The sequence below is a fragment of the Theropithecus gelada genome, chromosome 14 (genome assembly GCF_003255815.1).
Source record: "Theropithecus gelada isolate Dixy chromosome 14, Tgel_1.0, whole genome shotgun sequence".
Taxonomy (NCBI): Eukaryota; Metazoa; Chordata; class Mammalia; order Primates; family Cercopithecidae; genus Theropithecus; species Theropithecus gelada.
The window spans coordinates 120,577,294-120,721,472 of record NC_037682.1 but is presented as its reverse complement, the minus strand read 5'-3'; the positions used below and the strand labels follow the sequence as shown (position 1 = coordinate 120,721,472).

The window sequence follows — 144,179 nt, the reverse complement described above, 5'->3', positions numbered from 1 at the left end:
TACCATGGTTCATGATTTTTCAACTTTACAATAGTGCTTTCAGCTGGGTAGGTTAATGGTGACTACCATACACCATTCTGTTTTTCACTTTCAGTATTGTATTCAATAAATTACATGAGTTATTATTATGAAATAGGCTTTATAAAATCAGCTTTATGTTAGATGATTTTGTTATAAAATAGGCTTTATTATTATTTGTTATTATAAAATAGGCTTTATGTTAGATCATTTTGCCCAACTGCAGGCTAGTATAAGCATCCTGAGCACATTTAAAGTAGGCTACGTTAAGTAATGATGTTTTATTATTATTATTATAAAATTACATTATTATATTATTTTAAAAACACATTGGGTACATTTAATGTACTTATATACATTAAATACATCAGTACGTTAAATGTGCTCAATGTGCTTTTGACTAACAATATTTTCTACTTACGATGGGTCTGTCGTGATATAGTCTCATCATAAGTTGAGCATCTGTACTCAATTTTAAGACTTACTATATAGCTACACAACTCAAGACTGTGGTACTGGCAGAAGGAAAGGCACTTAGTTCAATGGGAAAGAGTAGAGAACCCAGAAATAAACCCATGCAAATATGCTAGTTAATTTTTGCAAAAGCAATTCAAAACAAGCAGCAAATGGTTCTGGAGCAACTGGAAATCCATAGGCCAAAATATGAACCTCAACCTAGGTCTTACACCTTATCCAGGGAACTAAAAATGGATCACAAATTTAAATGTAAAACATAAAGTATAAAACCTTTAGAAAAAAAATAAGAAAAAATCTTGGGATAAAGAACTAGGCAAAGAGTTTGACTTGAGACCAAAAACATGTTCCATAAAAGGAATAAAATAGATTGGGCTTCATCAAATTTAAAAACTTTTTCTCTACAAAAGATTCTGTTAAAAATATGGAAAGGCACAGTGTGGAAAAAATATTGCAAACCACCTATCTGACAAAGGACTAGTATCTAGATACTCAGTAGTAAAAAAGCCAACAATCCAGTTAGAACATAGCTAAGAGATAATTCACTGAAGTAGTTATTTAGATGACAAACAAGCACACGAAAGGATGTTTAACATAATTAACCTTAGGGAAATAAGATCACAATGTGATATTACTACATACCTACCAGGACTGCTAAAATAAAAAATAATGACAGCACCAAATACGAGTAAGAATGTGGAGAAACCGGATCATTCATACATTGCTATTGAGAATGTGAAATGGAACAGTCACTCTGAAAAACAGTTTGCCAGTTTCTTAAAAGACTAAACATGCACCAATCACATGACCCAGTAATTGCACTTCTGAGCATTTATTCCAAAGAAATGTTTACTTATATTTACACAAAAACCACAAACAAATGTTTATAGCAGCTTTATTTGTAATAGCCCCAAATTACAAAATCTAGATGTCCTTCAACAGGTAAATGGATAAGCAAACCTTAGTGCACTCATATCATGTAATAATCATGCAATAAAAGGAACAAATTATTGATCCATGCAACATGCTGGATGAATCTCCAGAGAAACACGCTTGAGGAAAACACCAACAGCAAAAGTTTATATACTGTATGATTCCATTTATACAGCATCCTTAAAATGGCAAAATCATAGAAATGAAAAGAGTAAGTAAGTGATTGCCAGGGGTTAAGGATGGTGGTGGTGGCTGAAGGGAAGTGGGTGGGACTATAAAAGAAGAATACCTTAAGGATATATGGAGGATACTTGTAGTGATGGGAATTTTTTGTATCCTGACTGTCAGTGTCAATATCCTGGTTGTGATATTGTGATTTTGCAAAATGTTACCATTAGGGAAAACTGGGTAAAGACTACACGGGATTTCTTTGTATTGTTTCTTACAACTGCACGTAAATCTACAACTCTCTCAAACTTAAAAATGTTTGTTTATTAAAAAGGTTTTTTAAATAAGTGCATGTTAAATATTAAGGGGCAGGCAAAAGGAACTTAACCTGTGCTTAGACAACAAGGAACTATGAAATAGCTTTAGTAACGATAGCACCTCTTTATTGAACACTTACTCTATGCCTGGCATTGTTCAAGTTCTTTGTATGCACTCTCTAATTTAATCCTTTTTAAAACCTTAAGCAATTGAGAGAGCTTATGTAACCTTGTACAAGTTCACTCAGCAAGTGGAAGAACCAGGAATTTGAACTTGGATCTATCTGATGAGAAAGCATGTGTTCTTAACCACTGTACTTTACAGCCTCCCTGTTGCTGGAGCAATGGAATCTGCTGAAAAGTTATGGGTTCAGTAGTATAACCTATTGATCCTAAAAGAAGCCACATGTCCTTTCTGCATTTGCAGCTTCAGAAATACGCCTGTAAAGTTAAATTACCATTTGTTCATTCAGTCTTCCAATTCAATGCCAGGTATTGTATAAGGTTCTAGGCATCCAAAGATGCAGAAAAATGTATCACCTGCCTGCCTGCGTGAGGAGCTTGGACACTCCAGGGGGGTGATGGACAGTGATCCCTACATACGTGCCCATTCCTGTGGCCACACAAAGAGAGCTAAATCCAATGTCAGGGTCAGGAGCGCTCCCTGAAAGTCATTTTTGTCTCCTGGTCTCAGGTCCCCCCAACAAACTTTGCAAAAGGCCCTTCTTGGAGGTGGAGGTTGTTGGGGAGGTGTGGCACCTCTGAACTTTTTCTTTCAACACTTCACACAAAAATATGTACTAGTCAAGCTAAAAAACAAAAACAGAAAATGTAACTCAGGTTTACATTTAGTTCCAGGCTTGAAGTGTTCTTTAGAAATTTTCCTGACTCCAGAATCTTTTTGCATCTCTTCGTCTTCATCTTGGTGGGGAATGGGAAGAGAGAAAGTGTAATATAGTGGAAAAACCACAGACTTTTTGGCTAGCCGTATCTGAATTCAGATCTTGACTGCCCAATATGGCTAATGTGGCAGACAGTGGTGGATTGCTGATCTTAGCAAGCTATTTAACTTAACCGAGAATGTTTCCTCATCTGTAAAATGGGAATATTAGTATTCCTCCTAGCGTTGCTGTGGCCATTCAGTGTCATGTAGATAAAACATCTGGCATATGATTGGTGCTTACTAAATGGTACCTATTATTATTTTCTTCCAACATGAAATTTCTTTAAGAGAAAACAGAAAGAATATCTTTGTGACCAAAAGGTGGTAGTTAGGTAAAGATTTCATCAACAAGACTCAGAAAGCAATAACTGTAAAAGAAATATTTGATAAATTAGACTTCATCAAAATTAAAACTTCTACCCAATAAAGATACCATTTAGAAAAGCTACAGACTAGATTGCTACAGACTGTAGCAAACTACAGATGAGAAGAAAATGTTTCCAGGATGCATATACTGACAAAAGAATTATACCCCATACCTCTCTGATGGTAGAGGATCTTACAGAGTTTCAGTGGCATTACACTGAATGATTTCACTGTAAGCCCAATTTATGTAGGTGGCCTGAAAATTTACATTAAGTATCTGCTGAACCCAAAACATACTCTGAAAACTCCTTATTACCTGACTCCTACTGTGCATTTGTTTTCTGAGGATCTGTCTCTTCTTTTGTTTTTTCTTTATATTGTGAAAGAAACTAGACTTCCACTAAGGAACTTGCTTAAAATGCATACCTGAGGATTTGTTGTATCAGTTAGGGTTTGTGTTTGCAAACAGGATCCACCCTGACTAGTTTATTAAAAAAAGGAATGTTATGAATTTGTTAAAGGATGGTAGATAGTGCACAGAATTTCCAGAAAATCCAGAGACATCCTTTGTTAAAGGATGGTAGATAGTGCACAGAATTTCCAGAAAATCCAGAGAGACATATTCTGAAGCTGAGTAGCAACCACACTCAAGAGCTTCTCCACCAAAAATATTTCTACAAATGCTGTTTGGCACCTGTAATGCCTGGAGCCAGATTCCAGAAATACTGCCAGCACCACCTCTGATGAAACAGCCACCTTCCACTAAAATGCCTACCAGTTACTTGTTCCTCCATATCTGGCCACCTCCTCACATAGCTCACTTCTTAATTCAAGTCCTAACAGCAAGGATCTGATTGATAGAACCTAGATCACATGACTGCAAACTTAGTTGACTTCTACCTTGGAAGAGTAGTCTTAAAATGTAGGAGATCTGAAAACATACAGGAAGGATATTTTAAAATGCTGGCTGCCAAGATAAGAAATGGCTATCCATTATCCCTTTTTCTTGTACAACAGAGTCTAGAAAACTAAAAACATGTCTCGGATACCTTTGCAGTTATGACTCAGGATGTAATTTAGGATTCACCAATCTCATGCTCCTACGTAAGATTTGGAAGGCAGAATTGAGGTGGAGGCCATGCTTTTGTTAGTTATCTCAGTTAATTCTCCTAGCTGGTCTTGGTTGTGTTGAAGTTTGGGGTATGTATGTGTGTAAGTGCATTGTTTTTCTTGTTTTGGTTTTGTTTTTTTGTTCTTTGGTCAGAGTTGGCAGGATTCCTACTATCCAATCCTTAGCTTTATTGTTAAAAGGCAGAATTAGGGGAGCATATATGTTTTGCTATTTGGATTTAGGAAGCATCATTTGATTGTGGAATTAGCTATTGCATAATGGTGGCTTTCTGTGCTGTGGATGGTGGATAAAATGGTGTATTTCTAGAGCCATGATTTATAGTGGTGGATTCCTGGTTCCCAATTTTCCTGCTTCTTGAAAAGGTAAACAGGAAGCTTCCTTCTCTGACTGGCAAGTTTAGTAGTGTTGTCCTAAAATTCATTTCTTCAGCCCTTCCAAGGATTTTCCTAAGCACTCGCTCCCTGTATTTAATATCTTTCTGCTTAAAATAGATGATTTCTGTTATTTATCATTTAATATTTTCTAACATAGGCATTAGTGCTATAAATTTCCCTTTATCTATTGCTTTAGCTGCATCTCACAAAATTTGATATGTTGTATTTTCATTTTTATTTAGTTTAAAATATTTTCTAGTTTCCTCTAGTCTCTTTTTTCACTCATGAGTTATTTACTTGTAGGTTATTTAGTTTGCAAATATTTAGAAATTCTCCTAGGTCTTTTGGCTATTGATATCTAATTTAATTCTATTGTGGAAAGACAACATACTTGGATTTGAATTAAATGTATTGTGACTTCTTTTATGGCCTAGAATATGCCTTATCTTGGTAAATGTTCTGTACATCCTTAAAAATAATGTATAATGTGCTGAGGGCTCTATAAATGCCAATATGTCAGGATGCTAGTGTTGTTAAAAGTTTTCTGTATTCTCAGTGATTTTCTGTCTATATGCTCTATCAGTTATTGAAATAGGAATGTTAAAACCACTAACTGTAATTGTGTATTTGTCTATTTTTCTATCAGTTTTTGTTTCATATATGTCAATGCTATGTTATATTAAATGCATGAACATTGGGGATTGTCATGTCCTCTAATGAATGCCCTGTTTTATAATTATGAGCAAACCCTCTTTTATCCCTGGTAATATTCTTGCTTGAAATCTACTTAGTCTATTAATAATATATTATTTTGGTTTTCCTTTAACTGGTGTTAACATAGTATGTCTTTTTCTATTCTTTTTACTTTGAACTTAGCTGTGTCTTTGAATTTGAAGTGGGTTTCTTGTAGGCAGCATGTAGTTGGATCTTGCTATTTGTTTTTCAATCCAATATTAAAATCTCTGCCTTTTAATTGGGGTGCTGGAGACCATTTACATTTAATAGTTAGACTCGAATATTTCATCCAGCTATTTGTTTTCTATTTGTTCCACTTGTGTTTGTTTATTTTTTCCTCCTGTGACGCTCCTTTTAGATTATTTTTATAGTTCCATATGAAGTTCATCTTATAATGATAAAGTGGCCAGTTCAACAGAGGATATAAAAATTCTACATGTTCATGAGCCTAATAAAATAGCTGATATACACCCACACATGTATTATAGTTAGATGTATATAATATAATTTTTATATATACAGATTAAGTATTCCTAATTTAAAAATCCAAAATCCAAAATACTCCAAAATCTACAACTAAGTGTCAATATGACACTCAAAAAAATGCTTATAGGAGAATTTTGGACTTCAGATTTTTGGATTATGGATGTTCAGCCTGTATCATGTATATGATATGTTAATATATGTATTAACTATTTTAGAGATTACTTTAAGGTTTACAGCATATATCTTTAACTTATGAAGGTTTATCTTCAAATAATATTATAGTACTTCACATAAACCTTACTACATAAAACTTACTACAATATACTTCCATTCCTCTCCTCTTCGCCTTTGAGTTATTATTGTCATACATTTTTCCTCTACATGTGTTGGAAATTCTACAATGTATTATTATTATTTTTTTGCTTAAATACTTTTTAAAAGGTTTGTAAAATAAGAAAAATCTTTTATATTTATCCACATAATTACCATTTCCAGTCTCCTTAATCATTTGTGTAGATTCAAACTTTTATCTGGTATCCATACCTTTTATATACACATGCTATAAACACCCCTATTATTGTTGTTGTTGTTGTTTTGGAGATGGGGTTTTACTCTGTTACCCAGGCTGGAGTGCAATGGCAATCATAGGTCACTGCAGACTCGAACTCCTGAGCTCAAGCAATCCTCCCACCTCAACAATCTGAGTAGCTGAGACTACAAGCATGCACCACACCCAGGTAATATTTTTATTTTTTGTAGAGATGGGGTCTCACCATGTTGTCTAGGCTGGTCTTGAACTCCTGGGCTCAAGTGATCCTCCTGCCTTAGCCTCCCAAAGTGCTAGGATTACAGGTGTCAGCCAGTGTGTCTGGTCTTGTATTTCTTTTGTTACCAATGCAATTCTTAATGCTTTGATGAAAAGAGTGGCTTACAAGCATGATATTATTATTTTTATATGCATTATCAATTATCTTTTAAAGATACACAAATAAAAAATATTTTGTATTGATCCATGTAGTTACCATTTCCAGTGCTTTTCATTCTCTTGTGTAGAACCTGAGTTCTGTCATTTTTCTCATTTTTCTTCTGCCTGAAGAATAAATAGGTCTGCTGGTGATAAAGTATTTCTGCTGTTGAATGTCTGAAAAAGTCAATTTCACTTCATTTTTGAAAGTTAGGTTTGAGGGGTGTAAAATTTTAAGTTGAAAGGATTTTCTTTTCCTTTTGGTATTTCAAACATGTTGCTCCACTGTCTTCTGGCTTGCAATGTTTCCAGTAAGAAATTGGCAGTAATTATCTTTGTTCTTCTGTACAGTAATGTATCTTTTTTCCTGGCTACTTTTAAGATTTTTCTCCTTATCATGTGTTTTAATTAATTTCTCTATGATGTCAATTGTACTGTAGTGTAGTTTTCTTCATGTTTCTTAGGTTTGGGATTTGCTGAACTTGTTGAATCTGTAGACTTAACATTTTCATTAAATTTAGAAAATTTTCAGCCACTATTTTTCCTTTTTTGAGACAAAGTCTTACTCTGTCACACAGGCTGGAGTGCAGTGGCCCAATCTAGGCTAACTGCAACCTGAAACCTCCGCCTCCATGGTTCAAGCAATTCTCATGCCTCAGCCTCCCGAGTAGCTGGGACTACAGGTGTACGTCACCACACCCAGCTTTTTTTTGTATTTTTAGTAGAGATGGGGCTTTGCCATGTTGGTGGGGCTGGTCTTGAACTCCTGACCTCAAGTGATCTGCCCACCTAGGCCTCCCAAAGTGCTGGGATTACAGGCATGAGCCACCACACCTGGCCATTATTTCTTAATTTTTTTTTTTTTTTTTCTGTTACCCACCCACTCCTTTCTTCCTTCAGGAGCTCTGATTACATATATATTGCACTGTTGGACATTTTTCCACAGCTCCCTTATGCTCTGTTTTTCTGTTTTTCAGTCTTCTCTTATGTTTCTTCTTAGATAGCTTCTAGTGCCGTGTCTAAATCTTTTCTTCTGCAATGTTTAATTTGCTGTTAATCTGATTTAGTGAATTTCTCATCTCAGACATTATGACTGTTATACTTGTTTTAATAACCTTGTCTGCTAATTCCATCATTTGTGTCATTTCTGAGTTTATTTCATTTAATTGATTTTTTATTATACTTTAAGTTCTAGGGTACACATGCACAATGTGCAGGTTTATTACATAGGTATACATGTGCCATGTTGGTTTGCTGCACCCATCAACTCGTCATTTACATTAGGTATTTCTCCTAATGCTATCTCTCCCCCAGCCCCCAACCCCATGACAGGCGTGGGTATGTGATGTTCCCTGCCCTGTGTCCATGTGTTCTTGTTGTTCAACTCCCACCTATGAGTGAGAACATGTGGTGTTTGGTTTTCTGTCCTTGTGATAGTTTGCTGAGAACGATGGTTTCCACCTTCATCTATGTCCCTGTAAAGGACATGAATTCATCCTTTTTTATGGCTGCATAGTATTCCATGGTGTATATGTGCCACATTTTCTTAATCCAGTCTATCATTGATGAACATTTGGGTTGGTTCCAAATCTTTGCTATTGTGAATAATGCCACAATAAACATACGTGTGCATGTGTCTTTATAGTAGAATGATTTAAAATCCTTTGGGTATATACCCAGTAATGGGATTGCTGGATCAAATGGTATTTCTAGTTCTAGATCCTTGAGGAATCACCACACTGTCTTCCACAATGGTTGAACTAATTTACACTCCCACCAACAGTGTAAAAGCGTTCCCATTTCTTCACATCCTCTCCAGCGTCTGTTGTTTCCTGACTTTTTAATGATCACCATTCTAACTGGCATGAGATGGTATCTCATTGTGGTTTTGATTTGCACTTCTCTGATGACCAGTGATGATGAGCATTTTTTCATGTCTGTTGGCTGCATAAATGTCTTCTTTTGAGAAGTGTCTGTTCATATATTTCATCTACTTTTTGATGGGTTTTTTTTGCTTTTTTCTTGTAAATTTGTTTAAGTTCCTTGTAGATTCTGGATATTAGCCCTTTATCAGATGGGTAGATTGCAAAGATTTTCTCCCATTCTGTAGGTTGCCTATTCACTCTGATGATAGTTTCTTTTGCTGTGCAGAAGCTCTTTAGTTTAATTAGGCCAACAGGGGGCAAGCTGAAGCAGGGGGTGGTGTCACCTCACCTGGGAAGCATATATACATTGGGTGCATATATATTTAGGATAGCTCTTCTTGGTGAATTGATCCCTTTACCATTATGTAGTGGTCTTCTTTGTCTCTTTTCATCTTTGTTGGCTTAAAGTCTGTTTTATCAGAGACTAGGATTGCAACTGCTGCTTTTTTTTTGCTTTCCATTTGCTTGGTAGATCTTCCTCCTTTTGAGCCTATGTGCATCTTTGCACATGAGATGGGTCTTCTGAATACAACACACCAATGGATCCTGATTCTTCATCCAATTTGCCAGTCTGTGTCTTTCAATTGGTGCATTTAGCCCATTTACATTTAAGGTTACTATTGTTATGTTTGAATTTGATCTTGTCATTATGATGTTAGCTGGTTATTTTGCCCATTAATTGATGCAGTTTCTTCATAGCATGGATGATCTTTACAATTTTGCATGTTTTTGCAGTGGCTGGTACCAGTTGTTCCTTTCCATGATTAGTGCTCCCTTCAGGAGCTCTTGTAAGGCAGGCCTGGTGGTGACAAAATCTCTCAGCATTTGCTTGTCTGTAAAGGATTTTATGTCTCCTTCACTTATGAAGCTTAGTTTGGCTGGATATGAGATTCTGGCTTGAAAATTCTTTTCCTTAAGAATGTTGAATGTTGGCCCCCACTCTTTTCTGGCTTGTAGGGTTTCTGCTGAGAGATCCACTGTTAGTCTGATGGGCTTCCCTTTGTGGGTAACCTGACCTTTCTCTCTGGGTGCCCTTAACATTTTTTCCTTCATTTCAACCTTGGTGTATCTGATAATTTTCTGTCGTGAGGTTGCTCTTCTCGAGGAGTATCTTTGTGGTGTTCTCTGTATTTCCTGAATTTGAATGTTGGCCTGCCTTGCTAGGTTAGGAAAGTTCTCCTGGATAATATCTTGAAGAGCATTTTCTAACTTGGTTCCATTCTCCTTGTCACTTTCCAGTATACCAGTCAAACGTTGATTTGGTCTTTTCACATAGTCTCACATTTCTTGGAGGCTTTGTTAGTTTCTTTTCACTTTTTTTCCTCTAATTTTGTCTTCTTGCTTTATTTCATTAATTTGATCTTCAATCACTGATATCCTTTCTTCCGCTTGATTGAATCAGCTATTGAAGCTTGTGCATGCGTCACAAAGTTCTCGTGCCATGGTTTTCAGCTCCATCAGGTCATTTAAAGTCTTCTCTACACTGTTTATTCTAGTTAGCCATTCGTCTAACCTTTTCTCAAGGTTTTTAGCTTCCTTGCGATGGGTTAGAACATACTCCTTTAGCTCGGAGAAGTTTGTTATTACCAGCCTTCTGAAGCCTACTTCTGTCAACTTATCAAATTCATTCTTCATCCAGTTTTGTTCCCTTGCTGGCAAGAAGCTGAGATCCTTTGGAGGAGAAGAGGTGCTCTGGTTTTTGAAGTTTTCCACTTTTCTGTTCTGGTTTCTCCCCATCTTTGTGGTTTTATCTACCTTTGGTCTTTGATGTTGGTGACCTACAGATGGGGTTTTGGTGTGGATGATCTTTTGGTTGATGTTGATGCTATTCCTTTCTGTTTGTTAGTTTTCTTTCTAACAGTCAGACCCCTCAGCTGCAGGTCTGTTGAAGTTTGCTGGAGGTCCACTCCAGACCATGTTTGCCTGGGTATCACCAGCAGAGGCTGCAGAACAGCAAATACTGCTGCCTGATCCTTCCTCTGGAAGCTTCGTCCCAGAGGAGCACCCGCCTGTTTGTGGTGTCTGTCGGCCCCTACTGGGAGGTGTTTCCAAGTCAGGCTACAGGGGGTCAGCGACCCACTTGAGGAGGCAGTCTGTCCGTTCTCAGAGCTCGAATGCCATGCTGAGAGAACCACTGCTCTCTTCAGAGCTGTCAGACAGGGATGTTTAAGTCTGCAGAAGCTGTCTGCTGCCTTTTGTTCTACTATGCCCTGCCCCAAGAGGAGGAATCTATAGAGGCAGTAGGCCTTGCTGAGTTGCAGTGGGCTCCACCTAGTTTGTGCTTCCCGGCCCCTTTGTTTACATTGTGAGCTACTCAAGCCTGAGCTATTCAAGCCTCAGCAATGGTGGACGCCCCTCTCCCCCGCCAGGCTCAGCCTCACAGGTTGATCTCAGAATGCTGCGCTAGCAATGAGCAAGGCTCTGTGGGTGTGGGACCCACCAAGCTAGGCACGCGAGGGTATCTCCTGTTCTGCCCATTGCTAAGACTATGGGAAAAGTGCAGCATTTGGTCAGAAGCCAGGTACAGTCTGTCATGGCTTCCTGTGACTAGGAAAGGGAAATACCCTGACCCCTTGTGCTTCCCAGGTGAGGTGACACCACCCCCCTGCTTCAGCTTGCCCTCTGTGGGCTGCACCCACTGTCCAATCAGTGCCAATGAGATGAACCAGGTACCTCAGTTGGAAATGCAGAAATCACCTGTCTTCTGCATTGATCTTGCTGGGAGCTGCAGACTGGAGCTGTTCCCATTCTGCCATCTTGGAAACCCTCCCATTTAACTGATTTTTTTTTTTCATATCACAAGTCATATTTTACTGCTCATGTGTATGTTGGGTAAATTTTGACTATATGTTAGATGTTGTATATTTTACTTTATTTGGTGCTGAACATTTTTATAGTCCAGTAAATATTCTGGGCTTTGTTCTGGAATTCAGTTAAATTGCTTGTAAACATTCTTATTCTTTCAAGTCTTGCCTTTAAATTTAGTTTGATGACATCAGAGCAGCATTCAATCTAAGACTGAATTTTCTCCACTGTTGAAGCAAAGCCCTAAAGCCCTTCTGAATATTCTGTCCAATGTTTCATGAATGATGAAATTTTATACTCTGGAAGATGAGAATAGGAGCTATTGTCAGCCTTGTGTGAGCTCCAAACATTGTTCACTCTAATCCTTTAATGTGATTCTTTCCCTCTCCTTGGGTAGCTTCCTCACATGCATTTACTAATCTTTTCTCTAGTGAGGACTCAAGAGGGATCCTTTGTAGATTTGCAGAGCTCTTTCACTCCATGCAGCTCTTTCTTCTTGGTCCTTTGCTCTACAAACTTGAATTTTCATGTTCTCTCTACACCTCTATCCTTGTCTCGTCAACTTAGGGGTGTCACCAAACACTGCCTGGGATACCCCTCCCTGAACCAAGTGAGAGTTCCCCAGAAACTCTCTCTAGACTGTAAGTCGGTACAATCATAGGAGCCCCTCATTTGTTTCTCGTCTCTTGGAGAATACATCTCTTTATTACCAGATTCTCATTTTTAAAACCATTGTTTCTTATATTGTTTTATTTTGTTGATATTTTCGGTGAGAGGATAAATCTAGTCCTTGCTATTCCATCTTGACCAGACATCAATGTCCTTGTTATCTGCCAATGATCCTTGACTAATACATATGCCAACCTTGCTTCTGTTGGATAATTTCTGCTACTTGACCTCTGCTACCATAATGCCTTCATCATCCTTATTCAATGATGATTTCAATGGTAACATCTTCCACATGCATCCCCAGCCCACAGAAAATAGCTGCTACAATACAACACCAATCCATTGGTGCTCCCTTCACTAACGTTATATCTTAGGGCTGTGGAAAATGAAGTATATTTTGGGCTGTCTCAAGGACATATTTATTGGTTGTGTGAATGGATCACATATTAAATTCACTCCAACATTCTTCTTCTTTCTAAAGTCTTGGGATTTCTTCATCTCTACATTTTCTCTAACACTGTCTAGCGTCTCAGCTTCCATTTGGTATAGATCTTTGCTGAGACTAAGTTTTAGCCAACCAAACAAGAAATCATTAGAATTACCCCCAACTGTTTGAGCTAGCACACTAGTGGAGATCCAAAGTCTTCACTAAGTGAACTCATAATAATGAATTTGACCCAATCTAAAATTGTTTAGATCCACCTTCATGTAGCCTATCATTTACTAAAATGCATATTTCCAAGTTTCTGACTATATAAATTAGCAAAATCTTGTTATTTTTGCTTCACTTTGCCAGAATGACATTGTAATTGCCTCTTTGGTCATATCTGGCAATCTGACTTTAGTTACAGGTATGAAGCAATGAGAAGTGGGTAACAGTATATGAGGAAAATATTAATTTCTACTACTAAGATAACATCCTTTAGCAAGGTAATTTCAGATATTAATCAGGGCAGGAAAAGTCTTAATAAAGAAGGAAGAAAGGGTTCCTCCTGCTGAGACTTTGGAAATTGACATGCTCTTAAATGTCCCCATACTGGCCAGGTGTCGGTGGCTCACGCCTGTAATCCCAGCACTTTGGGAGACTGAGGCGGGCAAATCATGAGGTCAAGAGATTGAGACCATCCTGGCCAACATTGTGAAACCTCGTCTCTACTAAAAATACAAAAATTAGCCAGGTGTGGTGGCATGTGCCTGTAATCCTAGCTACTCGGGAGGCTGAGGCAAGAGAGTCGCTTGAACCCAGGAGGCAGAGGTTTCAGTGAGCCGAGATCGCACCACTGTACTCCAGCCTGGATGACAGTGCAAGACTCTGTCTCAAAAAAGAAAGTTCCCATACTGATTCTCCATGTTTCACTCTTTCTCAGTCAGTACCCTAACTTCCACATAAGAATCCTCTTAAGGCTATGAATTCAACCTATTTCATAATTCAGCATCCTGCTGTGAGTTTGACTTTCAGCTACATCCGCCCTGTGGCTGCAAAAGATAGCATAGAAACGATCTGTTTGTAGGACAGTCTAATACACTTAAAATTTTAACTTCTGATTTATCATTTTCTTTCTTTAAAGCCCCCAACTGAGTTAAAAGCAGCAAGTTCAGTAAGTACTACTTGCATTCCTCAGCCCCTTCTGTGTCATGGAGGCCACCAAACCCTTGAGTAGGTAGATCAGGTGATAATGAAAGTAATTATTTCATCACTTTCTGTCATGGGCTGCCAGAATCCCATCCTTTAATACTAACTAACTAAACGTGACCTTGCCTTCAAACCCGACCATGTCAGATAACCAGCCACCAAATCCCCATTTTATTGGGGATCTGTTGCTAGTAACCATTCTAAGTACAAATCAGTACATCTGTCAGCGTCTTTAGATGCAATCAGCAGAATCTATTCTTACAATTTAAGCAAAAAAAAAAAAAAAAAAAAAAAGATTTGAGAATATTAAGTAACTCCTAGAATCTCCTGGAGGCCAGAAGAGCCAAACCCTGAAGGTAAACAGCCAGAAACAATGTCCTACTACGTGGTCTCCTAACAGTTTACTGGGTACGAGAAACTCCACCTCTGCCACTCCCAAAGATCTGGAGACCTCTGCCACCACACCTGCTTGAAGACTTGAGATCACTCACACGAAGCTATTTCGTCATATTGCTTGTTTCCAAATCCAGGTCTCGCGAGGGTGTGTCTGATTGCCAGAATTTGGATCACTTGACTGTGCCTAGCTCCATGAGGCCTGCAGTGGCGCATTTTCTGGTTTCTACCTTGGGAAGACAGATTTCGTAATATGGGAAATTACCAAAATGTAAGAAGTTTAAACGTGTGGAATTTTTAGCCACTGTTACCCATAGTGCACATTTATAATTTAATCCACTCGTATGTATACACAGAAATGCACAATTTTAGTTGCCCCAAATCTCTGAACTCTGAAGCTCAGTAAAACCTCCATTCAGATTTACTTTTCTCTGCTTAAATGGAAATGTGAGGGATATGAAAAGAAGCCAAAGTAGCCCGCAAAGCAGTCTTGCCTGAGACAGGAAGGCTAGATGTGGTGCCAGGAGTGCCCCTCCCTCCTGGAAATTCCATCACTCCGTCACCATGCAATATACCTGAATGACCCTTGCTGCAATATTGCATACTCGTTCCTCTATTTATAAAGCAGAATTTCTGGGTAGGAGAGCCCTGGCGAATGTCAGGCTGCCTCTGTGCCAAGATAGGATTAGGGTTCTCTGCATCTTGGTCACACCAATTGCTCCCAGAAAAGACAGAGGCCAGCTGTGGCTAAAATTACAGTAACCAGCCCCACCTGACCCCCAGTAGCCAGCCCATCATGCCCACTTTTGGAATAGCTGATGTTCTCTGCTCCTTCTGGGGATCGGGTGGCTGAGGACTGCAGCCAGGGCTCATCTGTGTGGTGATGTGGACTCCAGGGTGTGCAGCGGAAGCAATATCACCTGGGATTAAAGGATTGCTGCCTCTTTAAATCTGATCTCTCTCAGAGTTATTAGTAGGCTGTCCTTTGCCAATTTTTCTGCCATCATTCATTCAGGACTATAATTTTGTCCAGAGAAAAAGATCTCCGGATTCAGAAGTCTTTTCAAGCCAGTAGAGGTATGTGGAAAGATCATTATTAGCAGGACACATCCATCAAATCCCTTCTTACCACTTGCTCCACCAGGACTCTGGGAAAAGAAGCAGGAGGCACAGCCCCTGTATCTGGGGCATAAAACTCAACCCAGACATGGGGGCTTGGACAGGTCTTTAAAGGGCAGACATGTGACGAAGGAGAGCAGGGAGCAACTGACTCATAGGCAGACCACAAAATACGATGCTGACACCAAACCCGCTGCTTTTCACCTCCACCCAGGTCCTCATTACCTCATTCTGGAGCTATTTGAACAGGCTCATCTCTGGTGTCTCCACCTTCCACAGCGCCCTTCCTCGGTCCACCCCGAGGACCCCTTATGCTCCTGCTCAGGGACTCCCTCTGCTTCCAGGAGCGTTTCTCAACCTTTTGGTTAAAAGCATTCGGAGCCTCCCACGTCAGAGAAATTGAACTCTTATGATCATGATAGAAATTGTACTTTTGGTTGTGAAAATAACCAAAAGCTACTTATAACTCAGGACATCTTTTGTGTTAAGTCATATCTTACTAATCCAAGCAGCATCTACATCATTCTAAATAATACCTATTGAAGTGGGACAGTATTTGTTCTGCCCAAAGACAATAATTGTTGCATATTAGGATTTAAGTAATTCTCTTTCTTTTGTCCCATCTTCTGCTGGCAGGTCTACTATTCTCAGCACAAGGTTGAAATTTGTCACAATTTAGCCACCATCTACCTTCCTGACTGGAACCCCCTTGACTCCCTTTTATGAGTTGCTTATCCCATTAGGTTCACCCCCATTCCTGAAGCTTATTTCTCCATTTCCATTTCTCCATTTTGCTCACAATGTTGATGCTCACAGAGCCTCTTTTTGCCACTAGCTCCCCGCAGTTTTTATCTACCCCAAATGCTCCTGATTGTTTGAAGCATAATTTAAATGCAGTCCACCATCAGAATAATCAGCAGGCATTTGTTAAAAACATAGATTCTCTGGGTTCTTGGGATCTCCCACTTCCTTAGTTGGAAGGATATGGCCCATGAATCTGTATTTTGATTTGTTATATATTATAATTATTTATATAAAAATATATCTTTATATATTAATTACATATACATATTATATAAATGATACTTTATGACATTTTAAAATATACACACTATATAAATTATGTAACACATACAAATGATATATAATATAATTTATATAAAATATATAGTGTAAAACACTATACAAATTGTAATAACTATTTCCATTTCTGTTTTCAGTATTTTCTTGCACTCTTTATGGCTGGCTGAGTCTTTAATAGCCAACTTTTTCCATGCAAAAGGAAGTTCACTGAAGAGAAGTAAGGGTGAAGACCGTAATGATAAAATCTTCCCTTAAATAAAAGAAGCCCTTTGGATCTTTAGGTGGTGAAAAATGATCTTTCGATTTGTGAGACCCCTGACATTTTGTAATTACAGGTTAATATAAAGACTGCTATATTTAGGCAGGTTCCACTCATAAAGATAATAGTAATATAACGGCTAAAGATTCAGCAAAGGCTGGCAATTAGCAAATATATTCACTGTGCTTTAGTTTATACTTTCATTCCCAAAGGCAATTAATCACTTAAGTGAATATTTTAGCCTAATTATAGATAATAATAAACAAAAGTGTACTCACATTTTCTCAAGTTTGTCTGCATTCGAAGAGCTCACCAAACATTTGTTATTGCCTCTAATCACAGTGAGAGCCTAACTTAGGTAACTAATTGACCTTATGAATAGAAGATCTTAAGAATAAAACAAACAAATTTAACAAAGTTGCAGGATACAAAATTAATGCAAAGAAGCCAGTAGAGTTTCCATATACTAACAATAAACTATCTGACAAAGAAATCAAGAAAACAATTCCATTTACAATAGCATCCAAAAAAAAACCCAAATTACTTGGGAATAAGTTTATAGACGTGAAAGATATGTACTCTGAAAATGTAAAACATTAATTTAAAAAATGGAAGAAGACAAAAATACATGGAAAGCTATCCCATGATCATGGATTAGAATAATATTATAAAAATATCCATACTACCCAAAGCTATCTACATATTCATGCAATCCCTATCAAAATTCCAATGACATTTTATATAGAAATTTTAAAATCCTAAAATTCATATGGAATGACAAAATACCTCAAATAGCCAAAATAATCTTGAGCAAAAAGAACAAAGCTGGAAGCATCATACAGTGTGATTTCACAATATACTACAGAAATACAATAATCAAAACAGTATGGTACTGACATAAAAAGAGGCATCTACACTAATGGAATAGATCAGAGAGCTTATAAATAAATCCACATGTTTATGGTCAATTGATCTTTGACAAAGTCACCAAAGAACACACAATGGGAAAAAGACAATTTCCTCAATAAGTTGTGTAGGAAAACTGCATATCCACGTGCAGAAAAATGATATTGAACCCTTTCTCACAGCACATAAAAAATAAGATGCATTAAAGCCTTAAATATAAGACCTGAAACTGCAAAACTACTAGAAGAAAACATAGGGGAAAAGCTCCTTGACATTGGTTTGAGCTATGATTTTTTTGGATATAACCCCAAAAGCACAGACAACAAAAGCAAAAATAGATAAATGGGACTGTATGAAACTTAAAACTTGTACACAGCAAAGGAAACAACAGAGTGAGCAGACAACTTATAGAATGGTAAAAAAAAAATAGGCAAACCATACATCTGATAAGAGGTTAATACCCAAAATATATAAGGAACTCAAACAACCCAATACCAACAAAATAAATAATACAATTAAGTAATGGGCAAAGGAACTGAAAAGACATTTTTCTAAAGAAGACATACAAATGGCCAACAGGCATATGAAAAAATCACAATCATCAGGGAAAGGCAGATTAAACCACAATAAAATACCTGTTAAAATGTCTATTATCAAAAAGATGAAAAATAAGTATTGGTGAGGATGGGTCAAAAAGGGAACCCTTGCACACTGTTGGTGGGAATGCATATTAATACAGCAATTATGGAACATAGCATGGTGGTGCCTCAAAAACTTAAAAATAGAATTGCCATATGACCCAGTAATCCCACTTTTGGGTATAGATATCCAAAGGAAATGCAATCAGTATGTCAAAGAGATATCTGAACTCCCGTATTCATTGCAGCATTGTTCACAACAGCCAAGATATGGAATCAACCTAAGTGTCTACTGAAGGATAAATGGCTAAACGATATGTGGTATGTATGTATACAATGAAATACAATTCAGCTTTTAAAAAGAAAGAAATTCTGTAATTTACAACATGAATGAACTTGGAGGCTATTTTTGCTACATGAAATAAGCCAGGCACAGAGACACATGTAATGCACTTTCTCATTTATGTGTGGGATCTAAAAAGTTGAACACACAGAAGTAGAGGGCAGAATGGTGTTTGCTAAGGGCGGGGAGGTGGGAGCAGGGAGATGAAGAGATGTTGGTCAAAGGTACAAAGGGTCAGTTAGACAGGATGAATATGTTCTGGAGATCTATTGTACAATATGCTGACTATGATTAATAATAATTGAAATACTTGAAAATTGCTAACAGAGTAGATCTTAAATGTTCTCACCACAAAAAATGCTAAAGTATGTGAGGTGTGTGAGGTGATGGATATGTTAATTAGCTTGACTTAATTATTTCACGATGTATGTATAAATATATATACCTTAAAACATCAAGTTGTACACCTAAATAAATACAATTTTTACTTATCAATTATACCTTAATAAAGCTGAGGGAAAATAAAGTAAAACCAATAGTGCAGTAAAAGCTCCATTAAAAAAAGAAGATGCTGGGTGCGGTGGCTCATGCGTGTAATCCAAGCACTCTGAGAGGCCGAGGTGGGAGGGTTGCTTGAGCCCAGAAGTTCCACATGGCGAGACCCTGAGCAACGTGGTAAGACCCTGGTTTCTACAAAGCATAAACAAAATTAGTCAGGCATGGAGGTGTACTCCTATAGTCCCAGCTACTCAGGAGGCTGAGGTGGGAGGACAGATTGAGCCAAGGAGGTCAAGGCTGCAGTGAGCCATTTCTTGCCACTGCACTCCAACTTGGGCAGCAGACCAACACCCTGCATTTAAAAAAAAAAAAAAAAAAAAAAGTAAACAGGATCAATATCTATGAACATGTTAATTATCTTTTCTCTATGTGGCTATTACTTGACTTTCAGTCTTCTCTGATAATGAAGCCAGAAGGGACCTCAAAGATAATTTAATCTAACTTTCTACCCAATCCAAGATGGATACCAAATGGACAGTTGTTGGGTCCTGAGAAGTTTCAGTGACAGCGTGCTCTCATTTTCAGGTAGCTATAATTGTTAAGAAAGCATCCTTGATGTGGCAGAGACTGGCTAACTGCTCAGCAAACCTATTTCCCCTTCCTGCGAACACAGCTAGATGACATTTCCCATGTTTCCATCAATTAGATGTGGCATGTGAGTAAGTTCTAGAATGTATCGCACTTGTAGGCATGGACACTAAGCTCCCATGGACACATTTCCTCCACTGCATCCTCTGCTCTTACCTGCCAGCTGTATGCAGAGCATTCAGAGAGGATTAGAATGGCAGAGCTTGGAAGAAAACCACATAGAAGAACTGCCTGACTAGGAATATGCAGAATGGACTGTTACAGGAGCGAGATACAGATTTCACTGTGTTAAGGGACAGGAATTTGAAGGTTGTCTCTTGGAGCAGTCAGTGTGCTTTGATGTGCACAAAACTTGGTGCCTTGAAATAAGAGTACCACCATCTCAAAATCAAAAAAAAAAGGACTAAAATATGTGACATTGGCTTAGCAGTAAGATGATGGGCAGAAAAACTATTCCTGGGAAAGTTATTTGCAATGGCAAAATATTTGGTAAAAATATTGCCTACAGTAATGTGGGAGGCAGGCCCCATGGACACTGAGTGTGTAACTTTAGGGCAAGGGTTAGAAATAATTCTAGTATTCTAGTGTCAGTGTGTATTGGCTACTATTGGCTGCACTGGGTACATATACAAGAAGGAGATGAGCTCAGAAAAAAAAAAAAAGGCCTTTCAGTAAAGATGAGATTAGGAGTGTGTCCTTCCCACCCAAACCTATTAGCTTGGCTAGCTTCAAAGGAACAATAAGCTTGGTGAGGAAGCAAAGAAACATATCAAGTTTGAGAATTATGCCTGGGAAAGAAATTAAGGTATAGTTACTTGTACATGGAACTAACTGGAAGCAAACAGATCAGAATCCCAGTAAAATTTTAAGACTGTTGTATCACCAAAAAAAAAAAAAAAAAAACCCCACAACCCCATACTAAAACATATATTTTATTTATTTATTTATTTTTGAGATGGAGTCTTGCTCTGTGGCCCAGGCTGGAGTGCAGTGGTGCGATCTCAGCTCACTGCAAGTTCTGCCTCCAGGGTTCACACCATTCTCCTGCCTCAGCCTGCTGAGTAGCTGGGACTACAGGCACCCGCCACCATACCTGGCTAATTTTTTCTATTTGTAGTAGAGGCAGGGTTTCACCGTGTTAGCCAGGATGGTCTCAACCTTCTGACTTCATGATCTGCCTGCCTCGGCCTCCCAAAGTGCTGGGATTACAGGTGTGAGCCACCACACCCGGCCCCAAAACATTTTTAACTGTTCAAACATCAAAATAATCCTTGGGCCCCAAAACTTACATAAGCATGGATTAGCTACTAAGGTTGTTTTGGCCCCCAAAGAGGCATACTCCAAAATGCTCACTTCAGATACAGTCAAATGGAGATGGAAGAACTTTACAGTGAGTGGGATTCAAGGACTATAGAGAACAATGGACAAGAGGGTCTCTCCCAAAGTAGAATCAAGGTCTAATCAAAGAACTTTTATCTCACCCTCTTCCCCTGCCTGAATAGGGGGATTTTGTAATGCCTGCCCAATATGCTTTTACAAATACTACAGACCAATGATTGCTATGTGTCCCCTGTTCTTCTCTTTGTAAATAGGATGACCTACTGAGGTTATCCAGCCACTGCTCCATCACAGTCTGTTAGGTGTGTGTGTGTGCATGTTGGGGTGTTGCGAGTGGGCAGACAGCTTGTCTTTTTAGTTCATAGGTTTTCACACCCCGAGAGGCATCAACCAAATCTGACAGAGAGGTCTATGCAATACTCAGAAACACTGGATTTGAGCTAGACATGATCTAGTAAGTCTGGGTTAGACTTGTGGCTATTTTCCTTGAAAAGAGGGAAGTGTATTCTATGTGTGGGAAGAAGAATAAAACAGTATTTGGTGTCTGTAAGGACAGTTCATGGTAGAGATTGGGTAGAAACAGAATGAATAGATTTCCTCTCATTCCTTGGCACACAGCTAAACTACATTTTGCAATCTCCCTTGCAACTGGAGTTGGCTTCACAATTGTGTTCTAGCCCATAGAATGTGGTTAGAACTGATATACATCACTTCCAAGCCTCGTCCATTAAACCTGTTATCCTCCACAGTTACACTTCTTCCTGGAGGACTCTGGAGCCCTTGGGGATACAGCCTACTAAAGGGAAGGAGTCTGGGTCCCTGCAACTCCACGGGAGGAGAGTTGCAGTAGCAGCCTAGCCAGGAATACCCCACTGAACTATTGCCATAACAAGAAATAAAACATATATTTATCATCAGGATACTGAAATTAAAAGGTTTATTATGCAAATTGACCTGCCCTAATTCACTTCTTCACAATAAATTCACTAATTCACGAGCATCCATTTCTCTTTCACATATCAAGCCTAGATTTGCTCTCTAGAAATACACAGAAAACGTTCAGATTTTTTTTTAACCTGACAGCTGTTCAGACATTGGAAGACAACTGTCATGCTCCCACCCACTGTCTTTCCTTTTTCAAGCTAAATATCCTAAATTTCCTCATCATATATTTCATTCCTCATATTTTAAAACTGCCATCTTTCTATGAATATGGATGGGGAGGGGACAGGTTCCTTGGGACTGGCTAGAATTTTTCAAAATGGAAATTGTGGTTAGGTAAAATGTCTTGACAGATCACTTTCTGATTTGACGTCCTCCATTTCCATTTGGAAAAAGACCCATGGGTTGATTGACACCCTCACAGCAAAATCAAAGCAAAAATGGATTCACTGGGCAAAACAGTATACAGGTTTTGGACAAATAGAATTATGTTAATTCTCTAAGATGTTCTGCAGAAGCTTGAGTCAATTCGTTGGCAACTATGTCAGGTCAACCAACCAGCCAATACACATAGTTCCTAGGTTATTCAATGCTCTGTATAATCAAGAAACTGTAGTATGTAAATGCGAAGAGCAAAGTCTTTGATGTCAGGAAGACGAAGAGTGATTAGTTTTCTTTCAAAATTCCTTCTACACTTCTTTCATATCAATAGAGTTTTTGAGTGTGTAACCTTTCAATGACCACCCTTCCCAGCCTCCCTTGCAGCTAGTTATGGCAATATGACTAAGCTCACACCAGTCAAATGTAAGTGGAAGTAATGTGCACAACTTCTTTGACACTTAGATAGAAGAAATTTACCTTCCATTGACTTTCTTTCCTTTCCCTGGTCTCAGGCCTTTATGAAATTTCAGTACTGTATTTCTGCATTGTGATGGTCCAGAGCAGAGGCCCTAGGAATGAGAGGCAGAACAGACAAGACTGAAAACAGTCCAACTATCCACTAACAAGAGAATGGATAGAAGATAATAGTATATTCACATGTAGCAGTGAAAATAATTAAATTACAGTTAAGCACTACAAAATGTTTACATCTTAGAAAAAATATGTTGAATGAAAAGGCAAGTCCCTTTTCATTTGGCCTATAAAGAGTATGATATAATTTTAATAAAGCTCAAATAAAACAAAGTTTAATTATATGCTTAGGAATATACATTTATGCATTTTTTGAAGAAAAGGAATGATAAGACTCAGGATAGTAATCTCTGGAAGAGGGAAGGGAGGAAGAAGAGAAATTGGAATAGGGGAGGAACACATAGTGGACACAATCTACTTAGGCTACATGGTGAATTCATGGATGTTTATTATATTTCATAGTTTACATGTTACATTTTATTTTATGCACATAACTTGGTTAGTAATAATACTTGGTTAAGAACACACTATCATCATTGGTCCACACAATTCACTATTTAAGAAAGAAAAGGAGGTCTTGTGTCAAGGTACACATCGCAGTGAAAGAGAGACTCTAGGGCCCAGACGTGGATAAAATTAGATCAATTTAACAGAGCTCAGATAAAGGGAAGAGGGAAAGAAGCAAATGCATAAAAAATATGACAAAAATGTGAGAAATACCTTGAAATATATTTGTAATCATAATAAATGTAAAAGGGTTAAATTTGTATTAATGGACAAATTTCCTATTTGCCTATTTGCCTAAATTTCCATATATGCCTATTATGCCTGTGTATATATATATATATATATATATATATATATATATATATTATACTTTTTAACAAACCCACCTGAACCATAAGGCCAGAGGAAGACTAAATTTAAAGCTGGCTGAAAAATATATGCTCATTTAAATGTAGATTTATGTCAGTTTGGATTTTAACAATTATACATATAAATATATAAGAATATATAATTTCAAAAATCCAAATATATATTTTTATGTACTTACATATTATATGCATTTATATTCTTGTATATATATTATATATATATGAACACATCAGAATCATAAAGATACAAACATTAAAATTCACATTTGGCTGAAAATATTAGGTAAATGCTAAAATAGGCTTGTATAAATATGTCACTATAGTAATATATATTTACAAATATGTATTGCAAAAAATGGACTTTCCATAAAAAAAATAAGGGATGAAAGAGGTAAGGCCTTAAGAATGAAAAAGCAACTGTTCAGAAATAAAGGCTAACAATTCTGAGCTACTACGAGTTTAACAACATATGTATATTAGTTTTCTAGGGCTTCCATAACAAAATGTTACAGACTGGGAGGCTTAAACAACAGGAGCTTATTTTCTCACAGTTCTTGAAGTTAGAAGTCTGAGATGAAGGTACCAGCAGGTTTGGTTTCCTTTGAGACCTCTCCCCTTGGCTTGTAGATGGCTCTTTTCCCTGTGTATTCACATGGTCTTCCCTCTATGTGTGTGTCTGCATCCCAATTTCCTCTTCTTAAGAAAACAACAGTCATATTAAGACTCACCCTAATGATCTTATTTTATTTACCTAGTATCTATTTTTCAGCCAAATGTAATTAACCTTATTTTAAGTTAATTGCCTCTTTAAAGGCCCTATTTCCAATACAGTCACATTCTGAGGTACTGGGGATTAGGATTTCAACTTATGAATTTGGGGACAACAGAATTTGGCTCATCACAACGTGTTTCAAATGCATTTTTTAAAATGACAGAATTACAAGGGTTAATAGAGATATTCCCAGACACAGTGGGAGATTTTAACATAGCTGTACTCAGATCAAGTAGAAAAAGATTTTTACAACTTGAGAAGTTTAGGATAACACAATTAACAAGTTAAGACATGTAAGAGATAGCATCTAATAATTAGACAAATACCTTCTTATGAATTACACATAAAATATTTCTAAAAATTGACCACCCTTATACTATAGAGCAAATATCAACAAGTATCCAAAGAATTGATGTCATGAAGATCTTAATCTGATCAGTATTTCTAAAAGTTTAAAATAACATAACTGGAAGTATTTGTTTAATATTTAAAACGTACTTCTGAATCATTCATGTCAAAGGTGAAAGATTGAAACTATGAAATATTTAAAACTAATAAAAACTAGCATATTTTAAAACTTATAGGATGCTGATAAAGCAGTACTTAGAAGGAAATTCATAGCCTAACATGTATATATTTAAGTGAAAAATATTCTAGACACTAAAAAGCTAAATAGACAAAAAGTTAGAAATGGTGCAAAGGATGCTGCACACACATAGGCATATACAGGAGAGAAAAAAAGAAATTAAAGGTCAGAGGAGAAATTGATACTATAAAAATTTAAATATATAAGCAATATCAGTATTTAAATGTAAAAAAACTACAAATAAAATAAACATTTAAAAAATGTTAGGAGTACGTTGTGGAAACTTTAAACCAACAAATTAAAAAGAAAATCTTAGCCAAATTGGAAAATTCCCTAGGGAAATAGGATGATAAAAACTATCTCAAGAAAAGACAGAATTGTAAACTACAGGGATTGTAAACTAGTTCAACCATTATGGAAAACAGTGTGGCGATTCCTCAAAGATCTAGAACTAGATGTACCATATGACCCAGCCATCCCATTACTGGGTATATACCCAAAGGATTATAAATCATACTGCTATAAAGACACATGCACACGTATGTTTATTGCAGCACTATTCACAATAGCAAAGACTTGGAATCAACCCAGATGTCCATCAGTGACAGACTGGATTAAGAAAATGTGGCACATATACACCATGGAATACTATGCAGCCATAAAAAAGGATGAGTTTGTGTCCTTTGTAGGGACATGGATGCAGCTGGAAACCATCATTCTTAGCAAACTATCACAAGAACAGAAAACCAAACACCGCATGTTCTCACTCATAGGTGGGAACTGAACAATGAGATCACTTGGACTCGGGAAGGGGAACATCACACACCGGGGCCTATCATGGGGAGGGGGGAGGGGGGAGGAGGGAGGGATTGCATTGGGAGTTATACCTGATGTAAATGACGAGTTGATGGGTGCTGACGAGTTGATGGGTGCAGCACAGCAACATGGCACAAGTATACATATGTAACAAACCTGCACGTTATGCACATGTACCCTAGAACTTAAAGTATAATAATAATAATTTAAAGAAAGATTAAAAAAATAAGAAAAGACAGAGAATATGAATCAACCTATGGTTGTCAAAATTAATTCAGTGATTAGATTTTATGCACAAAAGTTTTCCAAATATGCTAGAAATAATCTCTATCTTACATAAAAATTTCTGGAGAGGAGAAAAAGTGGGAAGGAGATATAACTGTTTTTTGAAGTTAATATAACCTTGATTCCAAAAAACAGCAATAATTCAAAAAGATACGTAAGCTTGGCTGGGTGCTGTGGCTCAGGCCTGAAATCCCAACACTTTGGGAGCCTGAGGCAGGCAGACCACTTGAGGCCAGGAGTTAGAGACCAGCATGGCCAACATGATAAAACCCCATCCCCACTAAAAATACAAAACATTAGCTGGGTGTAGCAGTGCACACCTGTAATCCCAGCTATTCGGGAAGCTGAGGCAGGGAAATCACTTGAACCGGGTCAGGTGGTGACCAGCCTGGGTGAGAGAGTAAGACTCTGTCTCAAAAAAAAAAAAAAAAAAAAAAGATATGTAAGCTCCTGTTACTCATAACGTGTCACTCATAAATACAAAATTCTAAATAAAATGTTATCAAATCCATCAATGTATGTGAAAGTAAATCATATCGAGTAGGTTAATTTCTATAATGCAATAATGGTTTAATATTAGAAAATCTTAACAGATGAAAGGAGAAAAGTCATAAAGTCATATGGTCACACTCAGAAGTATTTGATAAAATACAGCATCCATGCATGGTTCCAAAAAACTATAAATTCTTAGCAAATAAGAATAGAACACAACCTTTCAATCTGCTAAAGCACATATGCCAAAAACCTACAAACACCAGCTTACTTAATGCTAAATAGTTAGAAATATTCTCTTTAAAGTCAGGAATAAAGCAATAATTCCTGATATCATGACTTTAATACCACATTCCACTGAGATCTTATCCTTTTCACTAACACAAAAGAAGAAAAGAAAGGAGGGAGGGAGGAAATTGGAAAGCATAAAACAAAATTGTCATTGTTCACAGAGGATATAATTGTTCACCCAAACTGCCTGAGAGTATCTGCAATTCTGATAAGACAACTTAACAAAGTTGTATATAAAGTCAATACACAAAACTCATCAGTGTTCTAATAGGCCAACAACTTTAAAATGGAAAAAATAATTTTAAAAAGAAGTTTTTAAAAACAATATCAACCATAACTATAAGGTACTTAGGAATAATTCTAACAGTGATATGCAAGGCATTTGGGGAGAAAATATTTTTGAGTTATTAAAAGAAACTTAAAGAATTTAAAGAACTTAAAAAGAAGCCTATATTCCCCCAAATTAATATACAAATTTAATGTAATTTCAGTCAAATTACCAACAGGATTTTTTTCCCCACATAACTTGTTCAGCTAATCTAAATTTCATATTTAAAAATATCTAAAACAATTATGTAGATGAAGAGGCATGAAGAAGAATTAATCTCACCAGACAGACTCACTAGAAAAGCAGATAATAAAATAAGCATGGTATTTATTCACCAGAATAGGCGAAAGACAAATGAAGTGAACAGAGAGCCCACCCACAGCCCTAAATATATATAGAAGCTTGGTATGTGACAGAGGTGTCATTCCAAATCTGTAGAAAATGGATTGGGTATTTAACGAATGATACCTATTCACATGGCAGAGAAAATGTATCCCTACCTCACACGATACACAAAAGTACACACGATACAAAAAGTACACACGAGACAAAAATTCAGAGATACTAATTTTTTCAAAGGAAACAATTAAAATTTATAGAAGATATAGAGAACTTTAAAAACTCAAAGTGAAAAAGGAAGGCCACACACTGGAAAAAAGATTTTTGCAACATATTGTAACTAAAATAAAGTATTCATTCAACATTTCCAGGCCCCAAGATAGGCTCTTGGAAAACAAAGATGAATGTTAAAAATCACTCCTACTCGTTCGAGACTAGCCTGGCCAGCATGGTGAAACCCCATCTCTCCTAAAAACACAAAAAATTAGCCGGGTATGGTGGTGTGTGCCTGTAGTCCCAGCTACTAGGGAGGCTGAGGCAGGAGAATGAACAATGAATAAATAATGAATGAATAAATAAATGGGACATTCATTCTAAGTCCAGTCATGGTAGGGCAGAAAGAAGCCTGGGGCAGAGTGACAGTCACAACACACACCAGAATGTTGGTCCTGCTTTCACCAATCACCTGCCTACAATTGTGCCTGATATGTTCTGAACTATTTTGGGGCCTCAGATTCCTCTTTTGTAAACTGAGGGGGTTGGGCCCGCTAATCTCTTAGCTCCCTTCCAGCTATAACAGTTTGTTTTTCTGTAACTAGGAATCAGAATGACATGGATGGAATAAATGAGGCTCAGATATGAACCTTCTAGAAAGGTGAAGAAATTAGAAGCGGGAGGAAGAAGAGGCATAACATGTACATATATTGATAAATGTTTGATTCAGTTCCTACAGAAAGTGAGGGAATGCTGAGGCAAGAGAAAGACGTGGTATGAGCCAAAGGGAGATGGCTTTCAAAGTAGACCTATACAGGAATTTGAGATTTTGCAAAAAGGAGGTGATAGCAGTCACGTAGAAGATGGAGAAAGGGTTAAAATGAGGAGACTATATGGAAGAAAAGCCAGGTGTTTTTGGAAGGCTGCTTGGTGAGAGAGAGTGAGTGAGGCAGCAGCAAAGACAGAATTCCCTGATGGTGTTTGTTGTGGAAACAGCAAGGCTTGAAAAGAGGAACCAAAAGGTTCCTCCCTTCACTCCGAGACTGACTGTGTATGTACCGTAAGTGAATAGCAGGCAGCAAGCGTCGTGTGTTCTGCACCTGCACTGGCTGCCCTCCTTGGGGTTGTCCTTTCCAGCTAACGGCCAGAAGAGCACTACAGACGTTATGGAGGTAATCAGGTACAGCCAGGTTCCTATGACCCTGGGGTCACTGTAAGTGTCGTTACTGCTTATGGGTTATACACTAATAGAAAAGAATAAGATAACCCTAACACTCTAAAGTCAAGAGAAAAATAATACTTAGAAGAAGTTGACTGCGCACAGCTCTTGAGGAAACATACCCAGTAAAGTAAGGGCACTCTTTATCTCTCTGGCCTCAGTTTCCACGTCTGTCAAAATGAAGAAGTCCAGTGAAACGATCTTCTGCAGTTTCTTTCTGTCCTAATGTTGGGTGAGAACTGGAGGTCACTATAACTACAATACACAGTAAAAAGGGGCAGTTGGTCACTTTCAAAGTTGGCCTCTAGAGACCCAAGTCTCGGGGTAGACTCGGTACAGGAAGGACTTCAGAAACTGAACCAGGTACTGTCATCGGCTTAGAGACCACCTTCATGAGGCCCTCATAAAGTTTCGTGGTGTGTCTTTTCGCCTGGTTTGTTCAGAACTGAAAGAAAAAGGATAGGATTATAAGGACTATTGAAGAGCCATAGAAATGAACACAGTTGCAGGAGGAGAAATGAGGCCATTTCAATGTTGAAGTTTACATTTCTTAGGAGTTTACTGAGAGCCATTTCACTATTTCCTTCCTCCCACCGCCCTGTGGAATTCTTTTCAAATTATACCATGATAGTCTCAGGCTTAAGGCAGATTTGAAATGGAGATCAAATGAAACAGCAAAGCAGAAAGGAAAAATCAGAACCCTATGTATTAAAATAAAAAATTCAAATTACAACCCCAAACCAATGGGAGACTAGTAGAGAGCTGGAAGGGTTCACGTGTAGAGAACTGGAAAATTGAGATTCCATTGGCCTGGAGATGATCCTTACACCTTAGGATTGCAACTAGCTTGGCCTAAGCCTCCCTCCCTGATTATTCTGAAGGGATTTTCTGCAGCTCCAGGTTGAGGAGGCTTTTCAGTTTTCTATGAACTTAAAGCGCTGGTTAGTCTGTCACCCTGTCCAGGATGAAAGCTCTGCAGGGCAGGGATCATGTCTGCCTCACTCACTCTTGTGTGCTCTAAACAGCAGCTCAATAATATATATCAAATGATTGAAGGCAGGAAGAAATGACTGTCCTCAACTTCAGACAGGCTCCAAAATAACTGAGGAGCATGGTAAAAGCAGGTGTAACAGCCAGTTACCCCCGCTGTCCAGATTAAAATTGTTGGAGGAGGAGGCTTAGATGTCTGTGTTTTGTTTTTATTTTTATTTTTTATTATACTTTAAGTTCTGGGATACATATACAGAACATGCAGGTTTGTTATATAGGTATACACATGCCATGGCAGTTTGCTGCACCCATGGACCTGTCATCTACATTAGGTATTTCTCCTAATGCTATCCCTCCCCTAGGCCCCCACCCCCCGACCAGCCCCAGTGTGTGATGTTCCCCACCCTGTGTCCATGTGTTCTCATTGTTCAGCCCCCACTTATGAATGAGAATGTGTAGTGTTTGGTTTTCTGTTCCTGTGCTAGTTTGCTGAGAATGATGGTTTCCAGCTTCATCCATGTCCCTGCAAAGGACATGAACTCATTCTTTTTTATGGCTGCATAGTATTCCATGGTGTATATATGCCACATTTTCTTTATCCAGTCTAACATTGATGGGCTTTTGGGTTGGTAACAAGTCTTTGCTATTGTGAATAGTGCTGCAATAAACATACGTGTGCATGTGTCTTTACAGAATGATGTATAATTCTTTAGGTATATACCCAGTAAAGGGATTGCTACGTCAAATGTTAGTTCTGGTTCTAGATGATTGAGGAATTGCCACGCTGTCTTCCACAATGGTTGAACTAATTTACACTCCCACAACAGTGTAAAATGTTTCTCCACATCCTCGCCAGCATCTGTTGTTTCCAGACTTTTTAATGATCGCCATTCTAACTGAGATGGTATCTCATTGTGATTTTCATTTGCATTTCTCTAATGATGAGTGATGATGAGCTGTTTTTCATATGTTTGTTGGCTGCATAAATGTGTTCTTTTGAAAAGTTTCTGTTCATATCCTTTGCCCACTATTTTTTTTGAGATGGAGTCTTGCACTGTCACTTGGGCTGGTGTGCAGTGGTGCCATCTAGGCTCGCTGCAACCTCCTCCTCCCAGGTTCAAACGATTCTCCTGCCTCAGCCTCCCGAGTAGCTAGGATTACAGGTGCCTGCCCCTATGCCCAGCTAGTTTTCTTGTACTTTTAGTAGAGACAGGGTTTCACTATGTTGGCCACGCTGGTGTTGAACTCCTGAACTAGTGATCCCCCCATCTCGGCCTCCCAAAGTGCTGGGATTACAGGCATGAGCCACTGTGCCCAGCCTCCTTCACCCACTTTTTGATGGGGTTGTTTTTTTTCTTGTAAATTTGTTTAAGTTCCTTGTAGATTGTGGATATTAGCTCTTTGCTAGATGGATAGATCGCAAAAATTTTCTCTCAATCTGTAGGTTGCTTGCTCACTCTGATAATAGTTTCTTTTGATGTGCAGAAGCTCTTTAGTTTAATTAGATCCCATTTGCCAATTTTGGCTTTTGTTGGCGTTGCTTTTGGTGTTTCGGTCATGAAGTCTTTGCCCATGCCTATGTCCTGAATGGTATTACCTAGGTGTCCTTCTAGGCTTTTTATGGTTTTAGGTCTTACTTTTAAATATTTAATCCATCTTGAGTTAATTTTTGTATAAGGTGTAAGGAAGGGGTCCAGTTTCAGTTTTCTGCATATGGCTAGCCAGTTTTCCCAACACCATTCATTAAATAGGGAAACCTTTCCCTGTTGCTTCTTTCTGTCAGGTTTGTCAAAGATCAGATGGTTGTAGATGTGTGGTGTTATTTCTGAGGCCTCTGTTCCATTCCATTGGTCTATATATCTGTTTTGGTACCACTATCATGCTGTTTTGGTTACTGTAGCCTTGTAGTATAGTTTGAAGTCAGATAGTGTGATGCCTCCAGCTTTGTTTTTTTGCTTAGGATTTTCTTGGCTATCTGGGCTCTTTTTTGGTTTCATATGAAATTTAGAGTAGTATTTTCTAATTCTGTGAAGAAAGTCAGTGGTAGCTTGATGGGAATAGCATTGAATGTATAAATTACATTGGGCAGTTAGGCCATTTTCATGATATTGATTCTTCCTATCCATGAGCATGAAATTTTTTTTCCGTTTGTTTGTGTCCTGTCTTATTTCCTTGAATAGTGGTTTGTAGTTTTCCTTGAAGAGGTCCTTCACATCTCTTCTAAGATGGATTTCTAGGTATTTTATTCTCTTTGTAGCAATTGTGAATGGGAGTTCACTCATTATTTGGCTCTCTGTCTATTATTGGTGTATAGGAAAGCTTGTGATTTTTGCACATTGATTTTGTATTCTGAGACTTTGCTGAAGCTGCTCATCAGCTTAAGGAGTTTTTGGGCTAAGAAGATGGAGTTTTCTAAATGTACAATCATGTCATCTGCAAACAGACAATTTGACTTTCTCTCTTCCTATTTGAATACCCTTTATTTCTTTCTCTTGCCTGATTGCCCTGGCCAGAACTTCCAATATTATGTTGAATAGGAGTGGTGAGAGAGGGCATCCGTGTCTCGTGCTGGTTTTCAAAGGGAATGCTTCCAGCTTTTGCCCATTCAATATGATATTGGGTATGGGTTTGTCATAAATAGCTCTTATTATTTTGAGATATGTTCCATCAATACCTAATTAATTGTTTTTAGCATGAAGGGGTGTTGAATTTTATTGAAGGTTTTTCCTGCATCTATTGAGATAATCATGTGTTTTTTGTCATTAGTTCTGTTTATGTGATGGATTATGTTTATTGATTTGCCTATGTTGAACTATTTGCCTATGCCTTGCATCCCAGGGATGAAGCCGTCTTGATCATGGTGGATAAACTTTTAATGTGCTGCTGGATTCAGTTTGCCAGTATTTTATTGAGGGTTTTTGCATTGATGTTCATCAGGGATATTGGCCTGAAATTTTCTTTTTTTTGTTGTGTCTCTGCCAGGTTTTGGTATCAGGATGATGCTGGCCTCATAAAATGAGTTAGGGAGGAGTCCCTCTTTTTCTTTTCCTTTATTTTTCTTTCTTTTTTTTTTTTTGGAAGATGTAGGACTAGATTTGTTTATTATTATTATTTTTTTTATTATACATTAAGTTCTAGGGTACACATGCACAACATGCAGGTTTGTTACATAGGTATACATGTGCCATGTTGGTTTGCTGCACCCATTAACTCGTCATTTACATTAGGTATATCTCCTAATGCTACCCCTCCCTGTTCCCCCCACCCCACGACAGGCCCTGGTGTGTGATATTCCCCTTCCTGTGTCCAAGTGTTCTCATTGTTCAGTTCCCACCTATGAGTGAGAACATGCAGTGTTTGGTTTTCTGTTCCTGTGCTAGTTTGCTGAGAATGATGTTTCCAGCTGCATCCATGTCCCTACAGAGGACACGAACCCATCCTTTTTTATGGCTTCATAGTATTCCATGGTGTATATGTGCCACGTTTTCTTAATCCAGTATGTCGTTGATGGACATTTGGGTTGGTTCCAAGTCTTTGCTATTGTGAATAGTGCCACAGTAAACATACGTGCACATGTGTCTTTATGGCAGCATTATTTACAATCCTTTGGGTATATACCCAGTAATGGGATAGCTGGGTCAAATGATATTTCTAGTTCTAGATCCTTGAGGAATTGCCACACTCTCTTCCACAATGATTGAACTAGTTTACAGTCCCACCAACAGTGTAAAAGTGTTCCTGTTTCTCCACAGCCTCTCCAGCACCTGTTGTTTCCTGACTTTTTAATGATCACCATTGTAACGGGTGTGAGATGGTATCTCATTGTGGTTTTGATTTGCATTTCTCTGAGGGCCAGTGATGAGCATTTTTTCATGTGTCTGTTGGCTGCATAAATGTTGTCTTTTGAGAAATGTCTGTTCATATCCTTTGCCCACTTTTTGATGGGGTTGTTTGTTTTTTTCTTGTAAATTTGTTTGAGTTCTTTGTAGGTTCTGGATATTAATCCTTTGTCAGATGAGTAGATTGCCAAAATTTTCTCCCATTCTGTAGGTTGCCTGTTCACTCTGATGGTAGTTTCTTTTGCTGTGCAGAAGCTTTTTAGTTTAATTAGATCCCATTTGTCAATTTTCACTTTTGTTGCCATTGCATTTGGTGTTTTAGACATGAAGTCCTTGCCCATGCCTATGTCCTGAATGGTATTGCCTAGGTTTTCTTCTAGGGTTTTTATGGTGTTAGGTCTAACATTTAAGTCTCTAATCCATCTTGATTTAATTTTCATATAAGGTGTAAGGAAGGGATCCAGTTTCAGCTTTCTACATATGGCTAGCCAGTTTTCCCAGCACTATTTATTAAATAGTGAACCCTTTCCCCATTTCTTATTTTTGTCAGGTTTGTCAAAGATCAGATGGCTGTAGATGTGTGGTATTATTTCTGAGGGCTCTGTTCTGTTCCATTGGCCTATATCTCTGTTTTGGTACCAGTACCATGCTGTTTTGGTTACTGTAGCCTTGTAGTATAGTTTGAAGTCAGGTAGCGTGATGCCTCCAGCTTTGTTCTTTTGGCTTAGGGTTGTCTTGGCAATGTGGGTTCTTTTTTGGTTCCATATGAGCTTTAAAGTAGTTTTTTTCCAATTCTGTGAAGAAAGTCATTGGTAGCTTATGGGGATGACATTGAATCTATAAATTACCTTGGGCAGTATGGCCATTTTCACGATATTGATTCTTCCTATCCATGAGCACGGAATGTTCTTCAATTTGTTTGTGTCCTCTTTTATTTCATTGAGCAGCGGTTTGTAGTTCTCCTTGAAGAGGTCCTTCACATGCCTTGTAAGTTGGATTCCTAGGTATTTTATTCTATTTAAAGCAAGTGTGAATGGGAGTTCACTCATGATTTGGCTCTCTGTTTGTCTGTTATTGGTGTATAAGAATGCCTGTGATTTTTGCACATTGATTTTGTATCCTGAGACTTTGCTGAAGTTGCTTATCAGCTTAAGGAGATTTTAGGCTGAGATGATGGGGTTTTCTAAATATACAATCATGTCATCTGCAAACAGGGACAATTTGACTTCCTCTTTTCCTAATTGAATACCCTTTATTTCTTTCTCCTGCCTGATTGCCCTAGCCAGAACTTCCAACACTATGTTGAATAGGAGTAGTGAGAGAGGGCATCCATGTCTTGTGCCAGTTTTCAAAGGGAATGCTTCCAGTTTTTGCCCATTCAGTATGATACTGGCTGAGGGTTTGTCATAAATAGCTCTATTATTTTGAGATACGTTCCATCAATACCAAATTTATTGAGAGTTTTTAGCATGAAGGGCTGCTGAATTTTGTTAAAGGCCTTTTCTGCATCTATTGAGATAATCATGTGGTTTTTGTCTTTGGATCTGTTTATATGCTGTATTAAGTTTATTGATTTGCATATGTTGAACCAGCCTTGCATCCCAGGGATGAAGCCCACTTGATCATGGTGGATAAGCTTTTTGATGTGCTCCGGGATTCGGTTTGCTAGTATTGTATTGAGGATTTTTGCATCGATGTTCATCAGGGATATTGGTCTAAAATTCTCTCTTTTAGTTGTGTCTCTGCCAGGCTTTGGTATCAGGATGATGTTGGCCTCATAAAATGAGTTAAGGAGGATTCCCTCTTTTTCTACTGATTGGAATAGTTTCAGAAGGAATGGTACCAGCTCTTCTTTGTACCTCTGGTAGAATTCGGCTGTGAATCTGTCTGGTCCTGGACTTTTTTTGGTTGGTAGGCTGTTAATTATTGCCTCAATTTCAGAGCCTATTTTTGGTCTATTCAGGGTTTCAACTTCTTCCTGGTTTAGTCTTGGGAGGGTGTATGTGTCCAGGAATTCATCCATTTTCTAGGTTTTCTAGTTTATTTGTGTAGAGGTGTTTATAGTATTCTCTGATGGTAGTTTGTATTTCTGTGGGGTTGGTGGTGATATCCCCTTTATCATTTTTTATTGCATCTATTTGATTCGGCTCTCTTTTCTTCTTTATTAGTCTTGCTAGTGGTCTATCAATTTTGTTGATCTTTTCAAAAAACCAGCTCCTGGATTCATTGATTTTTTGAAGGTTTTTTGGTGTCTCTATCTCCTTCAGTTCTGCTCTGATCTTAGTTATTTCTTGCCTTCTGCTAGCTTTTGAATGTGTTCGCTCTTGCTTCTCTAGTTCTTTTCATTGTGATGTTAGGGTGTCCATTTTAGATCTTTCCTGCTTTCTCTGGTGGGCATTTAGTGCTACAAATTTCCCTCTACACACTGCTTTAAATGTGTCCCAGAGATTCTGGTATGTTGTATCTTTGTTCTCATTGGTTTCAAAGAACATCTTTATTTCTGCCTTCATTTCATTATGTACCCAGTAGTCATTCAGAGCTGGTTGTTCAGTTTCCATGTAGTTGAGCAGTTTTGAGTGAGTTTCTTAATCCTGAGTTCTAATTTGATTGCACTGTGGTCTGAGAGACAGTTTGTTATAATTTCTGTTCTTGTACATTTGCTGAGGAGTGCTTTACTTCCAACTATGTGGTCAATTTTGGAATAAGTGCAATGTGGTGCTGGGAAGAATGTATATTCTGTTGATTTGGGGTGGAGAGTTCTGCAGGTGTCTTTTAGGTCCGCTTGGTGCAGAGTTGAGTTCAATTCTTGGATATCCTTGTTAAGTTTCTGTCTCATTGATCTGTCTAATGTTGACAGTGGGGTGTTAAAGTCTCCCATTATTATTGTATGGGAGTCTAAGTCTCTTTGTAAGTCTCTAAGGACTTGCTTTATGAATCTGGGTGCTCCTGTATTGTTTGCATATATATTTAGGATAGTTAGCTCTTCTTGTTGAATTGATCCCTTTACCATTATATAATGGCCTTCTTTGTTCTTTTGATCTTTGTTGGTTTAAAGTCTGTTTTACCAGAGACTAGGATTGCAACCCCTGCCTTTTTTCATTTTCCATTTGATTGGCAAATCTTCCTCCATCCCTTTATTTTGAGCCTATATGTATCTCTGCATGTGAGATGGGTCTCCTGAATACAGCACACTGACGGGTCTTGACTCTTTATCTAATTTGCCAGTCTGTGTCTTTTAATTGGAGCATTTAGCCCATTTACATTTAAGGTTAATACTGTTATGTGTGAATTTGATCCTGTCATTATGATGTTAGCTGGTTCTTTTGCTCGTTAGTTGATGCAGTTTCTTCCTAGCATTGATGGTCTTTACATTTTGGCATGTTTTTGCAGTGGCTGGTACTGGTTGTTCCTTTCCATGTTTAGTGCTTCCTTCAGGAGCTCTTGTAGGGCAGGCCTGGTGGTGACAAAATCTCTCAGCATTTGCTTGTCTGAAAAGGGTTTTATTTCTCCTTCACTTACGAAACTTAGTTTGGCTGGATATGAAATTCTGGGTTGAAAATTCCTTTCTTTAAGAATGTTGAATATTGGCTCCCACTTTCTTCTGGCTTGTAGAGTTTCTGCTGAGAGATCTGCTGTTAGTCTGATGGGCTTCCCTTTGTGGGTAACCCGACCTTTCTCTCTGGCTGCCCTTAACGTTTTTCTTTCATTTCAATTTTGATGAATCTGACAATTGTATGTCTTGGAGTTGCTCTTCTCGAGGAGTATCTTTGTGGCATTCTCTGTATTTCCTGAATTTGAATGTAGGCCTGCCTTGCTAGGTTGGGGAAGTTCCCCTGGATAATATCCTGCACAGTGTTTTCCAACTTGGTTCCATTCTCCCTGTCACTTTCAGGTACACCAATCAGATGTAGATTTGGTCTTTTCACATAGTCCCATATTTCTTGGAGGCTTTGTTCGTTTCTTTTTAGTCTTTTTTTTCTAAACTTCTCTTCTCACTTCATTTCATTCATTTGATCTTCAATCACTGATACCCTTTCTTCCAGTTGATCGAATCAGTTACTGAAGCTTGTGCATTTGTCACGTAGTTCTCCTGCCATGGTTTTCAGCTCTATCAGGTCATTTAAGGACTTCTCTACATTGGTTATTCTAGTTAGCCATTCGTCTAATCTTTTTTCAAGTTTTTAGCTTCTTTGTGTTGGGTTCTACTTCCTCCTTTAGCTTGGAGAAGTTTGATTGTCTGAAGCCTTCTTCTCTCAACTCATCAAAGTCATTCTCTCTCCAGCTTTGTTCCATTGCTGGCGAGGAGCTGTGTTCCTTTGGAGGGAGAGAGGCGCTCTAATTTTTAGAATTTTCAGCTTTCCTGCTCTGTTTTTTTCCCATCTTTGTGGTTTTATCTACCTTTGGTCTTTGATGATGGTGACGTACAGATAGGGTTTTGGTGTGGCTGTCCTGTCTGTTTGTTAGTTTTCCTTCTAACAGTCAGGACCCTCAGCTGCAGGTCTGTTGGAGTTTGCTCGAGGTCCACTCCAGACCCTGTTTGCCTGGGTATCAGCAGCGGAGGCTGCAGAAGAGTGAATATTGCTGAAGAGCAATTGCTGCTGCCTGATCATTCGTCTGGAAGCTTCGTCTCAGAGAGTTACCCGGCTGTGTTAGGTATCAGTCTGCCCCTACCAGGGGGTGCCTTCTGGTTAGGCTACTTGGAGGTCAGGGACCCAATTGAGGAGGCAGTCCATCCATTCTCAGATCTCAAACTCCATGCTGGGAGAAGCACTACTCTCTTCAAAACGGTCACACAGGGACATTTAAATCTGCAGAGGTTTCTGCTGCCTTTTGTTTGGCTATGCCCCGTCCCCAGAGGTGGAGTCTACAGAGGGAGGGAGGCCTCCTTGAGCTACGGTGGGCTCCACCCAGTTCAAGCTTCCCAGCTGCTTTGTTTACCTACTCAAGCCTTAGCAATGGCGAGCACCCCTCCCCGAGCCTCACTGCTGCCTTGCAGTTAGATCTCAGACTGCTGTGCTAGCAATGAGGGAAGCCCTGTGGGCATGGGACCCTCCGAGCCAGGCATGGGATATAATCTCCTGGTGTGCTGTTTGCTAAGACCCTTGGAAAAGTGCAGTATTAGGGTGAGAGTGACCCAATTTTCCAGGTGCTGTGTATCACAGTTTCTCTTGGCTAGGAAAGGGAATTCCCTTACCCCTTGCATATCCCGGGTGAGGCAATGCCTCACCCTGCTTCAGCTCTCACTTGGTGGGCTGCACCCACTGTCCTGCACCCACTGTCCAACACGCCCCAATGAGATGAACCTGGTACCTCAGCTGGAAATGCAGAAATTACCTGTCTTCTGTGTTGCTCACGCTGGGAGCTGTAGCCTGGAGCTGTTCCTATTCGGCCATCTTGGAACCACCCCCCTGGTAGGACTAGCGAGTCCCTCTTTTTCTGTTGTTTGGAATGGTTTCAGAAGGAATGGTACGAGCTCCTCTTTGTACCTCTGGTAGAATTCGGCCATGAATCCATCTGGTCCTGGGTCTTTTTTGGTTGGTAGGCTATTAATTACTGCCTCAATTTCAGAACTTGTTATTAGTCTATTCAGGGATTCAATTTCTTCCTAGTTTAGTCTTGGGAGGGTGTATGTGTCCAGGAATTTATCCATTTCTTCTAGATTTCCAGTTTATTTGCATAGAGATGTTTATAGTATTCTCTGATGGTAGTTTGTATTTCTGTGGAATCCATGGTGATCGCCTCTTCATCATTTTTTATTGTGTCTATTTGATTCTTCTCTCTCTTATTCTTTATTAGTCTGGCTAATTATCTATCTATTTTATTAATCTTTTCAAAAAACCAGCTCCCGGATTCACTGATTTTTTTGAAGAGTTTTTCGTGTCTCTATCTCCTTCAGTTTTGCTCTGATCTTAGCTATTTCTTGTCTTCTGCTACCTTTGAAATTGTTTGCTCTTGCTTCTCTAGTTCTTTTGATTGTGATGTTAGGGTGTCGATTTTAGATCTTTCCTGCTTTCTCCTGTGGGCATTTAGTGCTATAAATTTCCCTCTATACAGTGCTTTAGCTGTGTCCCAGAGATCCTGGTACATTGTCTTTGTTCTCGTTGGTTTCAAAGAACTTATTTGTTTTTGCCTTAATTTTGTTATTTACCCAGTAGTCATTCAGGAGCAGGTTGTTCAGTTACCATGTAATTGTGCAATTTTGAGTGAGTTTTTTAATCCTGAGTTATAATGTGGTTGCACTGTGGTCTGAGAGACTGTTTGTTATGATTTCCATTCTTTTGCGTTTGTGGAGAAGTGTTTTCCTTCCAATTATGTTGGCAATTATGGGATAAGTGCTATGTGGTGCTGAGAAGAATGTATATTCTGTTGAATTGGGGTGGAGAGTTCTGTAGATGTCTGTTAGGTCTGCTTGGTCCAGATCTGAGTTCAAGTTTTGAATATCCTTGTTAATTTTCTGTCTCATTGATCTATCTAATATTGACAATGGGGTGTTAAAGTCTCTCACTATTATTGTGTGGGAGTCTAAGTCTCTTTGTATGTCTCTAAGAACTTGCTTTATGAATCTGGGTGCTCCTGTATTTGGTGCATATATATTTAGGATAGTTAGCTTTTCTTGTTGCATTGATCCCTTTACCATTACATAATGCCCTTGTTTGTCTTTTTTGATCTTTGTTGGTTTAAAGCCTGTTTTATCAGAGACTAGGATTGCAACCCCTGCTTTTTTTTTTTTTTTTTTTTTTTTTTTTGGCTTTCTATTTAGTTGGCAAATCTTCCTCCATCCCTTCTTTTTAAGCCTATGTGTGTCTTTGCATATGAGATGAGTCTCCTGAATACAGCACACCGATGGGTCTTGACTCTTTATCCAGTTTGTAAGTCTTTGGCTTTTAATTGGGTCATTTAGCCCATTTACATTTAAGGTTAATATTGTTATGTGTGAAACTGATCCTGTCATTATGATGCTAACTGGTTATTTTGCCCATTAGTTGATGCAGTTTCTTCATAGTGTCAATGGCCTTTATCTTTTGGTTTGTTTTTGCAGTGGCTGGTATCAGTTTTTCCTTTCCATATGTAGTGCTTCCTTCAGGAGCTCTTGTAAGGCAGGCTTGTTGGTGACAAAATCCCTCAGCATTTGCTTATCTCCTTTACTTATAAAGCTTAGTTTAGCTAGATATGAAATTGTGGGTTGAAAATTCTTTTCTTTAAGAATGTTGAATATTGGCCCCCACTCTCTTCTGGCTTATGGGGTTTCTGCTGAGAAATCCACTGTTAGTCTGATGGGCTTCCCTTTGTGGGTAACCTGACTTTTCTCTCTGGCTGTCCTTAACATTTTTTTTCTTCATTTCAACCTTGGTGTATCTGATGATTTTGTGTCTTGGGGTATCAGGGAAAACCCCACCCCCAGTATTCAACGTGGGTTCTTTTCTATTTCCCTAAGTGTTGGCTGGTCTGAGAAATAAAGGGAAAGAGTACAAGAGAGAGAAATTTTAAAGCTGGGTGTCCAGGGGAGACATCACATGTCGGCAGGTTCCATGATGCTCCTGAGCTGTAAAACCAGCAAGTTTTTAATAGCAATTTTCAAAAGGGGAGGGAGTGTATGAATAGGGTATGGGTCACAGAGATCACATGCTTCACCAAGGTAATAAAATATCACAAAGCAAATGGAGGCAGGGCGAGATCACAGGACCATGGGATGGGGTGAAATTAAAATTGCTAATAAAGTTTCGGGCACGCATTGTCATTGATAACATCTTATCAGGAGACAGGGTTAGAGAGCAGATAACCTGTCTGACCAAAATGTATTAGGCAGGAATTTCCTCATCCTAATAAGCCTGGGAGCACTACAGGAGACCGGGGCTTGTTTCATCCATTCAGCTTCAACCGTAAAAGACAGCTGTGCCCAAGGGGGCCATTTAGAGGCCTACCCTTAGGTGTGCATTCTCTTTCTCAGGGGTGTTCCTTGCTGAGAAAAAGAATTCAGCGATATTTCTCCTATTTGCTTTTGAAAGAAGAGAAATATGGCTCTGTTCCATCTGACTCACTGGCAGTCAGAGTTTAAGGTTATCTCCCTTGTTCCCTGAACATTGTTGATATCCTATTCTTTTTTCAAGGTGTCCATATTTCATATTGTTCAAACACACATGCTCTACAAACAATTTGTGCAGTTAACGCAATCATCACAGGATCCTGAGGTGACATACATCCTCCTCAGCTTACAAAGATGACAGGATTAAGAGATTAAAGACAGGCATAAGAAATCACAAAGGTATTGACTGGGGAAGTGATAAGTGTCCATGAAATCTTCACAGTTTATGTTCAGAGACTGCAGTAAAGACAGGCGTAAGAAATTATAAAAGTATTAATTTGGGGAACTAATAAATGTCCATGAAATCTTCACAATTTATGTTCTTCTGCCACAGCTTCAGCTGGTCCCTCCGTTCCAGGTCCCTGACTTCCCGCAACATTGGGGTTGCTCTTTTCCAGGAGTATCTTTGTAGTGTTGTCTGTATTTCTTAAATTTGAATGTTGGCCTTTCTTGTTAAGTTGGGGAAGTTCTCCTGGATAATATTCTGAAGTGTGTTTTCCAACTTGGTTCTGTTCTCCCTGTCACTTTCAGATACACCAATCAAACGTAGGTTTGGTCTTTTCACATAGTCCCTTATTTCTTGGAGGCTTTGTTTGTTCCTTTTTATTCTTTTTTCTCTAATCTTGTCTTCACACTTTATTTCATTAAGCTGATCTTCAATCTCTGATGTTTTTTCTTCTGCTTGATCCATTTGGCTATTGATACTTGTGTATGCTTCACGAAGTTCTTGTGGTGTGTTATTCAGCTCCATCAGGTCATTTATGTTCTTCTCTGAAATTGTTATTCTAATTAGCAATTCCTCTACCCTTTTATTAAGGTTCTTATTTTCCTTGCATCAGGTTACAACATGCTCCTTTAGCTTGAAGGAGTTTGTTATTACCCACCTTCTGAAGCCTACTTATGTCAGTTTGTCAAACTTATTCTCCATTCAGTTTTGTTCTTTTGCTGGCAAGGAGTTGTGATCCTTTGGATGAGAAGAGGCATTCTGGTTTTTGGGATTTTCAACCTTTTTGTGCTAGTTTTTCCTCACGTTCGTGGATTTATCTACCTTTGGTCTTTGCTATTGGTGACCTTCTGATGGAGTTTTTGCATGGTTATCCTTTTTGTTGATGTTGATGCTATTGCTTTCTGTTTGTTAGTTTTCCTTCTGACAGTCAGGCCTCTCTTCTGCAGGTCTGCTGGAGTTTTCTGGGGGTCCACTCCAGACACTGTTTGCATGGGTATCACCAGCAGAGGCTGCAGAACAGCAGAGATTGCTGCCTGCCCCTTTCTCTGGAAGCTTTGTCCCAAAGAGGTACCTGCCAGATGCCAGCTGGAGCTCTCCTGTATAAGGTGTCTGTTGACCCCTGCTGGGAGGTCAGGAGGCACGGGGGTCAGGGACCCACTTGAGGAGGCAGTCTGTCCCTTAGCAAAGCTCTAGCACTGTCCTGAGAGATCTGCTGCTCTCTTCAGAGCTAGCAGGCTGGAATATTTAAGTCTGTTGAAGCTGGGCCCGCAGCTGCCCCTTCCCCCAGGTGCTCTGTCTCAGGAAGATGGGAGTTTTATGTATAAGCCGATGATTGGGCTGCTGTCTTTCTTTCAGAGATGCCGTGTCCAGAGAGAAGGAATCTAGAGAGGCAGTCTGACTATAGTGGCTTTACCATACTGTGTTGGGTTCCTCTCAGTCTGAACTTCGTGGGGCTTTGTTTACACTGTGAGGGGAAAACTGCCTACTCAAGCCTCAGTAATGGCAGATGCCCCTTCCCCTACCAAGCTCGAGAGTCCCAGGTCAACTTCAGACTGCCATGCTGGCAGCGAGAATTTCAAGCCAGTGGGTCTTAGCTTTGTGGGCTCCATGGGGTGGGATCCACTGAGCAAGACCACTTGGCTCCCTAGCTTCAGCCCCCTTTCCAGGGGAGCGAATGGTTCTGTCTTGCTAGTGTTCCAGGTGCCACTGGGGTACAAAAAACCCTGCTACAGCTAGCTTAGTGTCTGCCCAAATGGCCGCCCAGTTTTGTGCTTGAAACCCAGGGCCCTGGTGGTATAGGCACCCAAGGGAATCTCCTGGTTTGTGGGTTGTGAATACCATGGGAAAAGCGTAGTATCTGGGCCAGATAGCACCGTCCCTCACAGCAGGGTCCCTCATGGGTTCTCTTGGTTAGGGGAGGGAGTTCCCCGACCCCTTGCACTTCTCAGGTTAGACAACGCCCCACCCTGCTTCTGCTCGCCCTCTGTGGGCTGCACCCACTGTCTAACCAGTCCCAGTGAGATGAACCAGGTACCTCTGTTGGAAATGCAGAAATCACCTGCCTTCTCCATTGGTCTCGCTGGGAGCTGCAGACCAGAGCTGTTCCTATTAGGCCATCTTGCCTGGGAAACCCCCAGGTTTGATGGTTTTTGTTTGTTTGTTTGTTTTTGTGCAAGATTCCTTTGTGGTTAGTGGTGTGTACTTTTATTGGGATGTACATAATGTCTGAAGATGCTGACATCACCTAGACTCATTAATTCAATAAGGTTCCTAATGGTAACATTCTAAATTAGTCATTTCTTGTTCACTTATTATATTCTATAAAGAGAAACTTCCCCTCATCAATTATTTAGTTACCTGCAGGCACAGGTTATATAGAATATATGCTTGATGCTTTCCCTTTGTCAACCTAAATTAATGACAGAGAGGCAGGCTCTCCAAAAACGTACAAGTTTATTTGGGAGTGACGAGGATTACAGTTTGGATGCACAAGTCATAATGGATCATAGGCATATCTGGAGAGGCTGGGTAGGGCAGACTTTTAAAGGCAAAGTGAGGAGGGTTATGTACATTGTTTTGAAACAATTTTCCTTAGCTACAATGATTAATAACAAGGGTGGCATCTGTCCAAGGTTGAACAGGCAGTTGCTGGGCTGGTATCTGGTATCTTTTTCTAAGTGGCCTTCAGCAAGAGGATTGCCATTCAGCAAAGTCTCCTGGGATAGTTTCTATTATCAGGCAATTGTGTGTGAGCCCTCCCCCTTCTTCATGGCCTCTTGGCTTCATTGTGTTATGGTTTGATGTAAGTGACTCTGTTTTGCTTCTGACAACTTTCCCACCTTTATTTACTAGTTTTCAAAACCGTGAGTTGGTTTCCTAGCTTCCCTCTGAAGATAAGAGTTTAGTTTTATTTTTAAAATTCTGAACACATGGATTTTTACATATTTGATGTGCTACAACCCATTACAATTATTATTCTTACTGATACTTGCATTGTTCCACTTTAAGTTGATGGAAGCCTCTTCAAGTTAGTTCCTCTGTCCCCTACATCCTTTTGACATGACCTAGTAGCGTTTGATAGCTTCACTGCTTTCTGGCATGATAAGATATTCCAAGTGAAACTTACACAAGGCCTGCCCCAGATCTGGATGATCCATTCCTGTAAGAAGTCTTGGTTCTTTTTAGTGGGAAGTAGAATTTAGAGACTATCATCTAGGTGCTAGGAGTTTTCCTTGCCACTGAGTGAACCATGCTAGAAAACACTTTTTAAAAATATGAAATACATCATGAGTTCATTCTGATGTCAATGACTTTAAATTTCATGGGAACGATGTATTCAATTTCCAAAAGAAGTTCAAGGTGGGGGAAAGAGATGGAAGAGAAACCTGTGGATAAAAAGAGACTTAAGGGAAATAGCAGCTCTTAAGTCCTTGGCCCCGGCCAAACGCTATCATGCTTCACTAACCCATCTTCTAAAATTGGGAAGGTTACTTCTCGAAGTCCAGAATGGCAATAAAAGAAATCAAGACTCAAAATGTTCTTACCAAATCTATTAAATTTTACTCCTTAATTTTTAAAAATTTTACCTTTTTACAATTTTTAAAAAATTATTACATAGTATTTGTATATATTTCTGGAGTACATGATATGTAATGATCAAGTCAGGGTATTTAGGATACCTATCACCTTGTGTATTTATCATTTCTATGTGTTGAGAACACTTTAAGTCCTCTCTTCTAGCTATTTTGAAATATAAAATACATTCTTGTTAACTATAGTCATCCTACGTTGCTACAGGGCATTAGAAAGTATTCCTTCTAAGTATATGCTAGTTCTGATTACCCAACCTCTCTCATCCATCCTGCCCACACACACCTATCCCCACCTCTGGTAACAGTCATTCTACTTTCTATGTTTATGAGATCAGTTCTTTTAGTTCCCACAAATGAGTGAGAACATGCAATGTTTGTCCTTTTGTTCCTGGTTTATTTCACTTAACATAAGGACCTCCAGTTCCATCCATGTTGCTGCAATTGACAGGATTTTATTCCTTTTTATAGCCAAATAGTATTCCATTGCATATATGTACCACATTTTCTTTATCTATTCATCCATCCATGGGCACTTAGGTTGATTCCACATCTTTGCTATTGTGTATACTGCTGCAATAAACATGGGAGTGCTGGCTTCACTTTGAAATACTGATTTCTTTTCTTTTTGATAGATACCTGGTAGTGGAATTGCTGGATCATATGGTAGTTCTACTTTTTTGTTTTTTGAGAAATCTCTGTACTATTTTCCGTAAGAGCTATACTCATGTTCATTCCCACCAATAGTGTAAAAGAGTTCCCTTTTCTTGCATCTTTGCCAACATCTGTTCATTTTTGTATTTTTGATAATTATTCTAACTGGATTAAAATGATATCTTATTGTGGTTCTGATTTGCATTTCCCTAATGATTAGTGATGTTGAGCATTTTTTTCATGTACTATTAGCCATTTGTTTCTTTTGAGAAATATCTGTTTAGCTACTCTGCCCACTTTTAAATGGGATTATTTGGTTTTGGCTCTTGAGTTTCTTGAGTTCCTTGTATATTCTGGATATTAGTCCCTTGTTGGATGAATAGTTTGCAAACATTTTTTCCCATTCAATAGGTTGCCTCTTCAATCTATTGATTGTTTCCTTTGCTGTGTAGAAGATTTTAGTTTAATATAGTCGAATTTGTCTATTTTTATTTTTGTTGCCTATGCTTTTAGATCTTAGTCATAAAATCTTTGCCTAGACCAATGTTTCTCCTATGCTTTCTTCTAGTAGTGTTATAGTTTCAGATCTTAAATTTAAGTCTTTAATCCATTTTGAATTGCTTTTTGTATATAATGAGAGAGATAGGGGTCTAGTTTCATTCTTCTGTGAATGGATATCTAGTTTTCCCAGTGCCATTTATTTATTGAAGAGGATGTCCTTTCCCCAGTGCATGTTCTTGGTGCCCTTATAAAAAATCAGTTGGCGGTAAATGTGTGGATTTATTTATGAGTTCTGTATTCTGTTCCATTGGTTTATGTGTCTGTTATTATACTACTACCATGCTATGTAGTTACTATAGTCTGGTAGCATATTTTGAAGTTAGGTAGTGTGATGTGTTCAGCTGTATTCTTTTTGCTTAGGATTGCTTTTTGAAAAGATAAACAAAATCAACAAACCACTAGGTAGGTTAACCAAGAGAGAAGACTCAAATAAACAAAATTAGAAATGAAGAAGGAGACATTACAACTGATACTACAGAAATACAAAAGATCATCAGAGACTATTATGAACAACTACACACTAGCAAACTGGAAAACCTAGAAGAAATGAATAAATTCCTGGACATATACAACCTACCAAGATTGAATCAGAAAGAAATAGAAAACCTAAACAAATGAGTAATGATTGAATCAGTAATAAAAAAGTCTCCCTCTAAAGAAAAGCCCAGGACCAGAAGAATTTAATGCCAAATTACCAAACATATAAAGAACACCAGTTCTCTTCAAACTATTCCAAAAAATTAAAGAGCAGGAAATTCTCCCCAATTCATCCTACAAGGCCAGTGTTACCCTGATACCAAAACCAGATGAGACACAAGAAAAAAACAAAACAAAACAAAACAAAAGAAAAACTACACGTCAGTATCCCTGTTGAAAACAGATACAAAAATTCTCAACAAAGTACTAGCAAACCAAATCCAACAGCACATCCAAAGATAATGCACCATGATGAAGTGTGATTTATACCAGGAATGCTTGGATGGTTCAACATATATAAATCAATAAATGTTATACATCACACCAATAGAATGAAGGGCAAAAACTCTATGATCACCTCAATATATGCAGAAAAACACTGGATAAAATTAAACATCCCTTTATGAGAAAAACTCAATGAACTAAGCATAGAAGGAATATACCTTAACATAATAAAGGCCATATATGACAAACCCATAGCAAACAACATACTGAATGGGAAAAGCTGAAAGCCTTTCCTCTCAGAACTGGTACAAGACAGGGATGCCTACTTTCACCACTACTATTTAACAGAGTACTTGAAATCTTAGCCAGAGCAATCAAATGAAAGAAATAAAAGGCAACTGTCCGTCTTTGCAGATGACATGATCTTACATTTAGAAAAACCTAAAGACTTCAGCAAAAACCTCTTATAACTGATAAACAGATTCAGTAAAGTTGCAGGATATAAAATTCACTTATAAAAGTCTGTAGTATTTCTATACACTGATAGTGAGCTAGCTGAAAAAGAAATCAGGAAGGCAATCCCACTTACAATAGTTATAACAGCTTTCAAAAAATAAAATAAAATATCTTGGAATAAATTTAACTAAGGAGGCAAAAAAAAAAAACAAAACCTCTATAAGGAAAACTACAAGACATTGATGAAAGAAACTGAAGAGGACACAAACAAATGGAAAGACATCCCATGCTCATGGATGAGAAGAATTAATGTCATTAAAATGACCACAGTACCCAAAGCAATATATAGATTCTCCCTCAAAATACTGATGAAGTTTTTCACAGAAATGGAAAAAATAATCCTAATAGTTGTTTGCTACTGAAAAAGAGTCTGAGTAGCCAAAGGAATCCTGAGCAAAAAGAACAAAGATGGAGGTGTCACACTCTTTAATTTTATTGACATAAATATGATTAAGAAAATATTGAGAATCCCAAATGTGATTGGTTTGAAGAATATCAAAGGGATTTAATTGGATGGTGGATGCCAACGATAAATCAGGAAAATGGAATTTTTCACACAAGACTGAAAGGAGATGTAAATGTATTAAATATGGCTCAGGAAATTGGGACATCTAAATGCTCTGCCTTGGGAATAAAAATAAGAAGTCTTGCTTTGATCTAGAGTAAAAGAATAGGATGTGGAATGGAGATTCAGTTTTGACTTTGGCTTATGAAATTTATAAGGCTTTATAAAAGTCTTAGATAATATGAAAAGTTTCCATGTTTCATATTGTTTCAGCGACGCTAATTTAGTACTTATGTACTCTAAAGTTTTCCATTGCTAAGCATTTACTGTTCTCTTGGGAACTAAATTGTCTTTTCTAGGGTTTTGCATTTAACTTGCTATAAGTAATTGACATGTGCCAGGGCAATGATGGATTGGAAGCTACTCAAAGTCTAAGGCTAGTTATTAAATCTTGCTTATATGTTAAAAAGGTCAAAAGTTAGATATTTCCTTTCACACATCCCCATTCACCAAAAGAGAGCTGGATTCTTTTAACTACAGGGATATGACCCCAAATAACTTTAAATTAGTGCTTTTTATTTCAACATATGTAAAATATATGTAAAATTGTGGCAGATTAATTTTCAAAAAGTCAAAAATAAAGTAAATTGAACATTGGAAACTCACCTCACAAAAATTCTGGTATGCTACGTCTATAAATACTTTTTTTCACCTTTGTGGATAAAGTTAGCTGTCTTTGGCGCACTCCGTATCAGCTGGTGCTTTAAATAGTCAGATCCTGCCACTAAGTCTAGAATTGGCTCAATTCTGGAAAGTTTTTTACAGCTGCTTCCGAGGGCAGAAGCCTTTAGAAATATGCACCCATCGAAGTCTCTGATTCCCATGACCACACGCTGGTATTCCAGGGCCCAGCAAGCATAGCAGCTTTGATAACAAAAGCAAATATTTGCCATCCTTAGAAAGCAGTACAAAACAACCAGCTCCAACACATCCCAAGCTTTTGTATGGGTGAATGAACACCCCTTCTTGCTTCATATTTGCATGTGGAACATCTGTTTTGATTGTTCATTGTGTGTGTGTAATTATATTCTGTTCATAGTAACTTTTTCATATTATGGACTTTATTTGCATTGAAAACACACTGCAAATAAAAAGAAATGCCAAAAGAGAAACCAGAAAAGAAAAGGAGATGGGGGAGCAGCAAAAGGAAGAGTAGCTCCGGGCCTTTAAGGAGCAGAAGCCAAGTGATCCTGGGGCCAGAGCCAGGGCCCCAAGGCTGCTGAGACCTCAGAGGTCACTGCGAGAATGGCTGAGAAGGGGCAGCATCCGCATCTGCAGCTTGGAGAGAGGACTCGGCATTCCAGGAGCATCAACCGAGGTTCACACTTCCACTTGTGCCCCTCCTGCTCTGATGTGGGAGGCCATGTCCCCTAACGAGGCTTACTGCTCCAGTGAGGACGCTGTCCTATTACTGTGCTTCAAATAGGAGCTCGCCCTCCAAGTTCCTCCAGAGGCTAGCACCCCTCCCAAGGTCAGTGCACATGCCAACACACTTCAATGCCCTCAAACGTTCCTGAGCCCCTGATACACAACCAAAGAGGTGGCGGGGGACCCGGACTTATTGCTAGTACAGGTGAGTGGGTGGAGGGCTTGATCATTCACACTCGAGAGGAGGACTGCACCCTACCCCGTGAGAGTAGGCTGTGAGAGATGACCCCATTATAGCTGTGTAGGGGCAGGGGCGCCCACCCATGCTGGGGGTTACAGGGTCAGCCTGCCTCAATCCTCTGCTCTGAGATCAGGCTTGGCCAACTCAGACTCCTTAGAAGTAAGCACAGGCCCAATTTGGGGATAAGAGACCTCCCAGCAATGTTGATAGCTCTGCAAGTTACCTAGCCACATTAAGCCTCAGTCTCCCCACCTCTGAAATGGAAACAGTAATAGGACCTACTGCATAGGGCTGCTGAGGTGATGAAATGTGATGATGTAAAGAATATCCTTGTTCTGGTGCCTGATGTATAGTCTGCATGCATTAAAAAGACACTGGACCAGGCTCTTGCTACCTTTTGTGTGTGTGTGGCAAGGCTGCACTGTTGCCCAGGTTGGAGGGCAGTGACATGATCACAGCTCACTGCAGTCTCAACCTCCTGGGCTCAAGCAATCCTCCCGCCTCAGCCTCCTAAAGTGTTGGCATTACAGGCGTGAGCCACCACACTTAGGACTCTTGCTACCTTCAGCCGAGCAATCGGTGTGTTTAAGGAGCCAGGTGCTTGGGAAGAGATGCCGCCAGAAGGAGGGAAGCCCTGGGAAAACCAAGAGAGTTTGGATTGAGGAAATTGACTGAGGATCCCAAAGGGGCACAGATTCGGCCTGACATGCCCCAAGGTTCTTGGGAACCATTTTGAGCAGGTGCACAGCAGCCACTGAGCCCACCCCACACCGTCTGCTCTCTGGCAGCCCAAAGAAGAACTCTAGACCTCAGAATCCTACAGGAGAGATGACACATGTCTTGACAAACAGGGTAAATTCAGGGCAACTGTGAGAGCCCTTGTTACATTCTTGAGCTACAGGAGAGGCCGCTGCTTGGGTTTCGGTTGTTCTTGGCCTCCTCACTAACCTGGGGCACGATTTCCTCCTCCTCTCCTGTCCCCCATGCCTCCCCAACCCTCTTTAAAAACATGTTTAAAGGCTTTTGTCAGTGAATGATCTTATTCATGAAGCAGGCATGATGACAGTTTGCAGAGCTAAATGGGCACTTAACTGTGTGTCTAATAAATCCGCAACAAAAATAAACAGAAAGGAAGAGGGGTTAGGAAAGAAAGGAGGCCAGGCCGGCAGGCATGAAAGGAGCCTGTCACGGTGATTTACACGGTCCCCCTCGGCAGGCGGTTTCCGCCCCGGCCCCTCCTGGCCATGGCTGACCTGCAGATGCCAGAGGCTGACGGCACAGAGCAGCAGGTGGAGGCCAGCGCCAGAGCACACCTGGGTGGAGTGCAAGCAGTGAGTGGGAAAGGAAGCAGGAAGGGTGTCCCATCCACTGCCCATTGGTAAGGCAAAGGCACAGTACAAGGCAGGGAAACCAGGCTGGTGGCAGCCACTTTCCTCAGGATCCATGCCCAGATTACAGACAGTATTATCTGGATCTGTCTGCTTGTCCCAAACCATTCTCCACCCAGGATTTGGTTGACAATCTGGGATTAGAGGCATATTCAGGTGAATTTAGCAAACACCTGTTATTCCAGTGTTAATCACCCTTCCAGGGGCACCAGAGGCCTACCTAAGGCATGAACCCTCTCTCAGCGTCTTAGCCTGGTGAGGACGTGCTTAGGAATGCATCTTCCATGAATCACCTTTCTTGCCCAGAAAGAACACCATCGTGCAGCATAAGGGGAGGCGTAAATATTACAAAACCTTGGCTGGAATCCCTGGCCCCACCCCCAAACTCACTAGATTATAAGTTTCTCCAACAAGATTTTAGCGTATTTGAGGGCAGGGACAGGTTACTTTGCCCCCTTCTCCCCCTCCCACCCACCTTCCTCCCATAGTATTAGCACAGGGCTAGGCACAAAATAAATGTTGAAGAAATACTTGCTGGCATGGATGGTGGCTAATGTGCTTCTGGTAGTGGGAAGTCCCAGGCACTGCTTTCTAAGGGCAGGGCTGCACTGGCTCCAGCCCTGGTTGACCTCGAGGCCGTCTCTCAAGTCATTGCCATCTCTTCCAGTTTACCCCTCTGCAAAATGGAAAGGATGTCTCTGGCTGCTGCTCATTCTGAGATTTTGGCTCCAATCCTGAAAGCTGAGTTCCTGGAGAAGCCTCCCAGACAAGTCAGCGGGAGACCATGAGAATCCAGATCCTTTAAGTCCTGTCTCTGGGCTTTGGAGACTTCAGCACAGCAAAAGGAACTCAGAACAAACAAACTGAAAACAATGCCTCGAGGAATTTACACTCTAGTAGGGAAACAAAACTAGTCCATGTCCCCTGGAAATATGTCAGGACCACAGTGATCATTACAAAGCGTGCATGAAGAGGAAGAGATGAGGCAGGAGTTAACAGAATAGACTGGTCAGGTCTATTAAGAACGCTTGCAGGAAAAGGTGATTTCAAACATTATGCTGAGAAGCCTAAGAGAGAGGAGAGCCAGGTGGCCAGAAGAAAGGACGCTTGGCCACAAGGCACACTAGGGCAGAGCCTCTCTCAGCCGCACTGGAAGAGTCAAAAGAGGAGAGATACCGCTGTGCCTGGAGGGGACGCAGCACTAACGAGGTCTACCACGTGGAGAGCGGTAGGGGCTGGAAGAGGGGACATTTACACAAAGAGCAGCAGTAGCCACTCAGGGCTTTAGGCAAACACAGGCAATTAAGTGAGTAAAAATCCTGAGAAACAAGATTTTGTGCAAAGCGCATTTTAGCTCTTTAACCCCAACACTACCTGCCCCTCAAAGGTTCCTTTCAAATATAATGTGGGGGAAGATTTAGGTAGCACCTAGGAAAACTGCCAGAGGATCCAACTACCAGCTAGCGTTGATCCAGGTGGGAGAGAGAATGGGGGGGAAGCCCTTGGGGACGGTCTTTGATGCAGACTATCAGTCAGGTGACTGCTAAGTCCCTGCTCACTTTCTGCTGAGCAGACGACACTAGAACAGGCTAACAAAACTATTTCTGAGGAGGACAGAGCTTCATAGCCTCCAGTCCAGTTCTAAGCCAGACCCAGCCCAGGGGCGTGGGGCAAGGCTGAGGTGGAATAAAGTTCAAGGGTCGTGAGAAGGGCAGCTGAACTCTAAGCACTCTGTGGATGGGAGAAGAGGTTCACAGTGCCCTCATACCCCCACTTCAAGACAGTTCTAGAACGGGCCAGACTCAGAGAAACCTTAAACCAGCCTCAGTAAGGCTGGTTTCGGATAGATCTGTTCAGACGAGTTTGAGGGCTCATGGCTCATAGCATGAAACCCATGTGGTTACTGGCTGTCAAGGTAGGGCTGCTGGGGTTGGACGCAGTGGCTCACGCCTGTAATCTCAGCACTTTGGGAGGCTGAGGCGGGCAGATCACTTGAGGTCATGAGTTAAAGACCAGCCTGGCCAACATGGTGAAACCCCATCTCTACTAAAAATACAAAAATTAGCCGAGTGTGGTGGCATGCACCTGTTAAGTCCAGCTACTCAGGAGGCAGAGGCAGGAGAATCACTTGAACCCGGGAGGCAGAGGTTGCAGCGAGCCAAGATCATGCCACTGCATTCTAGCCTGGGCAACAGTGAGACTGTCTCAAAAAAAAAAAAAAGATAGGGCCGCTGTTGTGTCTTAGCAAACCTTTGCCGACCCTGTGTAAGCAAACTGAGGGCACAGTGATCCAGAACAGGAACTCAGACACGCAGACTTGAAGTCTGGGACCTGCTCCAGAAATTCTTCGCTCTTTAGCAGTTAAGATGCACACCGCGGAGGCAGAGGCAGGAAACCCCCACCTCCAAATCCCTGCACTGGGAAGAAATCTGAGTGCAAGGAGCTTTTCCGCTGCAGTGTTTCCAGGAGGAGGGAAGGCGTGCTAATGGCAAAAACCCACTGCAGGGAGTCTGGCCTGGGACCTTGGTTCCCAGCAAGGGAACCATAAGGTTCCTGAGTAACCATAAGACCCCAGGAAAGACATTCAGTTCTCTGTGATTAATGGGTTTGTACAAAACTGGAGGAAACAGCCCATTTCAAAGCCCGGGGGGGCAGCAGAAGGGCAGTCTGCTTGCAAAAGTGCACTCCAAGCCTCCTAGAGGAAAGGCACTTCTCGAGGAGAGAGCTAAAGTCCCTCAGAGGTCAGCTTCTCCAAGTCAGATTCCTGAGGACTTGTCATGGCTCTCTCCTTTTTCCAGAAAACTTCAAAACAGCAACAGATTATCGGACCCTTGCGTAACACCCTGAACTTGCGGAGGCCACCATCCTGGATGCCAGAGAAGGGAAAGGATGCTTTTGTTTGGCAAGGCCTGGAAAGGTAAATGGCCATGGGAAAGCAAAAATTGAGACACCCGGAGAAAGAAGCTGAGAGAGGAAAGTGTGCTCCATGCTGGAGATCACTGCGTAGCCCTGCTCCAGACCCACACAGGACTGCCTCCAACTCAATACGCTTCAGAGCAAAGCTGTGAAGCTGGTTTCTGGATGCCAGTCACAAGCCTTGGGAACTGGGGGGAAAAGGGAAGGATGAAGCTGGAGAAGCGGGGCTTGGCTCTTAAGCAGGGCACAGACAGCAGGGTCCCTATTCACATTCAAAAGGCCAGCCCTTTCCTCAAAAAATTAAAAGTGGAACTACCACATGACCCAGCAATCCCACTCCTGGGTGTACACTAAGGGAAATTAAATCAACGTGTTAGAGATACTTGCACCCCATGTTTGCTGCAGCCACATTCACAATAGCCAAGCTATGGAAACAGCCTAAGTGTCCATCACAAGATGAATGGAGAGAAAAAATGTGGTCTGTATACACAATGGAATACTACTCAGCCTTTAAAGAGAAGGGAATCCTGTCATTTGTGGCAACATGATGACCTGGAGGACATTATGTTAAGGAAAATAAGCCAGATACAGGAAGACAAAGATCACATATTGTCACTTTCTTTTTTTATTTTTAACTTTTAAGTTCCGGGTATAAGCGTGGGTTTGTTACATAGGTAAAATTGCGTCATGGGGGTTTGTTGTACAGATGATTTCATCACCCAGGTATTAAGCCTAGTGCCCATTAGTTGTTTTTCCTGATCTTCTCCCTCCTCCCACCCTCCACCCTCTGAAAGGCCCCAGTGTGTGGTGTTCTCCGCCATATGTCCATGTGTTCTCATCATTCGGCTCCCACTTATAAGTGAGAACATGTAATTGGTTTTCTGTTCCTGTGTCAGTTTGCTGAGGATAATGGCCTCCAGCTCCATCCATGTCCCTGCAAAGGACATGATCTTGTTCTTTTTTATGACTGCATAGTATTCTATGGTGTGTATGTAACACATTTTCTTCATCCAGTCTATCATTGATGGGCATTTAGGTCACTTTCATGTGGAATCTAAAAAAGTTGAACTCATAGAAGCAAAGAGTAAAATAGTGATTGCCAGCGGTGGGAGTAGGGAGAGGTTGGAGAGATGTTGGTCAAAGCTACAAAATTTCAGTTAGGAGAAATAAGTTCAAGAGGCATATTGTACAACATGGTGACTATTGTTAATTATGTATTGTATACATGAAAATCGCTGAGAGAGTAGATTTTAAGTGCTCTCACCATAGATAAATATGTGAGGTCATGCATATGTTAATTAGCTTGATTTAGGCATTCCACAATGCATGCATGTTTCAAAACATCATGTTATACACCATAAATATACACAATTTTTATTTGTCAATTTAAAAAAATAACATTTTAAAAGGCCCGGCCTGGCCTCTTTGGGTCACCAGGCAATGCCATGCATAACTGAGGCCGGAAGACAAACCAAGGGCTTGAGCTTGGATCCTCCAAAATACAAGGAAAGATCATCAGAGGTCTTACATTCACCAATGAATTCAACCCGTACGGGCAAGACACAAAAGCACAGGCCACATGCCAAGGAGTGAGAGTTGGAGGTCAGAAATAGTACCCAGAGCCCAGCGCTCAGGAATATCACTGCGTATGGACACATATGTTGTGCGGTGACAGTCACTATCAGGCACCTCAGAAGAGGACATCATGAAAACACATGGACACATAGAGGGGGGAAAATACACTGGGGACTATCAGAGGGAGAAGGGTTGGAGGAGGGAGAGGATCAGGAAAAATAACTAATGGGTACTAGGCTGGAATACCTGGGTGATGAAATCATCTGTACAACGAACCCCCATGACACAAACTTACCAATGTAACAAACCTGCAGATGTACCCCTGAACTTAAAAAAAAAGAAAAGGACATCATGGGAGCCCAGGACAAGAGATGGAACACCATCCTGGGAAGCCAGCATCCAGACAGGAGGCCTCTCTGGGGTAGTGCGAATGGGACAGAACTAGCACTGACCCACCGGCTTACTCTGGCCATTGTGCACATTCTTGGCTCATTGTGACACCACCTGGTAGGCAGATCATAAAACTGTACCGTGGAGCGGGCTGGACGTGGAGGAGGCGGCGTTCTGCCCGTGTGGTACAAGCAACCTCGCACAGGCAGCTAGGTGTGGTCTGCTCAGACTGGTTCTCAGAAGCCAAATCCTCCCCTCCTTTGTCTATTCACAAGAGTTAAGAAAAAGACTGCTTTCTCTGTTGATCTCAATAACAAAAGGGATGAGGCACTGCCTTGGCAAAGTCAAAATTGCAGTCACTTTCTGACTGTTAATGGAGAAAAGCAGGCGGCCTGCCAGGTGATGGAAAACACGCGGATCTTTCCTGTTTAACTTTGAAATGAATTATGTGATTGTTTTACAGAACGAGTAACAGGTTTGGCTTCCTTGTTGAGGCCACTGTTGAAAGTCAGTTGGTATTCTCCAAGCCTGCAACTGGGCAGAGTTACTGTGTAATTAATAACTGAGAGTCCACTAAACGGGCACTCAGCCCTGGAAGGCATCACAGGTGAGCATGCCGGAGCGTTGATCATAAAGGTGACCTCTTGAGATCAGGCTCTGGGCCAGAATGCATGAGAATCAGACAAACGGAGGCAGAGTCCTCCTGCTAGGAAGTCTAGAGCCTCCTTCTTTTTCATCTTAAATTAACGTGGAACACCATTTTTAAATTTAAAATCACCCAGCACATCTAGTCAAGTAGTTCTCAGGTCTTCTTTTGTTAACAGTTGCAGAGCCCATCATCCAAATGAATACTTAGTCAAGAAGCCCAGGAAAGATGAACAAGAAACCAATAAAAATAATTACGTACAAGGGATTCAGGGGAGAAGAGGGCAGGGTGGAAACAAGATTTTTTTTTTTTTTTTTTAGATGGAGTTCCGCTCTTGTTGCCCAGGCTAGAGTGCAGTGGCACGATCTTGGCTCACTGCAACCTCCGCCTCCCAGGTTCAAGCGATTGTCCTGCCTCAGCCTCCCGAGTAGCTGGGATTACAGGCATGTACCACCATACCCGGCTAATTTTGTATTTTTAGTAGAGAAAGGGTTTCTCCATGTTGGTCAGGCTGGTCTCGAGCTGCTGACCTCAGGTGATCCGCCTGCCTGGGCCTCCCAAAGTGCTGGGATTACAGGTGTAAGCCACTGCACCCAGCCCAAGTCTTCTTTTTTGGTTTTGACTTTTGAAGCATATACATTTCTTACCTCTTTAAAAAAGTAAGACCATTGGACGCCCCAAATGTGAAGTGGCTGAGAAGGGAGCTGCTCTGGCAGAAGGCGGTGGGAGAGGTGGAGGGGACAGCCCAGGTTCTCTGTCCTGTCCTCATCCCGGAGGCTCTGTTCCACTCCCACAGCTCTCAGCACTTGGACACCAATGGCCTGGCCCAATCCTTTGCTTTATAGATGGGGAAAAGGTGGTCCCCCAAGTCTGGTTCACTCTCTGGGTCTCCCTTCCCATAGGACACATTCAGGAAGGGTTAGATACACTCCTTAGAAGACACAAAACACTCAGTCCTTTTGGAAGATTTATTTTTAATTAAAAAATAAAAGTTATCTGAACATATCTGCATTGCAGCTTCAGGGATGGCACCTTAACCCATTTATGCTGAAGGTCACAAATGTTTTTTATGAAAAATCAGACCTTGGCGATGACCTTGAGCAGTAGGATAGAAATAACTCCCACAAGCTTAGCGTTCCAATAATGGAACACTAGGCATAAATGGGTAAATAAAGCAAAAAAAAAAAAACAAAGCTTCTCAGTTCTTGGGTCTCATGACCATCTTATAATGGGTACAAAGGCACACGTGTCTTCAAACAAACTTGATTCAGAAACATTTCTAACAACTCAGAACTCCCCCCACGTTTTTGCCCACCCTCACCCCCACAAAAAAATACAACCGAAAACATTAAATTCTTTTTAAAAACTACATAAGTAAGTGCTGAGTCAGCAAGGAACCTGGGCATGCTGCCCACATGCCGCCACGTCTCTCTGCTTTGATGACTGGCTGCCCAGAGGTCGGGAGGGAGAGAGCTAAGCACTCTCCACTACATGCTGGGAGAGGGCTTGCAACACAGACCCAGCCCCAGCCCCACGGCCGTCACCCCAGCTGGGGCAGGCAACTCCTAGGTGCGCTCTCCCTTAATCAAGGGCATCCACAGCTAAAGCAGCCTTTCAGGAAGAGAAAGGCTCAAGACAAGCAAGTCTTTGTCAAATGCTTGCAATGACAAGGCCACTGGGAACTGTGGGAGGGAGGGAGATGGCTAGATCTCTTCTCCCCCAGTTTACTGGGCTGCTGGAAAGTTTTCTCTGCCTACTCTCCCTGCCTTCCCTCTTTTCCCTTCTCCCCAGTCTCCCTCTATTCTCAAAAGGGTTTTACTTTAGCTTAATGGTGGGGGTTCCAAAGAGGGTATTGGCAACTCCTGGGGCGGGTCTGGTGGCTCTGCCATCTCTAAGGGGACATCATGTGTTTTCGGTTCCTGTGCTTCACAGAGCTCCTCCTGCCCCTGGGAGGGCTCCAGTCGCTCCTGACCTTGGGCCTGGCTGTTCATCTTCTCTTCCGCTTCAATCTCTTCTGATGTGGGGATGGAGTTCTTCTTGGGGCGACCTTTGGGTTTTGTGGGTGCTTCCTGTCCACCTTTAAGAACCTACGTGAGTAAAAAATTGTTATTAAATCTAAGAAATAACTCCTGCCCTCCGCCTTTCCACTCCCAGTATAACCTCACATTGCATCTAAACCATCTGTTCTGGCAGTAAAATTGCAGGATTTGGCAAAATATATTCTCAATCCATCACCTCTGGTCTACAAAGACACCTCCATTCTTTAAATGTTCAATGCATTTTGGTCAATATTATATATTTTGGCATTTAATACAATAATCATAAGCAGCTTCAGAATTCAACTTCAACAATAAGGCAAGAAATGAAAATTAAAATGTTAATGCAATAACTATCAGGTTGACAAGCTAAAAAGACAACAATATTTGTAGCAAGCAGGAAAAAAACACACTATGTGAAAGTGTGATTGTTACAACCTTTTCAACACAACCTAAGAGTTCAAATCAAAAGCCTTAAAATATGCAGAGCTTTTTGACACAGAAATTCCTTAGGCTAAATTCTAAAAAATTATCTAAGACTGAGACAAAGATTGATCTGCAAAAATACTCATCACAATATTGGTGATAACAGCAAAAGTTGGAGCGGGGTGATATCCTAAAGGTTTGGCCATGTAAATTGGGTAGAATTATAGTAAATCCCAAAGACAGAATACTTGACAACCATTACAATTACTATATAGGAGAATGTTTAATAACATGGAAAATATTATTAACATCGTTTTGTAACAAGCAGATTCTTAGCATAATCCAGTTTGGAGGCTAGACAGCCTGTACACCACCTTGTTTTCAGGATCACGGATCGTTTTTAATCTTTATGTTTTTTTCTATATTTTCTAAACTTTCAACAATGATCAAACATAAGTATTTCTGTAATCAGAAAAAATATATTATAAAGCATGTAGTCTTGTAGAAGTTGTACAGCAGAGTTTAAAAAGCATTTTGGCTTTGATAGTAGAAAAACTGGGTTAAATTCCAACTCTGCCACTTATCATCTTTGTCTTTGTAAAGTCCTTTAAAGGCCCCAAGTGTCCGTTTTCTAATCTGTAAAATGGGAGTAATAATACCTTGTATTACAGGGTGACAGTGAGAGTGACCAACAGATAATGTGTATGAAAGGACCAGAACGGCACCTGAATGGTAGGTTTCCTTTGCCCAGAATATATACACCATCCACCCTCCTTCTCCTGGCTAACTTCTCCTGGAAGCCTTCCTGATCCCCCAGGTCTAGGTTAAAGGCCCTCTGCCATGTGCCCTCGGAGCAGCTTCTACTGTCCCGACCAGAGCACTTTTCAGAAACTATGGTCACTGCATGTTTACCTGCTGCCCCTCTCACTCAGTCCCTGCATGTAGCAGGTGTTTGACAACTGTTACCAAATGAACTAGGCTTTCTCAACAAACCTTTCCCTGGAGTCGAGGAAAGATATAAAGCAAGCCAAATAACTGGACCCTAAATGGCCTTGGCTGACTTCAAAGGCCTGGCACCCTTATTACCCCAATTTGTGACCCACACAAGAGTCCCAGGAGGTAGACAGGGATAAGTTTAAAAATATTTATATTTTACTTTGGAATGTAATAGACACTCCTTCCTCCAATGGCTTGGCATAGTCCTTGATTTTCTGGGCAGCTAGTGAGAAGGGCTTCAAGAGGACCTGGATTAGCACAGATGATTAGGGGTGGGAGATATTTTTGCTATTTATAAACCTAGCTTAATCTTATCTTCTATATTTGTATATAAGCTCCTGGAAGACAAACCCTGCTTCTCTCCATTACTCCAAGAATCAAACTTCCAGCTAACTTCTATGCAGTCCCTAAATATTTATTGACTGCTCCTCTTTCCTTCAAGAGCAGCAGAGGACCTCCAGGTGCTGAATTTTAAGGATGAAACCGTAACTTTTTTTTATACAGCTTTGAGATATAATTCACAGACCAAATCCATTTAAAGAGCACTATTCAGTGATTTTTAGGATGGTCACAGAATTGTACAACTATCACCACAATGCAATTTTCAAACACTTCTCTCACCCCAAAAAGAAACCCCATAGCATTAGCGGTCAGTCCCTATTTTCCCCCAACCCCTAACCGATCTGCCCACAGCCCTAGGCAACTGCTAGTCTGCTTTCTGTCTCTACAGATGTGCCTATTTTTGGACATTTTATATAAACAGAATCATATAATATGTGCACTTTTGTGACTGGCTTCTTTCATTTAGCATAATGTTCTCAATGTTCATCCATGTTGTAGCATTTGTCACTAAATAATATTCCATTTTATGGATACACTATATTTTGTTCATTCACTCATCAATTGATGGACATGTGGGTTGCTTGCTACTGTGAATGAAGCTGCTATGAACATGGGAAAGAAGTGAAATTGAATTGTGGGATCTTTCGGCAACTCTATGCTTCACATTTTAAGGACTGTTTTCCAAAGCAGTTGCACTATTTTACATTCCAGCCAGCTGCGTATGAGGGTTCCAGTTCTCCACATCCTCACCAACACTTGTTGATGTCTGTTTGACCACGGTCGTCCCAGAGGGTGGGAAGTGGTATCTCACTGTGGTTCTGCTTTGCATTTCCCTGATGACTACTGAAGTTTAGCATCTTTCATAGTGCTTATTGGCTAGCTGTATATCTTCATTGAAGAAATGTCTATTCAGATATTTTGCCCATTTCTAAATTTGGTTGTCTTTTTATTATTGAGTTGTAAGAGTTCTTTAAATATTCTGGATACATGTCTCTTATCAGATGTAAGCTTCTCCCATTCTGTGGGCTGTCTTCTCATTTTTCTAATGATGTCCTTCACAGCACAAAATTTTTAAATTTCAATGAAGCCCAGTTTATGTTTGCTTCTGTTGCTTGTGCTTTTGCTGTCATAACGAAGAACACTTTGTCTACTCCAAGGTCATGAATACTTACTCATATTCTAAGTTTCATAGTTTTCACTCTTACCATTTAGATGATGATTCATTTTGCGTTAATTTTTGTGTATAAAGTGAGAAAACCAAGAAGTTCTCAGTAAACACCTCCTTTTAGCTAAAAGTCTGCTCAACCACTGTCCTTTCCACATGAACAGCTAACACACAGATATTAAGGGGATCTTTAACAAGGTAGAGATGCTGACGGAAACCACCCCTGGGGAGAAGATGTTCCTTGTATTTCTTTTCACGTAAGTTCATTATCTGATTTTGATTTCAGTCTGAGTGTAGGCTTTTGAAAGCACCCAATTGTGCCAAGATGGAATTTACATGTTGAAAGCAGATCCACTCAGTATGAAAGAGGTTATACAAAAGTAAGTTGCCCCATGTAGTAATCAAACTAGAAAAGGGCAGGTCTATGGAAGCCACCTAATTGGCAAAAGAAAGTCCAGCCCAGCAATTAGAGAACACCACCCACACGGTTTGGACGGACCCCACCTGGCTGTTTTCCTACTGCAGGAAAAAAAAAATCCCCAAAACAATTAGACCATTTTCTAAATGGACTAAAACATTCCAGCACAAGCAATAATTAGGAGATAACTACCCTCTTGGCTGCTCTCTGCACTCAACCTCTGGCCCCTTGCCTTCCAGCGCACCTGAGACATGCAATTATCTCAGAACCACCCTCCATCAAGAGCTACCCATTCACATGCACCCTGTGGCCCTCCTCCCAGAAGCCCTCTCCCCATTTATTCTTAGAGCCAGTTTAGTCCCATTGGTCCGGAGAAGCCAGAGAGTTCCTTGTCCAAGAGGCCGCAGGCCTCCTTCTGCCTCTCAGAAGAACACCTAGCACACCATCCACTTTTATTAGCCGCGCCTGGTGACAGCCCTCCAAACTCTGAAACGAGGTATTCAGATGTTCTGTTGCTGAGGGTGTTAAGACCGGGCCTTTTGCTTCCCTCCAAGCAGCCTGAGTAGGGGGCAGGGAATGTCAGTGCAGGAAGGAACTCTCTCCTTCCCTCTACTTTTCAGATAGGAAACTGAGCTGACAGAGTTTGTCAGTATCAAAGAGCAAGCCAAGGGCAGAGCTGGGATTTGAACACAAACCTCCTGACCATTTGAATCTAACAGCCTTAGCAGTATTGCATTCAGCATAATGTGCAAGGGATATGTAAAATGGGCCACTGTTCTATGTCTGGTATTTATTTGCAATTACCCAACCTCCCAGCAGACTCCAGGCAGTAGACTTACTAGTGGGAGGCGAACTTTCCTCCTTATTCTCTGTCTCTGTCTGCAGCTTCATAGGGCAGCGAGGGCCACATAACTGATAACTGTTTCCATGAAGCTGAGAAACAAGTTTGGATTCCCCAGCATGAATCTCCTCCCAGACACTGCTGCTCACCTTAGCTGACTTTCTCAACCTGAAGATGTGATGTTCCACTGGACCTCAAGCAGGGCCCCCAATGCCAAGGCGCTGACTTGGAGATGACTGGGAAGTGGGGACTGAGAAAGGACACACACTCAGGGCTGCGTGGAGACCTGAGATTCACAGAATTCACTTTTGGCTTATGTTTCCTGGCCTCCAAATATTTGGATTCTCTGAAGACATGGATTTCGTGAAGAGGTAATAAAAATACTAATAATGATAATAATAATGGCAAAAACATCTCTTAGCTGTATCCTATATGGCAGGTCCTATTTACGTGTTTCACAGAGATTAGCTCAGTTAATAATACAACCCTACGAGGTACGTGTTAGGCCTTTTACTGCAGAGGAAACAGGCACACAGAGGTTAAGTAACCTGCCCAAGATCACACAGAGAGCTACTGGTAACAATTCATGGAGTTGTTAACTACCTGGGGACTATTCACGAGAAAGATAGTGACCATGCATAGTGTGGGGCCCACCCAATTCTGTGACTAGGAGAGAAAGGAGGTATCTGTTTGGATGCTCTCACGGAACAGAATTGCATTTTAGAGCTCAAAGAGACCACCGAATAATGAGGCTCTTTCAGCCTATTGCAAAACACTGTGGGTCCTGCTGGAACTAAAGCCAACAGACATGGAATAGAGGGTGCACATCCCATCTTAATGTGCAAGATTAAATTGACCCAACCCGCTATAGGTTACCAGTGCTGACTGGTCAGAACTCGTCAGAGATGCTATCTTGGTTCTGGCAAGGTTACCCTTGGCAGCCATGTGAGTAAGTCTGAGAATCAACTGCTAATCTTTTTCCAGTTCCAATTAGGTTACTAGCCTTGAGACATCTTTATTACCCAATTATCTTTTTCTTTTCCTCCCCAGTACCTAAAGAGATAGCCTTGAAAGAGTTTTACTGGGAAACTAGATGAAGTAATCAGGATCACACCACAGCCTTGCTATTCCACTCTCTGCGCTGATCCTGTACATCTCCCCGCCGCTGCCCTGACCGCTCCGTGTAATAATAATGTATTTGCAGGTCTGTCTCCCGCACTTGACTGAGTACCTTTTGACAATTTTATTTTCTAGTGGACAGGCTCATGTCTTACCTTTGCATCTCCAGGGCCTGATGAATGTTAAATGCTCAATGAATTAACTCAAAAGTGAACTGACAGTTTGGGCCTCTTGGCTCCTAAAGGGACCTGAAGGTGACTGGCTTGCAGAATGTTCTCTGAGGTTAAATCTGCTAAGTTACTTCCATTTTGGTTTACATGACATTGATACCCATCAATAACTGGCCTAAAATCATGCCAGCAACACTGTTGCTGGTGAAAAACAAGTGACGTCACAGGCGAAGGCACACACATTGTCCCACGGGCACTGGGCGGTGCTGGCAGAGGAGGCTGCCTGTCAATTCCTTAATCATCTGACTCATGAAAAGATTGCTGATAACCAATTTAAACAATGCCTCTGCTACTCAGGAGACATTGATTTCAAGGCTGATGATTGACGAGGAAGAAGGTGGGTGGTGGATCTTGCACAGAAAGCAGTGAAGGGACTTGCCCAAAATCAACCAGGGAAGGGCAAGCATGGGAACACGGCCTGGTGCCTCTCACTCCCAAGTCTAGTTCTTTAGAAACCAGTCCCCTAAAAGGTGTCCATGTGTACTTAGCACTGTAGAGTGTTTGCAAGACTATCTATTTAACCAAATCCATTCTTCCTTCAATTTCTTGTTTTTATTTTATTTTTATGACTTATTTATTTATTTATTTTTGAGATGGAGTCTTGCTCGGTCACCCAGACTGGAGTGCAATGGTGTGATCTCGACTCACTGCAACCTCTACCTCCTGGATTCAAGTGATTCTCTGGCCTCAGCCTTCCAAGTAGCTGGGATTACAGGCACCCGCCACCACGCCCAGCTAATTTTGTATTTTTAGTAGAGGCGGGATTTCACCATGTTTGCCAGGCTGGTTTCAAACTCCTGTCCTCATGTGATCCACCCACCTCAGCCTCCCAAAGTGATGGGATTACAGGCGTGAGCCACCGTGCCCAGCTGCTTCCTTCAATTTCAACTTCTCCCGGCAACCTTCTCCACTACCTCTTTTCTGAACTCCGACAGGCTTATCAATCCGCAACAACCAGCACTTAATTATAACATGCTCAGCAGCTACCTCCTGGGCCTTCTTTCTCTGACTAGATCATAAATTCCATGAAGGCAAGGGTGATATTTTATTTTATTATTTCTTATAGTGCCTAGGACAAGGAATGGCTCACAAGAGACACAAAATACATGTGCTGACTCATGCAATATCCGTGTGTTTGAACACGTAACTGGCATCTCTGCCTTAATTCGTGAGCACTTCATGAGCCAAGTTGCCTCCATTGGAAAACTCTTTCATTTCAGGGTCAGGTCCCCCAGAGGAAATTACAAGATTTGCCCAGGAAATTCTTTTTTGGGAATATAATAATTGCTGCTTGTTGACTTTTTTCCTAATTTTTCCCATTGATATTCATTTGCAATTTACTTGTTTTGGGGTTTTTCCCCCTCATTGTTAGCAGAATATAGCAAGGAATAGCAAGAACTAAAAGTTTAAGAAAGAACAATATGGGACAAAACCACAGCACTGAGAAAACATCTGTCCGCTGACCTTTTTTTTTTTTCCTCCCCCCAAAAACTGGGGTCGGGAGAACACCTTAGTTATTTGATTGTTGTGAAAACATCATATTTCAGCCCTGAAACACCAAGAAATAGGGCTTGTGACCAGATGGGTTAGCAAATTAGAATGTCATCATGAAGGCATGGAATGGACGAGAGGAGAAAGAGCCACTAAGATTTGGTGAGGGGGTAAGAAGCCCACGGCAGGTGACATGGTAGCACCTGGGCTCCAGAGAAGAGCAGCGCTTCTTCCCTTATCGCCACCCCTCCTCTTTTTCTTTTGCTCTGGGCTTTGACCTTGTCTTAATGGTTTACAAAGCTGAGAAAGGCAACACTTAACCACTTTGGAAAATTTTGATTTAATAGTGCTTTTCTTAAATGAAAAGAATAAATGATAATGAAATTGAGTTCCTGAAAATGTAGGGATGTATATATTCTAACTTAAAAATCAAAGATGGAAATATTCATTAGCTAGGCACTAGAGCAGGATGATGGAAACTGTGGTGATGATACCAGGCACTTCAGAATAACGAGGGGGCTTGTTAACATGCACATTCCCAGCCCTGGCCCAGACCTCTGGGGCCAGAATCCTGGGAGGGGGCCTAGAGTTCTGCATTTAACTTGCTACCCAGGGGACTCTGATGCCCACCAAAGTTTGAGGATCACTGCGTTAGAGGGTGCACAGCCAAAAGAACAGATGCATCCTCTACGTCAATATAAACAAAGAATACTGACTTCTATTTTTAGCTCTTGGTGGGAGGAAGAAGGAAGTTGTTTGAAAAGGCTAGCAGGTAGGGTTAAAACTAGCAAGTTAGGAGAAATACCTAACGTAGATGATGGGTTGATGGGTGCAGCAAACCACCATGGCATATGTATACCTATGTAACAGAACTGCACGTTCTGCTCAAGTACCCTAGAACTTAAAGTACAATAAAAAAAAAAAAAAAAAAACAAAAACTAGCAAGTTAAAAGCCTGTAAGCTTTTTTTTCCTTTGATTTTTAATGAAACAGAAAAAGAATATCCCTCTGTTTAGGAAATCCAGGTCAAGAGGAATAGCTCGACCTACAGATCCAACAGCTTCCCCACAAGCCAGCAGCACAGAAGGCCTTCCAATCTCCGCAGCCCAAACTGCCACATGGTCCGGCCTCCCTCCCCACAGCCCTGGAGGAAAAGTCCTCTTCCATCAGGTTGGGATCATGGTTAGTCACTCCTTTCTTACCATTTTCTTCCATTTCATCCTGCGATTCTGATACCAGGTCTTCACCTGCAGCTGAGTGAGTCCCAGAGACTGGGCCAAGTCCAACCTAGAAGGCACAAGATACAAAGGAAGGGTGAGCAGGCTGGGGAGGAGCGGGAGAGATGGGATCCTGCTGTCAGGCTCCAGACAGGCTCCAGCACTGGCTATCAAGGCTCGGACCTCCCTCATTAAACGAGGTCTTCCCCAAAGCGCTTTTCTTTCCTTCCAAGAATCCAACAGAGGAAACTGGGAAGCTGAGAAACTAAGAAATAGACGACCATGGCTGAGGACACCTGGGCCAGTCCCCATTCTGAAACATTCATGGTCTGCAAGGGACCTGAGAAGGATGCCCGGGCCTTCATCACACAGTCCTTTTCCTGGCTTGACAAGATTATTTATTCTGACCCTCTGGCCCGACATCCAAACTGGAAACAAAAGGCAAAGCCGATGTTGCTGATGGGAATCCACTCATCACTCCAGACCCAGCTGTGGTCCCAGCTCCGGCAGGTGAGTCTCCTGGCTCCCACAGCTCATCTCCTCTGCACCCTCCCACAGGCCAGCAGTCACCCAGATGGTGCCATGTTTCCCACTGTTCTCTAATCACTCCCACCGTGTTATTTCTGCCTCCCTAACTCAGCAGTCAGAGCAGCTTATGTCTTCCACTTCTTTTCTACCCATGAAAGTGCCCATCACACTGCTAAATCCAGAACCGGTGCTCAAAAAATACTTCCTGATGGATTGATTCAATCGCTGTAGCTGCCCTAAATTGTTATAACAATTAAAATGTTATAAATATTATAAAGATTCCAAAACAAACATTAAGTCCGCAGCCCTTCCTGCTTTCCATTCTACTGCTAATCGTGACTGTGTACTTCTCTGTAGTCTTCTGTAAAGTCCTAAAAGCCAAATCCATTTCTGGGGCTAAATCTAACAACACAGCCACCATTTCCTGAGCACCACGGCATCCCAGGCTGCATGCTAAGCCCCTGACTTGCTGTCTTATCTATCCCATTCACAACACAGTGAAGTAGGTATAATTATTCCCATTTTACAGATAAGAGATTTGAGGCCTGGAGAGATTAGACTCTCTCAGCAACTGTGGCCAAACCCTGTCTGCTACCTGGTTGTGTAAATAGTTTTATCGTAACAGGCCAGGCACAGTGGCTCATGCCTGTAATCCCAGCACTTTGGGAGGCCGAGGCGGGTGGATCACCCGAGTTCAGGAGTTGGAGACCAGCCTGGCCAACATGGTGAGACCCCGTCTCTAGTAAAAATACAAAAATTAACTGGGTGTGGTGGCAGGCACCTGTAATCCTAGCTACTCAGGAGGCTGAGGCAGGAGAAATGCTTGAACCTGGGAGGCGGAGGTTGCAGTGAGCTGAGATTGCGTGCCACTGCACTGCAGCCTAGGCAATGGAGTGAGACTCTGTATAAAATTAATAAATAAAAAATAAACTACTTCTGTGCTGCAATATCAGAATTGGGTAGTGGTCACAGGCCATATGGCACACAAAGTGTAAAGTATTTACTGTCTGGCTCTGCCCAGAAAACCTTTACCAACCTCTGGCAGATGATCACAGAGTTAGGAAGTGGGGCAGGATTCAAACCCACGATGTCTGACCCGTACACCAGCTCCTGCGCTGGGGCTTACCCCCACCCACACTGTATCTGCACAAGTTGAACCTGTCAAAGGGAATCACAGGGATGCTTCATCCCAAGAAGCAGCGAACAACCAGGTGGGACAAGTGGAATGAGAAAGGGAAGTCTGTAGCCAGGCTTCCAACATCAGTCCTTGAGACAACCACCATTGACCCGACAGGATAAGAACCCCAGGTCTACCTCAGCACCAACTGGACAGCCGCCTCCTTAAGCCAACATAAGCTGCCTCACTGCCACGCCAGCCCTGCTCAGCAAAGCAGCGTGGACTTCGAATGCAGCAACTTGGGACAATTGCCCTTGACAGGGCTTGGGCAGCGACCCCCCCTTTTTGAAAGGCCCTGGGTTTCTGAGGTTACCGTCTACGAATCTCGGGCCCACAGGCAGTCTCGTTTGCCTGCTTCATGGGGAGCCTCAGGTGTGGGTTCTCAGCTGCAGCTCTCCACCTGGGGCGCTCTAACCATCAGGGAGGCCCGCAGGGACCGGCCCTGACGGTCTCGGGTGCAGCTGCCCGGTCGCCCTGCTCTGACCAGGCTGCATAATTTAAAGCCCCAATAATACAGAGTCTTCCTTCAGGGCACCCTGGAACTGGTCTTAAATCAGCACTCACATCCATCTGGTTATCCCTGTAGAAGGACTGCTAGAAGCTGGCAGTTTTATTGAAAGTGATTAACAAGCTAAAGCCAATACATTCCCAGTGCCAACAGCATTTGGCTGTCCCCACAAACGCAGCACTGCTGCCCAAGCAGCCACTCATTGAGAACCAAGAACCCAGGGGGCCACCCCACAGACTTCTGGTCTCCCAGGCCTCCCTGGAGAAGGGTCTCCACGGTTCTGGCGGCGCCTTCCCGAGCCCAGTTCACCTGAGGCCATCAGGTGCATTAGTCAATGGAAGGCTCAGTTCACAGCTCTGCCACTGCATTAGCAAACAGTGTTAGCTCACTTGGGAAAAATGCAGCACTGACTCACTCTGGCTACAGAAACATGCTTCACTGTCATCAGCTTTCTCTCATTACCTGCCACCGTTACAAATTCTCACTTCCCTGCATATTTGCTTAAATGGGGTCACCTAGGAAACTGGAGAAACAAACACAGAGGAGGAGGGCGAGAGCTGCGGGAGGAGGGAGTGCTCATGGCCCTGGTCACGTAGGGAGGCGAGGAACATCTGAGAGGGCGGGTGAAGATGGCAGCTTCCATGCCAGCCAACGGTGGCCTCCCAGACAAGTGAATCAAGCCTGTGTAGGTGACCTGAGATGCCTGGGCAAGTACCAGGGAGCCCCAGGAGATTTATGAAGAACTAATATTTCTGTGAAAAAAAAATTATCTGACTTCTGAAAAATCAGCCCAAAATGTTAGCCATGCGTGCTGAAGCCGATTTGACACGCCACCATGCTACCATAGACAGTGGTGCCCACTCCCCTGGGTGCACACGTTCATGCACCCAGGGGATATGCTAGGGAAGTGAAAACAGCCATGTCATACCTGGAGATGCCATCTGTTAACCTCTGGTTCACAGACCCGTCTCCATCATCTGCCAAAGACACCCCAAATGCACAGGTCTAGAACAGAACTCAACCTTTCGCCACCTAAGTCTACTCTGTCCTCTGTCTTCCAACTTCAGGTCATGGTGTCCCTATCCCCCTGCTAGCCCAGTCCAGAAACCACAGAATTCTCAACTCCCTTCTTGCTTCTTCCCACAATGTTGATTCTGCCAATTCTCTCTTCAAAATTGTCCTCCTCTCACACATGGACAGAGGGAGGGGAACCTCACACACAGGGCCTGTCGGGGGGTGGGGGGATAGGGGAGGGATAGCATTAGGAGAAATACCTACTGTAGGTGATGGGTTGATGGGTGCAGCAAACCACCATGGCACGTGTATACCTATGTAACAAACCTGCACGTTCTGCACGTGTATCCCAGAACTTGAAGTATGATAATAGTAAAAAATTGTCCTCCTCTCTATTCTTGCCTCTCCATTCCCACTGCCACCCTTTAATTCAAGTCTTCAGTGATGATCACTGGATTCTCTCCTAACTGGTCCCTGCTCCACCTCTGGCCTCTCTCATCCATCATTTATGGTGCCACCACAGAGACAGTTCTGGAACAGAAGTCAGGTCATGTCACTTCCAGCTCATAAAGGCAGTTCCAACTGCTTAAACAACCAAGTTCACATTTCAGCCAGGCATACGAGGTCCTTCCCACCCTTCATTCACCTCTACCATTTCCCTGTTCACACCTTAAGCTGGAGATGTCCTGGCTACTTGCAGTTTCCTCCGCATACCCGACGAGACATGCTTCTTTGCCTTGTATGTGCCAACCCTTCAGTGCGGGACGCCCTGTCCCTCCTGGAATCAAAGATCTTCTTAAATGTTACCTCCTCTGAGAAGCCTTCCCTAACCCCGTCTCCCACGCTCAGCAATACCCTGTGTTCCTACTGCACTCAGCACCTCACAGGTACCAGCACCTGGCTTGCTGCATCTTTGTTCCTGTAGTCGTTCCTTCCCTATGATCCCTTTCTGTCACAACAGGACTCTCTCGACTGTTTCTGGACCCATAATCCCTGCCACAGTGCCCCAGTGGCACCCAGAAGACCCGTACCAAACAGCTGATGGTGCCTCATTAACGGAATCAGAAGCTAAATCCCCTTTTAGTCGGTGATATGCAGACTCCTCTGTCACTTAAATTTGTATCAAAGAGCTACTACATAGCCTAAGAGATTCATTTGAGGTTCCTTCCTTTACTTTTTGATAGGACTAGTGTCCAACCTGATATGGCCAAGGCAGTAGGCAAAAGAAGAGGAAAAAGGACCTGAAAAATCTCCCCAATTAATAGGATCACACATTATTAGCTCGGCCATCTCCAGAGTCAGTTTGAAAGAACAAGATGAGACACTGAGATACACAATTTGTTTTTTGAGACCGAGTCTCGCTCTGTTGCCCAGGCTGGAGTGCAGTGGCATGATTTTGGCTCACTGCAACCTCCGCCTCCTGGTTCAAGCAATTCTCTGTCTCAGCCTCCCAACTAGCTGGGATTACAGGTGCCTGCCATCATGCCCGGCTAATTTTTGTATTTTTAGCAGAGATGGGGTTTCACCATCTTGGCCAGGCTCGTCCTGAACTCCTGACCTCATGATCCACCTGCCTCAGCCTCCCAAAGTGCTGGGATTACAGGCATGAGCCACCACACCCGGCTATTGTTTGTTTTTTTTGTTTTTGTTTCTGTTTTTTGGAGACAGGGTCTCACCTAGAGTGCAGTGATGTAATCTGATGCAATCATATCTCACTGCAGTCTCAAACTCCTGGGTTCAAGTGATCCTCCCATCTTAGCCTCTTGAGTGGCTGGGACTACAGGTGCATGCCATCACACCTGGCTCATATTTTAATTTTTGTAGAGACGGGGTCTCACAACGTTGCCCAGGCTGGTCTCAAACTCCTAGCCTCAAACAATCCTATTGCCTCAGCCTCCCAAACTGCTGAGATTACAGGTGTGGGCCACAATACCCGGCCCAGACACACACTCTGGCATATGTTCCAGTTAAAATAGTAAATTAAAGAAAAGGAGGTGAGGCATTGAGGCCTCCAAGAAAGCAAGGGTCACAGCCTCCCCAACATGGATCTCAGAGGAGTTCAAAGAAGGGGCTCTCATCCAGGTCCTCCTGGGTCTCAGTCAAATGGTTCTGACTTGACATCCATCAAATTCACCAACATGTCTGACCTCCTCAACTGGATCACTCCAGCCCTTCCCAAGCAATAGCCAGGCCAGCAAGCTGACTCAGTGGGGAATCAGCTGGAGGCTGTGGAGAAGATTGAGAGGATCATGAATCCTAATTCCAGATCTAGTCCTGCTGCCTCCAATCCCAAGAGTGAGTGGCTTAGAAACCAAGCCTGTGTCCCAGCTGACCACCTGAGCAACAATTTGCTAAACTTGACCTTGTTTATGATACTGAAATAGTTAAGTTCAAATATGGAGATAGAGTGACGAGTGTAAGTTCAGCCACAGGCAGGCTCCAGGGACTGTGTGGTGGATTCACATAGGCTGGGTTCTGTTAACCAAGGTTAAGATGCCTTGAGCCAAGGAGTGGATTCCTGCCACAGTGTCCTGCCTCACTGCAACAGTGCTCTGGCTCCATGGCCCACCACGGGAGCAAGTCTCCCGTCCTCAAGGGCCTTCCCTGCGGAGAGCTGCGGAGAGTCCCCTCCCTGCGTCCTCACCGGTCCGGGGTAGACAAGTACTTCTGCTTCTGGAATTTCTTCTCCAGGCCCATGAGCTGCAGCTCGGTGAAGATGGTGCGACTCCGGCGGGGCTTCTTCTGTCGGGGCGTGGGCTGTTCTGTCTCTGACTCGCTGCTGGCTAGGGCCTCGCCCCCTGGGGCCTCAGCAGAGACCGCCTCGGTGACTGGGTGGCAGGACAGTGCCTGGGCGATTCCCGGGGTGGCGGGGACCAGCTGCGAGATGACGGTGGGCTGGCGGGTGATCACCGAGAGGAGCGGATATGCCCGCAGAGAAGGGGAGCCTGGAAAACAAGCAGGGAGGCAGGTCACCACGGGGAACGGTGTGGGGAAGCAGGCCAGGACCTGCGGAGGGCCACTGGCTGAGGTCTGACAGGGAGGACCCTGTTCCTAAGGAGGCACAGATGGAGGAAGGGGAAGGAGAAGTAACTCAAGACCTACAGCTGCAGGGCAGGCACAGAGATCTGCTCAGCTTGGTGGGGGAGGATGAAGCCCACCGCCAAGAAGAGGTTCCTGCAAGTCCTCTGGTTTTAAGCGGATCCTTCCCCTCTCTCTCCCTTCGGAATCCCTAAATTCTTGGTCCACGGGACCAGGCAGATGAAAAGAAGTAGTCAGGAAAAGCTAGAAACACATATTTCAGAAACCCGAAATAGATTTGTAATATGCAAACTTCCTGAGAACCACCTGTGGTCTTTATAAAAAGACATGCTTGTAGCTATGAATTCCTCCTGAGAAGTCTGTGTACCTTGAATCATAGCATTTTTCAGAGCTTGACAGGATGCTTTAAGATTATTTAATTCAACTTTCTCATCTCAGAGGGAGTGAATTGCCCCAGAAAGGTTAAGTGAGTTGCCTAAGATAATGTAACGAGGAAGCAGCAGATGGAGGAGTCAAACCAAGTTCTTCTGGCTTGAAGTCCCATGCTATCAGCACATCATGAATCACATGGCTACATCATTTAGAAGAGGGAGACAAACAGATTTAAATAACATGAAAGGTCAGATCGGTATGACTGGCGCCTCCAGCACTATGTTAAGGAGGATTCTCAGGCTGGCCAGAGCTCGGCTGAGGAAAAGATGCTGGGGTCGATTAACAATGTCTGCTATGGGCATGTGGCCGGGGCAGGGTATGGTGGCATACAGAGCAGTTACATGCCACTCCTGCATTAGGAATTTCAAGGCAAAAGTCCTTTTCTGTCCAACAATCTGTTAAATCTGTAAAGTTCAAGTGAACAACTTTTTCCTTTGATTATTCAACATAGAGCTTAAAATGTCTGGATCATTACCTGTATAAATCATTTTATCTCTCAGTTTCATCATCTATAAGGTGAGTAAGAAAAGTAGCTGATTCCAAAGAATCCTTCAAACTCTAATATACTGATGCTACAAAAGGACCTCTCATCCTTGCCATTTGATATCTGATGAAAATGGAGAAGACCCAGGGGCTGCCCTTTGGGACTCAGTCCAGCCCTGAAAAGTGACTTCAAGGCCACGGCCAGCATCTGAGCCAACCAACATTCACACTGGCTCTGAGTTGAAACCGACGAACATCACAGAAGCACCCAGGTACTACCTGTGTTCCAGCTCTTTTCTCCCGGTTGGCATTTCTCTTCTTATTCCTTCCCATGCCTTTGTGTGGACCCCAGTCACAGTTATTAAAACAAATAACTTCTCTTGTTCTTTGAGTACACTTCTAGCAAGGCCCAACAGAAACCACAAAGTGGTTAAGTAACAATAAATCACCACTTGCTACAGCTTCCATTAACTCTCCAGCCAACTCCAACACTTGACGTTTTGTGCTGTGGATTCTTTTTAAGAAAAAAAAAATCACTTGGGAATGATATTTTATAGCAAGAAAATGAGGATATGTGGGCTTGTGGTTTGGATCTCACAGCACACATCCTGAAATGATACTGCTTGAAAAAGAAGTTGGAAGCTTCTTAAAAAGGCATAAGATGTTTCTCATCTCAAATCACCTTACTCCTTTAAGTCTGTCACTTCTTTCAAAAGAGACTATCTTTCTTTAGCAGGCTAATGTGTAATCTAGAAACTAAGAAGCTTATCATTATAGGATATGACTAACAATCCACCTGTAAGTAAGGCTTTGTATCACCTTCCTCTTTTGTAAGAGTTAAACATTTTTTTGCCCAACACGGAATAATATTTTGAAAGTGTGGTAATATCTAGCATTGGCAACCATATGGGGAAACAGGCATTCATATATTGTTGGTGGGAGTGTAAAATAGTATAATCTTTGAGGAAAAATAAAGCAGTATCTACCAAGTCACTGACAGGAATTTTGCAATTTGAGGTCTATGTGTACAGCGATTTATATACAAGCATATTCACTGCAGTCTTGCTTATAATCATGAATGGGGGAAATAACCTATATATTAGTATCTCTCAACAGAAAAATAATTAAATAAATTGTGGTGCATCCATAGTATGAACTACAATGTAACCATTAAAAAGGACTATCTAGGTCAGGTGTGGTGGCTCGTGCCTATAATCCCAGCACTTTGGCAGGCTGAGGCTGGAGGACTGCTTGAAGCCAGCAGTTCAAGATCAGCCTGGGCAACAGAGTGAGACCCTGTCTCTATTTTATTTATTTTTTTTTCCTTACTTTTTTTTTTTTTTTTAAAGTAGAGACAGGGTCTCTGTTGCCCAGGCTGGTTCTGAACTCTTGGCCTCAAGCAACCCTCCCATTTCAGCCTCCCAAAATATTGGGATTGTAGGTGTGAGTCACCATGCCAAGCCAGAGATTCTGTCTCTTAAAAAGAAAAAAACAAGATATAAACTGATGAGAAAGAGAGATGAATAGATGGATACTCTCTATATAAACTAATACGAGAAAATATCTAATGTATTATTGAGAAAAACACGATGTAAAATCATTTGGATGTAATCCCAGCACTTTGGGAGGCTGAGGCAGACGGATCACGAGGTCAGGAGATCGAGACCATCCTGGCTAACATGGTGAAACCCCGTCTCTACTAAAAATACAAAAAATTAGCTGGGTGTGGTGGCGGGCACCTGTAGTCCCAGCTACTCAGGAGGCGGAGAACCCGGGAGGAAAATGGCATGAACCCAGGAGGCAGAGCTTGCAGTGAGCCGAGATCGCGCCACTGCACTCCAGCCTGGGCAACAGAGCAAGTCTCCATCTCAAAAAAAAAAAAAAAAATTGTATTATTCTTTAAAACTATGATTTTTTTTTGTCTGCATTTATAAATGCATTTTTAAAAGTCTAGAAAGCTACTTATCAAACTCTTGACAGTGATAACCTCTGAGGAAAGGCTTGGAATAAAACAGGGTGAAAAGGAATCTACACATCTGCATCTAATCCTGCATTCAATCCAGCCATGAATATTTGCTGAGCATCTGCTATGGGGAACAGTCTGCTCTGGAAGCTGAGGAGATAGCAATGAATACTATAAAGTCCCACCTTCATGGAGCTTACATTCATTTGGGGAGGCAGACAGCAAACAAATCAACAAGTCAATATGTAAATAATGCCAGGTAGTGATAAACTATAATGAAAAATACAGCAAAGTATGAAGATGGGGCAGATGGGGCAGAGGGCAGGTATTGGGGATGAGGAGTCAGGGAAGGCCATAGTGGGAAGATGACCCTTCTGCAGGTAAGCGCCCCCACGCAGAGGACAGCCTGGAGAAGGCATGGGACAAGCACCCCAGCCCCAGAACCAGCAAAGACAAAGCCCTAAAGGCAGAATGAGCATGGGTTGAAAGAACAGCAGAAAGGCAGAGTAAGCAAGGGCAGAAGTCACAGGAGAGAAAAATGGGAAGAGATCTGTCGGACCCAGATTACGCAGGGCCTTGTAGGTCAGGGCAAATCACTTGGATTTTATTCAAAATGTGATTTTTAAAAAAGCCATTGGCAAGATGTGAGCTGAGGGAGGAGGATCTGAGTGATGTCTTTAATGATCCCTAAGGAGGCTGGACTGCAGGGGCCAGGGTGGGAGCAGAGAAACCAGTGAGGAGACCAGGCTGTGTTCCTCTAAACCAGAGGCAGCAGCTACAGCAGTGAGAGGAGGTGTATTTTACAGTTAACGTTGAGAGGACTTGTTGAAGGACTGAATGTCAGGTATGAGAGAGACAGACGCCAGGAGAGGCCTGATGTTTTGGTCTTAGCAACTGGAGGAAGGATGGTGCCCTTTACCAAGATGGGAAAGACTGGGCAAAGAGCAGGACTGAATGAGAAAACCATGATTTCTGTGTTAGACAAGTTTCTATTAGACATCTTGCATGTGTTGAGGAGTCAGTCAGATACAGGCTGGGTTAGAGACACAGCTCCTGGGAGCTATGTGGCATTTTGGGCCATGGAATTGCACGAGATCACCAAGGGAGTGAGTAGAATAAAAAAATGAAGAAATACAAGGGCTGAACTCTGGGGCACGTCAGCATCTGAGGTTATAGAGAGGAAGAAGAGCCGGCCAAAGACACTGAGGAGGGGACAGAGAAGCAGTACGAAACCCATGTCCCTCGGCATCCCCAAATCTAGATGATACTTCTGCATTGTTCACATTTTGCACAGGTGTGTATCTTTTTAAAAAATTTTTTAAAAGGAAAGTTACATTAAATGAGTTGTAAGTTTCATTCTCATTCTAAAGTTTTGTTTTATGTTCAGTTTGTCAAAAAGAATAATCATTTGTTGACCCTTGATCCCAAGGAGTGGTTAAAACTTCTTCTAAAAGCTAGGCAAAGAAAATCAGTCTAGAAATCCCAGAAATTGAGTATAAAATATGTTTAGTTTTATGACACTTCTAGCAAAACAAACATTGCGGGTGTTCTCCTGGGAAAGGGGGGCTCTTTAGCCCATTCAGAATCCAAAGGTCTAGAGAATTTTCTCCTTTTATGTCAATTTTCTCCCTTTATGTCAAAAGATGTTTCGGTTCTTGAACCATATTCATTCTTTTAAAAGAAACATCATTTAATGTGGAGAAATAATAGTCTTTTCAACAAATGAAGCTGGGTGTGGTGGCTCATACCTGTAATCCCAGCACTTTGGGAGGCCGAGGTGGGCAGATCACTTGAGGTCAGAAGTTCAAGACCAGCCTGACCAATATGATGAAATCCTGTCTCTACTAGAAATACAAAAATTAGCTGGGTGTGGTGGCACGCGCCTGTAATCCCAACTACTTGGGAGGCTGAGGCATAAGAATCCCTTGAACCTGGGAGGCAGAGGTTGCAGTGAGCCAAGATCATGCCACTGCACTCATAAGACTCCATTTCCAAAATAAATAAATAAATAAATAAAATCTTAAAAATTGCTTTAAAAAATGGTGCTAGAGCAATTGGACATCCAGATAAAACAATAATAATAATAATAATAATAATAATAAAAGCCTTGACCTCATAAATTATTTTAAAAATTCACTCAAAATGGATCATAGACCTTCAGTAGAAACACAAACGTATAAAATTTTTAGAAAGAAACATTAGAGAAAAATCTCTGTGACATTGGGTTAGGCAGAGAACTCTAAGCCATGACACCAAAAGCATGATGCATAAAATAAAAAGGCAAAAAACTGGTCTTCATCAAAATTAACAATTTTTGCTCTGTAAAAGATACTGTAAAGAAAATGAAAAAAGCTGCACACTGCGAAACCTGACAAATCTCACACCTGACAAATGAGTTTTTACCCAGAATACATAAAGAACTCTCACAGTTTGACAATTAAAAAATAACCCCATAACAATGTGCAAAAGTTTTGAAAAGATACTTCACCAAAGAGGTTCTATATATGGCAAATTAGCACATGAAAAGATGCTTAAGATGATTAGTCATGAGGGAAATGCAAATTAAAAACCACAGAGAGATACTGTTACACATCTGCTAGAATGGTTGACGTTTTTAATGAACTGACAATATCAAGTGCTGGTGAGGATGTGGAGCAACCGGAACTCTCCTTCATTGCTGGTGAGAATGCAAAATGTTACAGCCTCTTTGGAAAGAGAATTAGTGATTTCTTATAAAGTTAAACAAACAGTTACCATGTGACCTAGCAAAACCCCCACTAGCTATTAACCCAAGTGAAAAGAAAACACAAAACCCTGTATACAGATGTTTATAGCAGAATTGTTATTAATTACCAAAAACTGGAAACAATCCAAATGTCCCTCATTTGGGGATGGATAAACAAAAATGGGTACAGACACACAATGAAATACTACTCAGAAATATAAAGGGATAAAACTATTGGCTCACACTGGGAGGCTGAGGCAGGTAGATCTCTTGAGGCCAGGAGTTTGAGACCAGACTGGCCAACATGGGGAAACCCTGTCTCTATTAAAATACAGAAGTTAGCCGAGCGTGGTGGTGCATGCATGTAATACCAGCTATTCAGGAGGCTGAAGCACGAGAATCGCTGGAACCCAGGAGGTGAAGGTTGCAGTGAGCCGAGATCATGCCACTGCACTCTAGCCTGGGTGACAGAGTGAGACTCTGTCTCAAAAAACAAAACAAAACAAAAAACTATTGATGAATAGTGGATGAATCTCAAATGACTATGCTTAAGTGAAAGAGGCCAGACTCAAAAGGCTATATGATTCTATTATAGGACATTAAGGGAAAGGCATAACTAGGAATAGAGAATAGACTGCCAGAGGTTAGGGGTCGGGGAAGAGCTTAACCACAAAGGGGAAGCACAGGAGGACTGGCTGGGGCTGGAGGAGATGCGAGGGGAGGTGCTAAGATTGTTTTGGATCTTAACCAGAGTTGGTTATATCATTTTTTGCATTTGTCGAAACTTGTTCTTCTACCAAAATAGTGAATTTTTACTAAATATAAATTAAAAGGAAATTTTAAAAGAAATTAAAATGTTACACATATTTGCTACAAAATAAATTTAAAACAATTCAAAACTACATAAAGTAGAAGACTCCCCTCACTGCTTTCAACCCCAAATCTTAGAGATAAACTTACAGAATTGTTCCTATGTACGTATATATATGACCTAAATCCAGTCATATGTATGTTAATCTATTGAAATATATGCTTACAAAATGCTTATTTTACAAAATATAAATGTGTCACATTATTTCTTCTGAATGGATAGCCAAAAACCCTAACACCATATATTGACTAGTTCAGTGACTTAAAATGGCAGGGTTAAGATACAGTAAATTCCTAAAGAAATGAAGTTGGGAATTTTTGCTCATCAGAATTCTGAGAGTCTGCTGGGGAATTTCCATCCACAGAATTCTGAGAATCTCCTGCTCTCCAGAAAAGCAGCCAAACTGGGGAAAAAACTACCCTTCCCAAGGGCTGCCCTCTGTGGAGGTGGTCACAAACTGGGAACACAATGTATGGGGGGCAGGGAATGGGTGGGGGAAGAGAAAATTAGAAAACCACAAGGACCAGAGAGATGGGGACACATTTATAGAGACTGCCGTGAGTTTGCACCTTGCGGGAGAGTGAAGGCTATTTAGAGAAGATTTCTGGAAAATATTTTAGGGAGTATACTTTGTGAAATCCATGAATATACTCCTTTAAGAACAAGTAAAAGAAAGATCTTCATGTTCAAGGCTTCCATAGTCAGATTTCTGTTTTACATCCACTAGGCCATATGGGGCCCTAGAAATAGTTGGGTTATATTATGTATACATGGGTCTATTCCCAGATTCTGTTCTGTTCTACTGAACTAATATATGGTCCTATTATAGGATCACTCCACTTTAATGATTGTGGGTTTTTAGGGAGTTTTCTTATCTGGTAGAATGAGTCCCCCTCTTTAGTCTTCTTACAGAATTTTCTTGGCTATTGTCATTAATTCATTTTTCCAGTTGAACTTTTGTTTTTTTTCCTTAGAGACAGGATCTCCCTCTGCCACCCAGGCTGGTGTATAGTGGTGCAATCATAGGTCACTATAACCTTGAACTCCTAGGTTCAAACGATCCTCCTGCCTCAGCCTCCCAAGTAGCTGGGACTACAGGCACATGCTACCACACTCCATTTTTTTTAGAGGCGGGCTCTCACTGTGTGGTTCAGGCTTGTCTCAAACTCTTGATCTCCAGTGATCCTTCCACCTCAGCCTCCCAAAGTGCTGGGATTACAAGTGTGAGCCACCGTGCCCGGCCTCCAGTTGAACTTTAGAAATCAATGTGTTAGACTCTAAAGAAAACAAGTCCCATTAAAAACTTGATTAGAGTTACACTAACCTTACAGATTAATTTATAGAAATGACTCTGCTGGTGATCCTGTCCTTTAGCAGGCTGAAAAGCAATTGCTGGTTATTTAAAAATGACTTCTAGAGATTTGGGCAATTTGGTTCCATAAAGCTTAAACCTAATGAAAAATCTTCATGGGGGAAAAAAAAAACCAACTTCTGATAACTAATAGTTACTTAAAGCAACATCCTTATCACCCATTGTTTCAGCAATCTTGACCCAATGTTCTGATGCAAATTCTGCTCTAAGAGTGTACTCTCCCCTACTGGCTGAGAGCACCCTGCTGAAGTTGGAGGTGCACACACAAAGCTGCTGTGATGCTGAGAAACATTTCAGGATCTTAAAAGGACCACCATTGTCAGTAGATGGAATCGCAATGAGGCACTGTCTTGAGCTCTTGGTATTTGATATGTGTCTCTAAAGTTCAGAAGAACAGGCACGGCTGGAATGGGAGTTGGTGGGTAATGTGTATGCTACAAACCACTGGATCTCCTGAAAAGCAAACCCATGGGGAGCAGAAAAGTGAGACAAAATATACTTGAGCCAGCTGCTTGCTGTCTTTTCTAATTTTAATATATGACTTGATTTCCAACAAAGTAGCATTGACCCAGAGCTTTAATTTCACAAAGTGCTTGCATTCCAACATTTCCTACTCTTGCAAAAAAGTACTGTGAAATGAGTTCCACCATAAATCTGTATTTCGACTAAAAATCAAACCCAGGTTTTAAAAACAGTGCAAAATTATAAATTAACGCATACATTAGGAGACACTTTGGTTACTGAGAAGACAGATAACGTACAACTCTAAGTATGTCTTTCTCTTTCCTGAGAATTATCACAATGTGAAAACGTTGACTGGGGACAGCTGCCCTGCTACCCTAGATCGTTTACATACACTTGTGAAATTCAAGCACATTATCTGCTACTGAGAGTGTGATGACTGTAATAAACCAAAGACATTGTTTAAACATACGCAGTTTTAGTTGACAAAAGGGGCGTCAACATGACCCCATGGAACACATTTTCTAATAGTTGTTTTTCTTCAACCAATCCCCTTAACCAATGTTTTCCTCTAGGATGGAGATCACATAACTGTGTGTATCATTTACCTAGAAATACTTCCCTGCCAAATGTTCGGCCTTTTTGAGAATCTGTTTTTGGATTCTGGAAAACCTGAGTACATGAGTGGCTGGCGAATGCCGGGGACATCCAGGGAGCTTGGGGAGATGTGGAACATTTGGTAGGCTAAACAGAGTCTTTTCAGTCGTGCTGGTTCTGAAAGCTGTCAGTGAACTCGTGCATGTAAACATGCTTGGGCCAGGCATGTACCCACTCCAGGGTTGCTGGTTCCTGGCACAGCTCCTCCATCTAAGTCCTCCTTCATGGCAGAAGCCAGATGCCCGCAGCTACAGCCATACTTGAACCTCAGAGCAAAATCCCCCAAGTACAGTTTCTGCCTTCATACACCTCCAGTGGGCCTCTCTTCCATCCTCCAACATTCTAGTCCCCAGATTGACTCTCTACACCCACATTTCCGGTTTACACAAGCAAGGGCCAAAGGTCTGAATGGATAAGAATTTCTAAGCTGCCTGCTTGACTGATTTACATTGCAGGAATGTGTGACCTATATACACACAGAAAGCTTCAGAGAGACGTAAACACACACACACAAAGACACAGGTTCTGAAGTATGCAGGTAACTTGGAAGATGGGTGCCGTGGACAACTGGGCAGCTATAGCTGAGTTTTCTAGAAAAAAAAACGTAAAATCACCCACACCGAAGTATTCCCCTAAGCTCCCATTCCTACCAACTGGCTGGTAATTTGGGGTAGTGGGAAAAATAGGGCCTCTATTCCTGACTCACGCAGTGACCCTGATGAGCAGGTTACCAAAACTTTCTTAGTTTCAATGTCCCATAAAGTCAGGCCAATAACAGTTCTCCCTCCTAGATTATTGTGAGGATGAAAGGTATTAATGCATCTGAAGTACCCAGGGGGCACTTGGTTCCCTTTCTTTCCCTCCCTTCACTTAGTTTCATGATGCTTGGTGATTGAGCCAAATTAGATTAATTTTCTTATCAAGAAAGCACACCTACTTGTGAAGCATGCATACATATCTTCTTATCCTCTGTGCATTCACATGCAAAGCGAGATTCAGCAATAGCAGAGTCAGCCAGTTTCTCTCTGCTCAGTGGAAGGCTTCCAATGCCCTTGCAGTCATGTACCAAGCCTGACAGCAACCAGGGAGCTCGGAGAAGTCAGCAGAAAAGCTCACCTGGCGGACATCTTCCTAAAACCACCAACACTCCCAAATAGTTACTTTGGTTTAGTAGATCTGTTAAAAAAAAAAATCCACAGAAAAGTTTGAAAGTCCCAAGGCACAGCCCTTCTCAAGGCTGGTAACAGGCAAGGAAGGATGGCGTTGGGGTCACAAGACAGAACCAAAGTCAATTTTTAAAAACTGCAGGGAGGGGCCAGGTGTGGTGGCTCATGCCTATAATCCCAGCACTTTGGGAGGCCAAGGCAGGTGGATCGCCTGAGGTCAGGAGTTCAAGACCAGCCTGGCCAACCAACATAGCGAAACACCATCTCTACTAAAAATACAAAAATTAGCCAAGCGTGGTGGTGCATGCCTGTAATCCCAGCTACTTGTGAGGCTGAGGCAGGTGAATCGCTTCAACCCGGGAGACGGAGGTTGCAGTGAGCTGAGATCGTGCCACTGCACTCCAGCCTAGGAAACAGAGTGAGACTCTGTCTCAAACAAACAAACAAACAAACAAACAAACATACAAAACCTGCAGGGAAAACAGATACAGAGTGGTTAAAGTAAGTTACTTTGCCCTGTCTTATGCTGAGAGCGAGCTGCGTTAAGGCAGAGCTGAGTGTTGGTGGTCACCAGACATGAAAGTTCCATGACCGTGTCCCCATACACATAATCTGTAAGCCTAGGAGAAAGGAGGACAGAGGGAGGGATGAAATACAAAGAGATTCTGAGTAGCCTTTTAACTGTGATTCACCAAGTTTCTAGTCCAGCAAGAGTGAATGAAACAGATGCACTCTACAGATTCCAGCTTTGTGTGACTGAAGAAAACAGAAAATGTTTTAAGAGGCCAACACAAAGGCTGACAAAATGTCTTAGCCATTAACTACCTCTTTAAAAAAAAAAAAAAAAAGAAAGAAAGAAAAAAGAGGAGGGAAGGGTATTTTGTGAATTAAATGTAAATGAATTAGAAACACGGAATAAATGTATTCTAAAATCCACATTAGACTACCATGATAGAGACTCTGGACTAACCCTCTAGTTAAATAAAAACTTAAGAAGGTTACAAAGGTTTAAAAATAAAGGGCAGAGTGGTGGAGTGGGGAGAAAAGATTAGGGAGATTCAGAAAAATGAAGAAAGTTTGGAAAATAAGCAAAGGACATCAGAGGGACCTTGGAAGGTGATGGCTTCACACCTTCTTTTCAGATTCTTCATTTTGCAGAGACAAGCCAAGCCTTATCACCTTATCCCTGCACTATCACTAGCACTGTAGACACCCACAAAACCACTCAGCAATGCTGGGAGCTAGGGGAGATCAATTAACTAACCCAACAGGTAGGTTTCTAGACTTTTCCATGCTGCCTAAAATGTCACATCACCTAATTCGGTCATCACCCAGCCTGCAGCCTCCACCACCCTTCACCTCCATTGGTCAATGAGCACATGGATATGGCGTGGTCGTTCTCCTCCCGGCCATGCTGTTTTCCATATACACCCACACCTGCTTTCATCCATGCTTCACAAGCACTCCCTGACGGAAAGCTGCCAAGAACAGCTGCTGTTTAGTACAAAGACAGAATTAATCACTCCTACCTTCATGCACCCACACATTTTGTTTGTGTCCTTATTCACTCTTACTTAATTAAAACCTTGAATTAGGATTTAAGTTGTTTACCCATCTGTTTCTCACGAGATTGAAAGCTTCTTTAGGAAAAAAACAAATTTGAAACTCCATCTTCCTGGTGCTTAACTCCATGCTCTGTTGCATTGATTTTACGTGGAATCAGGATATCAGGGCTGGAGATGTGGTTCTGACACCTTTGGGCTCTAGGACCTTGGTCATATTTCGAAGCTTCTGTTTTCTCTTCTATAAAGTGGCAATACTAACACTTCTCTACAAGCTTGTTCAAGGATAACATTGGAAATGAGTATGAAAGACAATGAAGAACTATTCCAAAAAAGGCACTGATTTTTTTCAAACACCCAACTTAGCAGACCCAATGAACGTTCCATATTGTAAAGATGTCTCTATTCACTAAGAAGTCACCCCACTGCTTTGTTGTGCTAACCTCATCCATCCCTCTGCCTCACACCTTGTGCTCAATCATTTCTAGCTGACATCCTGGCGTTCACGGAGGCAAAGTCTACACATAAAATTTCCTGGGAGGAATCCTCTGGTTCACTGTCATCATCATTAGGGAACTCTGTTGAACAGCTACTCTGCTCTGTGCCGACTGGTAGAGACAGGAAGAGAAGCAATTTCTGATCTCTGCCCTCAAAAAACTAACTATTTAAAGGTAAAGAGGGAAATTAAGAAACATGTGGCAAAGACTGAGTGGTGTAGGAACTGTAGGAACTCAGGGCAGACTGCTGGGTTCTAGAGTACAGTGCCTGGCGATGGAGTGAGCTGTGAAAAGAGCAGGAGCTGGGTTACAGGAGGGGAAGGAAGGGATGGATTCCAGAGGCACTGTCAAGGAAAACCCAACAGTATCTGGAAACCACCTGCAGGGTGGGGAGAAGACAGGCAGACACACAGGAAGAGGAAGACTCAAGACCCTCGCGGTGACTGCTGGATTTGGGGCCATTGAGAGAAATCTGATGTCTGCAATGTGGGAATGTTTTGGGAGAAAACATGAGGCTTACAGTTTGAAGTGACAATCACACACCCAAGTATCAAAGACAGTCAGACAGTCACAAGCTGATGCTCCCCAGAAGGGCTCTGAGATGAATGCATAAATTCACAGAAAGCCAAAGTTGAAGGGTTGAAAGCAGAATTCATCTCCCAAGAAGAAAGATTTAAGAAACAGAGGATGGGCCAGGCACGGTGGCTCATGCCTGTAATCCCAACACTTTGGGAGGCCAAGGTGGGAGGATCACAAGGTCAGGAGTTTGAGACCAGCCTCGCCAATATGGTGAAACCCCATCTCTACTAAAAATACAAAAATTAGCCGGGCATGGTGGTGGGTGCCTGTAGTCCCAGCTACTCGGGAGGCTGAGGGAGGAGAATGGCGTGAACCCGGGGGGTGGAGGTTGCAGTGAGCCAACTGCACTCTAGCCTGGGCAACAGAGCGAAACTCCATCTCAACAGCAACCAAAAAAAAAAAAAAAGAGAGAGAGAGAGAGAGGAAGAAACAGAGGATGAAAGACTAGACCTTGGAGTACGTCTTCATCAACAGGGCTGGAAAAGGAAATCATCAATAGAAGAGACAGACATTATATAGCCTAAGAGGCAGTAGCAGAAGCCAGAGAGTACAGGACCAATGAAAATGGCCAAAGAGAATTTCAAGAATGATAAACATTCAACAGGGTTACTCATTAACCTTTTCACATACATTTTGAAACTTTCCCCCCTTCTCTATGGACCTGGAAGTGGACTACAGTCCTGGTTTAGGAATCTCCACCAGGCATGCTGAGGAGATGTGCTAATGGCAGGGCACTGGACCCAGTTACCAGAAAAAGCCACTGGAGATTACCTTTCTGCACATGGCCCCCTGGGTCCACAGGCAAGTTCCTGATTACCCAGAAGGAAAATTCATCTGCCAAACTCAGAATATTTTATACAAAAAAAAAAAAATGTAATTTTAAAAATCTAGTCTGGGCTGGGTACTGTGGCTCACACCTGTAATCCCAGCAATTTGGGAGGCCGATGTGGGTGGCTCACAAGGTCAAGAGTTCAAGACCAGCTTGGCCAACATGGTGAAATCCCGTCTCTACTAAAAATACAAAAATTAGCCTGGCATGGTGGCAGGTGCCTGTAATCCCAGCTACTTGGGAGGCTGAGGAAGGAGAACTGCTTGAATCTGGGAGGCAGAGGTTGCAGTGAGCCGAGATCACGCCTGGCAACAGAGCAAGATTTCGTCTTGTAAAAGGAAAAAAAAATCCAATCTGATTTCATTCTTTTCCCTACACATTCTAATCCTGACTTAAATCTCTTTATGGCTTGCCTTAGTTGCAAAGAATTAAAAACAAAGGGAGATAAAAGAGAATAAAATCTGGCCGGGCGCGGTGGCTCATGCCTGTAATCCCAGCACTTTGGGAGGCCAAGGCATGTGGATCACCTGAGGTGAGGAGTTCGAGACCAGCCTGGCCAACATGGTGAAACCCCACCTCTATTAAAAATACAAAATTAGCTAGGCGTGGTGGTGGGCACCTGTAATCCCAGCGACTTGCGAGGCTGAGGCAGGAGAATCACTTGAACATCGGAGGTAGCGGTTGCAGGTGCTAGGCAGGGGCCGGCCCTGGACAGGACACCCCCCATCGCAGGGCGCACTCACATGTACACCCACGCTCACTCACACTGGAACCATGTAGGCATGCCTGTTCACCTCATGCAGAGATGATGCCATTGCACTCCAGTCTGGGCAAAAAGAGCGAAACTCCATCTCAAAAAAAAAAAAAAAAGAATAAAATCTAATTCAACTAAATAAATTGTGGAATCCCTAGTGTAGATACAAGAGATCTATACACTAACTGGAGATAAAACAATACACGAGAAGACCATGTCCTGGCTGGGCACGATGGCTCACGCAGGTAATCCCAGCACTTTGGGAGGCTGAGACAGGAGGATTGTCTGAAGCCAGGAGTTCGAGACCAACCTAGGCAACATAGTGAGAGCATATCTCAATGAAAATTTTAAAAATTAGCCAGGTGTGGTAGTGTGTGCCTGTAGTCCTAGCTACTTGGGGGGCTGAGGCAGGAGGATCACTTGAACCCAGGAGTTGGAGGTGGCAATGAGCTATGACTACACCATTGCACTCCAGCCTGGGTGTCAAGAGTGACTCTATCTCTAAAAAAAAGAAAAGGAAGAAAATTTAACTAAATAAATGCATAAAAGACAGACCAGGTCCTTGCCCACCTTAGGGTCTAGCCAGGATGGCAGATGATTTAAAAAGTAGTAGTGCAGGTGCTATAAAGAGTATTTAGGGGCTGGGCACAGTGGCTCATGCCTGTAATGTTAGCACTCGGGAAAGATGAGGCTGGAGATCATTTGAGGCCAGGCATTTGAGACCAGCCTGGCCAACATAGCAAGACCCCATCTCTATGGGGAAGAAAAAGAGTATTCAGGAAGATCTAACCACGTATAGGCTGTCAGGCTTCTCCTGAAAGAGTGGCATTTAACTGACATTCTAGGAATGAGGTTAGCTGAGATTCCAATCTGAGACAAACTGAATGATAAAAAGCAACAGGTAAAAGTTTAAGATATGCCAGTATAAAAGTAGACAAATTTGCCGAATTATAACTGTCCAAAAAAAAAGTAAAACCAAAAATCTCAGGAGTAGAGAAAACAGAGGAAAAGGCATTTGTGCTTCATTTCACCTTCTGATGTTGGAATTGGTTCCGCAGAGTAAGGACAAGCAGGAAGAGCTCTCTGCTGGAACATGAAGGCAAGTCGTTAAACTGGAGCACCTGCAAACAGACCAGTGTCTGGCAAGGCCCCCAAAATATAGTCAGTGATCGGAAGATTTCCCATGGCTGTGATGACTGGCATCATACAGGCATTTCCATCAGGACATTTCCATGTCACACAGTCAGTTGTATGACTTCTATGGAATCCTGTTGATTTTCTCTTTTTCGTGTTCTATTAATTTCTAATAGATGTGTATCCTTAGTGGTTATGCAGCTAATGCACACAGGGGCCATAAACCTATGTTGCAAAAAGGATTCCAACTTTGAAGGCATCTACCTGTTGAAGTAAGGAGGAAAGGGAAGCTCTGTGTTTGATGGAAGGATCTTGTTGGATAGAATGAGAGCTCCTCTCCCTTTCTCTTTTTATTACGCTGTTAAGAACAAATGGCAGGCCGGGCGCGGTGGCTCAAGCCTGTAATCCCAGCACTTTGGGAGGCCGAGACGGGCGGATCACGAGGTCAGGAGATCGAGACCATCCTGGCTAACACGGTGAAACCCCGTCTCTATTAAGAAATACAAAAAACTAGCCGGGCGAGGTGGCGGGCGCCTGTAGTCCCAGCTACTCGGGAGGCTGAGGCCGGAGAATGGCGTGAACCCGGGAGGCGGAACTTGCAGTGAGCTGAGATCCGGCCACTGCACTCCAGCCTGGGTGACAGAGCGAGACTCCGTCTCAAAAAAAACAAACAAAAAAAAAGAACAAATGGCAGCCAGTGTATCCCCAAACAGTTGAGGGAAAATTTTTACACGAGACATCAATATTTACTCATGTTTGAGTCTTCCTCTTGAAGACACTACTATAATAAGGGGTAACCATAAGAATAACAGCAATAAGATTTTGCAACACAATGCACATCAGTTTGCAGACCATGGTATCCACCTGGCTACCAGGACCAAAGACAGTTGCTCCCCACAGCAAGAAGGCCTTTCTCTTTCCCTGCACGGAGCCAAATTCTGTCTGTGAAGGTTGAACTCTGGCCTTGACAACCCCATTACACTTGCTCAGCCTCTGGGCCACAGTGAGGCCTTTCTTGCTCTGAATATTCCTCATCTGTAAATGAGGGAATGAGATGATTTTGAAGGTCCCTTTTTGATACCAAGGTACAATGATTTTATGAATAATATCACACCAGAAAACAATGTGTCTCTCTAATATTTCTCAACTGCATTTAAAGTCTTTGCCTTTTACTTCTGTCTCGCACAGGGTTCTTCCTGTACTTCGTACAGGATATCAACTAAACAAATATTAGCTGAATACGTGTGCAAAGAACAAAATATTAATGCATGCATATAAATTTCTCCAGCTCTGCTCAATTATCTCAGTTCACAAGGAAGTGAGGTAATAAACTATAAACTATTTACTTACCTGATATTCCCATGGGTGAACCATACACAATTGAGACTTTGAGATTAGGTGATTTATACCTAATAACACTAAATAACAGAACAGAGATTATTTTTTCTAATCCAGTCTTTGATGGATGAGGCAGAGGGCATTAAACAAAGTCACACAGAAGAAAGCTGAGGTCTGAAATAGAAACAGAGCTCAGGCCTCCAGAGGAGAGAACGAGTGTTCTGTTCACATCGCTGTATTGCCTTTCTGGGCAAGAGCCACCAAATACTGAGTGCTTGCACGGCCAAGGGTTCTCATTTTCCTCCTTCATGTGGTCTATTTTGGGGGAGCTTGAGTGTATCCGAGTTTCACAGCTAATGGTCTGAGGTATTAACACCCAATCCAAAAAGCTTCTGCTTGGAAAATTTCCCCAAATTTGGCTAATATGTGTTTAGGAGGAGAGGGGGAAAGGAACAGTAGACCTTGGATTGCATTACAACCCAAAGGCCCACAACACTGACACTGATTTGTTCACTAAAAAATAATACTGATAGGCCGGGCACAGTGGCTTATGCCTGTAATCCCAGCACTTTGGGAGGCCGAGGTGGGTGGATCACCTGAGGTCGGAAGTTATAGAGACCAACCTGGCCAACATGGCGAGACCTCATTTCTACTAAAAATGCAAAAATTAGCCAGGCATGATGGCTCATGCATATAATCCCAGCTACTTGGGAGGCCGAGGCATGAGAATCGCTTGAACCCAGGAGGTGGAGGCTGCAGTGAGCCGAGATCCTGCCACTGCACTGCAGCCTGCACGACAGAGTGAGACTCCATCTCAAAAACAGCAACAATAATAATATTGCTAGTAATGCTGCACCTGTGGTGAGGGCCTCAGAAGGGCCAACCGCCCGCAAGCTGAGAGGCTTGACAAGCCGCTAAATCAGCCTGTTGTCTCTTAGATTCCCCCACAAGTCTCAAGGCCAAGGACAGAGGGACAAAAGGAAGGAAAGTTCACTGGGCACCACTACGGGCTGGACTTTGCACATACATCTTTCACTCCACACAAAAATTATCCAATGATGAGGTCACATATCTGGGATTTGAACAGAAGTCTGTTTGATTCATGGCCATCCTCCTTTAAGTATATATCATGCTACCTCCCAAAATTCTAAAATAAAGTAAGTCCTCACTTAATATTATAGAAAGGTTCTTGGAAACTTCGGCTTTAAGTGAAACGCCATATAAGAAACCAATTTTCCCACAGGCTCATTGACATAAACAAGAGTGAAGTTCCTACAGTACGTTTCTAGTGACAAAAAATATCAAACTTCTAAACAGAGACAAAGACATTTCTAATATTAAACACTGAAATAAATATGAACTGTAGAAACATTGAAGAATGATTAATAAAATCAAGTAGGGTAAGTATTTACCCAGTTATTCCAGTTCAGGGGTGCAGGTGGCTAGAGGCTGTCTCAGCAGCTCAGGGTGCCAGGCAGGGGCCGGCCCTGGACAGGACACCCCCCCATCGCAGGGCGCACTCACATGTACACCCACGCTCACTCACACTGGAACCCTGTAGGCACGCCTGTTCACCTCATGTGCGCAGCTTGGGGATGTGGGAGGAAACTGAAGGACCCAGAGAAAACCCACGCAGACACGGAGAGAACATGCAAACTCCACACGGACAGTGGCCAGGCCAAGATTCATTTTTTTCATCAACATTATAATGAAACAACATTGAATGAAACGATGTTGTTTGAGGACTTTCTATACAACTTACTAGAGGCTTTTCTTTCTGACATTCTGTCTTCCAGGCAGCTGATGTGCCTTCCAACATAGTGAAAACCTTGTAAGCTGTGTTAATGAGCTATGCCAGGCGTTGGTTACACCACATGAGAATAGGCCCCCATAATTCTCGTGACAGGGTGTCCAATTTAAAGGATATGTTTTCATTTCTGTGATAGAGATCACATCAACTTTTTCTCCATAGGAAACAATATGTTTCAATGTAGAAATTTTCAAACTGTAGAAATGTATACACCAAAGAAAGCTGTATGTTCCCACATACAGAAAAACTAAGTGACTTGTACAAGATAAAGGAGGCCCTATTTGGAGAGGTGTCTCCCTGCCTGGAAGAAAGAAGGCACTCTAGTTTCAGTGCCGGGAAGAAGAGGGCAAATCGTTGTGTTTCCTGGGGAACCGCTTGGGCTGAAATAACATGACATTCTGAAATCCATCGAACGCAGAAATAATGACCCCATTACCAAGTCCAAAGAACTGAGCCAAGCCACACCCATGGGCAGAGAACTCAGATTGGCAGCCAGCTGTTCAGGTATTTTCTCATTTTCCATGAGCCATTTCCTTATTGACCACATGAGAAGTAGGCCTTTTTATAGAACTTGCAACCATTACGCCTAGAGGTAGACATCAATAGTGCTTTGGGTTTCCCCTAATTAGTCAATTTACTTCCTCAGCTGGTAACAAGCTACCAAATGTGGTACAAAACAAAATGCAAAAACAAATAAATGCTTCCTTTTCTCCCTAGATTCTAAGCTCAGGGTTACAGGGTCAAAAATCATCATTCTCTCTACAGAAAGACAAATAAGGTCAATAAACTGCAGTGTCGAATTTTACCAAGATTATTTCGAAGCACAGAGTTTTAAAGTATCTTAATTTTAAAATGTAGGATCTCTTCTGCCTACTTAATAAGATGGATATGAGGACAAAGTTTTGAAATTGTATCAGAAAATAGAAACTTACAAAATGACATGTAATATTTGACATATTTTATTTTATAGGCACTATTGTAAACTGCGAAGGCCATACAAATGGAGGCTACTGTTATTATCTGACAGAGGAACTCTGGACTAGCACAATCCTTCGCCAAACATCTCCTCTCTTGCAGTCAACATCGGAGAACCCAGTTCCCACACCAAGTAACCAACACAGACTCTGATTCTGCAGCAGACCTACACCCCCCAACAGCTGCAGCGTGCTTTCATCTCTGCTATTCAGGTTTGGCACAGAAAAGAGGATTTTTGACAAGAGCAACTTTTAGGCCCTGAAAGAGAAGCGTTTAAAGTGCAGTTTGCCCTGCAGGCACGCGTTCCTTTCATTGGGCCCCAGCTCTCTTCTAGTGACCCAAGCCCACCACTCTCCATCCAGCTGCCACCTGATCCTTTCAGGAAAGATCGGCCTTCCCTCCTCACCACGCAGCTGAGAGCAGGAGATAAGAAATATTCAGGGGACGTGGCCTCCCTGTCCTGGGGAATGGAGTTTAGTCAGGGCAAAGCAGTGACCCTTCCCATCTAGCTGTGTCCATTTGCTTATCCCACAACTTAGCAAAGCACTGGCAGAAGACAGGAGCACTGTAATGTCTTTTAAAATAAAAATAAAGACACTGGATAGATGTACTCCTACGATACTCCAAAAGCCTCCAAAAATAGCCTCAAGCAGCCGCCGAATTACACCAAGCCAAAATCTCAGTGGAAACCATCCATCCAGGTGGTTACATTTGTGGGTCCATAATGAAGCTATCAGAGTCAGGTTCAAGTTTTCACATCTCTAAGGTAGTATTTAAATATCAACTAAAGGTGACAACTCATTAGCCCATTCATTACTCATTAGAACTTCTAGCAGGTCAGACAGAGTTCAAGGAGGAAATGACCAGCCCCTAACAAATCAACAAACTCCAAGCATTTTTAATGGACTCTATTTCTTAATATTCGGAACTAGCAAAAGCTAAAAATCCTTAGTGTCAAGATTCTTCGGGCATCATAGTCAAAGATAATCCACTGGAAACAACTCCTTCCTCCTGAGAAATTTCTGGGAAAGTGTCTGTAGGAAGAGGTTGTCATGCCAAACTTTTCCATGCCCAAGCACTGTTCCTCTTACTTCTCAACACACTAACATTCTGGTAGTCTTTCTCAACCAACATTCCCGCCTCCGCCCCCTAACCACACCCTACTCACTCCTCAACAACCACTGAGTGTCAAGGCTAGGTAAACAATCTATGACACAATTCCCAAACGCTACAAGATGAAATGGCAAAACTCAAGTCACAGTGCTAAGATTTAAAAAGCACATCCATACTTCCTCCGTGTACCAGCCCCTGGCCCTGAACACACCTGAAGGCCAAGTTCGAAGGCCTTGCCTTTCAAGTGCCCACACAGAGAACAGCCAGCCCATCCAATCCAGTCCTTCCTGTAAGAGTCAAAGATGAAACAGGGGTCTTCAAAAGGAATCCATGTCTCTGAAATTGGCTGAGTCATTCTCCGCATGGACTCTGAGGAGCCTAAGAAGGGGGCTAAAAGCCCCAGTCACGTCAGATCCTATCAGAAGCCTCAGGAAACAGTGTCATTTGGAAGACAGGAAAATTAGTGGGACTGAAGTCACTAATTTGCTTCTAAAACACTTAGGATCATCTATGACTTCAGCTTAGACTTAAAGTGGAATGTTGGCACCTTTTCTTCAGGAGGAGGGATACAAAGGAAAGTTGGAGCAAGGGAAGAAAAGTTTATTAAATTAAGTCTTGATAAATATTTAAATGTATTTTGTGTAACACAGGATACATTCATTCCTTGGCCTACAACTCTTTGAGCAATCTAGTCTCAAGAAGGGGCCCAAGAAAGCTTCCAGGGCCCAGTGCTCTGTGATTTGGAAAATGGTTTGCAAGCATCTGATGTTTCCTGGGGAGAAGGGAGACATACCAAAAGTAATGGGAGATGCATTTAATAGACAAGTTATGACCAGTGGGCCCAGCAGAACAATCTTCATTGCTTATCCAAAATCTCTGAACCACTGTATGAAGAAAGCTGGCTGCCTGGAATAGTCCTGTGAGAGTATCCCCCATGGCATCCTGCAGGCTTTGCTGAAAAAATAAGGTGAAAGGCTTTTCTGATGGCTTCTGGGGCTTAAAGGGGGAAAGGACCAAGAGGAGAACTGGCCAGGCTGACCCCGTACAATGGAGTCATAGAAAACACCAAAGAATCTGTATTATTAGACAACAAAAACACACCTGAAACTCATCACTATCATCAATAACACCATCAAAACAAGAGCCTGATTATAGGATCTATCATTGGGAGTGAACTGAGAAAGTTCCAAAGCACCAAAAGCAATTGTGCTTGTAAAGTTTATAATGGGGGGGGGAAAGGAGAGGATCATTCCAATTTTTATACTAAAATAGAAGATTTAAGATTAAATAAAAAGTGAAATAAATTAAAATTAAATTAACAGTACTAAAAAATATAAATGAGCAATATTGCACTACTTATCACAACTTTTAAAATGAGATGCTTAATGCCTAGAGCCAAAAAGAACAATGAGATCATTCATCCATTAATTACTATCTCATTATTTAAGAGTTTTATTGGCAGCACTGTTGTTCCCTTTAATTATTTTTGGCCTAAACTCTTTAGCCCTTATGAAAATCATTAGTAATAATGTATTTGGGCTTCTCATACCTAGCTGAGGTAGTATCTTCACATACCTTTGATGCCAGTCACAATGAAGTCACAGTATCTTTCTTAAGGAAACCCATGGCTACAATCACAACAGAGCCATCAACAGGCTCTGATTCACTCCCTGCTTCTCCCCACTGTCGTCATTTGCATGTCATGCTAATATGGGATTTGAGGACATGGGTTAGGTGTAACCATAGTGTTATGGAAGCCTAGGGAAAGGATTTATGGAAGTTTCTCATCTAAGACTTGGAGAGAATCTCACCCAGTAGAGAAAGGCCTTGAGATCTATACCCAACCTAGTGGCTATCATTAATACTAAAGAAAAGAAGGCAGGGGAACGGGGAAAAAGGTTTATTGGCATTCTGAGAAGTATTACCAGAGTCCAACATTAGAATGAAAGACTGTACTTATGTAATTCCTTTATCTCAGTAGCTCTTAGATAAGCCATATAAAACAGCTTAGTCACAGGGCCTAAATTAAATTATATCCAGAACTGAATTGAATCAAAGCTCATACAATACTTACAAGCCTAGAACTAATGTAGATAGAACTTAAACCAAATCAGAAAAAAATCACAATTTGCCTTTTCCTTAAAAGTCTCTGAAGAATGTATTAATACATTCTCAAACCTCCCTTCCTCACTGTAACATAAGGAAGTTCAAACCGATATCAAACCTAAATAACCCCTGAGCTACTACTGTCCTTTCTCATATCCCTGCTGTCTTAGAAACATTCTTCAAGGTGCCGATGACACCTTTCCCACCATTTTCCGTGCCACCCACCTCTCTCAGGCCCCTAAGCTTCATGCCTTGACCACTGAGATATCTTTTTACCTGGTTCCCCTGTCTCCGGTCTTTACGGTTTCCTAGAAATGCTTTCCAACATTGTATTCCCTGCCTCAAAAACCTTCTGGACTCTCCAGTGTCCAGAAAACAAAGTTAAATTCCGTGAAATGGTAGTCGAAACCCCTGACAAATTGACCTGGGCCCCAATTCACCTTTCCAAGCAAATATCTACTCAGCATAACCTGCCACTTACTCAACATTCAAGAAATACGTTTGCCACGCTCTGGCCTCTCTCTGCTGCCGACTCTGGTCCTACAGATAGTGGTTACAAGCCCAGCTCAAGAGCCATACGGCCCTGCTTTTGAGTTTGGCTCCACCACTTAATAACTTGCGTGGCTTTTGACAAATTTCTTTAAGTTTGATAAGCCTTGGTTTTTCTACCTGTAGAACAGAGAAAATAATAATGCATAGCTCAAAAATATATTGTGAGAATAAGATAATCCATGTAAATGCTTAGCACGGTGCCTGGGAAGTAGCATGTACTCATTATTCACTTTTTAAATTACGAAATTAAATGAATTCTTTGCAGCTTTTTAAGGCAAAACTCAAATTCTACCTACAACTAGAAACTTTTTCCAAACATATCTAAGAATTTATCTTCAAACTCCTACTGCACTTAAGTTTCCAAACATAATTTAGCATCAAATAGCTCTCTGGTTCTTTTTAAGCTTTATAGTTTGGTTTTCCTCTACCTAAAATAGAAGTTTCTTGAGAACATATACTCTGTATTATTCTCCTCTGAACCTCTTCAGAACTTATTTTAGGGCCAGACACATAATTAATAGTCCCTAACTGAGGTAAGAGGTGGGACTCGGACACCGGACCAAAGTGACAACAGGGCTGCAAGAGGGTCGAGACAGAGGCAGTTTTCCATAAGACACACCCACCAGTGTGTGGCACGTCAGTTTTCCATTGCTATGGCAACACCTAGAAGTTACCACCCCTTTCCACAGCAATGACCAGATGACCCGGAAGTTACCACCCTTTTCCTAGAAATTTCTGCATAAATTGCCCCTTAATTTGCATATAATTAAAAGTGGGTATCAATGTGAGTGCAGACTGCCTTTGAGCTGCTGCTCTGGGCACACTGCCTGCTCTGCAAGGAGCAGGACCTCTGTTGCTGCTGTACACTGATGTTTCAATAATCATTGCTGTTTAATACCACTGGCTTGCCCTTGAATTCTTTCCTAAGCAAAGCTGAGAACCCTTCCAGGCTAAGTCCCAATTTGGGGTCTTACCTGTCCTGAATCATAATCATTCCAAGTACCAAAGTAACTCCCTATCCAAAATCATCTACCTATATTTTATAAACTACTTCTTTTTTTCTTTCCCTTTTTTTTTTTTTTCTTTTTGAGATGGAGTCTTGCCCTGTAGCCCAGGCTGGGGTGCAGTGATATGATCTTGGCTCACTGCAAGCTCTGCCTCCCCAGTTTACACTGTTCTCCTGCCTCAGCCTCCCGAGAAGCTGGGACTACAGGCACCCGCCACCACGCCCAGCTAATTTTTTGTGTTTTTAGTAGAGACGGCTTTTCAGTCAGGATGGTCTCAATCTCCTGACCTCGTGATCCGCCTGCCTTGGCCTCCCAAAGTGCTGGGATTACAGGTGTGAGCCACCCCGCCCGGCCATAAACGACTTCTTTGGCACTTATAAAACACTTTATATGTTGCTTAAATTTTGTATGTTAAATTTCAAGCTCCAACCGAGTCCCTCAAAAGGACAGGAGTCCTATCTTATATCTGATGCTCTTCCGGAGAGGCGCCATTCCTATGAGTCTCAATCCCAGCTGCAATCAAAAGACCTTGTGAGCGTTTAAAAAATATTAATGCTGAGGCTCCACCCCCAGAGATTCTAATTTAATTTGCCTGTGGCAGGGCCTGGTGATTCTATTGTGTAGCCAGAGCTGAGAAGTAACTCAGCACCCAGCACATATCAAAAGTCAACAAATTCTTGTTGACTTGCTAATTGGCAAGTTGCAAACTATAATGAAGTCTCTCAGTGCTTCTGTCTTTGGGTATGTGAATGCTTTTTCTCCAAGCTTTCGTTTACATGGGCTTCATCCCGATTCTTACTATTTTCTTCCTGATATCATCCAGCCCATGAGCCTGCAATTCACTTACAGAATTGCCATGTAAGCAAAGCTCCCCTGAATGTGCTACTTGCTGAGCAAAACTTCTTCATGTCCATGTTATTCTCAGTAATACCCACTCTGCTATTCTGTTAATTTTTTTTTTTTTTTTTTTTGAGACGGAGTCTCGCTCTGTCATCCGCGCTGGAGTCCGGTGGCGCCATCTCGGATCACTGCAAGCTCCGCCTCGCGGGTTCACGCCATTCTCCTGCTTCAGCCTCCCGAGCAGCTGGGACTACAGGTGCCCGCCACCATGCCCTGCTCATTTTTTGTATTTTTAGTAGAGACAGGGTTTCACCGTGTTAGCCAGGATGGTCTCAATCTCCTGACCTCGTGATCTGCCCGCCTCGGCCTCCCAAAGTGCTAGGATTACAGGTGTTACCCACCACGCCTGGCCCACTCTGCTATTCTTTAGACACTCCGCTCCACATAGAGTGTCACCATAGCACCAACAGAGACTGGGACATCTGTGTATTACAGACCTATTTCAAGCCTGTCTAAGAATGTACTTGGAAAGAATCTCGTTATAATTCGGGCTTGGCTATACTGTGGCTGCACAGTGTATATTGTGAGGAGAACATGATTTCAATAGTTCAGGATCTGAAGAGGCTCTGGACCAGGCAGAGTCAGGCACAGCAGAGGGCGGAGAGTTTAATGGATGGCTGTGTGCAGAACTTTGGGGTGAACCCTGCTGCGACTCAGCCCTCTGAATCCCAGAAGCAGACATGTATCTTCACCCCACCTGCTGGCAGAAAACTGGGGGATTCTTCAGTGAAACCAAATGGCCACCACAAATGACCTCTTGGCCCTGGTGTTCATAGGTCCCCAACTAACAGCTTGCTCCCTGCCTGGACCCTACAGGGAGGTCTGCTGGTCCACAGGGTGTGCACATCTTCATTTATGCACACACACAGCCCCACACACCCCTCCCACTCAGTGTCTCAGAGCTTCATTCCTGCAGATAAAGAGACAGCCCAAGTCACTAAATATCTGAGGAAAGCTTCAAACATGAAAGATAGAAATCAAACAAACAGATGGAAAAAAGGAAACCGGCATAATCAGAGGTAATTCAGGGAGTAGAAGAAAAACTTATAAAGAAAGCTATCATTAACATCCTCAGAGAGGTGAGAAAAAAATACTGTATTCAGGAAATAGTATGTGATTTCAAAAAGGAAACAATTCAAGAACAAGAAAGAACTTTTGGAAAATAAAAATATGATAGCTGAATTTTCAAAGTAGAAGACAGCTAAAAGATCAAATTGAGGAAAAAATAAAAAATAGATTAAAACACATGGATATCGAATATAATATTAACAATAGTAGAGCAAAGACAAATCTGTAGAAAGTAATATTAACAACAATACTAGGTACTGTGCCATAAACATTTTCTATTCATTTGTAAATGTACATTGACGTTTGATTTTTGTAAAAAGGTACTGTCAATAATTCCATTTTACAGATGAGGCTATTAAGGCCCATGTAAGTTAAATCAAGGTTCTAAGATAGGACACAGAGCCCGAATACAAAGTAGAGAAATGGGAAGAGAAAGATAAGAAAATTAGTGGGTCAACCTAGGACTTGCAATATCCAATTGGTAGAAATTCCAAGAAAAAATATTGAAGGAAATTATAAATGAAAGACTATAATAGAATATTTCTTAACTGAAGGTGAATAAGATGAATCGGCCATCTTAACAATGAATGAAAAAAGACTCACCAAAATGCAGATCATTTTAAAGTTTCAGAAAACAGGATGGAAATCAAGTCCTAAAGTTTCCAAAGAGGGGGAAAAAATCAAACCAGACCACGTGCACTTTTGATATCATAAAGAAAGCACAATAAAAGAACAGTTACTGGTAAAAGTTTCTCTAAGGCAGAACTTAACCTTTACCAGCTCTTCCAAAGTTACCAATCCTAAAAATGGTGAATGGACAGCAATTATCCCATCAAATATATTCACTTTTCACCACGTCATCTAAAAGATGTTCCTGTTTCATAAAAGAGAAACGGGTCTACGGTTCAGTCAGCTGGGTTACCAAGCCCCTGGAGCGTGGGGGGAATGTGTATGTGGTGGGGGATGGTAGAGATCCTAGAACAGACCATTTAAAAACTGTGCTTGAGCCCTTAAAAAAAACAGACTGAAAAATTCACTAAAAGCAAGTACTTAGTTGCTTTACTTTTTAGTAGCATCCTAGTAGATAGACTATCTCTCACATCCTTAAACACAAGGCAGAGAATGGTGGGTGGGATGGAAAACATGAATCTCTCCCCTGAGAGAACATGAAATTTCAGAGAATGCTGACATTTGAGAGGTGGGGAAGTTATTCCATTATATTTCAGTTTTGAAAAGTAAATTAGCAAAGGGAGAGACAGATTGCTCAAAACTTCCATGATTTCTCTGACAGCTCTCGTATTATCATATGGGTATCTCCTGGCCCACGAGGTCTAAGTTATTCCAGATTCTGGATGGTGAATCCCACTCCCCTTTGATTAGTTTGAGAGCAGCAAAGATCACAGCCCATCTCTTAGGGTTCAGGTTCAATCATATTCAACGGGTGTTTGCATGGAAACTTTCTCATGTAATAAATGGTCAAAAATATTTATTGAGCACCTGTGGTAGACAAAATAAACATGGTCTGCTCAAGGAACCTGAAGTCTAGAGAGAGAAAAATAAACAAATAATCCAATAAAGAAGTATATAAACAGATATTTAATCATAACTTGGAGTAAATACCCTACCATGAAAGAAATAAACAGGGTTCAGTGATGGAGCATGTCTGGGTGAGGTTGAGGGTGGGGAAGCCAAGATAGTCTCCAAAGAGGAGACATTTCAGAAGAAATCAAAAGGCTGAAAAGCACCAGCCAGAGAAAGACTGTTCCAGATAGTGGAACAACATAGGTTAAGAACCAGAAACACGGAAAAGCTTAGTATGTTCTAGGAACAGCAAAGAGGATGTGGATGAAGCACAGCGAAGAGACAGGCAGGGCCAGGTCATGCAGGAACAACACTGACACACCATGAGCTAAACATCCCTGTGCGGGTTGATTAATGGCTATCTTCCAGGGGCTGTGGTCCTTGTTTTATTATTCCTTTTTCAATATTTTTACTAAAATGTGTCTAGAAACAAAAGGTATTCTATCAAATCTCATGTCACAAAACAAATAATGTATTGCATGACATAACCAGGATTTTTAAAGCTTAAAATGGACTAACATCAACAGAACCAAATATATCTTCCAGTGGTTTTCGGAAATCCAATCTCTTTAGCTTCTTCTCTTATCCCTGAATGTATTGTTCTAGTCCTTCTGTCAGTCCCCCAAATGCCCCAGACCTTTTCATGCCACACTCCTGCAACGGTTGTTCTGCTTACCCGCTTCTCCTTCTTCACTTGGTTAGCTTTCATTTGTGCTCCAACCTTTTTTCTCTTTTTTGAGACAGAGTCTCACTCTGTCACCCAGGCTGGAGTAGAGTGGTGCGATCTCAGCTCACTGAAAGCTCTACCTCCTGGGTTCAAGCCATTCTCCTGCCTCAGCCTCCTGAGTAGCTGGGACTACGGGTGCCTGCCACCACGCCCAGCTATTTTTTTGTATTTTTTGTAAAGACGGGGTTTCACCATGTTAGCCAGGTTGGTCTCAATCTCCTGACCTGGTGATTGCCCCGTCTTGGTCTTCCAAAGTGCTGGGATTTACAGGCGTGAGCCACCGCACCCAGCCTGTGCTCCAACCTTTAACACAGGTACCAAATTCTCCAGGGCGCTTCTCTGACCCCCGCCACACCCTCCTCCACTGCAAGTGAGGGGTAAGAGCCTTTCCTCCGTGTTTGACGAGCATCTTGCGTGCATTTTTATCACATCCCTACCACACTGTATGGATGATTTCTGTTTATGCATGTCTTTCCTACTGGACTGAACTTAAGCCCAAAAACTGCATCTTAGTCCAGAAACATATTTTCGAAACAACATTTAGTAGAGTGCTGAATATTTAGTAGGTACTCAAAGTTTACTGAACTTTATTATCCACTAATAAGTATAATATGAAAAACATCTGATTTCACAGCTGTCTGTGAAGTGGGGATGAGTAAAACACGGGATTTGGGCTGATCCTAGCTCAAGTCCCAATGGAAGTGCAAAACATAGACTGTGCATAATGTGTTGTGCCCAATTTTGAAGTCAGGTTTTGAATGATGTGTAACTCTGCAGAAGAGGGTATTGAGAACAGGGATGGGTTTGGAAACAATGTCATCTAAGGAACTGCTAATAGAACTAAATGAGCCCCTAGTGGGGGAAAACTGTGTCTTCTTCAACTTGTATCCCTAGTAAATGGCATCATACACAAAATAGGTGCTCAACTTAGGTTTCTCGAATGTGTTACATGAAGATGTAGGAGTTTGGTCTGATGTGACTGAGCAGGGTTATAGGAAGCTGTCCTCTCCACCAGCCGTATTCAAGCAGAGGCTGAGACCAACATGAGGCTCTGTAGGCTCTGTGGGTGAAGACTCTGCAGCATGCCGGAGGTTAAACAAGTGACTTCTGAGGTCCCATCCAGCAAGCTGTAGGACTTGAGTCTATACTGGAATATATGCAAGAGCAGAGGTGTTTGCCCAACAAATCCTAGAACATCCTTCCTGCAGACAAGTGTCAGCTTTGTTAATCAGCTGCCCACTGAGTGCTTCCAACTCCATGGGTTGGATACTTGAAAACAAAAGAAAGTCACAGTTGCATTTTTTAACCTGATTTTTAAAATCTTCCTATAAAACCGGTTCTTTAATTACTCCCATGGTCCCTTTGCTCCCATTCTCTCATCATCATCATCATCATCATCATCATCATCATCATCAACTGTTTTATGTGAATCCAAAAACTGAGGGTCGATGTCCTAGTTTGTCATGAATGCAGGCTCAACTGAACTAAAGAGGCAGTTATGGACTCAATCACTGTTGAGGCTGGTTAGCCCAGGACTGGGGTTCCACCTCTTTCAGGGTCCCTTCTCAGATAGCAGAGTCTTAGGAGGTGCTTGCAGTGTCCTCCCTCCCCGCCTCCCCAAGCACTGTCACAGCAGCCACCTCTCCTACGCTAGCTATGTTACTGCAATGCAACTGTTGCTTGCACATCTGTCTCCCCACTAGCTGGAGGCTCCTTAGAAGCTGGAACTGTGCCTTATTCACCTCGTATCTCTACATAGGTCACCCAAGGACCAATACAGCCTGGGAATGAGTGTGCACTCTGGTGTCAGACAGACCTGAATTCGCGTTTAGACTCTGCCACTACCACGTTGGGTAGCCCCGAAGGAATCAGTCTTTCTGAGCCGTTTTTCTAAACTGTGAAATGAACACAAAAGTAATAACCTTGCCGTAGGATTGCTGTAAGAATTAAATGAGATTTGTGTGACTTTTGTGAATGAAGAGCTCCTTAAACGTTTGTTTAAAATAATGGGCACAAGGAATTTCAGATGAATGTATGTTTATCATGATTTAGTACCATCCATTTATTATTTTTTAAATATTGATTAAGAGCTACCATAGGCAAGGCACTGTGCTATGCTTGGGCAGGTAACAAATACGTTTAAGAAAATAACCTCTTTGTCCAGGAATTCATCATCTAGTAACGAGATAGATAATAACATACATAGGTACCTATAAAGCGAGACAATCACTTAAATGTGGACTAAAGAATACAAGGGTCCTAGAAATTAGCAGTGAGAGCAAATACTTCTGCCTGGAGTGGTCAGGGAAGGAGACGGTACATGATCTGGACTCTGAGTAACAGAGAGAACTCTGATTGGTAGAAGGAAGAATTGCAAGCATTCTAGGCAGAGGGGACACCACAATAGAGGCACAAATACAAAACCATGTATGACGTGGAGACTAGGGTCAGAATGCAAAATAGAATTTCTAAACTTTAAACCATTTTTGCCTATTGAAAGCCATCATTTCTTCTATGTTCTCCTGAGAACCTAAAGGATATGTCGGCATTCTCTGTTTTGTCATCTGTATTCCCCAAACAATCACATTTTATCTATCATCTTAAAGTGCAAAGTTATATTGTCAGTTATGGAATTGCCACAATACTAGTGCTGGTAAAAATGGCCTGAACTAAGAGTGTCAATGAAGAAATAGACAAAAAAGAACTCTACAGTTTATAAAGACTAATCAGAGGTAAGGAGCGAAGGAGATAAATAAAGGGTACTTGGAGCCCCATGCCTCCTATGTGAGGGGACGAATGGGGATGGCATTAAATAAATAGGGATGGATGTCAAAAGAAAGGGTTCCCCAGGAGACAGCGGTAGCAGAAAGTTGATGAGTTTGGTTTCAGACTTGCTAATTCTATCATCGCCTACCCTCAAGAAAATTAACCCAAGTCGCCTACCCTCAAGAGTGAGCAGTCTACTCCTGGCACATTAAGGAGAGTTATTTTATTGTACTGTATTTGGGATATCCCAGAATTGAGCCACATCCAGAGGAAAGAAATGCTTCTGCCCAAATGCTCTGAGGCCTTAAATCCCTCGGAGCATTAAAAGGGACTGGATTTCATGGCATCAGATGGAAATGTCTCTCAGATCAAGTGCTGGTCACAAGGATACAAAAGTTGGATCAAGAGGCTATACGTATGGATGTATATATAACCCACATATTTTTTGCATACTTCCAAATTGCATTGTTTATGCAGCTGTTCACAAACTCAGCGTCTCTGTTTATTTTTGTCCTCAGAGGAAAAAGAGAAGAGAGTTCTGCCTATTAGGCACAGCAAGATCAAAGAGCCCCCTAACCAGGCTGAGAGAGTGCTCCATTCAAGCCTTGCATCTGAGCAAAGATCAAAACAAGACTGATGCCCTCGGAATGGCTCCTCCACCAGGAAGCTTGCGAGGGCACCTGTCGGAATCCTCCATTCACTGCTCACACCAAATGGACAGGCTTTGTGTCTTCCTGGGAATGAAACATGAAATAACAGCAAGGCCCTCAGAAGAGAAAAGCATTTCCCACCAGGCTTATTGAAACAACATTACTCTCGCCGAACAGGTAACGTCATTGCTGTTTTATGAACCAAGTGGGAGGCAGGGAAAAGCCTGGAAAGGTCAACTGACAAACTAAAGGTTATCCAGCAATTTGAAAGCGGACTTAGGAAGTGGGCAGATGGCAGACACTTGCTTTCTCTCTTGGGCAAATGGGAAAAAACTGACGCCCCTGTGTTTTCTTTCTCCATCTCTGCTGTGTGTCACCCTCTTAATTGGTTCTAATCACCCGAAGCAAGGTGAAAAGTGTCACATGGAGTGACACTGATTCCCACCATCATTTTGGTTGGCGCATGAGGCAGGCATGTCCTTGTAACCTGTGAATGGTGCACTGTTCACCCCATCAGCCTGTGGCCTCCCTCACTGCCCTCTCCAAGCTGACTGGGGTTTACTTCAGGACGTGGCAACGTCATTCAGAACCGTGACCAAAATGGCTGCGCAGCAACGTGTGTACGTATGGGTCTCCACAGTGCTCCTTGTTGAAAATTTCAGGGCAACATAGATACTGGATTATTTTTCATGGAATCTTCGATAGAATCATTCATTAGAGTGGGTTTCCAGTGCAGGACTCCAAACCCTTGTTCTGGTGGTGTCTTTATACCTATGGACCTTTCTGTGCCTTTCAGAAAAGTACTAGTTAGTCTGGGCAACATAGCAAGACCCTGTCTCTGAGATAAATTTTAAAAAATAGCTAGGCATGGCAGCACACATCTATAGTCCTATCTATTCAGGAGGCTAAGGCAGGAGGATCACTTGAGCCCAGGAGTTCAAAACTGTAGTAAGCTATGATCATACCACTGTACTCCAGCCTGGGCAACAGAATGAGATCCTGTCTCTAAAAAGTATTTTTTAAATGTAATTTGCCATGTGATCCAAACTCCAACTGTAATGAAAGCAACCAACAATTATCTCAGCTGGAAGCAGGGTGAGGGCAAAGTTACTGTTTTCCCATCCAGGCACTAGCAATTCCACACAAAATCTATAGTAGGAAATGCCAGCCAGCGGTATGGCAAACATGAAATGGACAGTCATGTGGGGAAGCAGGGCACCACCACCTCTAGCTGGGGAAACATTCCCAGAATGCCGAGTGGGGACTGTGGCCCACAGCATGTTGGGAAGTGGTGGTGCAAGAGTAAAGGCTGCCTCTCCTGAAGGCTGAGAACCCAGTAGCAGCCTCCTGGAGGAACTAGGAATAACATCCAGAGACATCTGGATTTCACACAAGCCTTTAAATATGATCCAGTGCAAGGCCATCTCACTCCCATGATAAAAATGAAGTTTGCAACACCGCCCTAATATATCCACTTCAATGTCTCCCACCACCTATTTTGTAAGCAAGAAGGAGTGGAATAGATTCTAAGTAAATGACTGACAGTGACCACCTGACTGGGAAACACAAAGAGGCTGGAAAAACCCATTTGAGCTGGGAGCTCTGTAAAGCAGCAAAGCTGCAGGTGAGGCCATTGCAACACAAGGACAGCTGCGCCTTCTTTCAAAGACACCATTAGCATTCCACCTGGTCTTATTACATGCCTACTTCTCCAAATATGCATTTGCATATAGAGTTGATTTGCAAATACCAATCTCCTCCTCTGAATACTTTCTTCACTGTGTGCTGTTTGGCTCCTCACTTGGCCTGAATCACTTCCTTCCTGGGCTGTCTTACGTTCTGATAGACTTTAAGCTCCTTGAGGACAAGGACTCTTGGGGTTTTTGTTGTTGTCTGTTTGGTTTGGATCTCCCTCTGTGTCTGCAATGGCACCTTCCATAGTTTAAGCATTCAATTAGCAGTCGTTGACTGAGTGATTAATTCACTGATTCCTCCTTTAGAGGATCTGCTGGGAACCTGAGACAAAGGGAGTTAACCAACCAGTTAATCCTCTGACCACTGAAGTCTCCCCAGTATTTACAAAACAGTGAATTGATTGCTTTAATTTCTGAAACATTAAATTTCATTAACAGTGTTTTCATGAATAGCTCATTTTTCTCTTTATAAAATCCTATAAATGAAAGAGCACCATTATTAGCCCATTATTAGCCCTCTGACCACTTTTCAGTCTTTATCCCATCAGATCCTTCAGCTGCCTTTAACACAGCTGATCACTTGTTCCTCTGGAAATTCTCTTCTTGACTCTCTTTCCTAATATGTCTTTATCTCTCTGGGTAGGCTTTTGCTTAGACACCTAATTCTCTCCTGCCCATTACATGCTGGGAGTCCCTCTGCTCCATCCTTGACCCACTCCTGCCACCCCCCGGGTCATCTCTAGACTGGATGATGGCAGGAGCCTCCCAACAGGCTCTCCTGCCTTCAGTCTTAATCCCGGTCAAAGTCATCCTCCACAATGATTCTCTCCAAACCCAAATCCAATTATGTTATTCTCTTGCTTAAACCCATTCAGTGATTCCCCAGAGCCTACAGAATAAAATCTCCATGGCACAAGCCTTCTTGAGTATAGAATGTACACGTTTCATTCTATTAATATTGGCCTACCCTTAGTTCCCAGACACATACTATCTGTTTCCAACCACTTTATCTTTGGCCACATTTTCCCCTCTTCTCAGAATGTCCAAAGCCTCACTCCGGAAGTCTCTTCCCCTGGTTAACTCTCACTCATCCTTAAGATTCAGCTTAGGTCTTCTCCTCCAGAAGATCTTTCCCAGCCTCCCCCACAGACTGGGCTAAATCCCACTTTCTTCGTGCTCCCATGGTGCCTCCTTGCTTACGACCTTCTTCACAGCACTGCCCAGGGTATCTAAATTGACTCTAATATGTTTGTATCCCTTTACTACTCAGTAACTCTTTGAGAGGATAATGCATCATTATAGCTGCTCCCTCAACCTGGCAAAAAGTAGGCACTCGATGAATGTTTTCAGAGCTGACTTAAACTTCTACTTCTCCTCTCCCAAATGAAGGTGCTCACTAGATGAGCAGTCATAAGTACCCTTTGGCTCTAAAGGTCTATGGTTCTAATCAAAGACCAAGTCTCAGCTGGACATGGTGATGCAAACCTGGAATCCTGAGGCAGGAGGTGGGACTTGAGGCCAGAGGCAGGGCTCAGACACCACAGGTGGAAGTTGGACACCAGACCAAATTGAGGACTAGCTAAAACAGGTCTGGGGTGGGAGGCACCTTCCCAGAAGACATGCCCACTAGTGTGCTGGTCAGTTTACCATTGCCATGGCAGCACCCAGAAGTTACCACCCCTTTCCATGGCAATGACCCAATGACCTATAAGTTACCACCCTTTTCCTAGAAATTTCTGCATAAATCACCCTAAATTGGCGTATAATTAAAAGGGGGTATAAGTGACTGTAGAACTGCCTCTGAGCTGCTATTCTGGGCACACTGCTTGTGGGGTAGCCTTGCTCTGCAAGGAGCAGTACCTCTGCTGCTGCTGTACCCTGCCACTTCAATAAAAGGTGCTGTCTAACACCACCAGCTCACCCTTGAATTCTTTTCTGGGCAAAGCCAAGAACCCACCCAGACTAAGCCCCAGTTCTGGGACTCACCTGTCCTGCATCAATCCTGGCTGCTGGAGAGGCTGAGGCAGGAGGATTGCTTGGGCCACAGAGTTCAAGACCAGCCTGGATAACACAGTGAGATCTCATCTTGTTTAAAAAGAGAGAGAGAGAGAGAGACAGAGAGGCAGACAGAGAGAGAAGGTCTCTAGATTCAAGAGAAGCAGAAAGTAGCAGCCAACCTAAAGTGAAACTTGCTCTGTTGACACTCTGGACAACTTGACATCCCACTTTGCCTCTCTGGTCAATATGAAGGTCTTCCCATAAGAACAGCAATCCAAATAGGAAGCTGACTAATTAACTGCACTCCCAGAGAGTCTACAATACCAAAGCTCTATATATTATGAATTCAATATTCCACTGACAGGCTAATCCATTGGGCTGATCTGAGCTGACCCAGGGGACCATCATATAGGTAGTCTGTCATGATGTTCCTTGAACATTGAGAAAAGTGTTTATGCTCTTTCCCTTGCTGAAAATATCCCTAGGTTGAACTGCCATTCCAGAATGGTGCTCACGGAGGTAAAGAGTACAGCATGACTTTCTCTGAGCAACTGTATTATAAAGGAACAAAACACAGTTATCTCCAGGCTTCTGAGGTCAAGCAAACTCACAGCCACACAGATCCCTTCTCTCATTGCCCTGCTTAGCTAGTTGGTTCTCCTAAGGTTCTATTAAGCCAACTATTGGAACTAAATCAAACTCAGCTTTTACTAACAATGCTGAACTGTGTTCTATACAGAGTGAGCTAACACATTTCCTGACCTCCCATGCAGAATGTTGATAAACCTAGCTAACAAAATGATGGATGAACCCAAATCAAAAATACCCAAACACGGGGTTCTAAATTTCCAATGGGAACAGCAATAAGATTATTTTTAGTTCACCTGTTGCAACTATTCCAATGCATTGCCATGAACTGTGAATGTTTAAACTCTCAGTTAGAATTACTTCAGCAAATATTTATTGAGCATGTGCTTGGAATAGGCAAATGTTCATACATAATCATATCTGGTGTTTTCCTAAGTGTCTTATTTGATATTTAAGAATCTTCAGGCACTTCACCAGTGAGCATAATCTCTCTGTCCAAAAAGAGAAACAGAGTTCAAAAGCAGCGAAACAACTCATCCATGCCACTCCAGGGGCACATTACAAAACTAGAAGTAAACCCAGCCTAATTGAGTGAGCCTCTTTTCCTGGTAAAACGCAAAGCCCTACCTAATTTCATCAAGAGACATGGGTCATACTCTGACCCTCCAAGGCAGCAATGATGAAGAGAAGAAAACAAAACAGCTATAAATGTATGGAGCAACAGTAAGTCCAAAACCACGTAACTACAAAAACACCCAAGTCACCATCACAGTCTGCATCATGCTTCCATTATACAAGTATTAGGTTGAGTTTACACAGGTTCATTTTAAAAACACAACTTCTAAAGATGTAGTTGAGATCATGTTATCGTTAATAGCCGCCTACTACATCTTATACAATGACATTCACAGCACTAGATATCTAAAGATTGGTGATAAAAACAATTACCCTGAAGGTCATGAGATCCTCAACCATCAGAAAATGTTCAGCTGTATTCAACATAGTGTTCAGGAAAAGAACTCATTTTAGAAATGTGCTGTCTCTGCTAGATCACCCTCTCGGCCTTCCTTTCATCCTGCAGGTCTCAACTTAGAGCCTGCCCTCCCCTCGCCAACTGCTCGGCCAAGTCTCAGTCTCAGGTGTCCCTCAGCACACCCAACTTCCCCACCATGGAATTGGTCATATGATTCTGGTAACTGCGTATTTACTCATCTGTGTCTTCTACAAGAACAAGGGCAGGGGCTCTGACGCTCACATCACCATTATCTGTGCAGTCCTCGCATAGCGCCTGGTAGGTAAATGCTCCACAAAATTTTTTTAATGAACTCTAGTTGAAATGGTAAGTGCTGTTAGCTTTCCTTTGTTTTAATCAGAAAGTTCAGTGTGGATCACTGCATCATTTAAGGGTTAAATTTAATTCATGAAAGCTTTTAAGGTAGATACTAAGTATTTGATAAATTTCTTTAGAATCCAATTTTTTATAAAAATAATCATAGCCACCTATACAATTTCCTGTGCACAAAAAGAGGCAAGTGAGTTCATGAATAATTTTATTTCAAATGAGTCAGCACTGTTAAATGATACTCTAAACATTCTTAGGGCATTTTCCAATATCTGCTAGCACAAGCCAGGTTCTTTCATGAAAAGATGCTTACTACTAGTTATATGCATTAGATAACTTAATTACTTCAGTTTCTTAGCACTTTTCATCCCTGAATTTTTTTTTTCTTTTTTGAGACAGGGTCTCTGTCACCCAAGCTGAGTGCAACGGCATGAACACAGCTTACTGCAGCCTGGAACTCCCAGGCTCAAGAGCTCCTCCCCACTTAGCCTCCCAAGGAGCTGGGACTGCAGGCACATACCACCACACCTGGCTAACTTTTGATTTTTTGTAGAGATGATGTCTTACTATGTTGCCCAGGCTGGTCTTGAATTCCCAGGCTCAAGCAATCCTCCTGCTTCAGCCTCCCAAAGTGTTGGGATTACAGGTGTGAGCCACCATGCCCAGCCTTGTAAGTTTCTAATGGTTTTCTAATTATTATCATCAGCTTTATGGGACACTAAGGTGACAAGAACTACTCTGCCTGTACTTTACGGGAGTTCACTTGTGTGTGAGAATAGACAGGATGTAAAATCCATGAGCTGGTAACTCCGCCAGCCTTTCTTCTGGGGCATCTTGGGGCAAAGAGTTCGGGGGCTCTAGGAGACACAGTCATTGTCTACAGCTGCAAGTTCAAATCCCACGTCCTGTAGCTCTCAGTGTCCTCATCAAATTCCAGCATATTCTATTACTCCAATTCCTTTTTCATGTTTAAACTGTTGTGAAGAGTTGCTATGCACTGTTTAACAGCTGCCACCTCACCCCATCCCCCCACCCACCACATGGGTTACACTTTAGTCGTGTAGATTAACTTGAAATGAACCATTATCCCTCATGATGAAGTACAGACAATATGAACTTAGAGAATTTTTTTTAAAAAGTAGACTGTTTAGTACCTACAAATAAATCCTTTAAGAATTCCCAAGCTGGAAGAGATCACTGCAGAAAATATCGTCTACCAGCTACGTGTGACAAACTGCATATTATAAATACTTAGACAAAAATGAAAAGGTGAGTAGGGGAGGAGTGGCAATATCTGAAAACCCCAGGTGTGGGGCCAGGGCGATCCCTAAATAGGAGAAAGTTCAACTGTGAGGAGAAAGCAAGGAGACGTCAAGTAAGAGAAAACATATTACCTACAGGAAGAAAGTGCTGTAAAGAAACACGAGGCAGTTTAGTAAGGTTCAAAACCATACTATTTTGACCACCTACTAAATGCAAAAATATATGCTGGTGTGAGGAGCCCCAAGATGAAGGAACAATCTTTGGTGGAAGGAAGCTCAGAGCCCCATGAGAGAGACAGTCAATCTCATGCCTTAAATAAGCCAGTGCTACCGGAGCACACAGACAGAGGGCGGCTGATGGATGAATCTGGTGGTTTTTATTACACCCCTAGCTTCTTGCAGCTTGTGTTTCCTGGCTTTCCGCTGTGGAAACACACAGAAACATCTAGGATTCTATATTATTCAGAGGTGAAATCTTTTGTCCATATGAGATTCAGGAGACTGAGCTCATTCAATCTCTATAGCAAACCCTGAGCACGGGTGTTATTGTACCCATTTCACCATCAGCAGCCTGCCCAGGTCACCCAGTGAGAGGCAGAACTGGAAGCTGAATCCACACCGTCAGGCTCCAAGTCCTGCTGCCTTCCTAGTACTTTCCTGACACAGATTTCACGCGTGCAGAGATTCTCTTCAAGGAGAATCAGTCAAAACCCACCCCTAGGCAAATGCAGAGCTGACTAGCACTGAGGGATTAGAGGAGTGAATTTCTTCCATGCTGAACCATGGCTATTTCAGGATGGGTGCATAGAGAGAGGGCTGAATGTGGCACTGGAGGGGTGTGACCGGGAGGGCCGGAGGAGATTCCAAGAACATGAAAAGCCTCACACCCAACCCTAAATGCATGGAGCTCACTGCCCACTAACCCAATCTAATCCAAACGACCTCGTTAAAATCACTCTTGCAAAGCTGCCGCTTCCTTCAGACGGAAAGCCTCAGGACAGTCTGTGGACAAGCTGTCAGAGAGGCCTGTGCCATTATTTGTTGACACAACAGCAGGATCCTTCAAGGGTAGTGCTGGTCCTCGAACATCACTGGCGACAGCCCAGTTGTAAGACAATGGAAATATTGTCGATCCCAGAAACCAGCCTATGGGAACTAAATAGACTCTCTAGGCTCGGCACAGTCAACAGGGTGGAGAAAAGCATTTTAAAAATCAAATCCCAAACTGTCGTTATGGATTTGATTAGTGACTTTGCTTTTTAAATTATATAAAATGAATTAAGATGCATAGAAGCAAAAAATACACTCTTATAAAAAGCAACTTGTGGCTTCTAATTTAGAAATGGCACTACAGATTCATACAGCTATTTTAGAGTCATTATATTTCAAAGGCATTGCAAGCCTCGGAGTGATCTTGGTTGAGCAATTTAATTACTCTGGGCTTTGGTTTTCTTTCCAGTCAAAAAACAAAAATGCTGAGTGGACTATAGCTTCCTGCCTGTCCTGAACCTCAGTGCCTTTGCACAGCTCTGTGGATTATTTCAAAAGGTTTCTAAGGTCTTTTGAAGCTAAAAAATGTTAGAAATAAACATTTCTTTTCCAGTCTGCAAATAAATGTGAGCAGGGCAGAGGCCATTTTACCCATATAATGCAATTCTTTTGTTGCTGTGGATGAAAAAGCTTTTTTAATGTTTAATTTAGAGAAGTACTTCACATTCTAACTAAAATTGTTTAATATTTTAAAATTCATTTTATTAAAATATTTATAAAACATATACTGTTAAATTGGGAAGACTTATTTTCTAGCGGTTTTACAATAAATGCCTTGATTTGGTTTAGAAATTAAAATAAATCGTTGTTCAACTCTGGGGAAAAAATTAACAACAACAAAAAAGCCACTAAAAATAAACCCACTTAATAGGTAGGTAGCATGTGTCCCAAAATAAAAACTACATCTGTTTGTTCAAGGCACAGATATTACAATTTTCATTAAACTGTAGAACTACTTTTCTCATAGAAAAACTATTTCACTTAAATGAGTCCTCCTGATCATTAGTTTTCTAAAAAGGAATTTAACAGGCATGTTCAAAGCAGCAAAAACCACCATAACGCCCATCAACAGAACAGATAAACAGTGTGGTTTATGCACACACTGGACACTCTATCAACGAAAATGAGTGAACCATAGCTACACACACCAGCAGATCGGAATCTGGGAAATGCAATGCTGTGTGAAAAAGCAAATCACAGAAAGTACAGTGTGATTCCATCTATACAGAATTTAAGAATGAGCAAAGCTCAATAATATATGATTTAGGGATAATACATGGCAAAACTACAGAGAAAAGCTGAGAACTGAGATACTGGTGACCTCTAATGGGGGAGAGATGTGGACAGCATCGGGGAGGGGAACCCAGGCAACCCAGAAGAAATGGTCTTTTTCTTTTGTTTAAATTTATTTCTTAAATTTTTATAGAGATGAGATCTAACTATGTTGCCCAGGCTGGTCTCAATCCTGGCTGCAAGCAATCCTCCCGCCTCAGCCTCCCAAAGTATTGAAATTATAGGCACAAGCCACCCTGCCTGGCTGAAATCTTACTCTTCAACTGGGTGGTGGGTAGACACAAATGTTCATTGTATTACTATTCTTTTTATTATACACATATTTTATAAACATTTTCCTTACTTAATATTTAATTTTTAAAAATATTAACATTAAGATAAAATTAATTTAAATCATAGCCATTCTGGAATAGTTTAAGGTTGTGGATAAAATATTGAACTGTGTCCCTGTCATTAACTTACTTTGCAAATTTGGACACTAATACATTCCCTAGAACTTCAGCTATGTAAAAACGTTACTGCTCCAGGAAAAAAAGAAAAAAAAGGATGTTCTAATCATTCTAGGGATAATTTTAATGGCCTACAAAGAAAGAACTAGGTAAGGAAAATCAAATCAATAATAATGGAAAGAAAATCAGAAAATATTTAAATTAAATATTAAATATTTAATATTTTTAGAAAGCATTACTGAGGCTCTATCTACTCTGTATCCAGCACCATACTTTTCAAAATAAGAAATTATTGAGTCTAAGCCACATTAGACAACAGAGTTCCCGAAGTGTGGTCAGGACTGGATTGGTCTTCGGTTCCTCCACTCTTTTTGTTGTTGTTGTTTGTAGATACAGGGTTTTCCTCTGTTGCCCAGGCTGGAATGCAGTGATGCAATCATAGCTCACTGCAGCCTTCAACTCCTGGGCTCAAGCAATCCTCTGGTCTCAGCTATTTTGTTTTTTTAAATTTTTATTTTCAGTAGAGACAAGAGCTCTCCATGTTGCCCAGGCTGATCTCAAATTCCTGGGTTCAAATGATCCTCCTGTCTTGGCCTCTCAAAGTCCTAGGATTACATGCATGAACCACCATATCTAGCCTTCTGTTTCTTTACCTGTCAAATGAGAAGAATAATAGTATCTCCTCATATGACTGTGGTATAATTAAATAAGTTATCTGGGTGCAGTGACTCACACCTGTAATCTCAGCACTTTGGGAGGCTGAGGCAAGTGGATTGCTTGAGGCCAGGAGTTCAAGACCAGCCTGGGCAACATGACAAGACCCTGTCTCTACTAAAATACAAAAAATTAGCTGGACATGGTGGCACGTGTCTGTAATCCCAGCTACTCAGGAGGCTGAGGCACAAGAATTGCTTGAACCCGGGAAGCACAGGCTGCAGTGGGCCAAGATCATGCCACTGCATTCCAGACTGGGCAATACAGCGAGACTCTGTCTCAAAAAATAAGAAGCAACAAAAAAAATGTTAATTCATATAAGGCATTTAGAGCAGTTCCTGGCATATAGTATTATACCAGTGTTTCCTGTTATGTGTGTGTATTGTTGTTGTTATTGTTTTTTCAACATCATTTGTGATTTGGAGTAAGAAAATCAGGTGTCACCTGTACCACACATACCCTTATTGGAGGTGGAATTTTACCTACCAACATCAGTCACCTCCTCTGACATTAGTCGACCCTGCACTTGTGCACACTCCTCTCCATTTTATGGTAAGGGCCAGATCTCAAGGGTTCTTCAGCCTATTGGCTGGTAAGCCTGACAGTGCACAGGAAGTTGCAGCAAATCAGGTTAATTTCACATCTCTCACTCCCCAGTGGGTTTCATTAGCTCAAAGGCTACCTTGGAGACACAAAGCCTCACCCTGACCCAAGGGCCTCCATGTAAATAAAAGAGCAACTAGAGAGTCGGGCTTCGTCCTTCCTGAGAGGTCTGGCAGCTCCTGGCCCTGAAGAGTTGAAAATTCCAAAGGCACATAGTCTCGTGCACTTCCCCAGCAGAGTGGACCACGCTGATTAAGTGCTCCATCTAGCTATGCAAGCCCTTCAGAACAGAGCTGTGGCGATGTGATTGTGTAACTTCTATTACCATTACTATTACTTCTAGGGATGGGCAACAAGTTAAAGTCAATTAAGAAGCGCATAAACTGTCACCCAAATCTCAAACTGAAAAATGCCAGTGATGCTGACACGCCCAGCCTCTCCTCAGGGGCCATCCTCGTATTCCCCCTGGGAAAACCGGTCGGGGCTGCAGCAGCAAAGAGAAAGTCCCAAAAACACTTTATTGAATTCTACGACTTTACTATAAATATTTTTGACCCGTCTCTCAGTGCAGAAAATCCTGCGTTACTTCCAGAAAGGTCTGGAAATTTATCCTTAGAGCCCAGAGCCTGATCTCACTTTAAGAGAGTCCTTGCAAAATTCCCCACTAAACTCCCACTGTCGGGTCTTTCTCATGTCACAGGATGACAACAGAACCCTGGATCAAAGGAGGTATTTTTGTGCCCTGGAATGACATCATAGTTTGTGGATCAGTAAAAACCTTATTTCATAAGTGAGGAGCTTTGCTTCCAACAGTCTAGTTGAAGGGTTGGCAAACCTTTCTTGTAAAGGGTTGACGAGTCAATATTTTAGGCTTTATGGGCCATGCTGTGTCTGTCACAACCTCTCCCTCTGCTGTGACAGCATGAAAGCTGTCACAGACAACACGCAGACTGGTGCATGTGCTGTGTTCCAATAACATTTTTATGTACGGACACCGATCTCTGAATTTCACTTAATTTTCACAGGTCACAAAACGTTTTGCTTTTGATTTCTTTTCCTCCGTTTACAAATGTGAAAACCATCCTTAGCTTGTGGCAGTGGAACAATTTGTAGTGGGCCAGATTTGACCAATCCCTGGTCTAGCTTTCTCTGGGAACACCGTAATACATGTAATTCCCTGGAGAATGCAGGGAATTCCTCTCCAAAAGCAGCAAATTAATACTCCTTCATCAATCACTGCTCCTCAACATACTGGGGAGGTAGGATGTGTTTTACCAACAGCAGAAACTGAGGTATTGAAATATCACAGAATGAGGCAGTGGAGGGCTCTGGAAGAAAGGTGTTCGACAGGAGTTCTACTTTAAACCCTGCTTCCACGCTGCCTGTACGTCAAGTACACACAATTTCCTGTGTGCCACTGCATGAATACCATTATTGTATGATAATACAATCGTCATGATCTTTTGTGACCCAGGATGATGAAATTTTTGAATGCACCATTAATACATATGATGGTTGGGCTACCTGTGTGGCTGGGCAGGCCATTGCCCAATCAGAAGTCATTGACTGCTGTCAGTTACGAGGAACGCCTCTCAAAACAAGCACGTACTCACAGGGCCATTTCCAAATGAAATCTTCCATTCTCATTTTTCAATTTGTTTTTCTCCTGGAGACAACAAATGCTGAGCAAGCATTTGGATCCCTGTTTCAGTGAACTAACTTGTTTCCCTACCCCTCACTCTCCCTTCCCCATTGGCCAACATTCCTTTTCCACTCCCACCCCATTCCTGCCTACTCCCCTCCTACTGGAACACAAACACATGCATTTTGTTTTTCTGAATCCATAGGCTGAACAGAACATTCTCAACAAGATGCCAACGATCCATGTCTCTGACTGAGTCCTATTTCAGCAATTCGGAAAACTCAGACTCTACGGTTCTGAGGACCCTAGGGGACAAAGTCAGCCTTCTCACTCTTCATAAATACATGCCACTCGGTCTCAGTGGTGATGACACATCCACCTGTCTTATCCCACCTGGCCCCCACCCACCACAGAACCTGGATGAGGCCACTAGAGATTGCCTGTCGGAATCATCATTATAAATGGCTGGACAGAGGCACCACCCTGTTCATTGGCGATGCCTTTGCACCATAGAAGGTGAGAACTCCTCATCAAGAGAATTCTTCTCATACTGTGGGGGGGATTCATCAATTAAAGTATTTCACCAGCAGATACTAAACTTCATAAAACACCAGTGATCAGCTGAGAAACACAATTCTAAAAAAATCCATGTGGAACTCTTCCTCAGGCAGTTCCTCCACATGACAGCCATCCATCACCACCACTTAGAAAACATTCAGAAGCTAGCCCTACCAGGAATTTAAAAGCTGTCACACAGGCACTTCATTTGGAACTCACTCTGAATCACAGACCCAATAATATACTAGGAAAGTGATTCGTTGTCAAACTGCCACCTTTTTCCATGCTACCTAATTGGAAAAGAACATCTCAATGGAGTTATTTTCCTCTTTCAGTGCTCGGAAATAAGAAAAAAAGAATAGTTTCATTTTCTTCCAAAAGAAAAGTTATCCCTAACTCTACTCTTGAAAGAAGAAAAGAAATCAAACCTGTTGAGAAATTCTGCCTCTATTCTAGGACAGTTCTCAAGAATCTTACAGCTGCGTGATGAAACATTTCCTAGGGGCAATTAACCCTAGGCAACTCTTGTAAAAAAAAAATAAAGTCACAAAGGACATCTTGTGATGTTGTGGTGTTTACCTGTTTGTGCCACTCATTCATGAATTTATAAAATTCTGAATTCATATTACAAAACAGAAAGGTGGGAGGAATGAAACATACCTAATTCATGAAGACTTGAACTCAAACAACTCACAGACCACCCAGGTTGCAAGGGGCCTTAGAAGCAGCTGGAGTCGCTGTAACTCCGAAAAATGCCCTGGAGTAAAGTGGAGTTTTTTAAGATTTTAGTTTTTCTTAAGTTTAATTTACCAATAATGGTAATCTTTCCCTAAAGGGTTGTGCTTCAGTGATGAGGTTATTGTTGTAAGATAATTATTTTTAATAGAAGCTATCAATTACTAAGCACTTTGTTGCCACAAACTAGGAGTTTTATATACATTATCTCATTTACTAGGAGTTTTATATACATTATCTCATTTAACCTTCACAACTAACCCTATCATGTGATTATTATTGTCTTCATTTTACAGATGAGGAAATTAAGCGTCATAGAAGTAACTTACCTGAGGTCACACGGCCAATAAAATACTAAGAGCTTTATACACATTATCTCATTAACCTCCACAACTAACACCATTACGTGATTATTATTATCTTCATTTTACAGATGAGGAAACCGAGTGTCATAGAAGTTAAGTAATTTACCTAAGGTCACACAGGCAATAAAACCCAGGACCGTCTGACTCAAAACCCCAACAGTAGGATCAGTCCACTAAATGGTTTCATACATTTGAGTCATGGGGTGCAAATTACGTCAATCCCATCTTTAAGCTGTTAGCTACATTATAGTGATTACCAAAGTTGACTTTTCATTGTAATCATACAGAAAGCTTTTTAAAAATAGAGATTCCCAGAATCCACCCTAGCTCAGCCAGATACAATGTGAAAAAATAATCTCATTCTTTTAAGTGATGCCAGTCAACAGCCAGACATGTTTTCTCACTGAACCTAATGAGTATTCCATGAAAAATATCCCAAGTGTTAACTCTGAAGGCATTTGGTTGGCTTTAATTGTTCAGCACTTTCTCTCTAGTTGATAATGAATGAATGAGAAGGAATTCCACCCTTGATTCCCCTAGGAAAGCTTTATTCAAAGAATGACAGCTGATGGAAGCACCGTGACCCAGAGTGGTAGCGAATGCTACACAGATACGGACGCAGACCCCAGGGCAGTAAGGTGAGCGGAGAGTCACACAGCCAGACGGCAACAGGTCTGCAATCTTCCAGTCACCTCGCTTCCTCCCAAAACCCCACTGCCTCTTGGAATCCCTCTGGAATCATTCAGAAACCCCAATCACCACAGGAAATGAAAGATGAACTGGCACACATTAAATTAGTATAAATATGTGTAAAAGAGTTGACAGGTTCAAAATAAGTTCCAACAGAGCTGACGCATTAATTAGGCCTTGCCATATATATTTTTAGTATCTGTACAAACACACACACACACGCGCACACACATACATATATAGTATGTTGCCTATATGTAAAGAGACAGACATGTTCTAATTTACACATTCTCATATAAACATATCCCGTATTGGACTCTATACTGAAAGAGACAGTTGCAAGTTCCAATCTCAGCCCTGCCACTTATTCATGTGACCCCGTTCGCATTTCTTAACCTCCCTGAGATTCACTTTCCCTGCCTGAAAAGCAGTGGTAATAGTAACTATTTCGCTAGAACACATTTATGTACACAAGCACCTAGCGCAGTGCTGGGCGCCATTTATTAATGTTGTTATTCCTATTTAGCAGCTCCCTAAGAAATGAAACATGCTGTTCAGTAGCTGATTGTTCTAACCAGCAAAGGCCCAATCTCCTAGTAGAAAAAAAGGCAAAAAGGCAAGCACTCCAATAGGATGTTCCTTCATGCCTTGCTCTAAACTGATGATTGAAAACATGCTTCCAATAGCCACAGCTGTCTAACGTGCTGAGAGCATTAATAAGTTACCATGATATCCAGGGATAACAAAATTAACAACACCTTCCCGAAATAACTCCTCTGGGGTGACTTACCAACTATTTCAGTAAAATTTTTAGTCATGGAAAAGAAAGGTCTTAGATTGGAACCATATTAAAACACCTTCCTCTCTCTCTCTCTTTCAGTGAAACACGTTTAAAATTTACCCTAAATATCCTAAATCCTTGCTTGTCTTTTCCCAAGTAGTCCCAGACAGAGGATTCAAAAGTGGATCTGTCAGATTTGTTGCCAGTGAACAGACTCTCCTGGGTTGCAGGAGGAAGTCCTCCACATTTTTTCTGACTTATGTAGTCCCACGGCAGCTCTTTGGAATATCTTCCTTGATAATGTTTCCTACATTCACAGCCCCAAGCCTGGCTAGTTCATTTTACGAGGAATAAGGTTTCACTGGAGAGTTCCAGGAGGTCGAAAGAGTGAGGCACAAGCAAAGTGTCAGTCTAATTGATCCCAGCCAGACTGTGCGACTACCTGGGTAATATAAAATGCAGAAGGACTTTGTCCTGTAACCCACGAAAGTCTGAACCCTGATAACGAATCTGATAGAGCCACCATCCTTTCCATCACATCCAGCTTGGGCACAGCCCTCGTTCTTAGCACCAAAGAAAGTACAGCAACACTGGCCACAGACCGTGTGGGTGGGATAAGCCCCCTCCGGAGCTTTAATTTGTTTCTTTGTCTACGTATTTATTTAGGCAGACAGGAGCGCTTGCAGGAGGGGAAATGCTTTGGCAAATTCTTCATTGTACAAACTGTTTCCTCCACACTAATACTTTCTCTTTGGAAGGACACAGAAAGATAGAGCTCCCAAAAGGCCACATTTTTGCCAAAATGTCTAAAAGCAACATTTCTAAATTGGGACTATTTTGCAGAGAACAGAAAAATGTCTTTGGTGTTGGGATGAATAAAGCTTCTGCCACTACGGTTATCATTAGAGAGTGAAATGTGGTCCAGGTTAACTCCTCCAAACAACAGGACGACCACTGATTACTGGTAACAGACATCTCTGTGAGATCACCATGGTAACATTCATCCCTTCTAACAGTCCCCAATACCACATATTGAACAAAGTTTTAAAATCAAATCATGATTATGGACTATAAAGAGAACTTGGACAGATAATATGCCAATATCAACTTTATTCTTTCCTGCTAAGAAGCTACATGTTAACATTTTTAGATGATTTGGTTCAATCACAGCTGTCCTTAGATAATTTCTGTAAATGAAACTGTCAATAACAGAGGACCACTGGTGAAATGCTAAGGTGAAATTTGTTGATATTGCCATATCAACAAATACTCATAAAAGCAAGGTGCAGTCAGAGGCAGTTTATAATGATTTTAAACATCATTAAGAAGAAGCAGAAAAACCCTGACAACTCTCTCTTGCACAATTGGGGGACCAAATACTCTATTAGTCATCCTTCAAGAGCATGTACCCAACTCAGAGACTATTTATTATATGCCAGAGCATTACCAGGGAAACAGCAGTTATCTTGGTGATAAATAATACCCTCAACCAGCCAGGCAAGGTTAGTAAGATTCAAAAGCCACTTTCAGAAGCCACAGTGGTTGCTTCAGTGTGAGTTGTACATATGCTTAGTTATAAAGTGTTCTCAGTTTCCCACTGTGAGACTATGTACAACAAGCTCTGTATTTAAAAGCTACTGTTTCAGGATAGAAAAGCTGTTAAGAAAAAGATCAAAAGTTCCACAAGATTAAGAGTTCTGTGGACATGTGTGGTCTCTTGTGCTACCACTTTTCAATGTTTATGTTATGAAAAATTTCAGATGTATAGAAAAGTACAAAGAATAATGTCAGTAACTTCTATGTAGCCATAACCCAAGTTTCATCACATCGTAATACTTAGCCATATTTGCACTAGGCCTTTTTGTCTTAATAAATAAATAAATTACATAGGAAAATAAAAACCTGTGGTTAGCACTCCCCACTCCCATGCCCCTGCCTCTCTAAACAATATGTAGCATTAGTTTGTGCCTTTTCAACCATTTATATAAATGGTATCAGACAGTGTGTATCAATCTACAACTTTTTTTTTCTCAATGTTGTATTCCTAAAATGTATCCACATTAATACAAGTGTATCTGGTTCATTTATTTTAATTGCTGCATAGAATTTCATTGCATGGATATAGCATATATTATTTTGACTTTTTCCTTCTGAAAGGACAGCTAAATTGTTTTCTATTTTTTACTAACATAACACACAGATGAACATTTTTACAGGTATCCTTTTGCACTCATACACTGGTTTCTCCAGGCACATACCCAGAAGTGGAACTGCTGAGCTCTAGGGTATGTGCGTCTGCAGCTTTGCCACGTGTTGCCAAACTGCCCTCCAAAGTAACTGTACCACACAACACTCCGCCGAAGTGGGAAGGATGTCTGTTGCTCCATCTCCTTGTCATCAACCGATATTGTCCTTTCATTTTGGCCTACCCGGTGAGGGTGAAATGGTATCTCATATTAATTCGGGTGTTCCCATTCATCAGCGAGGTTGAGCATCCTTCTACATTTACTGGGCATTGAGATCGTCCTTTCTATGAATTGCCTGATCGTAGCCTTTGCCCATTTTTCTTGTTGCTTCATAAGAGCTCTCTTTATATCTTGTGACTTTAGCTTCTAGGGTTCTACCATTACCAAAGGAGATGATAAACCTATTTCATAGGGATATTTCGAAGCTGATCAAAAAGCACTGAGTCTAGTGCCTATTACATGTTAAGTAATTTCTAAAAAGTCACTATTACTATTATTGCCATGCCTATGAATATGGTTTAGGGTATAAAGTATTTCTAGCACTTCTCTCAAGTTTATGGCTCCCTTTGGATAAGTACTGTAAGACTCAGAAAAAGGAGTCTCAGCAACTCTTCTTGCCCATGATATTTCCTCAAGATAAGAAGATACAATACCAGCATTCCATTGTCTATAACTTACCATTAAGGAAATGTGCAAAGTCAGCTCCCCTAGATATTGGTTAAACTAAGCACGGAAGTTACACTTCCTTCAATCCACACGAGACTGGGACCTCTCTTGAGAAAAGCCCCTCATCCTGACTTTCAGGGATGGTTAATTCACCAGATGAAAAGGACTCTGGGAAAGAAAGAGGTGGGCAGTGGAGGCTGGCAGGTTATCAATATCAGGGACTTGCCAGTACCAGGTATTTCCCAGGACAGAAATATAGCCACCATTTCATGAAATTTCATCAGGCCCAAGACTACTCCATTTCTCCACATGGTAAGTAATCCTCGAATAAGAAAAACCAAGGCTAATCATCATATCACTTACCAAATGCATACGTTGGGTCTTTTTAAAAAAATGATCAGAAGTGCACTGACATCACCTAGGCAGTAGCCAATCCTATTCAATGCACATTGTGAAAATACTCATCTGGCGGGGCGTGGTGGCTCACACCTGTAATCCCAGCACTTTGGGAGGCCCAGGTGGGTGGATCACAAGGTTGGGAATTTGAGACCAACCTGGCCAACATGGTGAAACTCCATCTCTACTAAAAACACCAAAATTAGCCGGGTGTGGTGGCGGACGTCTGTAATCCCAGCTACTCGGTAGGCTGAGGCAGGAGAATCACTTGAACCCAGGAGGCGGAGCTTGCAGTGAGCCAAGATTGTGCCACTGCATTCCAGCCTGGGTGACAGAGCAAGACTCTGTCTCAAAGTAAAAAAAAAAAAAAAAAAAAAAAAAAACAAAAAAACAGAAAATACTCATCTTTCCTCAATATCCAGAAGAATATGTTCCTAAGGATATGTTGGTAAGCTGGAAAGATGCGATAAAAAGGAATCCTGCAAGCGTGTCTGCTTGTACACGGAACGTAGTTAATTTGGTGCTGAGATCCTCCCAGCCTGGCTTCTCTTCAGTCGTCTTTTGACCTGTGCATGGAGGAAGGCTGTGTCATCTGTGTGCACTCTGCCAGGAGGAGGCCTACAGAGCTGCCCTCCAGACCTCTCAAGTAGTCCTGAAATCAGCTTCAACTGGTGACTGGCAGGGGCCCTGTTCAGATGTACCTGAACATCACCTAATATTCAGAATTCTCTCCCTCTGTATTCAATTTCAACTGGCGCTCTCCTTAGTGACTAGGAACAGAGGCCCTCTCTTCTCTCTTCTTCAGAGCAGTCATATGTAAGATTCAACTCGAGCCCAAATATAATTAGACCATCTTCTGATATCTATCTAGGTGCATGGCTTTCTTCCTTAAATGTGTGCCAAGTTTCCACTTTCAAGAAGTTAAATTGCCATATAAAAATGCCCTGGTGATGATGAGTAATTAGACATGGTAATGGAAAATTAACTGTGTTTTTATTTAGAGCATTTATTTTAACAAGACTTTTCTTCTTCTAACTGTTATTAAGCTGTAATAAAAATAAATTAAATCCTGAGGGTTTGCAAAGGTTTTCTGGTTAAAAAACAAACAAACCAAACACCTCTTTTCCTGGAGAGTATTTGTTAATGCCACCAAGTTTGTACAAAGTCTGAATCCCGTTACTAATAAATCCTAATGCGAATTCTGATTTTGTCGTCTGTGCTGTGGACAGAAAACTACCATTCAGTCCTCTCAGGCAGGTAAAATGGAGGCAGGCACCGACAGGCAGGCCCAGCGTGCTTCTCCACGTGTGCAGTTTTTACGCGAATGCCCTCAATCCTTCTCTTCTTCTTCTTGTCATGCTGCTTCCAAGAGAACGTGCCACCTGCAGCACAGTGGTCTTTTGCCCGTCCTTTGAGCACCTGTGGGCTTTAGCAAGTTCTCAGGTAAAAGGTGGCTAACCCAGTTGTGAGTGCATCCCTAGAGCCACACTAGAAACACCAGTTCCACAAGACTAGAGTGTAAAACTGAACTGCATCCCCAACAGAAGATGCAAAATGAGGCTTCAATCTATGCATCCCATCTGAGTCCTTGCAGTCCTCTAACCACATTCCACCTAAGAGCTTGTCAATGGGCTTAGCCATAGACCCACCAACTCTAGTCCACTAACAACAGTCGTGGGCAGGACATGTGGCAAGGAGGACCCTCAGGCTCCACGGCATGCACATTCACAAGCTCAGAACAAATGAAGAGGCCTCGGCCGGGAGCAGTGGCTCACGCCTGTAATTCCAGCACTTCAGGTCAAGGCAGGCAGATCACCTGAGGTCAGGAGTTCGAGACCAGTCTGTCCAACACGGTGAAACCCCATCTCTACTAAAAATATAAAAATTAGCCAGGCATGGTGGCACGCATCTGTAGTCCCAGCTACTAGGGAGGCTGAGGTGGGAGGATCGCTTGAACCTGGGAGGCAGAGGTTGCAGTGAGCCAACATCGCCCCACTGCACTCCAGCCTGGGCAACAGACCAAGATCCTGTCTCAAAACAAAAACAAAAACAAAAACAAATGAAGAGGCCTCAGCCCATGTGACGTACCTACCTTTGCATCTCTGTTGCTCCTCCTACCTGACCTCAAAACAAAGTGCAAATAACACTGAAAACTGCTTCTGGTTTAATATTTACTCAGCCTTCCAGAGTGAAGGCTAAATGCTGCGCAGAGCTTAGGCTCTGGATCTCAACCCTGAAGAGGCCCCAGCACATGTCTAAGTAGAATCGACTTTAGCCATTTAGTATCCATGGAGTGACAGAATTTCACAGGCCACCTTTGTGTTGCCTGTAGAGCCCTTCGGAGGAACACTGTGCTATGACCCTGAATCTGCGCAGCCTCAAGAATTTCAAAGAAACCCACTCTTGCTTTCCTTCTTCCCTTCTTTTTTTCCTTTTAATCTCTCTTTATAATTGAAATAATCCTTTGCAATCCTTACTCCTTTTCATATAAATTTTTGGGATATGTTACATTTAATCTTTTCACTCTGATTTCTAGAGTATGCTAAAACTAACAACTTTATACTATCCACGTTTCTATCACAAATTCAGTCTTGGATACAGAAATACAACCAGCAAAAAACAAACATATCTGTAGGAAATCAGCCTAATAATAGAGTTCCATTTGAGTTGTATTTAGCAAAGTTGATTTGACAATTTTACTGGTGATAACACCCTGTAGGTTCAAAGAGAAAATTCCACATAGTAAGCAAAAGTATTAAATGTTCCCATATCCCAATTCCATATTCCAAATGTTCCCATATCCCAACTGCCTCTCACATACACTATGAAAAAAAACAAACAACAAACAAAAACAAAACAAATAAAAAACAAAGAAGGGTTAAGCAATGGTTCTACAAGTAGTTGAGAGGAATTTTTTTAAACACCCTAACTGCTAGTCAACAGTTAGATTAAGTTTCAAAACAATGTACTCAATGACAATGCCATCACCAAGCAAATACAACTATTTGTTGAATGAAATTATTGAATTAAATGATAGTGAAGAGTGGACATTTGGAGGGGCATTTCAACCCATGAACAAAATTTCTAAACATTTTCTCCTTTGCTACGAGAAAAATCAGAGCCAGAGAAGACACTGCTAATGAACTATTCATGAGTTAAAACTGACTTCACAGCTGGGCGCGATGGCTCACGCCTATAATCCCAGCACTTTGGGAGGCTGAGGCGGGTGGATCACCAGGTTAGGAGTACGAGACCATCCTGGTCAACATGGTGAAACCTTGTCTCTACTAAAAACACAGCCTATAATCCCAGCTACTCGGGAGGCTTAGGCAGGAGAATCATTTGAATCCAGGAGGCAGAGGTTGCAGTGAGCCGAGATCGCACTATTGAAAGAAAGAAAAAAAAAAGCAACAACTGACTCCTAAGGAATCCCTTGGCATCTCTAACAAAAGAGTTATAAAACTTAAAGAGTGGTGAGATAACAGCTAAGGATCCCAAAAGAGCTCGGCTCCAAATATATTGTGACCATGGATGAGTCCCGGACCCAGTGCATCCCTCTATTTATTCACCCCTCCAATGGGAACAGGATAATCAGTTATGAGTAATTGCTAATAAAAGCCTATGTGCCTCTGGCAGAAATACAAATGCTTGTTGATAATGATCATTTTTCCCAGACCCTGGTTTATGTTTCTCCATTAACATTCCAGTGTCCAACTCTCAGGTTCCCAAGATCCTACGGGTTTGGGTCTCTGACTAAAAAAGACCAAGCTGAGACTGGGAGAGTCACCAGAGCCAAAGCACTAGCCAGCTCCCGAACTCCCAAACGAGACATTACACATGCCTGCACTGCATTTAATTTTTTGCTGGGATGACACCCAATGTTTGTGATAAAAATGCACCCAAGGACACTACCCCAAAGAACTTGCTTCTCTTGGATCCACCAAAGGATAAAGTGTTCTCAATGCCACCTCCTAAAAGATAAACACCCTTCCCCAAATGTCCCTTCTAATTGGCTGATTGACTGTCCCCTGGGTGTGACTGCACAGGTTAGTCCTGGGTGTGTAACCAAGTTGGAAAAGTCTTCCTGATTTCTGAGTACTATGACAAGGAGGAGAGTGGCATATAGTGGACTGAAATGATACCGAAGCACTGACGTGACCCTGGCACTTTGCAAAAACTACCTTCTGCTTGGGGATGTTGATCTGTGATTTTATGAGCCCCTCCAGCTCTGTAGGTCTAACCACCAAAGATCAGAGAGAGGTGAGAGATTCAACAGAATCATTCTGCCAGAGAAGGAGAAAGGAATTCGATTATAGTTAGTGGAATAATTAAAAGTCTCATCCTGTTCTCAGGTTGTAAAATGTCCAAGTGTCTACACTCACCTCCCCACAAATGTGCATGTGCAAATGTAAGGTAATTCTAGGTTCTAAGTACATAAATTGTAATAAAAGTAATTAGTACCATAGGTTCATTTATCAGTATCTTCATGTGAAAACCCTTAGGCTAAATTGTAACAATCCTTATTTTTATGAAGCAAGTTATCCATTTTTTCTCAACACGCCTCACATTTAGACACTGCCTGATTCTAAAGATCAGACAGAAAGCAGAGCCTTCGAACATGACCACGCCGATGCTTCCGCAAAGCATTCGGCCCTAAGAAACCAGCTTTCTTCAAGTGGGCTTTTCCACCAAGAAACATTAATCACAACCAGAAAAAGAAAATAAAGCATCCTAAAGTTAAGCATATTTATGACATCCTGAAACGCACCTCTTTTTTGGCCTTTGTAATGACAGTCAGTGCTCTGAAGTTTGGGAGCTCATTGCTGATTTCTAAATGGCAATACACTTCCCTCTGAACAGGGATTACTGCTTATACAGATTTAAAAATAAAACCAACTTGTTACATACTAACTTAATTCTAAACATATTCCACCCCTCACCAATGGCCTGCATGACAACTGTTGTCAAATGGAGGCATTCTTTTGGGCTTAGCTGTTTACATTTTAGTTTAAATGTAACGATAAACCTTTCTGCGGCAGGGCTTAGGGCAAGGATTCCCTTTTGCAGTATCTATTAGGGTGATTTACGAGACACACTAGGAAACCGAAAGAAATTTAGAGACAGCTTTCTAGGACTAAAATTATTGTGTTTATACTAAGAAAGGGCCTGTCAAACAATAATTTTTGGAAGGTGAAGATTCCATCAAGGCTAGAGTGTCTAACAACAAAATCCTGTCAGGTGATTATCTGTCTGAGATGAAAGCTATTTCCATGTCTCGGTTTGCCTGAATACACGCCATTCCGCCTGATATTTGGTATCATAAACTGACCTTTAGGTTGCTAAATCTACACAGCATGAACTGTTTCCTTATGCACTGTTTTTTTTTTTTTTTTTTCCAATGCTGTAGTTTTCTTTCCATCCCAATTTTATGTACTTATTGTACATGCTGGTAAGTTTTTAATTTTGAGGACTTTTTTTCTCTTAGTTTTCATTATTTTACCTGACACAGTTCACTTCTGTTACACTTATTTAAATCTTAAACCACCAAATGAAAAGCTGAGAAAGTTCAATAACATTAATTCCAATGTATGCCTTTCACTTGAACTTCTTATGCATTTTGCTTCCACCACAAGTGCTAAACATTTTGTTCTATCTAGCAAAAAAGAAAAAAGAAAAAAAAAAAGGAAAAGAAAAGAAAAAAATTACAGTTTCCATCGGGATGCCAGCAACTTATTGTTGTTTTTTTCAATTAATAAGAAAAAAGGTTACATTCATCTAATCAAAGATTTTTATCCTGACCTTAACTGAAGAAAAAAGAAAAAATGCTTTGAAAGTATGGTATTTGCAAAAGCCCTGAGAAGTCACTAATGGGATTCCCATGATCTAATACATGCAAGGCTTTAACTGTAACTGTAAACCCAATGAAGGCTTATGATTTGAAAGTATGAACTATTGTAGCCAGTTTTTATGGGTTTAATTCCACCAGCAAATCCCAGTTTCTATATTTTAATTCTCAACTAGAGCAAAATCACGACACATTTTCAACTAACAACCTGAAAGAAGCAAGCACTGGAATAATGGGGCCAGAAAACCACTGCCAACAACCACCCTCTGCCACGAACCATCAGTGAACTTCGAAAAGCACAAGACTGAGCAATACTTAAGTCTGTGACATATGTGCGTTTCACTTATAACACTCACAAAACTACATATGAATCATTTTATTTTCCTCTGATTTAATTCCCACACAAGGTTCAATAAAACACAGCACTTACTCAGCCACCTCTGACTGAATGACTATTCTCTGCAGCTATTTATTACTCCTCTTCTGCCATGTTTTCTTCTATGATCCAATTCTGTGACTCCTATAAGCCAGGAAAAGCTGCCTTCAAGTCAACGCAGAGCACAAAGTCACTGAAAATTCTGTCGGCACTAGGCTCTACCTAGGTGCTTAGAAGTTGTTCTGTTTTGTCCTGGGAATGTCCCATAAGCAATGTTAATGACTGAAACAGATCCTCTTTTTTTCCTCAAAGGGAATTGAATTATTATAGCAAAGGATGATTTGTGCTCAAAACAATATTCAACCTATCACCCCTATTCAGTATACATGTGTCCAAGGGTCCACAACCACCTACACACAAATGTAAAAATATCAATTCTCAGGAGATCTATTTTGTTTCTAAAATTTCTTATTTGTTCCTTGTTTCATATATTTCTTGGTTTTAAAAATTCAGTATTACAAGGCTTGTTATGGGATATCAGGCCTAATTCTACCTTCCAGAAAAATAACTTTAAAAAGGCATAACTGAATACAGTATACATTTTACAACCAAATACATGTAGGAACAATTTGGTTTTAAAAGAACTACACTGAATGTATTTATCATATGTTTACTGATTGTCATATAGGGACTATCAATGGAACCAAGAGAAAACACAGGATTCCACGCATTGAGCATTAACAACTGAACGTTCCAAAAAATATCTTCCCAAACTGCTGGCCCTTCATTTTTTCATTGTAAGTGTAATTTAATTTATCTCATGCCTCTCATGCAACTAACATAACCTCAAAGGTTCTTTTGGTTTGGAAGTACTTTATGTTCACCTTTAATGAAAAGCACACTTAATAACTTTTTTCTGATAAACAGTGCTCCTACTTCTTTTTCGTTTTATTATACCCACGTTCCATAACCTAAATCCTAACAATGCCAAGATACTTTGAAACTTGGAGCTTCTCTTAATGCATTCAAAGTTTTACAAATACATTGGCTTTATTTTCGATAGAAACTCTACTACGTTTTCAATATATGTATTAAGTTCTCTTTATCCTTTCTATTGGTCTTAGCTCCTGTGAAGAGAGAAAAACAGTTCTGAGTAATGTTTTCACTGTTATCATTGTTGGTTTTGGTCACTTAAGACAAACGAGGGTGACCTTTTCGGCTTGTGCCACAAAGGCAACGTACTCCAGAACTACTTTCCCAGACGGCGATCATTTTAAGCAAAGCTCAGTGAATTCGGGATTTTGTTGAGAACCTCAGGATATTGATTTACTTGTAAAATTCACAGAGGAGACTGTAAGAGGTTGGACAAGTTAACTCAAGGTGAGATGCAAGGCCGCCAAGCTCAAGTTTGAAATTCACACCACCACTTCCTGAAACAATGATTTAGGCGCTGAACCTGGTCTAGTGTTTTAACTTTCAGCATGGAACGAGGAAGCGTTCTCCTCTGAGCAGGACAATCAGGCGTTGCGCGAGCAGCCCTCTCCTAAGGCCCCGGCGCCTTTATTTTATTTCCACTCGTGCTATCCACACGTTGCGTGGCCCTTCCCGGCCGCGTTGCAGATGCCTTTGCAATGCCCACTGTTTACTGAGGTGCAGGAAAAGAATCCCTTAATTTAACCCTTGTTCTCGACCTCGGGTTGCAAAGCACAGGCGACCCACACGGACGTGAAAGCTACCGAACCCCACTTACCCCCTAGCGGAGCGTCTTACCCGTACAGGAATGCAGGGGCTTGGGTCGCACGACCAGCGACGGGCACACGGAGTAGAGGGAAAGTTTCTCAAAGTAGTCGCAGGTCTCCTTGGAGAGGATCTCGTCGATCATGAAAGTCTTGTAGCGCCGCCTGGCTGCTTTGAGCTGGCCGGGCGAGCTCAGCCTCAGCTCGGCGTGGCAGTGCATGGTGAGCCGGGACGAACGTCCGCCGGCCCGAGCGCTGCTGCGAGTGCCCGGCCGGCCGGGGCCGCTGGGCTGGCGCGACGGCGGGGCCTCGGCCCCGCTCCCGGCAGCCGGGGAGGCGGCGGGGCTCGGGTGGCGCGCGGAGGAGAGCGGGTAGCGGGCGCGTCTGCAGCGCGTTTAGACCCACCCGCAGATCAGCATCTTCGCTAAGCCTTTTTGGGACAACGCAGCTGTCAATCAGCGCGAGCTTCCTGCAGGGCCGGGTGCGGAGTGTGTGCAGAGGGGCGTCCGCGCCCACCCCGCCCCCGCCCGCCCGTGCCACTCCGGCGCCGACCTGCGCGCCTAGTGCCCGGCGGCTCTCACTCGCTGCCTCCAGCTCTGGTGTCTCGCGCTCCTCTGCCTGCCTCTCTATTTTAAGACACTCGCTTTGGCTCTCCTCCCCCTCCCCGCCGGGACGCGCTCCAGGTGTGTGTGCAGGAGTGTGTGCGCGGTGCGGGGAGCGCGCGCCGCGGCCAAGGCCCGGGCCGGTAGCTCCGCGGGGCAGTGTCCCCCGTGCTCACCTTAGTGCCTGTCCTGCCACCCGCCGGCCTGGCTCCCAATGCCCGCAACCCAGCGGGAGGGCACGTTCAGTTCTCTTACTAGAAAGAAGTCTAGTCCTCACTAGGTTCCCGGGACTTTGGGCCACAGCGCCAGTGCCCCCGGAGACCCACCGTGCTTTTCTCCTTCCCCGTGTGGACGGTTTCCCGAAGACCGCGGCTTCCCAAGCCCTCCACTCGCAGCCTCGCAGCTAGCGCTGAGCCTGCGCGCTCGAAGCGTAGGACTTTTGCGCTGAAGTTGCAAACTTGACTGACCCAAGATCCCAAACCAATGACCCTGGTCCCGTCCGTTACCCTAATAAGAAACTGAGAAGGAAAAAAAAAAGATAAGAAAAGAAAAATTAATAAAAGTGTGAGTTATCGCCGGGCGCGGTGGCTCACGCCTGTAATCCCAACATTTGGGAGGCTGAGGTGAGACGATAGCTTGAGGCCAGAGGTTCGAGACCAGCCTGGTCAATATAGGGAGACCCTGTCTCTACAAAAGAAAAATTAAAAACATTCAGGCATGGGGGTGCACGCCTGTAGTCCCAGCTACTGGAGAGGTTGAAGCAAGAGGAAACCTGTAGTCCCAGCTACTGGAGAGGTTTAGGCAGGAGAAAATCTTGAGCCCAGGAGTTCGCGGCTGCAGTGAACCAGGATCGCGTCACTGCACTCCAGCCTGGGCGACAAGAGCGAGATTCTGACTTTTTAAAAGTGTGCGTTTAAAAAAAAAAAAAAAACACTGTTTATAAAAACATTTTTTCCTCGTTGGAAAGGGCCAGAGCTGCACGATTCTAGGGAGCAGGCGGGCACTGGGGTAGTCTGTCCCATTCAGGCTTCTCCCAGCGCCCCAGCCTTCCGGCAAAGCGGCTTTCAATCTCCGGATCCCTCGCGATACGACCGGGTTAGAGAGTCGCGAAGACAGGTGTTTATTGGGTGATTTGCCTTTTTCTTTCCAGTCTCCTAGTCTTAGGGTCTGCTCCAATCAAGGTCTGTACGGACTTTAGTTGTTCATTGGAATTACTGCGTAAAGGGGATCCCACCGAGCCTCCGCGCCCGGGAAGCCTCCGGCAGCCTGTGTTAGGCGGGAACAGCCCAGTGCACACCCGTTTCCACGACTTTATGTTGGAATGAGTGGGTGCGGGGTTGGAAGGAAAACTCACGACAGGGACACTGAGAAGTATAGACGCGGATGGCCTTCCCTAGGGCCGAGTTTGGGGCCGGTGACATTTCCTCCCCGCTCCCAGTCTAGAAGCGTCAGCGAGTGCCGGCGGGCTCTCCGCGGAGCTGCTTGCCCAGGGGGCCCTGGTGGCCGGGGAAGCAAGTCAGTGCCGGCACCTGGGACGGTGGTTAAACTCGGAGGGAGGGACACGCCCAGAGGACTAATCATTAGGCTGTTAGAGAAAATAGGGGTTTTGTTTTGTTTTGTTTTGTTTTGAGACTGAGTCTCACTCTGTCGCCCAGGCTGGAGTGCAGTGGCTTGATCTAGCCTCATTGCAACCTCTGCTCCCCAGGTTCAAGTGATTCTCCTGCCTCAGTCTCCTGAGTAGCTGAGATTACAGGCGCCTGCCACCGTGCCCGACTAACTTTTGTATTTTTTAGTAGAGACCAGGTTTCACCATCTTGGCCAGGCTGGTCTTGAACTCCTGACCTCGTGATTCACCCGCCTCGGCCTCCCAAAGTGCTGGGATTGCAAGCGTGAGAAAATAGATGTTAACAGGCCAAGTCACAGGCTAGCATTAGACAAGGCCCGCAACGCGTCTTTGAGGAACTTCATTCCCGAAGTATTTGCAAACTGGCCTCCCCTCCCCTCCTCTCCATCTATAATTATTTTCCTTCATTCTTTTTCTCCATGCAGAGGCGGCTGAAGGGCAGGCAAGAACTGCTGCCAGGTTTCCGGGTGGCGCCGGGGGTCCTGCGACCGACTCTGGGGTCGCCAGGCTGGTCCCAGGCGCGCCCCCTGCTTCCGCGGCGGGACCCTGAGGCTGGTCCGCGGTCAAGGCGCGGGACCCGGGACAGCTCACCGCTCAGCCTGAGCGTCGCCGTCCGACGCCACGACGGAGAGTGTTCTCCACGGCGCAAGCCGAGAGGGAAACCGCTGCGCTGAGTCGGGGCTGCGGTCCAGGGGCTCAGCGTTCGCTCCCAGGGCAATGCCGGGCGAGGAGCTCTAGGCGCCCCCAGGAAAGTGAGCCGCTGGTAGGCAGCTGCCAGTAAACTGAGTGCTTGCGGGCGATCTCACCCGCAGCGCCGGCTACGAGGCGGGCTTGGAGCTGGGGACCAGCACCTGAGCGACAGCACCAGGACCCCACGCCCGGCGAGGGGCCGACCGCGTCGCGTTTATACTTTCTATCTGCCCGGCGTGTGCCGAAGGAATGCGCGCACTCGGGGCACCACTCCGGGCCCCGACTTTGCACTGCTCTGCTTTCCTCAATCTCTTTTCTCTCTGATTCTTCCCCTTCCTTCCACCGCCACTAACTCCTCTCCTCTTCTTCCCTCCCACTTCTCCCTTCCTCGCATTGCTCCCTGCACTTTGGGCCTCTCCTCCTCTGTCGAATTTCCCGCTTCTGTTTTCTCTCTTCCGCCTTCCCTTCTTCTCCCCATCGTTCATCCCTGTTTTATCTCTCCCTCTCTCTTTTTAACCTCCCTTCTCCGCCTCTCCTCCTTCCCTCTGTCCAAACCCAGGTCTGGACTCGCGTTCGCGTGTCCAGGAGGTCGCGGCGCTGCCCGGCGGATGGCTGCAGGCGGCTCACTCGCAGGGACAGAGCCCAAGACCAGGGGCCAGGAGGGACCGGCCTCGCCTTGGCTGATCGCGTCTCCCAGCGCTCTCACTCCTCTCCGCTTCCACTCGGCCACAGGCACAAAATTCACAAAATCCAGACACTCCCTCAGACGAGTTCTTTGATTGGAAATCTGCAGTGTTTTAATAGGTGAAGAGGTAAAAATTCCAATTCACCTCCTTGGATTTTCCATCTTTTCTATTTTGCGCTACAGAAGCAAGAAATCTCAGAAGGGGTCCGGGGGCACAAGTCCCCTGTGCCGTGGAGAGAGAGAGATACCCTATCTTGCAGTCTAGAGCCTTGCGCTCTCTGTCACTTACTCCCTAAGCTGAGCCTCAGTTTTTTCATTTGTAAATGGTGACCACAAAACCTGCTTCACAAGGATGGGCTTTCATAATCTATGCCTTTGCACAAGTTTGTTTCCTTTCATTGGAATGCCCTCTACATCCTATCCCCTCTTTCTCTACCCCAAAACCTAGAGACTCATCTCAAATGTCACCTCCTTTGTGAAGTATCTCCCCACTCCCCAAGGCTGCCGATTCCTACCTTTATGGTGGCATATCCTTTACTGTATTGTCCTTTGCATGTTTATTTCACCCACTGGACAATGATCAGGTGGGCCTACTCCCTAATGTTATATCATTCATTTGTATCACCAATACCCGTATAGCACACAGTCGGTTCTCAGTAAATATGTCATGAATAAATGAATGAGGGGGAAAATAATACGTTAGATGGGACATCAAATCTTAACTAGTCGTTTTCAGTTTGTCTTTCTCTTTAAACGAGCCTCTCTCATTTTGGGTTTTTAGCAATGGCATCTAGCCCAATTCCCTTTTCGCCCTCATCTCCCTTTTCTTTTTCCCACTCCCTCTTTCCTGCTTTCAGACTGTAAAGGGCTTCTGTGGGAGGAAGCACACCCCAGCTGTCAATCATGAAGTGGGGCTTTGGTCAGAATAGTAAGGGGTTTTGTTTCCAACGTTAATGAAGTGGCTGGAACAGCAAACATCTGCCAACGGGACTCAAACCTTTTCCAGCTGCTGGAGACCCACAAACACTTCCCAGCCTCCTGTGACTGTACCCAGGCAGTGTCTGACCCTGCACCCTGGGGTGGAGGAGTGGGGACACACCACACACGGAGGAACAGGTGGGTGTGCCCTGAGCCACACATAGGCAGACATGGAAAGAATAAAAATTCGCACCCTCCACGGAGCTTCAGGGAATCACCCCGTTCCCAAACCCCAGCCCCTCACGCTCCCACCCCACGGAGCTTCAGGGGATCACCCCGTTCCCAAACCCCAGCCCCTCACACTCCCACCCCACTCTAGCAGCTGATTCCTAGGGACACAGCCCAACCAGAGAGAAAGGGACAAGGATATCTTTGCCAAGTTAGGACTGGAAACTCTAGATTTGGCTCCTTTGGTTTCTGTCAACTGGAAACCAAAGAATTCCTCTTTATCATGTCAACTCACACAAGGCATCTCCACTCTGTTAGAACTCATGAAGTTTAATAAAACAAATGGTTTTTAAAAATCCTAGGGTGACACTTAAGTTGCTTATAGGATCTAACTGTGGATGATCTTGGCTTGCCTTTTAATTTAACTCTCCTGTTGTAATTTTGGGCTATGTGTCGATATAGATATTCCGAAGCAGTCAGGACATGTCTTATGAGTGCACTAATTCGCTCCCCAACCATCTTTTCTCCAAAGAGTAGAGAGGAGGTAAAAACACTTCTTAGATTCTAGTAAAGTGTACTTAACAACTTGTATTTCAGTCGCTACGTTTTGAAATAGTTTCAGACAAGTAAAAGCAAAATAGGGAAAGCCTTGTAAGTTAATATTCCCCTGGGCCCCAGGTCCATGCCAAAACTGCTGTCTGTGGAGCTCAGCATGGCAGCCTCAAATAACAACTTAAAGGAGGTGTACGCAGAGGCCAGCTTGTTTTTAATGATCATATTAATTTACAAAATCTGCTCTCATACACTATAAACCATCTTTTTAAGAGAAAGCACAAATGCGATTCACTTGACAAATGGACTTGAAAAGAACTGAATAGATCTTTCTTTCTTTCTTTCTTTCTCTTTTCTTTTCTTTCTTTCTTTCTTTCTCTGACCCAGTCTCACTCAGTTGCCCAGCTGGAGTGCAGTGGCACAATCTCGGCTCACTGCAACCTCCGGCTCCTGCGTTCAAGCGATTCTCCTCCCTCAGTCTCCTGAGTAGCTGGGATTACAGGTGTGTGCCACCACGCCTAGCTCATTTTTGTATTTTCAGTAGAGATGGGGTTTCACCATGTTGGACAGGCTGGTCTCAAACTCCTGACCTCATGATCAGCCCGCCTCAGCCTCCCAAAGTGCTAGGATTACAGGCGTGAGCCACCGCGCCCAGAGAAGAAAGGAATAAATACATCTTTCTATCCTTTCTCAAAACATCTTTCTGGATGAAAAGTCTAAGTTGAGGGGGGAAAAAAAGGCAATGGCTATTTCTACAGAGCACTAAACATCTACACAAAGAACAAAAATGCAATAAATCATTCAGATGTTTCCCAATTATTCGAAGCTTGGTATACAGATTAAAATTTGCTGAGTATCTCCCTTTTAAATTTGTGCTATCCTGACATCAAACAGCCATATTTCTGCCAATACTCCATGCCCTTATACTATTCCAACAGATATAGCCAGGAAAATAAAATTTAATCTTTCCTAAGTTTCTCATAATATTGTGAAAATAAATATGAATGTTTGGGGCATCATTGGTTTTGACTTTTTTTTTTTTTTCTACCTGATATCCTTTCACTAATGAGAAAGCTGCCACAAGAGAGAAACAGCACTTTTATAAAAATGCAATGGAACAGCGTCCTGGCTGCCTGGGGCAAGAGGAAAGAACTTTTGAGTCAGGCAAACCTGGGTTCTATTCCTAGCACATTTACTTGGTAACTTCCTTGACCTGTAGTCCTCAACCATGTCATGTGGATAATGACAGCCAGCTCAGGGTTTGCTGGAGGATTTCACAGGAGATTGTGTACAGGACACTAACTTATGAAATGCCAATCTCCCCACCACCTTTACTTTTTCAATAAAATAAGCAATTTGCTATCAGAAACCATGACAAAATAAAACTGCATTTTTAAAAGCACCAAAGCCAGCTTCTGCTGATACATAAGTGTGTGAGGTTGGGTTTTGTTCCACATTCAAAACCCAGGATCAACCAAGAAATAGTGAGGGGCAGGAGTAGGGTAGGAGGGTAGGACTATCATTAACTGAAGGAAATGGCCCTGGCCATGAGAGTCCCTAAGTGCTATTTAACATCTGGCCCCACAGCCACAGACTCAGCACATCTGCAGGTGTCAGTTAGTCTAACCAGCACTTCACAGGGGACTGGGTCATTTGTAGTTCTGATGGTTTCTGTCTGCCAAAAAATGCCATGATCCTGCACCCACTGGGTGACAGCACATTAAATCATCTCATAAAACATTTTCATTCTGTCCTTGGCCTCAAGCAGTCCTTGGTTAGGTTTTGTTTCTCTGTAGTCTTCCCTCATCCAGCGAGGCAGGATTTCAAAGTGAACAAGCGGTCAGTCAGTCATTAGCATTGCCTGTTATCAAGGACAAGAAGGCTCCCGTGTTGGGCAGCACAGGGAAAGACTTGCAGAGCCAGTCTGCCTTCTGAACACATGAAGGAAAAACAATGCTCAAAGAGAGCTTTGGATGATTAATGCAATCTGCTGGCATAATTGTTACTATGCTGATACAAAACAATATTTACCAAGAACACTGGGTGCAATATGCCAATCAGAGAATTGTAATGGTCTCTGCACTCCAAGTCCTTAAGAAAGAGGAAGTTCGTACAAACTCCTGGACACAGGTGCTAATCATCTACTTAGGTCGAAGTGTAGACGTGCATGTGTATATGAGTGTGTGTGTGTGTGTCTCTCTGTGTGCCTGCACATATACTCCCTGTGCACACTTTGTAACTTTTCTTTTTTTTTGAAGAATGAAGAGAAGGCAAAAGGAAGTGATAAAAAGGGAAAAGAAAACACTTGAAAATTGTGTTTATTAAACAAATTAAAGAGGAATCCTCAGTCTCATAGGTGGAAAAAGAGAAAAGAGAGCTGAGGGAGCCGTCCAGCCTGAGGTTTCACATTTGTAGCGTCTTTCTGTCCTGTGCTCAGCCATGGCTAACAGGCTTTCATGTGTGCAAAGAAATGTAGACTGTTTCCCTTTCTAAGAAATATTCCACAATTTGAAATATTTCTTACAATTGTAGGCTTTTAAGAGAAAATTGACCTCTTTATAAAGAATGTTTTTATATCAGCAGAAATTGTAATAACACAGCAAATATGCTAGAAGCAAAATAGAGAAACAAAAAATGATACGGAAAATTCTGGTATTGAATATTCTTAGGTAAAACACTCAAAAACTTAAGAAAATGCAAAATGTCATCAAGAAAATGATAATCTGAGTCAAGTGAATATTTGCTTAAGTTTTTCCATTTGGGGATTTTTATGCAGAGAAATATTTTACCTCACTTTGAGCACACAGCCACGAGGACAGTTTTTATAGATCTCTAATGCCGTGGCATTTCCTTCATTACTTTCCAAAGTTGCAAGGATGCTCGGATCTAAAGGGGCTATAAATTACTAAAGTAAATGAATGATATGGTGCCAATTTCTCTGCGTTTCAATTACGCAAGCAGCTTGCCTTTTTAAATGGAATTTGAAGTCATCACAGAAGAGAATCCCCAATTCTATTGCCAGTCCACATCCTGATACGTTTACTTAAGTCAATTATCGAGTTGCTTAGATTATGTCTACAGAAGCTGCCAAAACATCTGGTCATTTCAATCAGTTCAATAAAAGATTCTGCCAAGTCAGGGGGGAAAATTAGTCAAATTACTCATTTGTATAGGCAGAACAATGGGTTGTTTTCTCCGGGTAGACAGTACATGGATATAGCTTAAAAGGTTTTGGTTTTCTCTTCTGAAACCAGAATACAGTTTATAGTTCCTGAAGGAGCTTGTGATTTTTATCAGTGTTTGGGAGGTGCTCTGACAGATCTATAGTCCAAAATGTAATGGATATGAAAAGGACTTAACCACGTCTCTGAGACAATTCTGTACTCATTTGAATCCTGTGTTCTCAAGGTTGGGACCAAGTCAGAATTAAGCCAATGGGTTTTTGCTAAATTTTGAAAAATAAAAGTAGCAGTACTAGAAATCACAGAATAGTGCCTTTTCCCCTAAAACCCACCGGCGTTCCTGTGGATGTATGTCCTCACTTTAACAAAATCTGACACATGATTTGAATTACAAAATACAGATAAATATACAGCGTTTCACTGGCACCTCTGTTGCATAAAATGCTGCTCTATAAAATCAAACTAATGCAGTCCTATTATTTCTTCAGTCTTTTAGATGGTATCTTCAATGGATATTTGAAATTTCAAATGATTATCTTTACTGACTACATAGTGACAGACAACCCCAAAGAGAAATAAATGCTCAGAGACAGGGAGGAAGAGATTCAGGAGCCCGGCCCAGGCTCCTGTTCCTATTACCCTGTTTTTCCTTTCACATTTACATACTCATTCAATGTTTCAGACCAGAGGATTTTTGATGAAACATTCTGAAAAACTATTTAGTTCAGAAATCTGTATTAGAGTACAAGCTCTCACTTGACTAAACATATTGGAAGAAGAAAACAGTTTCATTATTCATTTGGGGCAACATTAAGTACAAATAACCTACCCATGTCTAATTTTATATGACTTTGTTCTCTGTATATAGATTTGAAGTTTTTTGAAACCTGAGATAATTAGGAACAATTATTGTCATAACTGAATAATATAAACTTTGTATTAAGGTCTGAGGTGGCTCACCCTCCTACTCAATATTCCAGAGTACATGATCTGTTAGGCTGATGTCTGTGTGTAACTTGTTAAATGTCTATAGCTTAATTGTTAAGAGTTGCTTGTTAATGAATTAGCAAGAAAGTCTTTCTGTTTCCTTTAAGAGAGAAAATAGTTCTTTGTTTCAAGAACAAAGAAATTTTTAAAACTCAGTTTTCTAGGTAGGAGGAAGGTAATTTTTTTAAAAGAGAAAAAGGTTTATTTAGAATCTCAGTAGGAGTAGACTCTTGTTTATGAAAAAAAAGAAAAAAGAAATTTTACTATAGCTCAACTGAACTGAAGAGTAAGATCTCGGATCCAATAAAGAATAACATTCAGGTAGCCGAAAGAGGATTTTAGTTTTGACGCAGATAGATTGGAAGTTAGTAGGATCAAGACTTTTTGGAGAATTAGCAGAAGGACCCTGCACTAAGAATAGGATAAAACCAAGGTGGTCAAGCCGGGGTTAGGGAGGGTAGATCTTTGTTAACTTCTTGTGGACAGAACTAGAATTTGTTTTCCCTCTGTAAGAACTAATGATGCAGAGTTTATGCTTTTATTTATCCAGTATAGTTTTGGAAAAATAAGTTTGACCGCCCTGAAGATGATGACTTGGAGAATAGAAATGGAGCAGGGTATGAAGAGAAGAGAGGGTATGACATCACACAAAATATGCAGATTCGGTAGTTCCAAAGAACCTCAAAATTATTAACACAAATGAAAAAAAGTGCCCAGTCTTGAATTCAGCTTTGGAATATACACACCCCACATACTTGTAGGCTAACAAGTAGTTTACTGTCCTGATGACAAACTAAGAAGTCATTTACAAGGTAATATTTTGGAGTGCAAAGACCCACATAAAAGAGACTGAATTAGTCACAAGCTGTTTGTGGGAATGTACACTGGTATGATATTTCTGGAGGGCAGTTTGGCATTATATCTCAAACACAAAATCGATCCAGCAGTCCCAACCTAGGAATTGAAACCAAAGCTGTGGTTCTCAAATATGATTGTACACATAATTTCCTAGGAGTGCTTGTTTAAAAACTGCCCATTCCTAGATTTCCTCCCCCAAGAAATGTGTAGGTGTGAGAACTGACATTTTAAAACAGGCAGTCCTATTGATTTAGCTGCTGTTTGACAAACAGGTTGCCAAAGAGATAAAAATGATAAAAGTGGGACAGGCTGTAAGAAGAAAAAAATGTTAGTTGTAAAAATGTTAGTTGTAAGAATGTTAGTTGTAAATTCTTACAACTATTCTTATAATTTAAGGAAAGTAGGAAATCTGTCATTTTACCTCTCTGAGCCTCAGTTTCCGTGTCTTTGAGAAAAAAGTCATACCCAATAGTGCTATTGTAACACTAAAGAT

At 42.0% G+C, this 144,179-nt stretch overlaps 1 protein-coding gene across 1 annotated transcript; it reads right to left on the bottom strand.

The window, feature by feature from the left end:
- Positions 1–58,660: 58,660 nt before the first annotated feature.
- BARX2 (BARX homeobox 2) lies at positions 58,661–133,671 on the bottom strand. Its single transcript, XM_025357440.1, has 4 exons — positions 133,395–133,671; positions 73,858–74,158; positions 67,972–68,056; positions 58,661–59,793 (listed from the first exon to the last, which is right to left on the bottom strand). The coding sequence occupies exons 1-4, from the start codon at positions 133,579–133,581 to the stop codon at positions 59,527–59,529; spliced, it is 840 nt and encodes a 279-aa protein (XP_025213225.1). The 5' UTR covers positions 133,582–133,671; the 3' UTR covers positions 58,661–59,526.
- Positions 133,672–144,179: the final 10,508 nt, after the last annotated feature.

Excerpts from the sequence above, each read along its gene's own strand:
- BARX2 (XM_025357440.1), bottom strand. The coding sequence starts at position 133,581 with ATGCACTGCCACGCCGAGCTGAGGCTGAGCTCGCCCGGCCAGCTCAAA. Across the intron at positions 68,057-73,857 it reads TACTTGTCTACCCCGGACCG|GTTGGACTTGGCCCAGTCTC; the intron begins GTGAGGACGCAG and ends TGTGCCTTCTAG. Across the intron at positions 59,794-67,971 it reads GGATGAAATGGAAGAAAATG|GTTCTTAAAGGTGGACAGGA; the intron begins GTAAGAAAGGAG and ends TTACTCACGTAG.